The following is a 144,179-nucleotide window of genomic DNA, read 5'->3' as shown; positions in this document are numbered from 1 at the left end:
CCGAGTACCCTTTAAAAGTTTAAAAGGCAATGTGAACTGAAGCTGCAGCAGTATCCTCTTACAAGAACCTCACCTGGTGTTGCTGGACTTGGAATATCCATGAACAAAGAGGTAGCTAGGGGTCAGTTGTTTCAAAGGGAAAGTGCCATACCCCAGATCTGTTGTTCTCCCAGGCTAGATATCTCTGTATTTTTCTTGAGTCACTTTCAACATCAGCACGAAGAAAAAGACGGCAGGGGGAGGAGGAGCTTCCCTTTTTACTGTATCAAAAATGCATTAATTCATCTGTAGGAATTTCACTTATAAAGGGAAAACAATTTACTCAAAGGCTCTGACCAGAACTCAGTACACATCACACTTTGTGAATGTCAGGATCATTTTTAATTAGTCTGGATCGTTACATTTTTCATGTGTCGACTGTGGATTTGTGTTTTGCTACCAAATGCATGCTTGATAGAGGAGCTAATTTTTGGCTTAACCCGCAGGAGGGGTTCTCATGTATCATCATTGCAACCCTAAGATGTTATGGTCTTTGTTATGGACTATTTCAAAACTTATGGCGTTATGGACTGATTCATAACTGCTCAGTAGCCTGTGACAGACCCAAGCATCTCTGTCATCATCTTCAGAGCGTACACCACAAAAATGTCCGAAGTTCCTGATCAGACATTTTTGTGGTGTATGCTCTGAAGATGATGATGCTGGATGGGAAGCTAGAACGATTGTTAGGGGAAGCTTGGCTGTGGAGTCAGGCTGTCACTGTTGTTGTGAGGAGCACAGAGCTGATACGACTGCTGGATAGCTAAAGGAAGGTGCTGCCAACAAAATGCAAGGTCAAAGGGACATGTATATATGTATATATGTATATACAGAGACATCATGGTTGATGCAGCAATAACATAAAAGAGAATATTTCAAGCAAGCCAGGCACACTGTCCATCAGTGTTTAAAGTATGTCATATGTTTTCATGGTTTGTATTGGTACTTGCGATTCAACATCAAGCTAAATGGGGAACAGCTATCACAAGAAATGAATGCAAAGACAGCAAATCTTTCATAGTTAGAGTTACTGGTTTAGATTCTGTGACAGGCCTTAACTAAAGAAAAAATGTTTGCAGGCTAAATTACAGTGCATAGTCCCTGTGTGCATGGCAGGGGTTTACATAAACAGCCATCAGATGCATTACAATTACATTTATTTATTTACCTCTTGCTTTTCTTCAAAGCGATTCACAGTGTTAAGTTACCTACAATTATTTATCCATTTATACAACTAGGCAGTTTAGGGTAAGGACATTTTTCAAGAGTATTACAGCTGGAGGCAGGATTCAAACCTGCAACCATGGGGTCTAATATCAGTAGCTCTAACTACAACGCCAATGGCAGCCTCAGCTTTGCCAGACAATGGAGGAGCTACCTCTGTTGAACAATTGAGGAGAAAATGCAGCAAAATGGAAAAAGTACCAAACAAAGTGGAAATGAGCTACTTCTCCAGAACAAAGAGAGGTCAATTCCTGGAGGGGGTAAAGGGAGGTATCCCATCCAAACCCTTTCCCACCAGCTCTGGAAACATTGATCACAGATGAGGGGACTAGGGAAAAGCCATTATTGAATCTGGGTTGCGGGGAGCTGTCCAGATATGTCAGGCAGGGTGCACGTCCCCACCACTGAGGACAGGCACACCACACTCATTGAAATACAAAGTGGGTCATGGAATCTATGTGTTGAGTCACATCAGAAGGCCAGAATAATAGTGTTTTAAACGTCACAGGATATAAAAGTTCTTCATTATGTGATGTCAAAATCCCAGTCCTTCCCGCAGTTGACATTAGTTTGAAATGTGACACATCAGAATAAAGTGATGTACATACTGCACACATGAAAAAAATGTGTAATTCACATATTCCATAAGTAAAATTATTGCTGTTCTCTTCATTTGTTCAAAACAAATAATCCATTCAGTCAATTTGTACAGTAACACATGTTGTACACATTTTGCATATGCTTTGCTTAGATAGGCTGGTTTGTTAATGCCATATTAACTATTTTGTATTTATTATTTAACTATACATTTCATTATCTGATTAGATTTCATTGTCTGGTTAGATGCTTGCAGATACTTACAGTAGATACACTTGCTTTCTCTTCAATGCGGAAGACTTGACACTGAACAGTGTGTAATGAAAATTCATTCTTAATAACAGTCAAACCATTAAAAAATTCCAGTATTAAGAATTAAATTTGCTTTACAGCCAATAGCAATATTATGGTTTTTATTGAAATTATTATTATTATTATTGTGGTATAAATTATTTTTTAAGAATTCCAAATACGTTATTCCTCTTTCTTGAAATATCAAAATATTATATTATTTCAGCATGAGAAATTGAAAGTATTCATAGGGAAAAAAACAAAATTCAATCTTGTTTTGATGATTTCTTTGACAGCAGATTTAGCTTTGAGGTAAAAGTTTTTTTTCTTTTTTTGCCAGAAAACAAAGTGGGTGCAGTGCAGGAAATCAGCGAGGAGCAGCTCCTCAACCAACCGCCAGCGATGTTCAGCATACCAGTTGAGCTCATGCGCCACAGTTTTGACATTCACACCAGCAGAGGGAGACAGTAAGTACAGAGGCAGGCCAGGCAGCACGCTTTGTTTTTCAGCCAGGAGCCTCACCGCACCCTGTACCATGTGCCCCTCAAATATTACAAGCAGGAATAAGAAGAGATACATAAAAAGTGAATTGCTGTTTGTTTTCCTAACATTCACTGATGGATGGGAGCAGAGGGCCTGGACTGCGGAACACCAATACACAACATAGATAGATAGATAGATAGATAGATAGATAGATAGATAGATAGATAGATAGATAAGCTGTTCCCACAGGGAGAGCTGGGAGCGTAGTGATTAGACCTACTGCCTTTGGACCCAAAGGTCGCAGGTTTCATTCCGATCTCTGCTTGTAGTATATTTGAGCAGGGTACTTACCCTACATTTCTCCACTGAAAATTACCCAGCCATATAAACGGGTAAATAATTGTAAGTGCCTGAGCATTGTAAATCACTTTGGAGAAAAGTGTCAGCTAAATGAATGTTGATAAATTCTTTGTACCAAAGTTTCCAGCTTGTCACTGTGGGATGGTGGGATGTCTGAAGTACGATAACATCTCAGGTGATTGCATAACAGATTGTGGAATGTTTTTTCATAGAACCAAGTGCATGCTGAACATAAAATAATTCCTTCCGTAACAAAGAAATATGACATCACTGTCAGTTGGGCAAGGCATAGCAATCTTTTACCCGTCCCAGGTCTGATTGGTCTGTTGGCCACAATGCCTAATTCAGACCCTGTCTTGCATCACTGCAGGAATGGATTGTCTCCAAATTGCCTGAAGTACCAATGCTCTCATGTCATTCATTTTTCCATCCTTTTACACTTTCTATGTTAATTCTAGATTGCCCTGATAGTTTTTCTCTTTTTTACCAATCTCCTTCCCTCCTTTTTCCAAACCTTTGATTCCAGCCTGATCTCATTATCCCTCATGACTCTATCATTGATTTGTTGCCCATGGCATTTGGCGGAGCTTTTTCCACGTAAGCAGTTGGCATCGAGTGCCCTGTGGTCTTCCAGTCATGTCCGATGTGTTTGCCAGCATAATTTCCTGTGACTGTGCTTTGTGGCTCCTTGTAAGAAGGGATAAAGAGTGCATGTTTTTCATTGTGTATGTGTTAGAGGTGGTGTTTGATGCATGGTGCTTCTGAAAGCCAACAGTTGTTGAATGAATATGGTCCATAGAGAGGACAGTGCATCTTCATAATTATTCTGTTCCCTCAATGTTTCTTACTCTGAGGTTTCTCTCCTGTAACATTTAAGAGCAGAAACATAACAACATTCACAAGGGTGGGGGGAGAAAATCCTCAGAACACTATCAGTATCGTTACTGACACAGAGTAGAGCCAATTTTTCCTTCAGAGTAGTTTTGGTCCTTCAAGAAATCTTGACATGCAAGTTCTGAACTGTGTATAGCAAGATAGCAGACATTCTTTTCTAAAGGAAAAGGGAAGCCCACAGCCTTTTGAGGGGTGAAGGAGATGGAAATCATTTCACAATCTGTACCTCAGAACTTCCTGTAAGGAGTCATGTTCTGGGGATGAAGAAGACCATGGAATGCATTTGACTTCATTTTCAAGCCTCACATAGATCTGTATAATAGTGTGTATAAAGAAATTGTGTTGAAATATGGAAGGTATAAGATGTGCCTGGTGGTCTAAAACTGCTTAATATATCTTGGACATTATAAAAGTATGCAACACAATCATCAGACCAAATCACTCCCATAATAACTAAATCTGTATCACTGTATTCAACAGTTGGCAACAAGATAGCATAAGTTGAAGGCATCCTTTTGCTTTCTCTAAATATAAACCCATCTGGATGTAGGAGAAAGATTAAAAGACAACATATCAGACCATATTATTTTTCCAATGCTCAGGGGTCCAGGATTAATGCTCATTATGCCAAATTGTGGGATTTTGAACACTAACTTGGATACAAGCAGTTTACCAAAGGCAGTCCTATCACAGACACCAGCTTTGTCAAGCTCAGAAAATACAGTTTTTATTGAGACTGGGCTACAGTGATGTAATTCTGTAAACAACTGTGGTTTTTAGGGGCTCTCCTGTTAAGTGTCACCTGTTCTTGTCATGAACTTCAATTTGTGATTTTTCAGGTTCTGCAAAAATATTTAACATTGCTTTTTTGTTTCATGAATACCATTTTGTAACAAATGCATCTTGTAAGTGAGCGATTAGGTATTTGGCCTCTTTCTAACTCTGCTTGATCTCTGACATTGATCTCGACACTTATGTTTAAGTGTTGTTTGTCATAGGGGGCGGGGTGGTGCAGTGGGTTGGACCGGGTCCTGCTCTCTGGTGGGTCTGGGGTTCGAATCCTGCTTGGGGTGCCTTGCGACGGACTGGCGTCCCGTCCTGGGTGTGTCCCCTCCCCCTCCGGCCTTACGCCCTGTGTTGCCGGGTAGGCTCCGGTTCCCCGTGACCCCGTATGGGACAAGCGGTTCTGAAAATGTGTGTGTGTGTGTGTGTGTGTGTTGTTTGTCATATATATAATATATATATAGTTACTGGGTAGGCTCCGTGACCCCGTATGGGACAAGCGGTTCTGAAAACGTATATAAAAAATATAGTTTGTATTGTTATGGTAATACCTAAGGTGAAACCTGTGCAGCTGTCTTGTATTTTAATAACTTCGGTATTGAAGTCCTTTTTCATGTGTGTTTCCAATCATTTGTAAACACCTTGCATGTGTTGATGTTACTTAAAGACAATCATTTTTTATGCTTACGAAATAGCTATACTTATCAAAATGAATTCAATAAATTTTTTCTCTTTGGGCAAAAAATATTGCACTAATTAATATATTACACTATAATGACCAGACCCAGTGAAACGTTGTACGGGGAAAAGAGGCATATTTTATCCTGCAAATTCCTGAAAGTCATCGTGCTGTGTATTAAAAATGTCAGCATCAAAATAAATAGACAATCTTGTCCTCTTTGAAACTGTGTCTGTGTAAACTAAGTAATGAACCTTTGAATTATCTGAGGATAGCTCATTAAAAAATGTGAAGAGAGGACCACAAGCTACAATTAGTCAGTCCTGTGTCTTGCAGGATGCAGAACTGATACTCTAATAGCATCTAGGTCAAGCAGCTGACTGGAACATGGCTCATCGGGGTGTGTCTGGCAGGGCCCTTGTCTCAAACAGCCACTGTGGAGGAAAATGACGTTTCTGTCATATCCCCCTTCTCTCTGACACTTCATTCCACTTCTCTCTTCAGTTCAAGTCCAGAACATTGCGCCTTTAAACAGGTGTTGATGAATTAACCTAACAAGACAACACCTGAGGCGAACAGTGTCAGCCTAAAGACAGTAAATAGGCATTGCATCACTGGCTGCTTTGCACATACATTAATGAATTCAGTTTTAGATTAACAAATGGTACATTTTGTTCAAGGACATAAACTGCTTATGAAATAGAAAAATATCTCATATACATGCTGAACTGCAATATACTGTTGCATGAGGGCTTTACCACCAAATAATAAAGCTTCCCTTTTAATTAGACAAAGTGTATCTTGCAATGAACTTGGACACATCATCAGCGATGTAACCTGGTGTCAATAGATTGTTTCAGGTATATTTATTAATTTATCTGACACTTCTCTCCAAAGCAACTCACAGTGTTGAGCTACTTACAATTATTTATCCATTTATACAGCTGGGTAATTTTACTGAAGTAATTCTGAGAAAGTGTGTTGCTCAAGGGTACTACATCAGGAGGTGGGATTTAATCCTGTGATCTCGAGGATAAAAGGGACAGCTGGTAGTGTAGGGGTTAGCACTGCTGCCTTAGGATCCAAAGAGTGCTGGTTCAATCTCTAGCTGTAGTACCCTTGGGCAATGTACTTACCCTAAAGTTACCCAGCTGTACAAATGAGTAAACAATTATAAGCTTTAACTGTAATTATTGTAACCTTAACATTGTAAGTCACTTTGGAGAAATGAATAAATGTAAAAGGCAGTAGCGCTAACCACCATGATAACAGGTGCTATGCAATTCAATATCAGACATCCTTGCTCAGGCAACCTGACCCGGGCTGATTGGACTCTATTCTCCACCCACGTAGTGCTATGATGAACTTGCTGTTCAGCTCCCCAGATCCACAGTCATCTAGATGCCACCACACTGTAGGCCGTATACAACCTTCTTTAAAACCAAAGCGCCCCCCATCAATGGGAATACACTTTGTCCTCCAATCCCTGAAGCGGTACTGGTCCACTAGCTCCTCACACTTCTTCTTTTTCCTTTCATTGGTCTGCTTCATACATTATTCCCATGGGGCTATAAACTCCAATAAGATGACTGCCCTGAATATGTCTGCAGTGGAGAAAGCACAATGAGACAGCCCTGTAGGATGTATCTCAAGTGAGATAGCGCTGTAGCAGTAAGACTTAGAAACCATAGAGTCTACAAAAGTTATTTCTCTTATTCCAGCCAATAAATGGATGATATGTGTAGAGTAAAACATCATTTCTAGCCAAGATTACTGCATGCAGTTCCTTAGTGGTGTCTACATCTGAGTGTCTATATTATGACAAGCATTTTATGCACACAAAACCCACTGCATTTTATAGGAAAAAACCAAAGGTAAATTCAAGAGGAAAAAAAAAAAAAAAAAAAAACACTGCCTGTAAGTGTGAATTTTGATTTCACGCTGCATTTTTTGAAAAAAAAAAAATAAAAAATCAGCCATGTTTTTTTACATTTTGCCATATGTTTAAATACTCCTTCCTATTTTGTAGCTGGCACTACATTCTTTTGCACAGATTTTTGACCACAGAGAGACAAACCCTGCTTGCAATGCATAGCTAGTGTTCAGCTTCACCAATGGCTACTATTGTCACCATCCTGGTACATGCAGGACCAAAGTCTTCTTCCGTATTGTGCAGTCAGTATTCTTTGCAGTCTATCAGGTCTGAGTGAATCAACTAGTAAAGTAGAGCAGCTGCCCCTCGAGCACTTTCGAGAACTCTGAAAATAACAGTAGCACAGACTTTTTCATGCAACCCTAAGAGCTCACACTACTAAACAGAGTCTTGTCACAAGGTATAATTAGACTTGACACTGAGGACAGATTCTTAGGCTTCAAAGTTCTTGAAATGGTTACATTTATTAAAATACACAAATTGATATCTGATCATGTCTAGTCATGTCCCTTGACCAACTTTAATGCTGTTAAAAACTGTGCTGGTATATTCAGAATGCTGATGTAAATGTAGCACTGAAGGCTGTTTTTATGTCTAGTACACAAGACTCCAGGTCTAGTCTTTGGGGGCAGTCTGCATACATTCTGCCTGTGCCCTTAACTAAACTATTTCCATAATTTTCTTTATTCTCTTACATACATTGCAACCCCTAGCCTTTCAGAAGGAAACAAAAGCAGTGTAAATACTCAGCGCAGATGAATACCAGTCTTGTGAAACATGTCACTGGAGGTCTTGATTAATACTACATGAAATGCACTTGACTTTTTAGTATATATTTTGACAGCATCTGGTTCTGAAATTATTTGTTTCTCACCAACCCACATGTAGCCCTGGCAACCAAACATAAAAATTACATCCAAAATCAGGGAAGTAGAATACCAGTCAAAAATATTTTCTTATCACTACTGTGAGTGGCTAATCATTCTTTGTACTGTATGCTATAAAAACTGCTATTCATGAAATTCATAAACACGCCTCCTGCTGAATTTAAATAAACACAGTATTGAAATATTTTTAAAAAAAAAAAAACACTTTTGGAAGTTAGTTGGTATAGATGTGTTGAAAAAATTCTCTATAATGACATCAACACAAGCTTCGCTGCAGTTACACAACACCTACTGCAGCTAAAGCATATATAAAAAATAAGTATATTTGGAATAACATTGTCTGACAAGCCAACGGTAATGCTGGGTTTTTCAGATGCACTTGACTGGGGTCTCATTAAGCTAATTAATCTCAGGTATGTTCAGTTAACGGTACCATAGTTTTCTAAATTTAAACAAAATATATGTCAATCCATTAGTAATAACTGCTTTCCGTATGTACGGTTGTGATCTGGAGCCTATCTTCGTGACATACGGTGTAAAGCAGGGCACGCCATAGATGGGAGAAAAAACATTTTTCATTTTTATGTAAAACAGTTTTTTTCCCCTTTTTTATAATTTCCTGAAGAAAATATGAGCTAAGGTTGTTTTTGTAGACACCTGTAGTCAACAAGCTATACTGAACTGTGGGGACTATAGAATACAGCACAGCTAATGCTACCAGTAACTATTTGGGTTATCAATTTTATTTTTAAGCTGGCAGTATCATTAATGAAGAATACTAAGCTCATAAGTGTGACGATGATGTCCTAGAAAACAGGTGGCTAAGGCTAGCTACAGACAAAAGACCTACAAAAACACATAAATAGGCCAACGGGAAAAAACAATACATTTGGTCTGTTAGGGGTAACATTTTGTACCTTGTGACCATTATTCCAAATTCTATATGAATTCAGTGACTATGATAGCTAATATTGTGACCTGTATAACATAAAATAGCATGTGCTCCTTATAACCTTGAGCTCAGTATCATCAAGACACTCGAGGTACTGGTCCTGTTTGTCCCTCTTTGGAAATTAATTCCCAGGGTGTATCTGTGGTCAACAGATTTCAGTTCCTGGGGTCCACCATTACGAACACCTTGAAGTGGGACAAGGACATAACTGCCATTATAAAGAAAGCCCAGCTGGGACCATTCCTTGTACGCCAGCTCAGGAAGTTCAATATTTCACAATGCACACAACCATTCACAACCATCACTGAGAGTGTTTTGACCACTTCCGTCACCATCTAGTTCCCCCCTGCCTGCTTACTGTCCAACACCAGTCTGCAGCGAATTTTCTGTTCTGCTGAGTATACCATTGGCCGTCAGCTAAGTCATCAACAATAAAAGACCTGTTCACACCAGGAAGAGAGCTGACAATATTACTGCAGATCCCACACATCCCAGCAGTCACCTCTTCATCAGACTGCCATCTCAGAGACAGTACAAGTCCATTGCCACTCGGACTTCATATCATCTCTGCAGCTTCTTTCTGAAGCCATCCATCTCCTCAATAAAATCAACTAGATGTGTCCCTTCAGCCACTTCTGGTCATGCCCTAAATCTTGTCTATATTTGCACTACATCTCTTAACTGCACTCCTCTTTGCACACTGTCATCATTTCTACACGGTTGCCAGTTGTACTACTGCTATGTTTGCACTCTGGATGTGTTACTTGCACATGGTGACTGCTTTGTATATTGTTGTTCTCTTTGTCCTTTACTGTCTTGTATATTTTTATGTTGTGTGCCATGTTTTGTGTTGAACCACAACCAGTTCCATGCTACATCCTGGCAATTAAGAGTTCTGAGTGAAAAACTTGCTATGGGTGAGTATTCACAGCTCTTTTTTCTAAAACTTCCTTTTTAGTGACCCTTGGGACATTTCTGCTAGTCTCAGTTTACGTAAAAATGATTCCATACTGTTAGAACACAGCTAGTTCTACTTCTCATCATTGTGTGCTTGGGATGTGTGCATGGCCCTCCACATTCTGGGTGTGTTGGGGTTAGCACTCTTCAGTGACTGGATGGTGCTCACCAAGAAAGAAGCACATCATCTGAATGCATGCCCAACTCTGATAGTCTTGAATCTATGAGGAATGACCTTTTCAGACTTGTCAGCCATAAAGACCAAAAGTAGTTTGAGCGAGCTGAGAAGGAATGCAGAAGCATGACTAAAGTTTTATAATGAAAAGCTCAGGGTGGAATCACCAGGAGTCTTTGAGCTTTCTGTGTCATAAATGCAAAGACACAGCATTTATTTTCCCATGACTGATTTACTACTGCTATTATTATTATTATTGCCGTTCTAAATTTTAAAAGTAATTTTATCACAGTAATAGTAATAATCATCATCATAATCCTAATCCAAACAATGATATTTGCTGTAGTACAGGAAATTTAAAATATTTCGGTCACCTTAACCCTCAGAACCCTGTCCTCTCAGCTGAAACCAACCTTTGTTCATATTACCATAAGCAATTTGGTGTGAGTGAGCTTTGGCTTTTACAAAAGTAAGCCCCAATATTACCACCGACATGCTGACATATTTCACACTTCTTTCTGTACAGAGTTAGTAAATTGCTCCCTTTTGATTTTCTATCAATTAAATTAGGAGGGGCATATCCTACGTCCAATTAATCTGCTCGTTCTCAGTCAACAGAGGACAAAAGACAAAGATCAAGCTACCACTGTGAAGTGATTACAGTGTTTCCACCAAAGACTAGAAAAGGAGGAACATACTGTATATCACCCACAAGGCCATTCATGCTTAAAGGGTCTTAAAATAAAATGTCTGTTTGCCGAAAATGAGGACTTTGATGTAAGGGGCTTGCTATATGAATGCTTGTGTTCTCATTCTCATTCCTATCAGGCCCAGCTTCCAGAGGATCGAAACAGTGCTGTGACATGGTTGCATATAATGTCCTATGAAGCAAGGCCTCTGCCCTGGCGTTTCTGACCCTGGCAACAGTCCCCATGGAAATCTGCTTGGAGCATCCCAAGCACTGTGAAACCAAGAAAGAGGCGCTAGGTAAATTTTAAGCAGCTCTAAACTGAAACAGGCAGCTTCATCTTATTGATTTTTCTTAGCTGGCCACTGCTTTAAAAATTCTCTTCATAAGGTCCCCATAAACTGATCTCTTATAGCCTGCCTTCAGCACAGTAAAAGATCACCGGCTGCAACTATAACATCATACGTGGAGGGTAAGTGACAGAGGGATGACGGAGAAAGTGATGGAACTGAAACTGAGTTTGCAAAAAAGTAATTTCTGTCATGAAATGACAGAGAGGTGGAATGTCTTGGAACTAGACATGAAGTTTATCTGAAGGGAATCTGGGTAGGATGGGAATTGATGAGGCAAGGGGTTGCCCTGGGAACTGCGACATATAGGAATGTTAAGGTTGTCACGAGGTCCCTATCAGAATTGCAGAGCAAAATCATGGTCCAGTGTTCAAACTGAGGGTCAGAGCAGTAAAAAAGAACAAGCCTGTGAGAGTTTGAGTCACAAAGCTGAATTATGGTCCAAGGTCTACATCCAGGGTTGAAACTGTGATGAGGAACAAAATCAAGGGGGTGTGTGGTCTGAGTCAAGGTCAAAGTTGAGGTGTGGGCTCAACTAAGGTCAGGAAGGAAAAGAGATGCAAAGGAAGGCGTGTTGTCCCTAAGAAATTCCGTACTTTACTGATGTGACTTGGTCCCTGTAAATTATTTGCTGGTGTGTTCATGTCTGACAGTACATCCTTCCCTACGGGTGGCTGCAGCCACCCTGGGCCCCTTTAAAGGAGAATGATCCCTGGGATGTGGAACTGGGCGATCTAGATGGACTCCGTAAAAATCGGAAATCAAAGAAGGGTTCAGGATGTCACATATAGGTACCTAGGAGCATTCTTCCAGACCATAAGCTTCTCAGTACAACAAGTATTGCAAGCAGCCCTTGCGTTGCCTAGAGTCCAGGAGTGCCTGAATGGTCTACACAGGTGAATCGCCCACCTCTGTTGTAGGAGAAGGAGCCCTGGTAGATTGTTGCAACACTAAGATACTATATAGTTTGAGAAGGGACACATGGAGCATGACACAGATGCAATAATGAGGTGCCAGTTATAACTAATAGGACATGGGTATACTGTCAGAAGATCTTAAACAGGCTAATCCACCACAAATTCAACTTCTTGGAAGGCAATTTGAGTTTGATATTCCGTGTAGAGAGCCAAACCTATTGTCCTGGCAGATAGGACGATGGTGACGGTACACACATTGCTTCTGGAGAGATACCATCAATTGCAGATGGGTATGTGTGTCCTCTAGACATCTTCACTCCACCGGAGCCACTCATCTACGGCATGGATATCACTGGTGGATGGATTCCAGGGGAATGGAGCGGCTGATAACCTAAAACGTACCGGAAGTGAGTCAAGGTCGCAGAAGAGTGAGGGGCAGAAATCTGTAAATACTCGTTACATGGCAGGATATGAGACCTGTGAGCCCAACTGTGACTACAATAGCTGCGTAAGAACCATCCGATCTCCTGCTTCATCTAATTTAGCCATTCGCTCGTGGGTGATAACTTGATGTGAAACTCACCAAGACACTCAATCTGTCCCAAAAGGCCTCCAGATCCAAGAGGTGAACTGAAGACCCCTGTCAATGACAAAATCCTCTGGCAAGCCATACAACAAAAATACATGCTGAAACAGAAGTCCCACAGTCTGCAGGGAAATGGGCAGTTGATGCAAAGAAATCAGACGGTATACATTAGAAAATCAGCCAACGACGACCAGTACAGCATTGTGACTCTTTGATTTCAACAAGTTGGCGAGAAAATCGATAAAAACATAGGACCAAGGGAAGTGGTAGGGGCTCTAACAGTTGTATTTCCAATGTGGTGTTTTAGATTGTGAATATACTATGCAGATGACAACAAAGTCTTTGGTATCATTCCTCATAGTTTGCCACCACAACTTCTGAGTGATAAGCCATAGTGTCTTTCTATTATCTGTTCATCCCATACCTGGGGATTCGTGGGCCGAGCAGACGATTACATGTACACCGGGACATAGTCCTTACCCACAGGGCTGTTGGGGCCAGGGTTCTGTGCCTGAGCAACCTTTGAGCTCATCCTTGAATTGCCATTGAACAGGGCCCATGAAACAGGGGGAAGGTCTGGGTCCCTGTCGTGAATCTTGGAAAGAGCATCAGCGTAACCATTCTTAAAGCCCGGTCAATAAGATACGGTGAATTTGAACCAAGTGGAGAATACAGCTGATTTCACTTGACAGAGATTTAGTTGTTGGGCCATCTGTAGGTATTCAAGGGTCCGGTGATCAGTAAATATTATGAATGGGTAAGTGGCACCCTTCAGCCAATGTTGCCACTCTTGTAGTATTAACCTCATGGCCAGTACTTCCCGATTCACCACGTCATAATTTAATTCTGCAGGAAATAGGTTACATGAGAAATATGAACACAGGTATAGCCTAGAAGCAGCACCCTGTTACTCCCACCACGGAGGTATCCATTTCTACTACAAACAGTTTGGTCAGATCAGGGTGTTTCATAATTGGGGCCAAAGTAAAATAGGTCTTTTAGGTCCCAGATGGCTTCGAGTTCAGCTATAGACCACACCAGTTTTTCTCAGAAAGCCCCATAATAAAGCTGATGGGGTGCTGCAACTAAACTGAACCCATAAATAAACCGTTAAAGTATAAAAATGAAAAATGATGAAAACCAAAAAATTAGCAAAATCCAAGAAATAGCTGGAGTTCCAATGCACTACCGCCTGTACCTTTCTTGGGTCCATGGCTGCCCCCTGCTGGTTCATAGCACAAGCCCAGAAATGAGAACAGCTTCTGGCTGCCACTTTTCTCCCTTGACATACAACCCATTATAGAGTAACCGAGTAAGAACCTGTCATACATACTCCATGTGCTGTTCCACAGAGGAAGAGAAAAATCAAGATGTCGTCCACTAATCCTAAACAAGAGATTAGATTCTATGACTGATACACTGTGTGCTACAGCAAAAGTTATATGCATGAAGTTACTAGCAGGCCCATAATCCACAAAAACCTTAATACTATAGGCTGAACCCACTATGAAAGTATACCTGTAACTGAGTGGATAGCTATAGGGTCACTCACCTGTTTTCATACCTGGAACTTGCAGCTGGGGAGGGACACACTGTACATGAGGCATGGAAATTATCATTAACCCCACAATACAGACACAGTCCTTGAAACCTCCGGAGCCTTTTTGATGGTATTACCCATCCTCTTCTCAACTGCTTGAATTCTGGGAACTCCACCATTGGTCCAAAGAAGGAGGGTGTAAGCAGGTGGTATTAAGTGGGTTCTCATGTGAATTTGTCCATTAATATTGCATTGTGTCTAAACAGATCTAGGGTCTAGTCCTCCCCTTTATATTCCAGATCCGCCTGAACTAAGGCTTAACAGAAACAGGAAATGAGATCAGCATCATTCAGTCCACTGTCCACATGCAGAATTGCAAGGCGTATTCTGAGACTATTCAATTACCTTGTGAAATACTCGTTCAAACTGTTGCTTAAACTGTTGCTTAAAACTGTGAATAAGTTGTGTTGCTCATATTAGTTTAGTTAAATAAATAATTGATAAGGGCAGATAAATTCAGTGTTTCCATGCCAGTTGCTTGCTTCAGAGCAAGTGTCTGGACCAATAGGGACTTTGACTTTTTATGGTCCTGAAGCTTCAGTAAACTCTTGAGCCTTTTACATTTGCTTCCTTCACAACAATGTTACATGTTGTTCCTAAAACACCAATGTAAAGTACACACACGCGCACACACACGCGCACACAGTCTGAAACCACTTGTCCCATACGGGGTCGCGGGGAGCTGGAGCCTAACCCAGCAACACAGGGCGTAAGACTGGAGGGGGAGGGGACACATATACGATGGGACGCTAGTCTGTCGCAAGGCACCCCAAACGGGACTTGAACCCCAGACCCAGCGGAAAGCAGGACCCGGTCAAACCCCCTACCCCCCCCCCCACGCCAGTGTAAGTAGCACAAATACAACAAAGCCATAAAAGAAACAATAACCAAAATAATCCATATGATGTAGAGCCATATTTGCATTTACAAAACCGGCTGCCATGTTACCAAGTGATGTTAATATGCTAATGTCTTCCTTTGCTCTAACTAATACACAACACACTTCCAAGGTTTCAGATAAAAACCGCTATAGCCTACAAAATTATCCTACATCCAAACATCACAGTCGTTCTGGTAAGAAAATTTATCTAACCATTGAGGACAGGTCCAGCTTAGGTATTTTACTCCATTTAGGAGACTGACTATGAAAGAGGATAATTCTCTGCATCCTAGTCCCTCCCTTTCTACTTGACCAACTAAAGCATACTCCAGTGACTTTCTTTTTTTAAAACATATTGACTCTTAGAGGGTCTGCACTGAATTTGTTGCTCCATGGGAATCAATGTTTAATTCTCCTAAAATTACTACAGAACATAGATGATAAAACAATTACTGATGCTTGTCTCTGGCTAAATATGGCTCATAAAGTCTCAAGACACTGCAGAGAGAATGGAATCAGGCTGAGAAGGAGCAGAAAGTAGATTTGTTTTCAAGTGTGTTTTTTCCAATTCAGCTTAGATGCTAAAATAGCCTACATTAGCACTTAGCATGAAGTCTAGCTCATAATTCTTGTCCAGGAGCTTGTTGTATTAGATTTGTGACCTGATGCATGATATACAACTACTTGATGTTTTGAAATGCTGTACTGTTCTGTTCCTCACTGAGTTGTGTTGTTGGATTACCTCCACATAACACCTACGCAGCTCACCACACAACCACACCTCCTCTTCCCTTTGCACCGAGGTTGGATTGTGAGTAGCTGAACTGTCAGATACAACTACTAGCTGGAAATGCTTAGTGCACATAATAATTTTAATTGCCACAGGGCTGACCTTAACACTATTCTGTTCAGGGGAGGTCCAGCAGACTGGAGATACTCAATCCACATACCCAACAATGGAGGTTCAGGATAAGAATAAACCCATCACAGAGTCCTCCAAGGCAAGGAACCTGATTTGTTATGGAAAGAATCAATAACTGCAATGAAAGAATATTGATGAGACTTTTTTTACAGAAACACAGCTATGTTTTCAATTCAGGCATGAAGGGTCATATTACACCAAAATGTTCGAGTGTCTCAAGCTCTGCATGCTGCTACTACGCGTTCATATGGGATGCAATCTGTGTTCATGGACACAATCAGTCAGTCACAGCGTGCAATAACCTCCACCCCAATCCCCTGCCTCTGAGAAGCCAGTACATATTTATTTTTTTAATCCAGGGAGAATGATCCTCCCTTCCCCCTCTCTCAGGAGAAATAGGCATCTAGGTCTGCCAAAGAAATGCTTAGTCATCACATACAAGTCAGAGTAACCCAGAGATGAGACCGAAGCAGCCTCATGTGTCATTTTATATTCTTCTCAATAAAATGGAGAAAAAAAATGTATAACAGGAGTTCACAGGAAACCTTTACTTCGTTGTAGAAAATGAGTATTTTATACTGTAATATAGCTCCTCCTGGACAGGAATAGGGAGCACAGAAGGTTCCTGCCATTCAGAACATCTGTCTTTACTGAGCACTGTGGTATTTCACTATGTTTGAAAAACATACACATTCTAATTTGTTGTGGCTTCTGAGTGAACATCTTCAGAGTACATTACTTTACCTACAGGGGCAAAATGCTTTTGTCAGATTCGCTCCTGTAGCAGTTTTTATAGTCCTTTGTTTGTGGGTGTGAATGTTTTCTCTCATCTTTCCAGAACTGATGTCAGAGGGCAGCTGAATGCAACATGTCCAGATTGTCTTGAGTGAATTTTGAAATTCATACTTAGAGAGAGAGACACCAAAGCAAGAACGTGAAGAAGGAGTGGGAGGGATGCATGTGTGTACATGTTTGAGGGAATGGAGGCTTGGTGGTATGTGATCACTGCCTGAACAGAGTATTATGACAAATTAATAGTCACAGTATTAGTTCTTTTACCACAAACCCTGAAAATTAAATTTAATGGCTTGGCCTTCTTTCTGCTCTACACAGTCACATTCTTATTTACCATCACCATTTTGCAGATTTTATTATTTTGTTGACAGACACATAAATTTAACTGTGTTGCACCTCTGGACTTATCTAAGGGCAACTTTTGCTCTTGGAGGTCAGGGTCGCTTTGGAAAGCAATGATAAATCATATTCTGTAGACAAGGGCCTCATGTGTATCTTTTTCTCTGTGCATCAGTATTCACAACTGCCCTCATTTTGATAGATGTTCCACTTTTTCAGGGCTTATCTATTAATATGTACCAATATAATGACAGTTTGATGTCCTGATTAGAGAATAATGAAATGCAATACATTTTGCTGCCCCACATTGCTCTTCCTTTTTTTGTTATACTATTTGGGTTTTAGACAAAGGGCATCTCAGGGGTATTGCTACCTAATAGCACTCGTTTACACTATTCAGTGTTTGTCACTGAATGTCATCATTTTTTTCAGCTTATAGTATTTAATGGTTTACTGTCTCACTATTGTTTAAATATGTGACTTCCTATGTGTGCATTTAAAATTTTCAAACATATTTCACTGAAGTGTCTGAAAAGCACTTTACAGATTTTCCCGTCTGCTATGTCAGTCAAGCTTAAATGGGGAAATCACTTTCTTACTCTCTTTGATTTAATTCCCTCGTGATTACCAACGGGAACTAGGCATGGATGATACATTTATACTGCCCTTTACCTGTGAGAAAATACATGAATGTATGAGCACATGTGTGATGATGAGATTAAAGATGAACTAAGAGGAGTGGCCTTGGATTCAACAGCTTGTTCTATTCCACTGAATTGGCTCTCAATCTCTGCAAAATGTTCAAAAACACAGGAACCCTGCAAACCTTGAGCAGTAGGACCACCTCACTGAATTAAGGACTATTCTCCAGCAGAACACACAATGCACAGGTTTCAAACAAATTCCACTTGGGTTTAATTTAATGTTTATGTTTTCTAACAAAACATGCGGTAAAAATATTGTTAGGCACCCTGATGCGTAGACACTATACTAAAAATAATACTGAGCTTTAGAAAGATATTTCAGTAAAAACAAATGTGTTTGCAGGACGCACAATACAATGTATCTAGATGACAATAGACGAGATCCAATTAAGATATAACAGGCGCTTCCAGGGCACCATCCTTTCTCTTCAGGCTTCTCAGTTATCAGCTTATTTCTCCTTGCAGCTCTGGTGTTTGCCATGCTGTAAAGTGCCTTTATATCTGAAAGTGAAACTTTCGATAGGCACAGACAATAGGGTTTGGGAGGGTGTAGCTGAAATTCATCAAACACACATTCTACCTTCATTTATTTTGTAATGCGAACATGTTTCCCCAAAGTTGACAAAATAATATACACACACACATTTTCGGAACCGCTTGTCCCATACTGGGTCGTGGGGAACCGGAGCCTACCCAGTAACACAGGGCGTAAGGCCAGAGGGGGAGGGGACACACCCAGGATGGGCAAAATAATATATTTTTTGCTTAATACTTAAATTCCAGGGGGTGCGGTGGCGCAGTGGGTTGGACCACAGTCCTGCTGTCCGGTAGGTCTGGGGTTCAAGTCCCGCTTGGGGTGCCTTGCGACGGACTGGCGTCCCGTCCTGGGTGTGTTCCCTCCCCCTCTGGCCTTACGCCCCTGTGTTCCCGGGTAGGCTCCGGTTCCCCGTGACCCCGTATGGGACAAGCGGTTCTGAAAATGTGTGTGTGTGTGTACTTAAATTCCTCAAGGCATATGAACATGGTAAGTTGTATACAGACACAAAGATCATACATTATTTTATTTTATTTTATTTTATTTTATAACCTTAACCCTAACCCATAATTGACATTATACAGGCAGGCAGGTATTACTTTGCTTGAATGTGAAACACATGATGTACAGAAATACTGAAGTCTCTTCACTTCAGGATATTTCACAAGTTCAGTAGCTGCTTTATTATACATAAGCCCCCCTGCAGTGCCCAGGTGGCATGTACTCACTGACGTCCATGCAAGTGATGAATGACCCTAGGGCTGACTTCTGAAAGCTGTTTGGTTATTTCAGCATTTCTGGATGCTGAGCTGTTTAGAAGCTGTTCTGCAGAAGGTGAAGATTTGTGGTGGGAGGAGAGATGAGGCTGACAAGGAGGAGAAAAGACAGAAAGAAAGAGCATAAAGAGAAAAGGAAATAATTGTGATGGCAAAAATAAAACTGATCAGAAAGCAAAGATGCAGCAGAAGAAATACACACACACATTTTCAGAACCGCTCATCCCATACGGGGTCACAGAGCCTACCCGGCAACTCAGGGCGCAAGGGGACACACCCAGGACGGGACAGGACACCAGTCCGCCGCAAGGCACCCCACGCGGGACTCGAACCCCAGACCCATCGGAGAGCAGGACCCAGTCCCACCCACTGCGCCACCGCACCCCCTCGCAGAAGAAATACTGAGTATTTTTTGTTTTGGTGACGGTGGCAGTTGGGAGATAAGATTAGAAAAGACCTGTCCTTTGGTGGCTAAGCCATAGTTTATTTTGGACTTACTCCTTATTTAAACTTTGTGTTCATGTGAAATTCCACACTCTCCAACAGCCATGTCTATCTACATTAAGGATGATTTCGTGCTTTCAGAGTACACAGTCAAGGGTGTATCCTTTGTCTTTGTTAGTTTTGTTTGTTTGTTTTTTTAATTTAAATTTAATGTAGTTTTTAAAAAAGGACATTTTTGCAGTCTGGATATAGATCATTTATCAGTTAATACTGTCACCCACTTCTGTTGGTGCTTGACTGTTTTTTCCTGCCATTCATTTTAAAATTCATGTTTAATTTATGCATCTTTTCATTCACCTTTTATGCAGTGTTCCCTTCCTTCAGCCTTGTTAAACGTTTTCTGTGCATTTATTGTGAAGTTCCATCGCTATGTAGCTGTTAAAAATTAATCTGGAAATATCCATTATTCAGTAAGTGGAAGTTAATTATGAATGGGCTTTCCTGGTCCAGCCTAATGAAATTTAGTTATGGCAATAATTAATCAGACTTAAATCTCTTTGACTGTGTTGTCTCACATCATTCTGAGTGGTAGTGGGAAGCGGCTCGTTCCCTGCCATCCATCATTTCTACTGGCGCTAGGGGTGGCCGGTGCTGACAGGTTCGTCGCCACTGACAATTATAACAAAATGATTCTTACCTTCAAATGGCAGAGTGGCAAACACCATTGTGTAAGAAGGCCTATTAAATTCAAAGCTTGCTGAGGTCTCCTTCCATTTATTTACCATTGGGTTTATCTTCACATTTCAAACCAGCCCAGACCCACCTACCAAGACTTTATTATGGCCCTCTTAGGGAGTAGCATACAGCATGGCAAACATACACCATCTGGAGGTTTCTAGTTCAAGTTGCAGGAAGATACCATGCTGCAGTACTCTTCAGAAAGGTACTAAACCTTAGTTGCTTCAGTAAAATATTCAGTCTTATAAGCAGGGGAATTTGTAATCAGTTACATGGGTTAGAGTGCAGGATAATTTCATGAGCATGTGTGTGAGAACTGGGCTCTGTGTGTGTATGTGTGTGTGTTTATGTGCGTGCCTGTGGAATACCTGTGATCATTGTGTGAGTATTCATTTACACTTGGGTTTACAATTGTCAGCTTAAGTCTCTGTTTTTTTTTTCTAGCACAGTAAAACTATAAACTAATCCCGTAGCTACTTGCTGTGAAACACCTGAAAGGTAATCTTATTCTACACAGTTCCTGGTCCAGGCCATGGTGACATCTTGCCTGGACTACAGATGCTCTTCGATTTACAATAGTTTGACTTACAATATTTTGACTTTAGAGTGGACAGATAGCTATTCAGTAGAAACCAGACTTCAAATTTAGAATTTTTTATTTTTTCTTGGGCAAGCGATATGTGGTGCGATACTCTCTTGTGGTGTTGGGCAGCGGCAGCAATCTGCACCTCTCAGTCTGCCACGTTTTTATATTTTGTGCATCAATAATGTCAAAAAAAATGCCCATCTGTGTCTCCTGCTACTGGTGGGAAGAAAAAGAGGAGGGCAATTACTCTTGAGGAGAAATTCAAGACAACTGCCCAGCATGAAGGCGGAAAGTCCATAATGGTCATCGCACGTATGCTAGGCTATGATGTTCAATAAATAAGATGTATTACATGAATTTTTGACTTACGATATTTTTGACTTAGTTTCACGAAATGTAACCCCATCATAAGTCGGAAACCACCTGTACTGAAATTCCCTCCTGCATGTTCTTCCACCATCTCTAAGTTTCTCCAGTTGATCTAGAATATTGAGGCATGAGACATGTTTTTCCTGCCAAAACATTTCTCGTATCTCTTTCTGAAGCTTCCTGTGACTTACATTTATTTATTTAGCAGACACTTTTCTCAAAAGCAACTTCCAAGGAATGTAGTGTTGTCAGCCCACACACCTTATTCACCAAGGTGACTTACACTGCTAGATACACTACTTACAATGGGTCACTCATCTATACATCAGTGAAATGTCACACATACAAGATGTGGGGGGACCTGAACAGCATGTCTTTGGACTGTGGGAGGAAACCCATGTAGACACAGGGAGGACATGCAAACTCCACACAGACTGAGCAGGGATTGAACCCCTATCCTCTTGCACCACCCAGGAGCTGCGAGGTAGCAGTGCTCCTCGCTGCGCCACCGTACAAACTTCTTGTATTAACTTCCACAACTCTGAATATGGCCTACATGATGGTCAAAGGTTCTGATAACTGACTACAGTCCTGATTACTCATTCCCTAGCATTACTGCTGCCCTCCTCCACTCTGGGAGCTTGGTGCATGACAGTTAGCTCCTCTCTACCTCAAAACCTATCCCTTTCAGAATTCAACAATGTCTTCGAATATATCTTTAGAGTCCACTTGTCTCCTAATAATATGTAGTAATATGCAACAAGAAAGAACACCAGTGCTGGACAAACCAACTACACTTCAACAATTTCATGTCTGCTTCCAAACAGGTAACTTTGCCTGTTGCGAATTGCATTTTTGTTTGCTCTGACTTGTATGGTGCTTACACAAAGTGTCTACTGAATGAATAACTGTAAATGTAGCTCTTTATTCCAATATCCAGCGGCATGATTATAGTTAGGAAGTTGGACATACAGCATTTTCACGAAAAGAACATAGTGATATTAATAAAATTTCCACCGTATGTGTATAGTTTACAAAAATTATCATTAAGCTACATTAATGACTAAAAATGATCTTGTATGCCAAATAAATTTAGAGAAAACAATCAGTTAAGCAAATACAAATCATGTAACATACTGAGATACTGAGTCTGTCATGGTGTCCTGCATAACATGCACTAAATTCTATTGAAGATATGGCTTTTTGCTTGTTTCAGAATTCTCATTAGGCAGCTGAAGATAAAAAGAAGTTCTGAGCATTGGAAAAACACTACATTTGTGTGGCATACGTAAAGAAATCCACAAAACACAGACGTCCTGTCATGGTTACTACAAACAAACAAAAGTTACCATGACTTCCCTATGTAAGCCCTTCTACCCAAAGTTAGACATGTTCCACGCTCTGCCTGCAATCCTGCCAACTTCTCCCCAAGAACTCATCCAGCCTAAAATCACACACACACACACACACACACACACACACACACACACACACACTGAGACTGCTTGTCCCATGCGGGGTTGCGGGGAGCTGGAGCCTAACCTGGCAACACAGGGCGTATGGCTGGAGGGGGAGAGGACACACCCTGGACGGGACGCCAAGGTGCCCCAAGCGTGACTCGAAGCCCAGACCCACCAGAGAGCAGGACCCAGTCAAACCCACTGCGTCACCATGCCCCATCAGCCTAAAATCAACATAAACCAAAATGTTTCAAATCCAAGCCTGCATCTTGTTGTCCTGTGAACAAGTACAGTTGACACAATTATGGAAAATATATAACCTACTTTCATACAACAAGCTTTATATTTAGAACAGCATTTCTGTCCATTAAGCACCGATTCTACTTCCATTCATGTCCTTTGTGCAACAGTTTAAAATTTACAATATTACAACAAAGCAGCATACAATGTCAAACTACCCACAGCAATGTAGCCATATGTATACAGTATATAAACCACTGTGACCCTACATTGGACAAGCAGTTGAATGAATGAATGAATGAATGAATGAATGAATGAAAATGTAACATTAATAGATAAAATGTAAACAATAATTTTGTTACAGATATAATATAGGTATATAATATATGGTGTCATTACTTGTATGCATAATACCTAAAAATACCCTTTACTGTAGTATTTCATTCGTATTTTTCATCGGGGAAATGATTTTTCCCCATAAGAAACAGTGGCAGCTTGACAATCTCCCAACAGTAATACACCTAAAAACACACAGAATGAATTAAGGACATTATGTGAGAAATGGGTGCATTCATTTTGAATTTGCATTTTTGTTCATTTGTGTTGAATCAACGTTCACAATATTTCTTTCATGACATTGACGGACGTTTCAGCTATAAATGAATCAATTTAATCCAAATTACTCTTTATAAAGCCCAAAACTCTCTGATAACATTTGCTTTCACACACTCTCCCTGGCTTCCATAGTCCCTTTTATAAGGAGTTCTTCAATATGCCACACCTGGTGGTGGTTTCTCCCTAACAGGAAAAAGCTGAACCCGTCAATCATTTTTTAATTGCTTACTTTGTTCACCCATATTATGAAATGTAAAAACAATCTGTAGACAGCACTACTTGTAAAAATCAGTGCGAATATTGTAAGAACGTTCGGGTGAACATGCATTATAGATGTGTAACGGGAGAAAACGTTGCCATTATGATAACATTCACTCTGTTGTTTTATTGAACACATGGTAGTGTTGTATTTGGTATAATTTAATGCATTATTTATTGCTTCATTTCAAATAAACAACTGCATAAAAAGACCAAATGCTTATAGCGTGGTTACAAATATCAAATACTGGTGGATGAAATGGCTTGGTCACATACTAAGAATGGACCAACGTATCTCAAAGGCTGTCCTCGGATGGACACCACTAGGAAAGGGAAAACAGGGAAGGAACTACTTGGAGAAGGACTGTATCATCTGAGATTAAGGAGATGAATTTTACATGGGGAGAGGTACAACATGTTGCAAATGATAAGGAGAGATGCTGACAAATGGTTGAGGACTTATTTCCCAATATAGGGATGAAATGAGAGAGCGATTTATTGCTTAGCTAACATTTAGCTTATTCTTTTTAAACTATAATCTATTAAAAGTAATCTATAGAGTTTAGAAGACCTACTCAGTTTACAATTTGGCATCCTCTTTTACAATGACACATTTCTTGAAGAAAATACAGGTTATTCTGAGCAGAAAGGATAAAATTTTGACCCCGGAATATAAAAATGAAAAAGGTGTTTACTAATTTGCTGTGCAGAGTAATAGTCAGAATTGGAATGGAAACCTGGGTTTACTGAAGTTCTAATTACAAGTTTAAACTGCTGTAAAAAAAAACAAACGTTGTCCTATAAAGCTGTCCTAAATGTGTATTTTACGGGTGTAGCCTCTGCATCACACTGAGCCTTGCACTGAGAACTCAGCCCAGCCTGACATTTTTGTAAAAGAGTAATCTGCGGCCAAGGCTGGACTTTCTTGTCCTTAATCCAATATCATGTGGCACTCTGATATTCTTTTCATCACCATCCATCGCAGCTGTCAAGGCAGAGGAGCCAGGCTTGGAAGCAAGTACTCTCCAGCACCCCACACCCAGGGGTAAACAGCAAATGCTAGGCAGAACATTTATCAGTATATGGGCTGATCTACCTAGTTCAAGGCAGCATAGTCTAAAATGAGGTAAACTGAGTTGCGGAGCATCACTTTGCAGTGCATTGCTGATTTGCTCACCTGGGCCCTGGACTCAAATTTTAAAGAGAGCAAGAAAAGCAGACAACCTCAAAAATCATTGGGTTTCATGGTGACTGTAGCTTATCCATAGCCAGTGGTCACCCTTGTAGTTACATACCTAGAAGTCCATGCTAAGACACTTAGATTAGGTTGTGAACATGAAAAGAAGATGGCTTACAACTATGTTGTAAAAACAGATTAAGTGCTGGTCAGGTAGGGTACACTAGTGTGGGTGAGGAGTCTTGTTTTACAATATACTGTCTCCTTGGTGTTGTGCTCTCCTGATTCAAGCTTTCTGTCCTCTCCCTTGTACCCCATCATATACACACATAATCATTCTCATTCCACTTTCCGACTCCACCTATCTACAGCCCGCCAGCCAGTAGAGTTGACAGATAGTCAATATGGTGAGAACCAGGGAGAGGCAAACTGCATGGATTTCCAATAGGGAAATGGCAGGGAGAGAGCATTGCCCTGTGATGGCTTGGCATATCTGAAATTGCCTTTCACCATCTAGCTGCCCAGAAAGGCCATGCAACCCCTGCCACTAGGGCAAGTTGCAGCATGCAGCAAAAATGACACATTCTAGAAGGGAAATGATTTCTTGAAATGTTTTGCAGTTTTTGAAGGGTGCGGTGGTGCAGTGGGTTGGACCACGGTCCTGCTTTCTGGTGGGTCTGGGGTTCAAGTCCTGCTTGGGGTGCCTTGCGATGGACTGGCGTCCTGTCCTGGGTATTTCCCCTCCCCCTCCAGCCTTACGCCCTGTGTTACCAGGTAGGCTCTGGTTCCCTGCGACCCTGTATGGGACAAGCGGTTCTGAAAATGTGTGTGTGTGTGTGTGTGTGTGTGTTTTGCAGTTTTTCAGGTGAAATTCCCTCATTTAACAGGGTAAACAACACTGTGCACAAAATGACTCCACAGATTATGGACTTAATCCCTGTCTATTTCTGATTAGTATAACTCAATGCAATTCACTTTTTATCATGAGCTACAGTACATTTTGAGGACAAGTACACCAGTCATGTAATCCAAGCATAATGAATTTTACTGTCACACTATTCAGCTGTCATTTCATTTCATATGCACCTAAGATGCAAATTTGTGAACTTTTAGAGACCAGCTGAACATGGACCTCCAAAATGAATTTACCTGAGCAGCTACTCACTATGTACAGGTAAAGAGTACAAGAGGGACATCTTGAAACCCTTCTTAAAACATGAGGTGACTGGCTGGGTGAAATTAACAAAATGCTGGAATGTATCTTATCTTACAGTGAAGACAAAGAAGAAAACAATTGAAACATATTATGTCAGTTGTCAGGCCCCTCTCCATTCCACCCATAACCCATCCATAAACAAACTGACCAAATTTGTCAAGTACCTTATCATCCAAACACACAGAAATAGTCAGTTGTGCACTAAAACATGTACTCTCCCAATATTTACATACAAAAAAATGTTCTGTACCGTTTACCTTCATAAAGTGTATCTGAGATGAATTTTAGTACCATATTTGTTTGTTGATTAAAGCCCAAAGATAAGCTCATCTAGAAATTCTATATAGACATACAGTGCCTTACAAAAGTATTCAAGGCCCTTGAAAGCACTATTTTTTGATTTCAAAAAACACATACAGGCAGTCTCCAAGATACGAACATCTGACTTACATGCAACCCGTAGTTATTAACCACATTCATAATACGTATATATATATTACTGGGAAGCTAATCAGGAATTTTGGATATTCGGATAAAGTTTTATGTACCTACTTGTGTGATGAACATTGGTTCATATGGTGGAAAAAAGACTAACTGCACTTAAGTATCATGCGTCTGCAACTGTCTCTCTTTCTTCTGATGTAATGCATACATTTTATTTTCTATGAGATGTACGTCGCTTTGGAGAAAAGCGTCTGCTAAATGAATAAATGTATATGTAAATGTAAAGCCTATTACACTAAAAATTTGAATTACATACAATGGTTCTAATAACAAACAAGCGCTAGTTTGTGACGCGCATGAAAACATTACGCATCTACAGTGGTTCGTCAGCTCGTGGGCACATGAGCCAGAGGTAGGACAAAGACTTTGTTCTTTTCAGTCAGACTGTCACGCCCTCTACCTCGCCCCAAACGCCTGCACCTGCCCGAAATCAGAGCAGCGGGGTATAAAGAAGCCACACCTGCACACCCTGGTTGCCGAAGCTCATTTGAGAAAGTCATCTCTCCAGCACTCTTGAGTGAACCTACAACAACCTACCCATCCGTCCAAGTCCCTTGTTCTTCTCAATCCCTGGTTCCCGCTCCTGACGTCCTCGGCTCCCGACACTTGCATTGCCTCCTCAACTATGACATCGGATTCTCCCCAAGACATACGTTTGTGCATCGACCAACCTACGTCTGTCCCCGACCACGAATCTCATCTGCTCCCTTGTGCACTGACAATAAAGGTCCTGCGATTGGGTCCACACACACCTCAGTCTCCTGCCCACTCATGACATGGACCATGGTGCTGTTAACACTGTCTCGTGTGTGTTACTGTATTTGTAACAAATACAGTATAACACATGAAAAAGATTATGACTGAAACTAAAGTGGAAATAATAAAGCAATCGGAAAAAAGTGAAACACCAACGCACCTTGGAAAAGCGAACATTAAAGTTTCTTTAATGTTTTTATACCTACACACACATCTCTCTCTCTCCTCCTCCTGCTCCTCTCTCTCGCTATTATAAATACTGTAGTAACATTTATTATCTTTCTATGTCTCTCTCTTATAAATACTGTTGTTACATTTATTATTATTATTATTATTATTACATCGTTACATTGTGTTATTATTATTATTATTGTATTGTTATATTAAAGATGTTTTAGTGTATCCGGAAGTGTTTCTTTAATGTTTTTTATGCACAGAAAGGTACACGATATACTATGTATTAAGACAAACATTTGACTAACTGACGTTAGACACGAACCGTACTTAACTTTTCCAACTTACGTACAAATCCAGCTTAAAGACAGACTTAGGAATGGAACTCGTTCATTATCCGAGGACTGACTGTACACATATTCTTCCAATCATTATTTTTACAGAGATCTATTTCATGCTAATGGTCTTTTTCAAAAATCTAAATGAGTTGTTTTTTCAAATGCATAAATCAGTAAAAGGACATAAAAAATATCAAAGTGCTTGGATCTCCCAGTGAGCACTATTGAATCAACAGGAAGTGGAAAATGTATCACACCACTCAGCTGCTGTGGAAAAGCCATCCCTCAAGACTGAATGCACAAGCAAGATACAAACTGGTAAGGGAAGAGATAAAAATGTCAGTCGTCATTTTGAAACAACTACAGAGGTCACTTGCTGAAACTGGGGTACATGTGCATGAGTCCATAACATCAAGAGCGCTCCATAACACTGGGCTATTTGGGAGGGTGGCAAGAGTATCAGTAAAAAGGTGCATCTGGGGTTTGCGGCAATGCATGAGAGGAACTCAACTGGAATGTGGGAAAAGGTGTTGTGGTCAAATGAAACCAAGATAAAGATTTTTGGTCACAATTGTAAGTGCTATGCATAGAACAAACCTAACACTGCCCATACTTTGAAAAACACTATCGCTAAAGTGAAGTATAGTGGAGGCAGCATAATGGTGTGGGGATGCTTTTCATCTGCAGGGACTGGGAATCTTATTAAGTCTGATGGAAGAAAGGGAAGAACTAAACAGGGAAATACTGGAAAAGAACATGTTCCAGTTAGCTCAGAAACTGAGGCTTGTGAGAAGGTTTACAACAATCCCAAGCACAAGGCTAAGGCAACACTGGAGTGGCTCAAAAACAAAAGAGTGAATGTCCTACAAAGGCCTTCTCAAAGTCCTGATGCAGTCCTCACCTTCATTGAAAATCTGTGGCACTTTTTGAAATTTTCATTCCAGAAGTGCCAACCTGAGTGATCTGCACAAAATCTGCCTGGTAGACGTATCTGGGAGTCTCCATGGAACTCTGGAACTGCCAGTCTGTTTTGAGGAAGGCTGACTTCATCCGGTCCTATGCCTCCCACCTCACTGGACCTCCTGGCCCTGACAGAAATCTGTATTACCCCGGAGGACACAGCCACATCTGCAGCCCTCTGCATGAACTACTCATTCTCCCACACCCCATGTCCCTCTGGCAGAGGTGGAGGCACAGGCCTGCTCATCTCTCTCCAGTGGGAATATTCTGTTTTCCTTCTCCACCTGCCTTATCTGTCCTCCATTGAATCGCATGTTGTCTCTATCACTGCCGCGATCACAAACCACACAGACTCTTCGGCACCATCTCTTCCCTAACTCTGTACCTCTCCTCCTCCTCCTCTTCCCTCACTGCTCATGATTTTGCTTTGTGTTGACTTTGTCTCTAAAAAACAACCGCGAACAAGGTTTCAGCATCTGCCTGCCCTGATCATGCTGGACCTCCCTGGGAAGTCACATTGTTCGAATCAATCCCCCATAAAAACTGAAATCTTTGACCTCCTGCTGTCACACAAAGCCACGATTTGCCACCACCACTTACAGGACATCTCCATGCAACTCTACTCCACCATCCTCCAAGATCATCAACTCCTCACTCTCCTTTGGCTGCTTCCCATTTGCCTTCAAAACTGCCCTCATTTCACCTCTGTTAAAGAAACCCTCTCTGGATCCTGACTCAGTCCTTACAGCCCAGTCTCCTTCCTCCCTTTTCTGTCAAACTCTGGAACAGGCAACCTGTGATCAATTATCTGCATTCCTCAACCAGAATGATGTCCTCGGTGGATATCAGTCTAGATTCAAAGATGGACATTCCATTGATACACCTCTCCTGGCAGTGTCAGATGCTCTCCAGTCGGCTAGGGCAGCTTCCGTCTCCTCTGTCTTCATCCTCCTCAACCTGTATGCAGCATTCAACACTGTCAACAACCAAACTGTCCTCTCTTGGACAGCTTGGCATCAAAGGAACTGTACTGAAATGGTTTTAGTCTTACCTATGAGACAGATCTTACCAAGAGGTCTGATGGGGTTCCCAATCATCCCCTCAGGTGCTCTCAATTGGTGTCCCACAAGGATAGGCCCCCTAATCTTCTAAATACACACCTGTTCTCTTGGCGCTGTCATTATCTCTTACGGATTCACCTATGCTGATGATACCCAGCTCTTCCTCTCCTTTCCACATGGAGCTACAGACATTTCCTTCATATCGATGTCTGCCTATCAGACATCTCTGTCTGAATGCCTGATCACCACTTAACACACAACCTCCCAAAAACAGAAATCCTTCACCTCCCAGCTGGCGCGTCTTCCTATCATGAAGTCTCTATCAGACTGGAAAACTCATTTATTTTCCCTGCCTTCTTGCTGAAGAGCCTGGAAGTAATGATTGACTAAAGACAGTCTTTGTCAACACATCCAAGCCACAACCCAGACCTGCAGATATATCCTGTATAACATCTCCATGATCTGCCCCTATCTAACAACAGACTCTACGCAACTGCTTGTTCAGACCATGGTGATATCCTGCCTGGACTACTACAACTTACTCCTGTCTGGACTTCCAACTATTGCCATCAAACCTCTACAGCTGATATAGAACAATGCTGTACAGGTTGTGTTGGACTTGCCAAAGCATCTCCACATATCTCCCTTCCTTGTCTCTCTGCACTGGTGTACTACGGCAGCCAGGAAAAAATTCAAGACTCTGGTTATGGCATAAAAAATTATCAATGGATCTGCTCCTGGATATCTACAAGACCTGATCATTCATTGTACCCTAACCACCGCTACACTCCTCCACATCTTCTCACTTGGTGGTCCCACGCACATAAGTTCCAAGGTGGTAGCATGAACTCCCCCTCACTCAGAACTGCTGAATCTTTCTCTACATTTAAGAAAGGTCTTAAAACTCAACTCTTCCAGACTCACTTCTCCCATTATCTCTTAATTGTATGGTAAATGTTTATGTTCAATAATTTTGTGACTATAACTTAAAGAATGGACAAACCATGATGCAGCTATTTGCATTGTACATTGGTTGATATGTTGGAATGTGATAAACTTTGCTTTAGAATCATGTGTCTGCATCCAGGTCTTCTTCCGATGTAATGCAGAATGTTTTTTTTCTGAGATGTACATTGCTTTGAAGAAAAACATCAGCTAAATGAATAAATGAAAATGTAAGAATGTGATAAAATCACTTGTGCACCGTGTGCAAAGCTGGTTCAGATTTACCCCAAAAAACTGAAGACAGTTTTTTCTGGAAAAGTCTATGAAATACAAACCTCATTTCCAGAAAAGTTGGGAAATTTTCTAAAATGCAATAAAATCAAAAATCTGCTGTTTGTAAATTCTCTTGAACCTTTATTTAACTGACAAAAGTACAAAGAAATGACTTTTAATGTTTTAGCTGACCAACTTGATTGTATTTTGGAAATATAAACAAGTTTACAATTTGATGCCTGCAAACATACTCAAAAAAAGTTGGGACAGAGGCAAAATAAGAGTGAAAAGTTTAAGAATATTCAAGTAACACCGTTTTGGAAGAATCCACAATAAGCAGGTGAACTGGTAACAGGTGAGGGTATGATGATTGGGTATTAAAGGAGCATCCACCAAAGGCACAGTCTTTGGAAGCATGGATGGATTGTGGCTCGCCACTTTGTGCCAAACTTTGCGAGGGAATTGTCAATCAGTTCAAAAAGAAAATTTCTCAACGCAAGAGTGCAAAGAATTTAGGTCTTTCACCATCTACAGTACATAATATTTTGAAAAGATTCAGGGAATCCGGAGAAATCTCAGTGCATAAATGGCAAGACTGGAAACTGCTAATGAATGTGTGCGACCTTAGAGCCCTCAGACAGCATTGCATGAGAAACCGTCGTGCTACTGTGATAAATATAGCCACATGGGCTCGGGAGTACTTCGGAAAACCGTTGTCATTTAACACAGTCTGCCGCTGCATCCAGAAATACAACCTGAAACTCTATTACACAAGGAGGAAGCTATACATCAATTCTATGCAGAAACACTGCCGAGTTCTTTGAGCCTGAGTTCATCTTAGATGAACCAAAAGGCAGTGTAAACGTGTGCTGTGGTCAGACAAGTCTACTTTTCAGTGTGTTTTCAGGAAAAACGGACGTCGAGTTCTCCGTGCCAAAGACGAAAGGGACCATCCAGACTGTTATCAGCGAAAGGTGCAAAAGCCAGCTTCTGTGATGGTATGGGGGTGCATCAGTGCCCATGGCATGGGTGACTTGCATATGTGTGAAGGTACCATTGACACGGAGGTGTATATTGGGATTTTACAGAGACATATGCTGCCATCAAGGCAACGTCTTTTCCCAGGAGGTCCATGGTTATGGTTCAGCAAGACAAGGCCAAGCCTCATTCTGCACGTGCTACAACAACATGGCTTTGTAGACATTGAGTGCATGTGCTTGACTAGCCTGCCAGCAGTCCAGATCTATTTCCTATTGAAAATTTATCATGCATAATGAAGAGGGGAATCAGACAACAGTGACCACGGACTGTTGAGCAGCTGAAGTCTTGTATCGAGCAAGAATGGGCAATAATTCCACTTGCAAAACCGCAACAATTAGTATCCTCAGTTCCCAAACGACTGAGAAGTGTCCTTAAAAGGAAAGGTGATGTAACATGGTGGTAAACATGCATCTGTCCCGACTTTTTTTTGAGTGTGTTGCAAGCGTCAAATTCTAAATCTGTTTATATATGCAAAATACAATTAAGTTGGTCCGTGAAAACACTGAAATTCTTTTTACTTTTGTCAGTTAAATAAAGGGTCAAGGATTAACAAATTGTGAATTCTTGTTTATCTCAGCTTTTCCAGAATGGGGTTTGTATTAATGTGTGGGGTTTGAAAACATAGGCAGCAGTGTTTTTCCAATTTTTATTGTTTTTATCCAGTTTTATGAATAGCTTTATTTAAATCTGACAAATCATTTGCTTTGGCATTGAAAATAAACTCTTAGAGCGCTTAAGTTTACTATAAATATACTTATTTTGAAGAATATGTGTATGTATCTTTTGAAGATACCAGCTCTATACCCTCACTAGGGTGCTGGAGGGTTCGTGGGAGTTTGCCCAACCAGTCCATATGTGTTTTGTGGACCTGGAGAAGGCATTCGACCGTGTCCCTCGTGGCATCCTGTGGGGGGTACTTCGGGATTATGGGGTTCGGGGCTCGTTGCTACGGGCTGTTCGTTCCCTGTATGACCGGAGCAGGAGCTTGGTTCGCATTGCCGGCAGTAAGTCAGACCTGTTCCCGGTGCATGTTGGACTCCGCCAGGGCTGCCCTTTGTCACCAATTCTGTTCATTATCTTCATGGACAGAATTTCTATGCACAGCCAGGGAACGGAGGGTGTCTGTTTTGGTGGCCGCGAGATCTCGTCTCTGCTTTTTGCGGACAATGTGGTCCTGTTGGCTTCATCAAGTCAAGACTTGCAGCGTGCACTGGGGAGGTTTGCAGCCGAGTGCGAAGCGGCGGGGATGAGAATCAGCACCTCCAAATCCGAGGCCATGGTTCTCAGTCGGAAAAAGGTGGATTGCTCCCTCCGGGTTAGGGGGGAGTTGCTCCCTCAAGTGGAGGAGTTTAAGTATCTCGGGGTCTTGTTCACGAGTGAGGGAAAAATGGAGCGGCAGGTTGACAGACGGATCGGTGCGGCGTCCGCAGTAATGCGGTCATTGTACCGGTCTGTTGTGGTGAAGAGGGAGCTGAGTTGTAAGGCGAAGCTCTCAATTTACCGGTCGATCTACGTTCCTACCCTCACCTATGGTCATGAACTCTGGATCATGACCGAAAGAATGAGATCGTGGATACAAGCGGCAGAAATGAGTTTCCTCCGCAGAGTGGCTGGGCGCACCCTTAGGGATAGGGTGAGGAGCTCAGTCACCCGGGAGGAGCTCGGAGTAGAGCCGCTGCTCCTCCGCATCGAGAGGAGCCAGTTGAGGTGGCTCGGGCATCTGTTCCGGATGCCTCCTGGACGCCTCCCTGGGGAGGTGTTCCGGGCTTGTCCCACTGGGGGGGAGGCCTCGGGGCAGACCCAGGACACGTTGGAGAGACTATGTCTCCCAGCTGGCCTGGGAATGCCTTGGGGTTCCCCCAGAGGAACTGGAGGAGGTGTGCGGGGAGAGGGAAGTCTGGAGGACTCTGCTCGGACTGCTGCCCCCGCGACCCGGCCCCGGATAAAAGCGGAGGAAGATGGATGGATGGATGGATCTTTTGAAGACCAGAAACTGGTGCTAGCTAAGGGGCTTAAATACTTTTGCAACTTCAGTCCATGAACACGGTAAAGACAGATAAAGTATTCCTAAGTTCACAGAATTGCTTAGACAAATTGGTTTTACATACAAATACATCATACTGGGTTTTCCAGTTTTCTTTAGAAAGTGAGACTGAGTAAAGGCTTGTGGGTTTTTCATTTGTTTTCTTGCCTATGTATTTCTGCTTGAGTGTGAAACCCATAGATGTCTGGATATGATGATTTTTGAAGCATTAGAGAAATACGCCAAAATATTTCTTTAACAGAGAACACAATTGAAGTGAAAGCACATGAAAGTTCACACCATGACCAAATGGCATATAGCTCAAACACAGTCTCACTCACTGGCAAGTCAGACATGTCCTCTTCTTGGAAGCTACTGAACACCTGACACAGGGTTTAGTGTGTGCTTAGTGTAAAAGTGTCTTCATAAATAATGTGTTGTCAGTGCAAGTGAGGTAAATGTATGGCAATACTTCAGGCACAGGCTAGGGAACTTTCCAGTGGGGCTCATGAGGTGTTTTAAAGGTTTTTGATGGATTCTAGAGTTTTAAGGTATAACATTAATTTAATTTGTTTATTATTATTATTATTATTATTATTATTATTATTATTATTATTATACAGCTATCATTGTGCCTTAATTGGTATTGTTTTTTTAATTAAAAATCATGGTTTTAGTCAATAAATAGTTGTAAATGTTGAAGAGATGATTGAATAGAATATTTATAAGTTACAATGGGTACATTCATGTCCTGGTACATTCTTTCTGATCCACTGTTCAAAGAAAAAAAAAAAATCTGTGATGTTAGAGAACCATGTCCACCATGTTTGGTACAGTCTATCTGTGGTCCACCCTCAGAATTAAACTGCATGGCACTGACACAACCTCTTGAAGTGTGGTGGTAGATATTTAGCTGTGTTACCGGAAATTCTTCACACAGTTCTGGCAGTGGTTCAGTAGCGTGCACTGTGATAAATTCTCAGCTTGAAGCACATCTTTTTGAACGCCTTCCCTTAAATGAGTTTCTCTGTGGTGTTGGGGAGCAGGCCGACTGGTGCTTGAAAAGACCAAATGAAAGACGTCCAAGCTGGAAGGCATACGGTATGTCAGTTATTTTATTATATTTAATGTCTTGGGCTTATATATTAAACATACTTTTGGGAAGTCCATATTGTATCCATAATGAAAATGTTTTCTTGGGATTTTTTTTCTTTTTCTACTGCCTCTGACAGAATGCCATTAATATGATTAAAATTTTGTATTTAGATTTATAATTGATCATATAACTGCAAGTGAAGTTCTGAATGAAGGAAGCAATACAAAACTACTGTAAATCAATTTAGTAATCATTAATGGATTTATTTTCACACTTACGATTCATCCAAGCAGGACAAACTACCTACCGAGTTCTGTGATCATACATACTGATGAACTGTTTTCGAAAGAGACAGTGTTAAAAAGGATGTATACTAACATCAACTTAGTTTTTTCTGATAGATATTTTGCCTGTCACTAACGGTCCAATCTGCAGCAATGACGATTATGTACAGATTTTACATATAGTGACAGTTTCACTGTTGCATTTTTCCAAAACTTCAGTTAGTGAAATTACAACAGAATGGTGTTAAAAATGTTATTTGAAGTATAATTAAAGGTGCAATATATGCAATATATTAAGCACTGATTTTTGTAATCCTTGACTAGAATTTCCCTTAATGAAACTGGCATGAAATGTGGTGGAGCTACTAATAAGCATATGCCAAAATATATAAAAAAAAATTAAAAACTTATCTTCACTAATGCAGTATTTTCTGTAATCAGGTTGTTAATTTAACTGAAGATTTCTTTCATGTAACTGGCAAGAGAATAGTAATTAAAACTGTGTTTGTAACCTCCCTGTCGAGGTAAAATTATTTAACTTCCAAATAGAGGTCCAATTGTACTCAGTAGGGAATAGTATCAGTATGATTGTAAGATACCTTTAAATGCAGATAAATTCAATAATTCTGAAATCTAGAAAATATTTTTAGACCTACATCCACTCAAAATTTTATGCATTCATAAGTCTATTAAAAAAAAAAAAAAACTTTATCTATTGTCTGAAGTATGCCCCTGTGTGAACTATATTCATCGGAAACTTCTGCAGCTTCTATCACAGTAGGTGACACAGGTTGTTTCAGTCATCCCACATTCCACCCCCCATTTGAGTAATCCCTGTATGTATGAGTTGTAAAGTTGGTTTCCACACCCTCCATTCCACATTCCCCGCAGGGATTCCTAGCAGCACTCTGCTCTCTCCTTTTTGTTACAGCCCAGACATTTGGGCAAGCTTCCAACTCCCTTTTCCCAGTATCCCCCGACCACAACACATTTAATCTAATCTGTTATACGCTTCCCCTTGCTCCTTGGAGGCTCCTCAGTCATCCCTCAGTAAGCCCTACATATTGTTCAGTGGGATCCTGGAGTTAGGTAGATATAATGTGTCATGGATAGCAATCTAATGAGTGGAGGTATGTAGTGACATGTAGGAGCCACATCTATAAAGCAGGGTGGCCTCTGGCTTTAGTGATCGAGGCATATGTTCTGGTTTTCAACTGCTTTTCCTTTCTTTTCAATTTTTCAAAACAGAGTTATGTACCCGTAGAGAGTTGGTATTGAATTTAAATCCCAGTAAATCCCTTTCTTGGCTTATGAACATTCAGTGAATGATATATAGATGCTCCTCGACTAACGATGGGGTTACATTCCAATAAACCCATCGTAAGTGGAAAAATCGTAAGTGGAGAAAGAATACAGTACCGCACCTACCGAACATCATAGTTAAGCCTACCTTAAACATGCTCAGAACACTTACCATAGCCTACAGATGGGCAAATTTAAGCAGGAGACACACATGGGTATTTAGTAGACATGATGGGATGCAAAAAAACAAAATAAAAAAACACTTTCAGCACAGTATCGGTTGTTTAGACTTGTGGTTGTTTACACTCATTTGCGTGATCGCTACAGAGACTGCAAGCATGGTTGAGTGGATGGTGAGACTCGCTGCCATCGCCCAGCATCAGGATAGAGTATTGCATCGCATATTGCAAGTGTGGGAACAGATCGAAATTCAAAATTCAAAGTACAGATTCTACAGAATGAGTATCATTATCGTATCATCATAATTTAAAAAAATCAAGTTGAACCATTGTAAGCAGAGGAGCATCTTATATGATGATGGACCTTATGTAAAATAAGCCACCTATTGGTTACCTAAAACAAATCACAGCTATAATAAGTGTCTTACTTGTTTAATTCTGCAGTGCAGAACTTAATAAAAAATTTTTTCTGGAAGTCTGCTATGTGTGGGTTCATCTCTTAATAATTGCCAGACGAAGTCATTTTGTAAAGTACTAATGAGGTTGGCTACCGCACTGCATCCTGCTGAAGAATTGTTGCAAAAATGTGATTTATCCAGCTGGTCTTTCTGTTAAAGAAAGGTTGTGCTTTGATCAGAACAATGACTTAGCAGATATGCTTTTGATGTTGTGACCAATGCTTAATGTTTAAATACATTTTTTTTTCTATTTACTTAACAAGTGCTTTCATTAAATAAGGTACACTAATAGACATATCAGCATACAGTACGTACTGTATGTACTTATTTACAGAAATAATTTTGGTTAGATACCATGCGGAAAGATGGTAGATTTATCATTTGAACTGTTGAGCATTCCTGAGGTGTTGTGGGCCTAATTCAACAAAACACCGACAAAGGGAAGTGCCCACTTGACAGCCTCAATAAAATACCCATGTTGGCACCCTGTGGTTGATCTGGTGGTTGGGAGAGGACATTCAGTCACTTGGTCTTGAGTCATGAAGATGTATGATGCAATGCTGGATTTTTTTCTCTGCGGCTGGGTTCTTGTGTACAGCCGTTGTAATATATACCTGTGCATGCTGAATGAATGCCATACAGTAGCTTAAAAATAAAATAACATTTTAAAAATTGAATAATACACTTTTGCTTTTTCTACCCGGTTCAGTTGAACAATGAATTCAAATAAGTCTGAGTGAATTTAATCAAACTTGGATAACTTTTGCATAACTCTCAGTATGTATCTACTGTGACTACAACACTTCCAGAGCCAAATTAAAACAGTATCGTTGCTGTTAAAAGACTTCAGTAAAAACAGGAACCACACATGTTATCTCACCAAAGACAATAGATGTATTCAGAAACCTTGTCAAAGGAAGTGGCAAGAAGATAGCAGACTACTGTAAGTGTGTTGATATCTGGCAAATGAAAATTGCAACTTGTGCTGTGATGGAGTAATTAAAATTAGTTAGGCCATAGTTTGATCTAGCAAACCTGACAAAGTTTCAGAGAAACTGACATCCCGGCAAATAGAAAAAAAGACTCTTCTGCTGTCTTATATGGTCCAGTGTTCCTTTTGTCTTGTATTAGGCTAGATTTCCATGTGCCAGTAACTGTCACCTCTGAGAGAAAGGACCATCTCAGCCAATTCTTTACACGACCCTGGGGAGCATTACTTGATAGACTGTCTTGGTTGACTGGATTGGTACAAACTCAAAAATATGAGTTTCATGGTTAGAGTGGCACAAAGCTTGTGGGAAAATTCTTTGTTGGATCCTACATTTTTACAGTACATGTTTGCTGGCAAACTCATTAAAGCTTTAGTCTGAGGCTGAAGTTTCTGCAATGCTGCTTTTATGTAATTCTGGTAGGGGCAAATAATCTATAGTGGTTTTTAATGGAATTAAATCAGTTTATTAAAGGCTCACAGTGAAGACTTTTGGGGTAACGGAGTTGGAACCAAAAAGTGTACTTTTTTCTTTTCAAATTAAAGAGGGGATCGTTTATTTTGTGAAGCCGAACATAAAAGAACCTGTTCCTCACATGAAATCTATTAAAAATGCTTTTCACACGGTCAGGTTCTGTAGGATTTCTGCCTCTCTATGACTCTCAAGCTGCAGCATTGAGATTCCTGTGAAACTAGCACCTTACTCTTAGTCTGACGGGGTTACTGTGACTCAGCCTCTGTCTTCAGGAAATAGTCAACGTAGGAGGTGGCGTCTATGGAATGGGCATCTCCATTAAATTGCTTGTAATTTTAAACTTTCATCTACAGCTTGGATAGGTGTCCTCATCATTCATTACCTACTGCCCCAGGGACTTCTGCAATGAGAATCAGATTTTTTTTTACAGCTGTAGAAAAATATATTGAATATTATTTAGCTGTACGGGGGGGCAGTGGCGCAGTGACTTGGACCTCATCCTGCTTTCTAGTGGGTCTGGGGCTCAAGTCCTGCTTGGGGTACCCTGCGACAGACTGGCATCCCGTCCTGGGTGTGTCCCCTCCCCCTCCAGCCTTGCGCCCTGTGTTGCCGGGTTGGGCTCTGGTTCCCCACTACTCCATACAGGACAAGCGGTTCAGACGGTGTGTGTGTTGGATATACAGTCGCAGTGAAATGTCATTTTGCAAACTCTTGTACTAGTGTTACATGATGGAAAGCTTCAGTTTCTCTTTGGCTGCCTTTGTTTTCAATACCTTTCCAAACTGTTCTTCCGATTTCTGTCTAAATGAATCACTCAGTTCAAATCATGCTAAACCAAGCATGTTTCAGGTCTCTGTAATTTTTTTGTCATGTTAATCCAGATATCTGTGTAGAGGTATCCCTACTGTTCTAAATGTAATGAAAAGTTGAAAATGTATTTCAATTATTTAAGAAGAGTTCATTCCTATTCATTTTCACTTAATAGTTACTTGGTCATAAAAATTACACCGGATGTATCTGTGTTAATTAAATTCCAAAAGGTTCCTCATTTATGAACTGAGTATCAAATAAAATATACTAAGGTCCAAAAGTTTGGAATCACCTAATAATGTTTATGCTTTTGAATTGTGCTGATACTTTTTTATAAAAGTACCATTAAAGAAATTTTTTTAAAAAAGCCAGGACATCATTACTAATGTTGAAATGGCTATTACTGCTTGAAATTACAGATTTATAATTTATTATTCACATATAATTGCAAGGCCCTGTTTTCACCACCGATTACTCCCGTGTTCTGCAGGTAGATTCAAATGGTAATGGCCCTAATGGTACAGATACCTTTGCAATTGTGTCAGCACAGCTGAAACCTTTTGTTCAAGAAAAAAAGTAAATTGTCTTTCCTTGGGTTGCAAGAAGGCACTAAATATCCTGACATCTGGCTCATATCTGAAATATGCTAAATTTTTGTATGCATTCCTAGGCATGATACTGTTAGACATGATTGCTGAACCCTAGTAATGCCTGTTCAGTCCACATACAGTTCATCAAAGTTCCAACCATCTTAAGTGATGAATAACGACATTAAACACAGCGACAGAGAGAAACCATGGAGATGTGCATGAAGAACACATTAAATATTTTCAGTGAGCAAACAACAAAATTATTTTATTTCCATAGAACCAGTTTAATTTTTAAATTGCCTGTTTTGAACTATTATTGCACTTCCCTCTATAGTTCCTCTATTAACATTAAAGCTACTGAATACTCCTACATTTGTGCACACATACTGTAAGACTGCAGCTGTCTGTAGAGGCAAAAGCCTACACCGTGAAGATGTACTCCACAGGAAGTGTGTTGGCAGTTGGTCACTCTCTGTAAATAATAAATCACAGGCTAGGCCGGTGTCTCATAACACTAAACCTTGTATGGTGAGATAAGACAGTTCTCCACACAAATTGACACACACGCACGCACACACTGGATCAAGCATATCTGGGCTTCCTTTCAGCGTAGCACTCCGTGGGGCTTCTCAGTCCCCTCCAGTCAAACCAAGAATTAAGCTGGTGATGGTGGAAAACCCTGTCCATTTAGTATACAGTAAAAAGCAAGGGTAGACGAAAGCTTCTGTATGATAATTGAATTCATGGAATTTCTTTACAGTCTTCTTGTCATCTGACAGGCTTTATGACTAATGATACTGGGACAGGGCTTCAGCCTGATCGATATCTGACAATAAGAGCACAATATACAAAATACTTAGCCAAGAAACTAAAATTATTAAGATTTTTGAGCATTTTCAGTACATGTAGCCAGAGAGTGCTATTTATTTAAATACAACCAAGGCTACCATATAGTTGCATGGGAGAAGAGACTCCATCAGCATATATTATACTGGAATTTCCTTGTTAACAGGCAATTCTATGATGGTGTAGGTGTATCTGCAGAAGAACAAAGTATTCAAAGAGGTTCATCAGGATCATTTAAAACTGATAAAATTAGGCTGTGTGTATGGTGTGTATGTGTATGTCCTGGCATGTGTCCTTTAAATTTGTGGTGTAGCAGATGTAGGCTCCTCTTGACTGATTCCTGCGTCTAGCAGGAAGTAAAGGAAGCAGCACTTGGTGAGTTTGCAGCTTGCATGTTAATGGAGAGAAAAGCGGCTTGCAGCGTAGGAGTAGGGGGGTGAGGAAAGGTCTGGTGCGGCCTACGTTATTGATGTTACTCAAGAGGCTGTTCGTGGGGACAGTGTTGCAATTTCACGGTTTCAGAAAAACCGAGAGAGAGAAAAAGTGAAAAAGACAGGACCCGTTCATAATGTGCACCAAATGTCAATAAATGCACTTGCATATCATTGTTGGCGTTACCTTCCCAGCTCACATTGCTAGAAGCAAAGTGACTGTGTGGGCTTCAAACAGGGGACTGTTTTTAACAAGGACAATGGAAGGCGGAGAAACTAGCAGCCAGGTTTGACCAAAGGGGAGCATTCAGCCCACAGTAAACAAGCATCTGTTGGAATAGATTGCAAAACCCCCAGGAGAGTCTTTAATGCCCTGTCTGCACATCCACTCAAAGCAGCACATGGATTCAGCTAAACGTATATCTATTGAAGGAAGCAAACTGCCTAGGGGGAGGCACTTTGTCTTGTGGGCAAAACTGAACCTGTGGCTTACATAAAGGAAGGTTGACAGCCCATCAGAACAAGAGTCCAACTCACCTATAAAAGACTACACCCAACCAGCATGCTAACTAGAACTCCTGCACAGATCTATTGTTCCAAATACATTGCAGATCCGATATAACGTGGCTTGATACAACGTGGGATAGCATATATCCTGGTCAGAGCTTGGATCCCAAATATTTTTTCAATCTATTCCTTCCTACATGTTTCATATCTGTGTGGTTCCCAAACACATTTCCGAAAGTTAAAAGGTAAAGTTACATACTAATATAGAGATTAGCACAACACAGATCTACAGTGAAAAATAAAAAATGTTGACATTTTGTGAAAAACCTTTTGATTGATGCCTAGTAGAGCTATGTTGTTTTTGTCACTCATGTTGTAAAGCCCTTTATTTCCACGATCTTTTGGTGTAACTTTGCTCTCTTTCTCCAAAGCAGAACGGCTTTAAATTGCTCACATGTTGGGATACTAAATTGCAAAGACCATCAAGTGAACAATGTTCCAAAAACCCTTTTGTTTTCCCCTATCGTCTGATTTAGCTTTGCTATTTTGCAACAAAACAATGCCATTTTGATTCATTGAGCAATGCTTTGCAGATGTGACTAATTTGCAAAGTGGGCCAAATACAACTTGTTGGTCATTAAATAGCCCTGTAGCAATAACTTTAACATTAAATAATAATTTAATGTTACAGAACTTGTCACATGTGGATACTCTGGTTCATTACATTGTTGTTCATCAATTACATACAACAATTCTTGAATTGCCCTTTATTCAGTGTTACTAGCAATTACAAGATATGTGGGCTGTGACGTATCACTTATTTTTGCTTACACAGGCGGTGTGGATGTTTGCTTTTACTTTCATTAATTTTCTCTCCTCAGCAAACTGGAGTTACTTTTTTCAACCTTCATCAAAACAGGAAACTCGTTACGACCCGGACTCATACCGCGGCATGAAAGTTTGGACCCCGCCACTGCCATTATATCAGGTCTACAGTGTATCATCTCACTGCTTTAATATTTCCAGAAGGGCTCTAAATTAGATCTGTTCAGTTCAGAGTTCATCACAGGCTTCAGTCAAGGCAAGGGTATAATGTCAACATGATGTCAACAGCAAGGAAACAGTTTTCCTCAATCTGAGCAACATCATAAACCTGTTAAGAAAAAAAGTTAAATATCCTACAAGTATGAAGATCTTGAGTCGTGATATTTATACTGCATAATTACAGAAATTGAGGAAATTTTGACATGTAAAAACTATATATTCTTAATTCAGTGGACTCTTTGGCACAGATGGTAGTTCTGGTGCCTCCCTGGGCTGTGGGTTCAATTTTTTTGTAAGTTTGCAAGTCCTCCATGGGAATTCATTGGGTGCTCCAGTTTTCCTCCCGTGTTTCAGCTGAAGTGGTCACTCCTCATTAACCGTGGTGTATGTATGTGTGAGTGAATGAATGTGTGTGCTTTGTGATGAACAATTATCCTATGTGGGGTGCACCCTGCCTAGTGCCTTGTAGGCATAGGTTCCAGACTACTGTGGCCCAGCACTGGACAGTCACTTAAAATGGATGGATGTACCGAATGACAAAAACTACTAATCGAAGCACAGCCTTTTTGAGTAAATCCCACATGGCATATTGTGTTTTCTGGTGTGTGTGTGTTACTTCAAATGGATGGAGAGTTCAGAGATTCTGAACTCTGGTCCTCACGTACTCCAGTGTGAGCCACACACACCCATAAAATGTTTACAACTACTTATTCCAAGCGGGGTCACAGCAAGCCAGGGGCTAGCCTGACAGCACAGGATGCTGGGCTGCGGGGGTGGGATACCAGTCTGCTGCAGGCCACCCGAAGCAGGACTCAAACCCCAGATCCACTACACATTGGGCGCCAGGCAAACCTGCTGTGCCACTGCCTCCCCATGTGAGCTAGTTTTTATGTTTTATTGATCTCTCATTGGTGGGGGTTGTTGTGGCGCAGTGGGTTGGACCGGGTCCTGCTCTCCAGTAGGTCTGGGGTTCGATTCCAACTTGAGGTGCCTTGTGACGGACTGGTGCCCTGTCCTGGGTGTGTCCCCTCCCCCTCCAGCCTTATGCCCTGAGTTGCCGGGTTAGGCTCTGGTTCCCCATGACCCCGTATGGGATAAGTGGTTTAGAAAATGTGTGTGTGATCTCTCATTGAAATCTAATAAATGATTCAAAACACATAACCAGATGATTATATAACCAAGAACATAAGAAAATTGTTAACATTTATTCATTTAGCAGACGCTTTTCTCCAAAGCAACATACACCCCAGCAAAAATACAATTTGTGCTTACACACACACCGTCCGAATCGCTTGTCCTATACGGGGTCGCGGGTGCCGGAGCCTAACCCGACAACAAGGGTGCAAGGCTGGAGGGGGAGGGTCACACCAAGGACGGGACGCCAGTCCATCGCAGGGCACCCCAAGCGGGACTGAAACCCCAGATCCACTGGAAAGCAGGACCTGGTCCAATCCACCGCATCACCACGCCCCCCTACAACTTGTGCTTACTGCCACTAGAATTCATGAATCTTTTCTAAAACATGAAGAAAACTGAATAAATTAGCATTGGACTAATCAAGTGTGTAAATCAATTTTGAGAAGCTAGGGAAAAGTACCTAATAATTTTAACAACTGTTTAACAGACAACGAAAACTGTATTATTCATTTCAGTTTATAAAAATTTTAAAAATCTTTTCCTATCTTTTCACTGTAATATATATTCTTCAAATAACACTAATTTAATTCAATGCAACAAAAAAAAAGTGACTAGAGTCCTTCATTACTTGACTAGTTTCAAATCTTGTAAATAATGCAACATATTCAATCATTAGTTCAATAAGGCATAACAGAGTAGCTGCTAGAAAAGCTAGCATATACACAAGTGTGCACAACCAGTATTAAAAAGGGTAAATTGAGACAGATATGTTAACTGAAGGTCACAGAGTGTTAGATTATAGTTAAAAATATTCTAAAGTGTAGGGTAAAAAGACTGATCTAAAAGAGATGAATGAAAGTAACAACACTGCAAGATCTGAAATGGAGGGAAAAATTCATTCTACATCTTGGGATTTGGAAGTTGGTATGGTAGGTTCAGCTGCTGCCTGCTGTGTGGCTGGTCTGGGGTTTGAGCCCTGCTTGGGCTGCCTTGCGATGGACTGGTATCCTGTTCTGGGTGTGTCCCCTCCCCCCTCAGCTTCGTGCCCTGTGTTGCCGAGTAAGGCTCCGGCTTGCCGCGACCCCACTTGAGACAAGCAGTTGTTGGTGATGGATTGGATTTGGAAGTGAAACAAAGCACTCCTGTTCAGAGCACCATGTACAAAGGAGACAGAGTGTAGGTAGTGAAAGACAGAATTAACATATCAAGAAGGAGTGTGAGTACAGGTAAAAGACCAGAGATAGTGAGAGTGATAACCATGAGGGAGCTGTCAGCGTAAGACTGGTGGATTGGACCCTATAAAGCTAGTGGAGGGACTGGAGCATAGGAGTAATGCATAAGTAGTGAAGTACAGAATACATCAGATAGGCAGCAGCATTCTGGATCAGTTCCAGTTTTCAAGAATTGCAACTTAGAGAGAAAAAAGCGCCTGAATAAGAATTTAAGCAGCAAAGTTGGAGAGGAAAGGAGTTATTTTGTTGATGTTAAAGAGTGAGAAGTGGCAGGACGAAGATGTGATGAGTGCCGAAGACAGAGTTGTCTAGGGTCACACTGAGGTTCTTCACAACTAGTGAAGGAAAAGGGTAATGTTTTCCAAGAGCAATTAAATCTTGGATGGGAGAAGCAGAAGGCAGGTGTAAGGCATCAGATTTTCAGATCCACCAATCAGCACTGATTCTTGGGGTTGTGAAGAGTTTCAGAGAAGACAACTGGAAGTTACAGTATGATGAATACAGAAGGTTTTGCCAGAAATCTAGGATTAAGCAGTACCGACACAGTACCTGGTATTCCAAATTCAAAGAGAGAAAAGAATGATTGAGAACAGTTTACAGTACTAAAAACTGATGAGAATTAAAAAAGGATTAGGACAAATGATGAGAAAGTAACATGAGTGAGGCAAGAGCATGTGCCATTGAGAACAGAGCAGTTTCAGAAGTGTGACCTCTGAAGAAGACAAATGGTTCAATTCTGAAAGAAGTTAACGGGATCTGAAAAAGTCCATCAGTTGCTTAGAAAAGCAAAAAATGTGCAGCACATTCACAGTCAAATTTTCAGCTATTTATTAGTCAAACCACCCAAAGGCTGAGGAAAGCCAAAAGGAATAAAAGTTTGTTGCTTTTTCCAAAAAAAAAAAAAAAAAAAAAAAAAAAAAAGACACTGCTCAATTTAGGAACCCTTGCACTTTCCCAACCAGTTTACATAATGGAGACACCTAAAAAGAACACTTCACAGACTGTCTTTTGGAATTAGCCAAAGTCATGTAAAGCTATTACACACACACACACACTTTCTGAACTGCTTGTCCCATACAGGGTCACAGGAAACCAGAGCCTACCTGGCAACACAGAGCATAAGGCCAGAGGGGGAGGGGACACACCAGTCCATCGCAAGGCACCCCAAGCAGGACTCAAACCCCAGACCCACCGGAGAGCAGGACCCAGTCCAACCCACTGCGCCACTGCGCCACTGCGCCACCGCACCCCACTCACAAAGCTATTACATAAGATGGATATTAATAATAATTTTCTTATAGGAAGTATACGGTTAGAAGAGCATTACTATTTTGAAACTGGATTGATGCCGGAGGTGGCTTGCCTTTTTAGAGGAACCTGTGGTTTTTATTTTAGCCACCCTGAATCCTGGGGACAAAAGACACTTCCTCTGAAGCAAATGGCTACACAGAAATTGTACATGTGACAGGCCCTTCAGTCCAAGCAGATGAATACGGCAAGACAGAAAATAATTCAATCTAATGCAGTTCTAGGGAGAGAACTGTGGCTCTGATGGCATTAATATGTACTGAAATTTTTAATTTAATTATAAAGGAAAGGCAGGGGGTGCGGTGGTGCAGTGGGTTAGACCAGGTCCTCCTTCTCTCTGGTAGGTCTGGGGTTCGAGTCCCGCTTGGGGGTGCCTTGCGGCGGACTGGCGTCCCGTCCTGGGTGTGTCCCCTCCGGCCTTACGCCCTGAGTTGCCGGGTAGGCTCCAGTTCCCCGTGACCCCGTATGGGACAAGTGGTTCAGAAAATGTGTGTGTGTAAAGGAAGGGTAGGTTTTTTCTTTTTCCAACGATTATGTTATGACTACAGCCGTTTTGTTGTTTCCTCTGTTGATCATGTTTCCTTTTCCCCTCTATGTTCCATGAACATCCACTTGCTGCGGTACAATAATTCACATCACATGAAATGGAGCCATAGTTACAACTACTCAAATACACATAAGCACAAACATAGACACATGGACGTATGCAGACACCTTCAGTTTCAAGTTCATAAGTTGTCTGCATCACAACAAAATAGTTCTCTTTGGGTGTATTTGTTTTCTTTTTCTGCATAGAAATTATGGAAGTTCTGCCTGCAGATGAATGTCAGACCTTCTAAATGAGCATTTTGCTACTTGTAAAGAGCACATTGCGTGCAAAACTAGATACACCTCAATCAAGTGCTGTTCTTTTAGCCAACAGAATCTGGGAGGTTGTCTGAAATGATATGAAATGATATGAGAGGAACTCAGAATGCTACAGTCTAAAAGTTTTATTAATTTGCAGGACTAAGTTACGTGTTCCTTTCTAGGGATAGAAGAGTACAACAGACACAAAAACTCCCAGTGTTTTGTGCCTCACTCATTACACACAAAGACCATCTCTTTCTTGCCCTATACAGGCAGAAAGAGTTTGCAGATTGTTATAAAATCTTGTCCGTATTACCTAAATTCCCAGCTGGTCTCAGAAAATATTCTCAAGACATTTGTACTTCATTGAGACAATGCCTGTTTCCTAAGCAGTCAGACATTTCAGATTTATATTACTTTATTTAGCTGATGCTTCTTTCCAAAGCAACTTACAGTGTTAATCTATTTACAATTGTTTAAGCATTTATACAGCTGGGCAATTTTTACTGGAGCAAGCTTAGGGAAAGTACGTCGCTTAAGGGTACTACAGCTGGAGCTGGGACTCAAACCTGTGACCTTTGAGCCCAAAGACAGTACTGGTAAACCACTAGTTTCCCCCAATTCGTTACTTACTGTAATTATTACTTTAGTTGCTTGGCAGATTTTGGTATCCACAGTAACTTATGCTTTTAAAATGACACCCCTTTATGTAGATGGACATTTGACACAAACACACACATTTTCTGAACCGCTTGTCCCATATGGGGTCGCAGGGACCGGAGCCTACCCGGCAACACAGGGCATAAGGCCAGAGAGGGAGGGGACACACCCAGGACGGGACACCAGTCCGTCGCAAGGCACCCCAAGCAGGACTTGAACTCCAGACCCACTGGAGAGCAGGACCCGGTCGAACCCACTGCGCCACCGCGCCCTCCTTGACACAAACAATTCAGGCTATATTCTCTGGTGAGTTATATGACAAAGATCTGATTGGAATCTGAACAGGGCATCAGTTTTTCTCAGTTCCACTTATCAACCACTGCGTTACATGCACAACTGGTGCACACATACATCAGAAAGGATGTGTAACTAAGCCAAGAGAAGAAGAGGACAGTTGTTAGCATAGGGTTTTAGGGAGAGGAACCCATGACTCCTTATGAGATGCACATGGTCTTTCCCCCTTCACAATCTACTGAGAAAATCGGGCAAGTGTAGGTGTTGCAGGGAAGAGTTCACCCTGGCCCCTCTCTATAGGCATAAATCTCACTCCTGACACAGCAGAGAGGACAGCTAATGAGGTTGAGTTGACAAGCAGATGACTTGTCCCAGAGAATGAGAGGCAAAGAGAAGTGTAAACAAGCAGTCTGCACATGTGTACAACTGAGCACCCTGGCAATGTGTCCCGATTCTGTCATCACTGACCAAGGGGACAAAGTACTCCAATCTATCAGTCCCTAGTTAAGCCCTACACTTTCATTCATTGAATGAGATGTAGTATTATAGTGATTAATACCTGATCCTTTGTTGTTTTGTGTGCATTACTGACCTCAAAATCATAATCGTTATGTGTTTGATGGAAAAAAACTGACATCGATTCCGAATTTAAAAGAGCTGCCTATAATTAGTCATAGGAAGCAGATTTCCATCATATGAGTTCTCAAGGTGAGGTACTTAATGCAATACAGGGACTTATAAAGAGCTGCATTTTTCACTATTCTTTATTAATTAGCTGAGACCTTTGTCCAACATGACTTGCAATACAGTGTTATGTACAACTGATAGCTCACAGCTGCTGACCCATGAATACAGCAAGGTACTCTTGTTAGAGCAACTCATAGTAATCTAGGAAATTTAACTGGGGACCTACATGTTAAAAGGTAACCGCTATGCCACCTACTGCCCCATTCACTAATATTTGGTATAATTCTACAGATAGCATCCATACCGCTGTGAATTGAATGTTTTGCAATAAGTGCAATATAGAAGGAACACCCCACAGAAAATAAGCTTGAGTTTAAAATTAAACATTGAAATTTACCTCCTACACCTCAGTTTGCCTTAAGATAATGCTGTTTAAACTTTGGCTTCAACAAATATGTTTTTCAAAGTTTTTTTATTTTTTTTCTCTTTTCATTCAGCAAAAAATGTTAAGTAAGATGGGTTGCAAAAGCAGAATTAAGCGGTTTTTCTTTCTATGTCCATGACATAGAACTACAGGAGGTCCCAGACTTACGATGGGGTTACGTTCTGTGAAACCCATAAGTCGAAAATATCGTAAGTCGAAAATGCATTTAATACACCTAATACACACCTCTGTGTGACAGACTGGGAAATGCGGATCGCTTCCACTGCCCAGCATCGCGAGAGAGTATCGTACCTCAAACTGCTTGCACAAGACAAAAAATGAAAATTCAAAATTCAAAGTATGGTATGGGGGGCACAGTGGTGCAGTGCGTTTGGCCAGGTCCCGCCCTCTGGCAGGTGTGGGGTTTGAATCCTGCTTGGAGCGCCTTGTGACGGATTGGGGTCCTTTCCTGGGTGTGTCCCCTCCACTTGCAGCCTTGCGCCCTGTGTTGCCAGGTTAGGCTCTGGTTTGCCGCAATCCCACTTGGGACAAGCGGTTTCAGACAGTGTGGGTGTGTGTGAAGTATGGTTTCTACTGAATGTCTATCGCCAGCTCATCATTGTAAAGTCGAAAAAAATTGTAAGTCAAACCATCGTATATCGGGGACTACGTGTATGTAATTATTCATAGCATTCGAGTTTCATGAACAGTTTCACTCTTGAAATCTTTCCTTGTTATATGTCCTTGAGCCTTTCCCACCTGCACTGATCAGCAAAGCAATGGCAGAGGGCCCACAAAAGGTCCCCAAACTGTCAGTTTGATTCTCTGATTATTTTTCTTCTTTCATCTTTTGGCTTTGTCTTGGTTTCTCTTGAGTGTTAAGAATGCATAGGGAGACAACAGATGAGGCTGTATTGAAGATAGAAAGCCTGCCAAAAGATGTTTGGTGTGAACATTCAGCATTTGTTTACTTAGATTTAGATTCTGCATACTTGAGTGATGGTTTAAGACCTTAAATATCCAAGCTTCCATCCGTTCATTGCTTTCATTATTCTCTGGAAGCTCATCCTCCGTCTGTCTGCCCTATAATAGAACTTGGCGACCCCGGACCTCCTCCCTTAACCCCAAAAGAAACCTTATCAAAAGCTTTTCTATTGGGTGCTGGCGACCTTCTGCACAGTACTTTGCCTGCCCCTGCTGCCACAACACAACAGTTGTATCAAATATAAATAGACTTTTTTCAGTAAAATTCTCATCTGACAGGCAGCCCATGTCAGACTCAAAATAAAGTTAACCTTTTCCTGTGGGGAGGTCTTTCCATGCCTTGAGCTAAAATGTGGATAGCACAGTTTTCTCCCTAAGATTTATGTTTGCATATCATGTTTGAGTCCATTTAAAATTTAATCATGCCACCACATCACCATTTTTTGACCTCACTCTTGTACTGATTCACTATAAATTACCTTTACTGTTATTGATGTACTCATTGTTCTAATTCTAATCTTTTCTAATGTCTTTCTGCCTCAGACATCCAGTTCTAAACTTACAGTCCTACTTAATTACATTTCAGTCATTTTTTCCACATGACAACTCTCTAGTGAAACTTTGTTCCTCTGAGCTAATTTTTCTACTCATAGTGGAAATGGCAAATGTATGATTACAATACAGATGCAAAGTTATACATCTGTCTGATGAAAAATAATTCAAGGTGCAATCTGCTCAGAAAGACTTTGAAGGACACTATGCTGGGACTATGCTGTGAGACATGGGTCAAAACAGCACAGAAGGACATGATTTCCTATCTTAGTATTGTGGGGAACACAGGCTTGACTCTGATGGGGCAAAGAAAGATGCACAGAAGATGTCCACGATGACGGCTTATTGGAACACTAACACACTGAGAAAGGTATCAGTAAATATACAAGGAAATAATGTTGTCAGGCTAAGGAACCGCCTTTCCTCCAGGACCTGTACGTCATGCCAGCCTTATACACTCTGTAACAGGTGCACACCCCCTTATAGTCCTTGATAACCCCCTATTTGCAAAATTATTTTACATTTACCCAAAATTCCTGTTATTTACAACTATTTACAATAAAAATCTTTTCCCACGTGAAGGGCCACCCTTCAGTAGCGCGGGTTGTTAAAGCATATACTTCAGCATAAGAGATTAGAAATCCTTAACACCCTCAATTTAACAGTAAAAAAACTGAACAAGCTTCACAAAATGGTTGTGTTTCTTCATTTTTTTCTACTGTTGTGGATTCCTTAAATGTATTATGGAAAGAAGACATACATCTGTTTGTTGTCAAACCCAAATGTTTCCAACAACAGCCTTTTTGCAAACTTGACATATTAAGACAAAATGCAATCCGTTTGGTATTTGATGAAACATACTGAAAGTGGCATGCCAACAAGAAACAATTACACGTGACCAAACCATGGATAAATTTAATAGATCTTACCAGGTAATTTAGCGCTGCTTCCTGTCGTCCTTTCAGTCTCTGTCAACCAGAGGTCTGCAAGGGTTGGTTGCTAGACCTCTTATGCCTTCTCATCTACACTTCTTCCACTGGCTGTCTCATAGCCTCTCACACATTCTCCTGCCACTGCTCTGCTGAAGGATGAACAGCTCTTCTTCTCTTTCCTCCTGGCTGCTGCAGACATATCCTCCTGCATTGCAGCTTGCTTTTCAGACATCTCTGCTTGAATGACTGACCATCATCTACAGCTCATTCTTTCCAATAAAAAGATCTCCCATCTCCCTGTAGGTCCACCTACTTGTCAAGAACTCTATCAAACTGGACAATTAACTAATTTGTCCTCTTCCAACAGGTAACAGTCTAGGAGTAACAATTAAGTGATGTTTCTGCTTCTCCCAGCACATTAAAACCATAACCCGGTCCTTCAGATAACTCCTGTGTAACATTTGCAGGATCTGCCCGTATCTCACAAAATACTGTACACTGATCCTACTCTAGGCCATGGTGATATTCTGTCTGAACTACCCAAACTCCCTCCTGTTCGGTCTTCAGACGTTTGTAGTCAACCCTCCAGCTGATCCCGAATGCCCCGACAAAAATTGTGTTTGACCTGCACAGCATCCCAATGTATCCCATTTTTACTCTCCACTGGCATCTTGTAGCTTAGTAGCTCTAGTAGTTTTCTTCAAGACTAGTTATGACCTACAAGATGGTTAAAGATGGGGTGGGATGAGCTCCCTTTCTCACTCAGAATTGCTGAATCCCTTTCAAAAGTCAAGCACCTCAGAATATGTCCTTTTGACTCACCTCTCTCCTGATATTATCACTGCTCATTTTTGTATTTCCTATCAATTCTATATATATCTACTCATGCAAAACAGTGGAACTTTACTAGTCTGCTGCTCTGTACTTCTGGGGTGGGCTCTGGACCACAGAGACCTTCACTTGGATAAACAGGTGATTACCATTAGTGATCGTGCTTTGATAAGGGTGTCTGCTTCTATAACTCTTTGCCTGTTGCCCATTGCACTTTTGTTTACCGAGTGGCACATAACATTAGAGCATTGCTACACTGCTATCTGGTAAATGAACAAACACATTTGTTTATTTAGCTGATGTCACTCTCCACGGTGACTTATAAAGTTTATATACTAAGGTCCTTACAATAATGTACAGGCACCCCTCAACTTACGCAAATAGACTGTTCTTTAACCCCTTACTTACGTAAGTCAGTTATGTATGTCGGATTCCCCCCTCCTCCCCCACCATTCAACATAACAACATTAGTAATTTTTCCATCTCAGTTATTGCACCATAACATTTCTTCACTATTAATGGTGCTTTCATGCTAGCTGCTCTTTTCACGTGCAGCATCCTTCGCTATCGTTTTCACAGTCGATACAGTGGTTCCTGTCCTATAGACGATAATCTTTGTCCACCTTCATACTTCCTATAATTTTCAATTTCATCTCCAAATGGATTGCTGTACGCTTGCGAGATGGTTCTCGTTTTCATTCAAGTAGACGTTTACCACCAGATATTATGAATAATGAAAAGGGTAAAAAAATATGCGAAACAAGCACTAATGCAAAGCGATGTGTTCACAGCTCAACACATGAACTGGGAAAATGCAGCTTTCTCAGTTCCTGCTTTGTCTGGTTACGCCAACTTGCGGGTAACGTATTTCAGATATTTTGCTGGGAATTTTTTACAGAAATCCAGCTGTACATAAGTCAAATTTATTTAATTAGAGGCGTGTCTGTCTTATATATACACACAGGACATTCTTACTGTATCACACACACACACACACACACATTTTCAGAACCGCTTGTCCCATACGGGGTCGCGGGGGAACCGGAGCCTACCCGGCAACACATGGCTAAGTAGCAGGTTTGGCACTTGAACCAGGACCCTCTGGGCGGCCCACAGTGTACCACCTGACCTTTGCTAAATTAATGGTCATTTTTGCCTTATATTAATACACAATGTAGGCCTGAACAAAAAAACAGTAATATTTGTTTGTCCACTTGAACGCGAGTGGTAAATGTGCAAAAAAAAGGTATACCTTTTTTTTGCACATTTACCACTCGCGTTCAAGTAGAAATTTATGTGCTGTCTCCGCAAGCAATGCGTACTATACATTTTTGTATACAGTACACATTGCTTGCAGAGACAGCATTTATCAGGAAATAGCAGGACAATAATCCTTGTGGTGAATTAACTTTCAGTAGATCACCACCACCGGATTACTTTGAAGGACTTGGCTGTAGTGTATGCGATCACTCTCCACGGAAGATATTCAGTTGCTTAGCTCTAACACGGGAATAAGGCACAGAGTAAACAGCGACTATAAAACGCTTTTTACTTTGTCAAGCTGCTATACGTTATTAATTGACCCCGAATTACTAAGGTGTGCTGCGCACTGAATTAAAACGCATGAAAACGATCTTGAGTTGGTCACAGTCGAAAACGTTGAGCTGTAACGCGGAACAAGTCGTTACGCGTGCGTCTCCCTCGCGTTGCCCTGTTGCTCCGAGGCCAAATATTTACTCAGGATCCACCTTAAACAACGAGCCCCCTGCTCGGCCCCTCCCTTTTTCGCGGCTAGCCACCCCCCATCCTCATCCCCAGCCCCAGCCCCGGAGACCGTGAGACCTCCCCCCACCCTGTCCCTCTCCCTCTCTCTCCTTTTTCCAGCCAGAGCCGTCGGCGGGTCGAGCTGCACGCCGTCACTCACTGGTCCTTCGTCCGCAGTCTGGTGCTGTGGTCATCGGCGCACTTCTGCCAGGAATGTTTTAGAGTCGGATACGGAGAGGTGGGCAACCTCTAGTGCCGGAGGTGGAGGGCACAGAGACGCCAAACAACTCTTAACTCGCCGAAATCTTCTTCGCATTGTCAGAGCCGTGCTCGGAGAATATCCCTGTTCTCTAATAATTTCCTCTTTTCTTCACAAGGAGGAAGTGGGTTCGGCTCGGCTCGCCGAACCAGGCTTCGCGGGATTCCTCCAGCACGCGGAAAACTCGTCAAACTGCTTCACAATTGTTGCTCCAAATGCCGACATTCGCCTGAATTATAATAAGAAAAAATTCAATTAAGAAGTGTAGGTCTAAAAGCAGCAACACGAGAAAAAGCAGCTGAACTGATCTTTTTTTTCTCGTCCAGCTGCATTTAATGACGATATTTTCCGTCTCTGAGCAATGCCACACTTTAGTTAAGCGGACGGGTTGTTTTTAAAGAAAAACCACCAAAGAACATCGCAGACACGCTTAATCTTTTTTTTCCGCAAAAATGCTGCAAGAAAGCTGAAAGATTTTCCACGGATTTTCTCTCTCCGAAGAAAGTTCCTGTTGTACCGAGATTTTATTGCGGGCTGTTTTTTTTTTTTTTTCTCTTCGCTTTTCGCTGTTATTTCTACAAATTACTAAGAGTCTAAGACAGGAGAAGCTGCCTACACTACTCTCTGTGACTGATCTAGACGGGATTCCTGTATTAACACAGAGAGAGAGCTGCGTGGATTAATATAATTTAAAAAAGAAAGGAAAAGACAAGCGCGCGCGAGCGACACACACGATCCGTAGGAGAGGCGCAAGACACTGTCCGTGTTTGTCTCCTGCTGCTCCCGTGTGCCGCGCGCTCATACCTTGAAATCCGCATCCATCTTCAGCACAGTAAGGTTCGTACAAACCCTTCCCTTTTCCCTTATGCTCCATTTTCCACAGGTGTGTGTGTGTGTGTGTGTGTGCGCGCTGTATTTAACCTGCTGCTGCTTGGACCAGACGCGCTGCTACAAGAATGGGGGGAAATTTTTAATGAGTGGTTCATTTGAACCATGTTAAATCCGCAGATATATAAGTGCCTCGACAGTTTGCTCTTGCTTATTGAAAATGTTGAGCATCACTGAAGAAGAGTACCTCATCGTTTCCCCAAATCAAATGGGAGTGGTTGTAAGAAAAGATGAAAAGCACATGCAGGAGGTGTTCATGAACTTATACTATTAGTCTTTGCTTTATTAGAGGCATAGATATTGTGTCTAGACAGCAAATTCATTAATTGAAACTTGGTCTTGTGCCAAAGAAATCTGACACGATGGATGCAGTAAAGGAGCATATGCCACATTTCATGCACAGAAAATATGCTGCTGCATTCATACAAACAAGAACTAAAAAGAACAAAGTATTTAGAGGAGGAAGGTTGCAGGTGGCCCTAAATAGGATGTTTCCTGTTGGTCATCTGTCTCTGCTGCCAGGCAGTGAAGGTCATAAAGATACAGCTGAGTGCTAGCAAACTGTTAACCTGACCTCCAAGACAAATGACTGACTCATTCCTTTGTATCGAAGTGTGTATGTCCTGCTACTTAAAGACTTTGCACCACTCAGTGAAGATGAAGCCAGGCAGACCGGGTATTTTACCTCACATGGGCATCCCCCTCTTAGCTGTGACTTGTCAGTTGGAGACTAAATGCAAAATCATGCCTTGTTGTTAAAATGTGTATGTACAATGGCAAGATCACTTGTGTTTAGTTGAATTTACATAAATGCAGACTGCTGCAATGACACATTTGGTTCTTACTCAGCGTTTGGTCATTGACTGGGAATTCTGCTGAAACAAAGGATTTTATTAATTGAGATTGCTTTTTTGCATTTATTTAGCTGAAGCTTTTCTCCAAAGTGACTTACAATGTTAAGCTACTTATGATGATTTTCCAATTAGTACAGCTGGATAATTTTTCTAGCGCAATTTAGGTTAAGTATCCTGTTGAAGGATACTACAACAGGATATTTATATTTCAGTCTGGCTTCTTCAACTGCAGGGCACCAACCACTATGCTACCTGATGCCCCGGTTTAAGCAGTTGTGTAGTTGACACTTCTAAGCAAAAACTTTCAGTACTTCACCACAGCTTGCTGTTATTAGAGCAGTTAAAGGTACAAAAAAGCTTAGTGGTACTACAGTAGTAGCAGGCATCAAACCAATGATCTTAACTACATCCTTCAGTATTATGCTGCAGGCTTTACTTATAAAGTTTTTGAACCCTTAAAAATGACCCTGACAAAGAATTTTAGGTTTTTGATGTCTTTCCTTCCCAGTTATTTCTCTATAGCACCCATTTTCATTTATTAATTTTTAGTTGATACTTTTTTCCAAAGCAGCTTAACACTGTTACTTACCATTGTTCACCCATTTATACAGGTGTCTTTTTTTTCACTGGAGCAATTTAGGGTGGGTACCTTGCTGAAGGATACTGCAGCTGGAGGTGGGATTCAAACCTGTGACTTTGAAGGCAGGAGCATCTTTAACCACTTTGCTATCAGCTGACCTAGCATATCCTTATTGGTAACTGGGCAAGCAGAAGGCCAGGGCACTGTTTAGTTTAAATGTGAGGCTGGGAGGTATAGTGGAAACAGAAAAGAACATCTTTCAAAGCTCTGCAGTATTATAAATGGACTAAACAGTCTCCTGCATTTGGTGAAATTAGGAGGAACCAGCAACTTGGTCTGATATTGAACACCTGTGAAATACTAATTTTTCCCTTGCTTTCTCTCTTGGTTACACTACTGTTTTTTTTCTCTCTGCATCTCATTTATCATTTTAAATAAAGATAGTAATAGAGTTGTCCAGTGATGCTATATGTTTTGTGTTATGGTCATGTCTGAAGTTTCTTTTCATTCTGTAAACTTCCCCTGAGGTTTGGGCAATACAGCTAAATACCGCTGTGAAAGGTTTAACTCGCGACGGTTAAGTACAATATAAGCTATCGCAATGCTATAGTAACTCCAAGGAAATCTACTGAAACGAGTCATCCCAAAGGAGTTCTCGTGCTGCGTGTCCCCCCGCCTCTAAAAGTTACTTGAGGGGGTTGTACCTCTAGTAGAAGGTGCACCAGTTTTTCATGAATGGCATCACTGTCGTTTGGCCCCACGGGAGCAGTCCTTCTGCCTGCTAGAATGCTTGTGTTTTTACTTCAGGCGAGCTACCAAGATGGCAACTTGGCACACAAGCACATTTAACAGTACAGTTAATTTATCTTTTAGTGTTGTGAGGTGTGTGATGTTAAAATAGTTTATTAGGTCGCATTTTTAAAACCAGAAGGTATGATATGCTGTGCATCCCTCCCCCCAAATTACATTGACATTTCTTTCAGGCTGGCATCTCTTAATTTATATATTCTGTTGTGCTTATAAAGTCACACAGTGAATGTGAAAAATGTGCACATTAGGATTTTTGAGAGTTCAGTTATATGTGTGAAGTGCACTGGACATGGATTTTTTAATCTAAAAATTCTAGATCATGCCTGTTGGTTGACATAAGCATCGCCATGGAAGCGGGGTCTTTGGAGGCATTATGTACTGCTGCATTGCTTTTTGTAATATATTTTGGGATTCTGGTAGATTGGACATGAATTCATATCAAACTCTCCCAGAGATTTCTTTTCATCTTGGCTATATAGCAGTTCTGATATTGCTCTTAGTGTTGGATGGACTTTGCCTGAGAGGGACTTAAAATTATGCTTAGAAGAGGTTTGGAATGTTGATGCAATTTCTCCTCCATTATGATGGGAATTTAGCATAATCTGTTTCAGGCCAGAATGAGGTTTACTTTGACATCTGCTCTCCCTAACTGGGAAGAGGTCCTTAGCTGGGTGGTGTCACTATTGCCTGTAAACATACAGAACTTTCATGGGGAAAGATGACAACATGGAAGCAGGTTGCAGTTAGAGTTGCATGGTGGTGTTCTTCTGTGACCACGATGTCGAAGGCTATGGAGGCATCCTCCCCTTGGAACTGTGCTGGCACACTTCAGGGGATATGTCAGCACTTTGAGTCACCAGACCTTAGTTGTTTCGACATATTTCCTTCCATTTTTTCCACAAAATTTCCACCATCACCCACTCAACAGGCTGTTTTTGGCTCTGTGCAGCTTCATATCCATTTATATAAAAGCAATGATGATGCGAATTACAACCGTAACTACACAGATATGGCTGCCTAAGCAGAAGGGTATGTCCCAACAAGCAAAGACCTGGTGTTTGCCTCTGTATAAAATTGGCAATGCTGTTGTAAACAATAACATTGTTTGCATATGCTAATAAGAAGAGAGAATTTGCAGCTTGCCAATGAGCCTTCCACATTTTTGTGGAACATTGCTGAGCACTCAGTTGAGACTGAGGACATCTTGACGCACTGCACTACACGTAAATGACTGGATCACTTTGTATTAACAGGACATCGTGCAGGAATTGCTACATGGTTGTGGTAACGTGCTGTGCTGAAACGGAAAAAGAAACTCTTGAGAATGTAGAGTTTTTGCCTGGTTGAGTTGCTTATGACCAGGGATGGCTTTGTTTGTGTGTGTCACCAGAGTGCTACGTTATGGTTAAACACTCTTTGCATCCACAGGAGATATGAAAGTGCTTCATACTTTCAATTTTGGGAATTGTTGGGTGAATGAGGGCCTCCCACAGGACAGCATGACGACCATGCCTTGGCACTAAATGTAATCACAGCTCTACAGATTGCCTGTAAGGATGGGGGGGTTGTGACTCAGTGAGCTGTACACCACAGTGTGGGCAAGCTGAGGATAAGGACAGGGAAAAACCATTACACCATGGAAATGAGGGACTGTTTATTGGAGTCAAGACTGGGAAAAAACTTTGCCACACCCACTGGTTCAGAGTTGCACAGTAACAGTAGATGGTACCAGCTCCATCTAGTGTATCATCCGTCTTTTATTAAGTCTGGTAAAACCCTATATGTAAGTACTCATGTATACTGATTTATATCATGGTATGTGACAAATCGACTGTAATGAACAATAACATGTCTGCATCTAGAGCTCGCTTTCTGTTTGGGTAATGCACTTTTTGTTTTCTTGGGGATGTACGTAGCTCTGGACAAAAGCATCTCCTAAATGAATAAATGTAAATGGAAGTCAGAAGGCTACCATCATTGTGGGTTTAGTGATATATTGCTGCCTTTCACCCAGGGCTTCAGCTGTAATCCCAGCCCAGGTTGAGAGGAAAAGGCTGGGTTTCTCATTCTGCTGTTGAGGAGTAAATTCTGCAGAAGTGAAAGGTAGGATCAAGGAGGTGTGAGAGCTGCTTTCTCCACCACTTTGCTCCTGCAAAGGGGAGACAGTGGGTACAGAGTTTGGTGATAAGACAGGAAGTCCCAATATGGGTGTGAAGAGCAGCGCTCCTCAGCAAAAACTGACTTTCATGTGAAATGAGCAAATCAGGGAGCATGTTTGAGCCAGCTGTGGTTTTATCCCATTCCAGTTCTCCTTTTGGCTGGTTGTTTCAAACCTATGGAGTGTCAGGCAAAAAAGACTTGAGTATGTGGTCACATTAGGGTGGAAAGAAATTAACTGCATGCATCATACAATTTAGTTCTTAATGTTGCAGAAATTTGCAGCTCAAATCATTGGTTTTGTTAGTGGATGAAAAAGTATTCTGTTGGACATGATAGCATTACTGTCGCCTGCAGTACACATGAAAAAGGTGTTAATCTTTTACTCCTTCTGAAGGCAATTTTTGAACAGCTATAACCAAAGTGGCAAATTCAAAGGGAGCACACACAAAAAACTGGCTTGGTACTGTGACAGTTTTGTGAGCAGCAGGGCAGTGAGCTGTTGGCAGGACCCAAACGCCCTCGGTGTGCCTTCCAGAAATGTATTAATAAAGCCGGAAGTCCACTAGGATTTTCCCATCAAGTTTGGCATTCTCGCCCAATAAAGGGGCTGGAATTCTTGGTTTTGGAGAGGCAAAGTGTTTATCATGCCATGTAGAGTTTCCCTTTCTTTCCACTGTCCTCATTTCTTGACTTTTATCAAGCCAGTGCCTTGGAAACTCGTTTACCTTGAGTGAGAGACATGAGAGCTCAGATTTGATCAGTGCGATTTTCTTTGGACCACTGTATTTCTTTTGAACACAGTGAACAAACCACCACCATTTGCAACAAATTCTCTAGCCTTATTGTTATTCGAAAGCCTGATATCCACAACATAAAAGTGTGGATAAATCTGAAATCCCAGAGAATGTGATACGCTTTCACTTAACACTTTGATCTCAAGGGTTTATTTGCGTGGGACCCTCTCCTGGTAGTTAAGGGCACAGGGCAGGACCACACGTTTGTTATTAATTTGTAGAGCTTAACCAGATGGAGTATGGTGTCATGAAATTCCCCAGTGGGCTCATATCTGGGAATGCTGCATATTTGTACAATTTTGCATAGAATTGTTGAATACGGTGCAGTTTTCTTCAAATTGATAGCCAAGCATTCATGTCTGTTGTACACAGCGTGGTTGCTGCGTTGTTTGAGTTTCATAGTCTCCTCTCCTAGGCACAGGGAGCTCTAAGACTGATATGCATGCTCGAATTGGAGTGGCAGCTATGTTCCCTTCCCTTCTCGACGGTGTGTGCCAAAGATGTATTCCTATGTGGGGTGGTTTCCCTTGAAGTACGTGGGAAGTGCAAGCAGACTGGTCTGGTGTGTAACACTAATGAGGACACAGGTTAGCAGTGTGCAAAACAAGAGGTGGAGCATTGAAGGTTTAGTTTCTCGCTCTGAAAAAGCTCTGGTGAGATAGTGGCAGACTTGCAATGAAAAACGTAGCCATCTAGAGGCCTTTTTTCCCATTAGAAAATGTACCTCTGCCAAGCTGTAGGCCTTTACATGTAAACAAAATAGGAAGTGGCCAGAGTGTGCAGCAAAGTTATTTTCTTAATTCCCCCACATTCTACCTTTGAGTTTGTTTGAAGGCACTGAACATTTTCCTCACTGGAAACTCCATCACATCACCCTCTATGGTAGCCCTTCTATAGTGTATACAGTAGTATGTGTGGCCTTCCATGTTTGGTGAGAACTAATACTGCTAGTTTTACTTGAAATTTCCCAAGGGAATACCTTTCCTTCACTTTTTTTAAATCTCAGTAAAAAGTATTAAAGTGTGTCAGTGATTGAAATATGCACTGAGCTATGAGCCATAAGAGAACATTGTTCAGCCTTTGCTCACTCTAGGAAGACATTCATTTGCAAAGTTCAGGTATAGGCATGCTATTTTCTAAGGCTTGTGTTGAATATGAAGGGTAGAAATCACAGCAGTGATTTAACACTAACTTTTTTAGGTTTTGAAGTCATGTATTTCAGCTGTCTTTATATTTAAACTTAAGGAAAATTAGTCATACTAAAAGCAGCATATACATTTAATATACATAGTACTCATTTTTTTCAAGTGATCTGTATGGAATTCAGTTTCACTAACTGGTATGACAGGATATACAGTATATAATACTTTCATAATGGTACAACAGAAGAGTTCTTCTGAGGTTTTAGTTTGGAACCGATCAATAAATGATTTTGTTTCTCTGATATTAGTTGTTAAATATTATGTAGTTAAACTTACTGGATTGAAGGTGGATTTTGTCTTCTGATTTTAGGTTTCAGCTACAATGCCTTTGTGTTTGTACTTTTTTCTGACAAATGTTTGGCACCAATTTAGTCATTGGGCAAGTTGCCGAGCAGGGAACTTGGGTGGGATGCCTGCCACCTCTCTACCGAACCCGTGTTCTGCCCCTCACATTGTGTTTGCTCAAACAGACGAGTACCATTGCACGGGCTCTTCAAGCTCGCCGCTACTAGGAGCGGCATGTGCCAGTCTGCCATTGTGCTACATCAACATATACAGTGCAGTATGTATCAATACCTTATGTTTTTCGTACTCGTGTTAGAATGTGTTCAACCAGGCACGTGGGAACAATTTCATGTTGCTTTATAGAAAAGCATCTGGAAATTGTATGAATGTAACATTTAGTGGGGTTACTCTGTGGGTGGTTCATGTGATGGTATTCAGATTACCATGAGCATATTTAAGTGTTCACTATAGCCTTGTTAGGTAACAGTGAATGAATTAATATTAGTTTTTTTTTTTTTTTTAAAGATCTGTAGGTTATTTTACCTCCAACTTTTGGAATAAATTCTATGTAACCATGTTGAATGAAGGTTATACCATTACATAAAGTCGGGATTTATGGAAAATAAGCGTTTGGGTGGACTTTTTTTTTTTTTTTTTTCCCCCCCCCCCTCCTTTCTTGGTATTACACTTCTCATGTAGCAGCAAGGGTTTTCCTGTCTGACAGAGAGCCACGTTCTCAACGACTCATTACGAAATGGAACATGCCTTATTCAGGCTGTGGGAAAGGGTGTGGTGTTTAAACATTGTTTTGAAGCACAATGAGGCCATCATTTTCCAGTCTCAATGTCAATGCATGTATATGCAGAAGGTATTTACACAGTATTTGGGGAGTCTTTTTATTTAGTTTTTTCTAAATTCAGATCCGATTCCCTAATCACAGTGCCAGATAGCATGCTTTGTTATGGTTGGTGGAATTAACTCGGTGTCCTCTCTTGTTTTGTTCTCATTTCTCTGTGTTCATACTATCTTACTACATAAGGACCTGCCATTTTTTTCCTCTTTGCTGCTTCTTTAAGTCCTCGAGGTCATGCTTTACCAAACTGATCATTCCATGTGGAAGTGTGGCTTCCCGGGACATCAAGTGCTTCAAGAGGCGCCCCTGGGCCCACGCACAAATTGACGCTCGCTCACGCCGGCCTGCCGGCTGCACCCAACAAGAGCGTTCAGTTTTCCATGGCCCTGCACAAGTGGAAAAACATGTGAGAGGGTCAGGCACGAAAATGGAGTAAGAAGGGGCCTTTGTTAAAGCATTCCAAGTTCCTCCCCTCAATCTTATGCTCTAGGCCAGCTGTTGATGTGGTTTTAAAAGTGACATAAGCAAGAGAACAGATTAGTGATACACCCAGGCATGAACAAGAATGTCAGGCTATCTGTAGTCAGTCCCCCATCTTGCCCCGCCGAGTTACGAGAAATTGTATTACCCCCATTTAAACTGCATTAGCAAATAAAACAAGATAGAAAAACATGTTGTGCACATTTGCACGCATCTTGTGATATTGCAGAAAAACATGATGGTCACCTGAGGCTGAGGCTCATTTTCCAGGGAGTTCTTTTTCCATTCCCCTTCAGTGGCACCTTCTACCCTCTTGTATTTAGCTTGAGCTGCTTAAGGAATCAGTTTTTTTTTCTTGGAGTCCCTCAAGAAAAGGCACAACAAAATGTCATACACAGGTTTTATCTTCTTAGACTCTCTTGTAAGAGTTCATGTATGTTTTAACATGCTCGTACAGCAACTTGTCACCTGCTGTAGGTAACTTTATCCATGCAATAACCTTTTCTGTGTTTCCTGGGCAACTGTGCTTTGTTACCATCTAAATATGCTGACCCTTGAGGACAGATGGTGAGAATGTGACACAGCCAGCTGTGGTTGGACTGCTATGTGATCCCCCATATGGGCATTTGGGGGGGGCTCTGACTTCAGCCTTCTCAGCACTCTGCCTCCCACAGCAAGAAGCCAACTGTTGACCAGGGGGTCCTAAAACAGAAGGACTAGGCTACCAGAGTTATTTGGTACCGATGGAAAAATCATGGAACCCACATGCTGTCTTAGTCCTTTATCCATTTTGGTTTATATTGGCTTGTTTTTGGTTCTGGCCACAGTGTTTCATCTCTTCCATTGGCTTGATCTCCTACCTCTATATATGGCAAAGGTTTTCCACATTCCTTGGAAGGGACATACAGGTAACATACAAGGTGACTTGATAAATGTTCACTTAACACTGAAAATTGTAGTCAGAGCTCCATTTGATGTGTGCTTCACTGGGATAAAAGTATTTTTTATTAGACTTGGAAAACTGTAAGAAAAGAAAGTGAAATGCAAGGTTTCTGATGTCTCAGCCATGTGCCATCTAGACTGGCTGTAAATGGTCATAAATAGCAGGGGGTGAGGTGTCATATTGGAGTTCTAAAAGTTACTTAATTTTTCAATGTTCATGAAGTAGAAGTATGAAAGAGTCCCTATTTTTAAACAACTGCTGCTTGAAACAAAGAAACCCCTATAGTATAGCAGAACCTATAGTTCACAGCCCCTCTTCAGTAATGAGGATTTCTGGGATGTTGGCTGAAGGGCCATAGTGGTTGGTGCTATATCCCCAGTCCCACTGTGGTGGAGAGCTGCTGGACCATCACAGACTGAACTGATTAAGTGTCGGTCCTTGTTTTTGTGAAATGGGGGGAAGGTGGGATGGCTGGTTTGGGCATTTCCTGCACTCCAGTTTCCATCTTTTCCTGTTGTTTCCTATTTTGGCCTAATTCGTAGTCATTCCAAAATGACATAACTTTCTATGGTGCTTCAGTTGAATTAATTTCAGAGGTTTGACACTCTTTCAAGGAAGATTTCCTCCCCCCCTCCCCCAGCTGTGACCCTTTAAAAAGGTTAAAGAATCACAACTGTGCACTATGGTAAAGCTAGTGATATATGGGGGCTCTGTGCAACCAGCACCCTGATCCAGCCTCAACAGTAAAAGCAGTTGTGAGTGATTAACTCTTAGGCTCTAGAGACAGTGTAATCCCTTTCTCTTGAGCTATAACCCAAGTCCAAGTGTTCTCTCGAAAGCTGCAGAGTCATTAAAATTACAGGATTAGTTCAATGTAATCGAAGGTCTCCACTAAAAACAGTCACCCTCAGCACTGCAGAGGCCCAGTCATGGTGGCTGCTGAAAAGAATATACTCTGTGAGAGAAATGGTCAAAGCAGTATCTTCACATCTTCAACATTTAATGCATTTCAGTGTACTGTCATGTGACATTTTGCTTTTGGATTCTGTTTTGGTGTCCATATGGTCGCTGTGCAGTGTGGTGGAAGGTTTTAAAACATGGTGTCTGTCAGATGTTTTGGAATCTCTAAAGGTCACTCGCTGGGTGAATTCATACCACTATGAACCCCTCAATAACAGACTCAACCACACGATCACAGCCCACCGCACCAGACAGCAATTTTATACCTCAACCAGTAGTGGTTAAGGAGCTGTACTTGTGACCCAAATCTTTCTGGTTTTGGTCACATAAAGAGGAGCTGCTGTTATGTACTTGGTCAAGACATTTAACCTGATGTGCTTCAGCAAATATCCAGTGGGGTAAAGTGTATCATTTTGTTGTGCAAATTGCTTTTGAGTACAACGATCTGAAACAAATAAATATTAATAGGAAATCTAAACAGACAGTGTTCTGGCAGAATGTCAGTTTTTTCAGTGCAAAGAAGCCTGGCACCACCCATGCTCAATTATGCCATTAAACACTTGAATAACAGGTAAATTTGTGATGTTCCAGGTATATTATGCCTGTGGCAAGGGCTCTTCTCTTTTAATAGATTAAGACAAATGCTTATTCTGAGTAACACTGAAAAGAGTAGGCACAGATTGGTGTGGGGTTTCTACTCCCTTTGTGCTTCTGTTGGCTTTGGATCTGTCAAGTCTGAGGATACTGGTCACTATATGGATGCTACGTCAGTTTGACTAGCAACTTCAATACTGTAAAGCTGCAGTTCTTGTGCTTTTCATTAACAGTTTATGTACCCCTGGTATTACAAGTTCAAGTGAATGTCTGTCTAAATCATGTCATTTGTTGAGCAGCTTCAGATGAGGCCTAATTAAAATGATGACCAGCACAATCCAGAGTAGTAGTTTCAAATAAGAGAACAATGCATCCTTGTTAACATCTTCTAAAGTTAATCAGGGTTAATTTGGGTTAACTGATAGCATATTGGTTAGAGTTGCTGCCTTTGGATCCAAAGGTTGCAGGTTCAGATCTTGCCTCCTACTGTAGTATCCTTGAGCAGTGTACTTACCCTAAGTTGTTCCAGTTGAGAAGGGGGGGGAAATATAACACACTCTCTGTGTGTGTGTGTGTGTGTGTGTGTGTGTGTGTGTGTGTGTGTGTGTGTGTGTGTGTGTGTGTGTATATATATTACACACCCACCCCCACCCATCTGTATATATGGGTTAATTTATGTGTTGGCATCTTAACATGGTATGTTGCTTTGGAGAAAAGTATAATTTAATCTGGGGTTTACATGCCCCTTTTTATCAAATAATATTTTTCATACAATGTAGTGTATTAATAGTGTGTGGTGATCTGCACACATTAAGTGGTATTTTGTGAAATTCATGTGCTTTTCTTATTTTAAGATCATCTTTTGCAGTGAAATGAATGAATGTAGCTACAGGTATGATTGTAGGTTGTGTATGGAAAGTGAGGAATATTCTGCAGTAATCTAAGTGATATTACTTTCTGGCCATTTAGTGTCCAACTTGATGAAAATGTAAGGTAAAAAAGAATAACTAAATTTCACTCTAAGGGAGTTATTTGAACCCCTTTTATTCACGCTGGCATTTGTGATGTACAATTCTAATTTGAGTTACCAAGCAAACAAATTATACCCTGCTATTGAGGTTATTTGTTTTACAGTTTCACTGAATATTGGTAGTGGTGTTATGGATGAAATCGAAAATGGTACAAGCTAGCTTTTTCTGGCTGATGCCAGGTCAGAATGCTAAAAAGGCCCTTTTCAGACTCCCAGCCATGGGTTTCGTGAGCTCCACTGCAAGTACATTGCCACTTCCTGCACCGTGTGCTTCAGGCCTTCAGGTGGTGGTTTGGACGTGCAAACGATGCCTTTGGATTAATCAAAGCTAGACATCCCACTTTGCGGAGCTTAACCTCTAATTTATGGCGTTTGTGTAACTGAGATATCCTAATTTATTTAAAGTGCACAGATGGTTCCACACGTCAAATGCACTATGTTTCAAAGGTTTCAGCAAGCATGCATTGGTGACCCTCACTGGGACAAAGGTCTCTGCATTTGTGTTTCCCCCATGCCTAGGGTCCAGGAGGTTAGCTCTGGTCTCCCTGGATATAGTCTGATCAGCACTCCAAACATACACTGAAGCCACTGGTGGAAGTTTAATCTTGTGGTTGACACCACCATAATGTGCAATGCAAATAAAGCAGAGAAGTGTGCCATGTACATCTATAAAACAGGTGAGAACCTTTCTGAAAGTGAAATTCTGCCACCAACGCTGGTGTGGTGGAACGCAGCAGAATAGCAGTGGTCTTTAGGGTAAAGGTTGAACTTTAGTTGTTGTAACACTGGTCTCCATGGTGAAAATTGCTTTCCCTTACTTACCCAGCACCCACTGGTGGTCTTCTGCTTAATGCCTTTACTGCCTTGGTCAACCTGCAGCATTGCATTGATTAGCCCAGTGAGGCAATAACCCCCCCTACCACCACGACAGTCAATTTTCAGTGTAGTGGGACCTCTTCGAGGCACACGCAGGCGTGATGGGCCGACAGCGTTGAGTTTGATAACGCAGATGAGGCCTGATCAAGGCGAGCAAGCACCTCTCCATGTGGTGAGATTGAAGGAGGCGGCAGGCTAGGGCCACATGATCACTGGCAGCCAGCTGTTTGCACAAAGACAAGCTGAAAAAGAAACAAGAATTCTTCGGATGACAACGTGTGCCTTGGGGTTGCTGCTCTGCTGGTGTTTTGCTGTATTTTGAGTTCAGGACATTTTCGGGGTCTGCTGCATGAATCTGGAAACAGTGTGATACCGAGGCCTGTCTCTGGGAAGGACGAACATGTATGTGTTAGAGGTCAGAACCACGTACCCCCTGCTGCCATTTCTAAAGGATTGTTGTCTAACAAAGGTTTGCGAGAAGCATTTAATGAAAGCCTCTCTGTAGTTAATGGAAACAAGACAACCCTTTCTTACAGCTATAAAATCCTGCTCAACAAATCCTTTTTTAATCTTTAAAGCTTTTCACCACACAAATTGACCTCTTTATGGTTGGAAAACCTCTACTACCACCAAAGAGAAATGTACTCCCAATACACCTTTGCTGTACGTTGTCCAGGAAGAACATTTTGACAACATGAGAAATGTTATCTTCTCAGTTTGTCATTTCTTTTTAAAAATACTGAAATACAGTGCCTGCCTCATTTTGTAGCTCATGTGCTCACGGGGGGGACATTTGCCTCAAGTTCCCGATGGGCTGAGTTCCTAAACAAGTCTCCCACCTTTCCTTGAAATGGATGTCAATGGGTTTGTTTTAGACAGCGAGTTGATCAGAGCCTGGCAGAAACAAAACCCCCATGTGCTTGGTCCTTCAGGACTGTCAATTTATTTGTCCTGCATTAAAGGTGCCATTAATTTTTAACATGTTGGGCTGTCATCCTTTTGATAGTTGACTTTAAAGCAGTTATTAAACTGCAGAAGAGCTCTGTAGAAATGTACTTAACCTCACAGTAGTTTTGAGTTACATAGTGGAGGTTTAACTCATAACTCAGACATGAGTAACTTCTGTGTGGGTAAAAATAGTCAATGGGCTTTCCTGAGAAAATAAAAGTGAAAAAACTGAAATAAAATGTGTGTTTGTGTGCTTTTCCCTTCTAGCTCCTGTTTGTCTCCTCCTGGATGTTGGCACCAAAAATCTTGCTCTGTCTCTGCTGCTGTGTCTTCACTTACACCCACCCCCACCCCCACTCCCAGCTTCTCTCTGGAGCTAGTCTTTCGATTTCTTCCTTGCACGCGCCCTCTCATTTAGTGGCTGACAGCATGGAATAATTTCTAAATAGACTGTGAGCCCACGCTCCCCTTGGGAGTGGCCCTGTGTGACTGGGTGAACGCACACTGGCTACTTTCTCCACCTGGGTTGCTGTTCTTCAGGGGGAAGGAAAGATGAGGACAGAGAGAGACTAAACAGAAAGAAAGCGAAACACGCACAAACACACTCACCACTACCATGTAGCCTGGTGTCCAGCGTGCCATTTACACAATGGGAGTGAGGAACAGTGCGGCACAGTGGAATGAGAACAATGTGGTGTGCAATTGTGCCCGAGGTCAGTGTGTGCCTCTGGGGAAATGTCCTCAGGCCCTGAGGCCTGTGGAATGGCTCTTCATCTCCTGACTTACTGTGGGGACAGAATTCCAGCCAAGTTTGCATCTTTTCAAAGTGGAATGAGATCACGGGCAGGGCTTGTGCTAAAAAACCTGAAAATCAGTTGAGCTCTTGTCTGTCTACTCCCTTCCTACATACCTAGAGGTGGTGTGGAGGTGTAGCGTTCCTGGTCCGTGTTGATAACCAGTGTTTCACATGGTACAGAACTGTTTGCTAATGGCACAGCCTTCATTTTTGTGCCTCATGAAATGGCAGCAATCTACATTCCTTCTATTGCAGTGCCAAGATAGGTCTCTCACACACATATACAGCTGCACTACCATCCAAGGAGAAGCTGTGAGTATTCACTTGGGAATGTAATTATGTTGGGGATCCCCTTAGGATCCCCCATTGCTATGTTGCCCCACCTATAAGTAGTTGCCCAGTGTTACCACGCTCACTGAAGCTCAGCGAGGAGCTCAGAAGATGAAAATTAAGCATTTATGGAACGGACCAGCCCAGCCACTTCTAGCAACAGGTCACTTCTGGTCCTCGCTACTTTGTTGGAACTACAATATATTACTATGGTGCATTCTTTGCACCACTTTTAAGCATAGCTTTTGTGAAACCTGGTCTCGAGTCACACGGAGCTTGTAAACGTGAGACTGGAAGCAGCTGTAAGAGCCATGCTATTTGGACCGTGATTTTTTTTTTTTTCTTTCAACCAGGTGTGTCATGTGCGTACCACAAGGCTTCAAAGTGTGCTTTCCATGGCTGCATTGGTGAGCATGCTCTTCACAGAAGCGGAAAAATATTAGCATTGTATCCTGCTCTCATGACACTCTTGGTTTTCTTTGCACCCTGTCTTTTCTCTAGTCCCACACATTTTTGCTGTGGTAAACTGAAAAATCGAGTCTCTTTCTTTGGTTACTGAGGGAAAATGTTTTAATATAAACCGGTTTGCTTATCTTATGGTTTTACACTTGTATTTATTTAACAGCAAGAAGTGCCACGATGAGAGCTCACAGCTCTATGTACCGTACCTTTGTACAAGGGGGGTACTGTGAATTAATATAGTAAAAAGAACTATGTAAATGGGTATGTAATTGCAGGTGGCCAAGTATACAAATGTACCACTATAAGATGTTTAGGAGAAAGTGGCAGCTCAGTAAGTAATCATTCTAGAGCAGAATGAATGAATGAATGAATTCTGTATTAGATGGGGTGGAAGTGCCTTTTTTACAGGTACGACAGGGTCACTTTTGGTAGCCTTTTTTGTTGGAAGATGCGATCCCTGCCCTCTGCAAATGGAGCTGCTCAATTTGAGCAGCCTTCATTACTGACATGTTGCACCAAGTGTGGCTGTTGCATGGCTGTCGGCTGAACTCTGTTCGTCAAGCGCTGCATTCAGTGATGTGCAGAGACTAAGCATCTCGTTCGGAGCGAACAAGTTGAGAACTGTTGAGTCTTTATCAACTCACTAAAGAATGCATCAGCATTTTTCATGAGGAATATGGTCATACCGTGTGCTTTCGACATACGTTTGCTTTACGGAAGAAAATGTCAGCCAACTGCTTTCAAAGTTAATTTTTGAATTTCTAAACTGACTTTTTAAGCTTGTGAAATCAAAAAACAAGCTAAAAATATGCCACCCAATACCAATGATTTTAATTTGTTTGAATTTTTTTGTTAATCATCTTAATGTACGTGAGCTAAACTGCCATCTTTTTTGCTGTATATGTTCACAACTCAATGCAGCTTTACGGTAAACATACACTGCCAAGTCGCTCTCCTCCATGGGAGTCAAACTGTGGGCAGTGTTTTTCTTATTTGGTTCATTTCATTAATTCATTAGAATGGGGTAAAAATAACTTTGAGATTTACGATTGTTTTTGAGCTCATTTGGATGGTCTAGTGTAGCCTGAAAGCGTGCTTTACATATTTGTTTTTATTGGCCTTCTGTCTGGAGGAAGTGATGACTTTTTCCCTTTCTGATTGGGAAATGCAGTTTCTCCTGCTCAAGAAAAGGCAGTGCAGTGAATTCATCTTGTTCTTAATACTGGTTCATGTTAAAAGTGGGAGGTCACCTTCATCACAGCAAATCTGTGCTGCTCTTCTGTTGGCATCTGATCTTCTGCACTCCATAGAGAACCCTTGCAAGATTTCTCATTTATTCTTTCTTGAGTCCTTTGGGGCCCAGCTGGGATCTGTTCTGATGAGCGAGAATGCTGAGTTTGTGTCAGGGTTCCCTAGCTGAGGATTCTAACCATCATGGTTTCCATAAGGTAAAGCAGGTGAGTGACATTGCATTCACTTAATTTCTGCTTCTTCTTTAAATCACATTTGGGTTTTTTTTTTTCTTTTCCCTTGCCATTGTCTGAAAATTTGCACTTGTATGAAAATTTCTAACTGGCTCTGCTGTCTTTTTATCGAGTTTGCTTCCATCAGGATGGCTCCAGTGTCTCAAAGTTTACAAGTTAGGCTCTCTCACATGGCTTTGTCTAGCAACAGCATTTATAGCAACTCACCCAGTTTTGACACGCAGTAGGATATTTACTGAGTTGCTTCAGTACCTTTCTGATTGGTCCAACAGCTGTTATTCAGGCATGATTTGAACTAGAAAAAAAGTAACATTTTCTTACTGAGCGGAGTTTTCTGACCCGCTTAAAATATAAGTATACAAGATAAACATAATGATAATACAGTTGGGCGGCTGGTGGTGTCATGGTTGGAGCGGCTGCCTATGGCTCCGGACGTTACCGGTTCGATTCCCCCCTCCAGCTGTGGTGCCCTTGAGTTAGGTGCTTGCCCTGCGATTGCTCCAGTACCTGCGTCTGGCTGTGTGTCTGGGGACCTATTTGTGGCCCTGTGATGAGCTGGCATCCTGTCCAGGGTGTGCCCCTCACACTTGCACCCATTGTCTCTGGGATAAGCTCCGGCTCGCTGTGACCCTGCTCGGGACAAGTGCTAATTGAAATTGGTTGGTTGGATAGCGCGCGCGCACACACATACTTTCTGAACCGCTTGTCCCATATAGGGTCATGTGGAACCGGAGCCTAACCCGGCAACTCAGGGCGCAAGTCTGGAGGGGGAGGGGACACACCCAGGATGGGACGCCAGTCCGTCACAAGGCACCCCAACTGGGACTCAAACCCCAGACCCACCGGAGAGCAGGACCCGGTCCAACCCACTGTGCCACTGCGCCCCCCTGGTTGGATAGTAGTTGTATGTAAATTTTGTAATGTCTATATAAAATTAATAATGGGGGTGCGGTGGCGCAGTGGGTTGGACCGCAGTCCTGCTCTCCGGTGGGTCTGGGGTTCGAGTCCCGCTTGGGGTGCCTTGCGACGGACTGGCGTCCCGTCCTGGGTGTGTCCCCTCCCCCTCCAGCCTTACGCCCTGAGTTGCCGGGTTAGGCTCCGGTTCCCCGTGACCCCGTATGGGACAAGCGGTTCTGAAAATGTGTGTGTGTGTGTGTGTGTATATAAAATTACTGTATGTCGACACTATCTTGTAGGTAAATTCAGTTTAGCAACGCCCAAATTAACATAATACAATTATATTCACCTACCTTGTGTTCTTCTTTACTGTTCTTTTCCAGAGCAGCTTACATGGAACAGTTTGTTTAAAAAGCAAGCTATCAAAAGCTTGGATGAACTTGCCAGAATTTTGGAATATGAATGAGATCTGCTTTACTACTATTAACCATTATTTTCCTAGCACTTTCCTTCAAGGCACCTTAGAGTTTTAGGTTTTGTGCAGATTTGCTTAATGTTATTTATGCCTACATTCATTGGGTGAATTTGACTGGAGGAATGTAAGGTTTGTATCAACAGCAGGATTGGCGATTTCAACTCAGGCCTTTTGGTTTCCAGTGACAGGTCTAACCACAGAGCTACAAGTAGCCAGTATGTGTGTTGAGCGATGCAGCCTCTTTGGTTACATACTGTATCGTTCAAGTGTTATTCACCTATGTACTCTATCTAGTTCGCTACAAGTGTAATTTCCCTGGAGCTGCTCATGTGCCTGTTGCTCATCTTGTAAGCCTTTAACCATGTTTCTTGTGTGTCTTGGTAAGCCATTAGCACTCTTGTCACCTGTCTCACCAGCTGTGTGGAGAAGGGCCATGAATTCCACTGAAACTCTAAAGCTTTCCATGGTTCTGCCTGAGAATTGACCCTTGTAAATGTGTACAGGTGGTCCCCGACTTATCATGGGGTTATGTTCCACGAAACCCACAGTAAGTTAAAAATATCGTAAGTCGGAAATGCATTTGATACACCTAATACACACCTCTGCGTGACAGACTGGGAGATGTGGATTGCTGCTTCCCAGCATCGTGAGAGAGTATTGCTCCACATTTCGCTTGCCTGGGGGGAAAAAAAAAATCTAAATTCAAAATTCGAAGTACGGTTTCTGCTGAATGTGTCTCGCCAGCTCACCATCATAAAGTCAAAAAAATCATAAGTTGAACTATCGTAAGTCAAGGAGAATTTATATTCTGTCACTGTAGACCATCGGAACCATAAATATGGGTATTGCAGGTACTGAGTCAGCAGTTGGATCCCCCCAAGTGGGCCTGCTTTTTGTCAGTAGGTCTCACCGGACAGGAGCCTTGTGGAAACTGGTTCGGAAGGGCAAAAGAAGGGATGTTTCTGTGCATGGATAAAAAAGATTCACTTTTCACATGATATAAATCATTGGCAGAGTAATGCTTCATACCTATGCCAATTGACTGCAATTAACTGCAGCCCCAGTTCATACCAATTCTGCTTCCCTTTATAAATGCGTCCACTGCACCTGTAATGAGCAAATCTGAGCATCAGGTCTGGAAAACGGGGGTGTCAGTGACCAAATCGAGGGCGTTCACCCTCTGGAGGCAGGTCACTTGGCCGACGTTGTGTCCCTTATCCAGTATGTAGGGTTTCAGCACATTATTTAGTCCATCTCATGGTTCACGGCACCTCTGTCTCAAACACATGCGCACTGTTGTTCTGGCCTGTGTTTGTGGTTTTTTTTTTTTTTTTTTTCTTGCTCTACACATAATAACCTGCATTATCAACACAGCACTAATAGTTTAATAAATGGCTTTCCATTCTCATGTTAATACAGCGTTTTGGAACACTGCAGTGCTGTGACTGTGTCTTCTGTTTGCAGTGGTAATGTATTCAGTGTGTGTGTGTGTGTGTGTGTGTGTGTGTGTGTGTGTGTGTGTGTGTGTGTGTGAGAGAGAAAGAGAGAACCCCCCCCTCGATCTCTCTTCTTTTGTTTTTCTTGCCCTGGCTCCTCGGTACGAAGGCTGCGGCAGGGGATTTCCTCGGTTAGCATGTGGTCATGTGACTGCAGAAGGGTGTGGTGTCTGTTCCAGGCTTGCTGTCCTTTGGGGGCACCAGCAGTGGAAAGAAAGGGAATCATATGTGCTTGCCTCTGATCTCTGATGCAAAAGGGTAAAAAAAAAAAAAAAGTCACAAGCAGAGCGCTCGTCCTGAGGTCGTCTTCAGCTACAAGAAACGCCTGCAGAGCCAGCATTGTAATTATTAGTTTTGGCTTGTTTGCTTGTCCTTCGTGACCTTGGACTTCCTGATTGAAGATGCTTTGCTCAAAGCCTGCATGCAGACAAGAACACAGCAACATAAAGAATGTTTACACACCACCCCGAAAGGCTTTCTTCTGTGTTTTAAGTGTTACTTTGTGCACCATAAACAGCGATTCACCTTGATTTATACAGTATAGTCTTGCTCAGGTGGCAAGATATGGGCTCTTCCGACCTTCTTAATTTTAACACGATATGAGAATGTGTTTCTTAGCATACGGGCAGTGTGAGAGAAGAGCTGCACTAGACCACTGTTTAATTTTGCACCCGACTAAGCAGTTTGATTAAGTGGACGTGCCCTGCGGAGGGGCGGGGCTGGAACTGAGCCCGGGGTCGTGGGCGTGTCTGGCTGGCCGGGGCTGTTTGGTGCAGTGTGTGGGCTGTGATGGAACTCTGGAGCGAGCTCCGCATTGCCCACGTTAGTATGCAGGGCAGGTGTGTCTGCGGTGCTAAACAGGCTGCATCACAGCCATCGTCCCACACCCTACCCCCACCCTCCCACCATGCTGGAACTTTACATCTCTCCCCCTGGAGATGTCTGCTGCCCCCCCCTTCATCTTTTTGTCTCTTTCCTTTGCCCCAGTGCCTGCTCCTGATCCTGCCCACATTCGCTTCCTTCGCCATTTATGACTCCTTTGCTCTGTTGTGTTTAAAACAGCATGAGTCCATCCTTGTTCCCAACACCACTTTGCTATTATTCTGCTTTTTTCTCCTCTTTTTTTGTTTTTGTCATCTGTTTTGCCTTCCAGCCCTTCATGTCTCCCCACAAAGCCTTCCGCCCCAGTCAGATTCCATGACAGCTGATGAATGAAAAGCAGAAACGTCAGAGAGCTGAATGGGGCTCTGTGCTTATCGGTGGTGAATGTCACTATGGTGGGGGGAGCAGAGGGAGCACAGAGCCTAGTTAGAGGCTATCGATCAACACACCATCCAGGGGGCTTTAGCCACATGCTCACTGATGCACTGTTCACTGAAGCTTGTAATAAATCAAATCTGGCGTCCATGCTCTGTGTAGCATCGAGCTGTTGCTTTGCCTATTAAAAAAGGAAGCTTTTCACCAGTTGCTTCTGTGGATGTTGCTCCACCTGTCACTTTTGTGCAAAATGTTGTACATATATCAACTATGCAGCAAATACTCAGGCTAACATCAGTGTGTTATTTCACAGACTTGTCCTTTGAACAGCCCACTACTAATTGACAAGGGTTGTTTGTCCCGAGGGCAATGACAGGCCTGTCACTTCACCCCAGAGCCCTAGGGAAGTCTGTCTAAGCTAAGTGCAACAAACAGCTCTGTGTGCATGGAGATCCTGCTCCAGCACAGAGGAGCTCTTGCCATAAATGCCATGGGTTTTTTCAGGGTTTTCGCTTCATTATTCAGGGCAGGGGAGCAGCTCTGTGCACTGCATTGATCTCTGTGTAGGAGGAGTTTGGCCACTCGTTTCTTGCCACCCTCTGCCAGTGGGCCAGAGGGCTAGAGGAGGGGTGGCGGGTGGGGAACAGATGGAGTCCTCCCTTCCATCTGCTTCCTGGATCTGAGCTTGAATTCATCTCTCACTCAAGCCTTCTTCCTCTACACACTTTAGCATTGCAAGAGGCTCCGAACACAGTGGGTTAGAGCAACACGTCTTACTTGATGAAGTGCTTATCCAGCCCTTACCGTTGCTTGCATGACATTAACACATCAAAGCAAAGTGCCCAGTCATCCCCGTTTTCTTGTTTCTACTCCCAAGGGTGTCACTCTTATAGCATTTTGTCTCCCCTCTGGGAACAGGAGAAATACCTGCAGTGAAACCTTTGCCTTGCTGCATTTCTTCGATGGGTAATGAGGCTTCATTAGTCTCCTGTAGTGGAGGTGAGGGTCAGATGTGGCCCAGATTATATGGCTTAACTAAGAACAAAAATCTTTGAGCCCCCTGCCACTTCCACTCTACTGCTATAGCTGAAGTCCCTGCATCTGTTTTATTAACTGCATATGAAAATCAAATCAGGGAGGACATGTATACTTTTTGTATACACACACACACACACAATCCTCACTGTTGGTGGGGGTTAGGTTCCTAGAAAAAACCCCCAAATACGGAAAACGCAAATACGAAATCATTGATCTTATGGGAAAAGGGGGTTAGTTTCCTGTGGGTTCACCATACACTTTCTACCTATCACGATAAACTCATCATTTTGTGTACCCTTCCTGTAAAACAGTTTACTTACTGTATTTTGCATGTCATACATTCATTCCTTTGTGATGGTACAGTATGTACCGCTTTTTTGGTTTACCAGAATTCACTCACTCATCCATTCACTCCACTGTCACTACTCGTGCACTCATCCATTAGCAATGAGGCTCATCACAGTATTTTTTCACTTGGGCACACTTGGCAACCCACTTTTACATGCACTATGCTTAGATGCCATTATTAATTTAAAAAATAAGCAAAAACAGTGTAAAACTTGGAAAAAAGAGGATGAGATGCTCTACAAACACAAGTGTTAAGAGCTGCGAGAACAAGGAAGCTGCCTATCCTTGCTTGAGTGGATCTGCGATGCTTTGTGGTAGGCGTCTCAATTTTTTGCTTGCTGCGTATTGCCATGAATAGCCGCGAGATGCCTGTGAATGGTCAGCAATGGGTTACGCTTTTTTTTGAGTGAATGGGTGAACCCAAGAACATGGAACATGTTGAGAGAGAAGGTAAAATGTGTGTGTGTATATGTATATGCACATGTATGCCTATACATTCTTTTATTATATAAAAGCAAATATGCACGTACAGTGGTTCTTGAAATTTTGTAAACTCTTTAGAATTTTCCCTATTTCTGCATAAAAACCTAAATCTAGATAAAAAGAACCCAGCTGAACAAATGAGACAAAAACAACTTGTTTGTTTATTGAGGAAGCTAATCCAATGTTACATATCTGTGTGTGGCAAAAGTATGTAAACCTCAAGGATTATCAGTTCATTTCAAGGATAAATTGTTTCAGTCAATGGGAGGGCACTGAGGTGTGAGTCAGGAAGGCCCTGCCTTATTTAAAGAGCGGAAGTCTGGGGCTTCAGTGTTCACACTTCAGAGTCTGATCTTCACAACACAGATTTGTGGAAGTGTCATGGCTCAAGCAAAGGAGGTTTCTGAGGACCTAAGAAAAAGTTGTTGATGCTTAATAGGCTGGGAAGGTTACAAAACCATTTTTAAAGTATTTGGACTCACCATGAAGCAGAGTGTGTACAAATGGAGGAAATTCAACACCACTCTTATCCTCCCCAGGAGTGGTTGACCAACAAAGATCACACCAAGAGCAAGGCATGTAATAGTCCAGGAGTTCACAAAGAAACCCAGGGTAATGTCTACGGAACCAGAGGCCTCTCTTACATTGGCTAATGTCAGTGGTCATGAGTCCACCATCAGGAGAAAACTGAACAACAATGGTGCGCATGGAAGGGTTGCAGGGAGAAAGCCACTACTCTCCAAAATGAACATTGCTTCCTAGCTACAGTTTGCTAAAGATCGTGTGGATAAGCCAGACGGTTATTGGAAAAGTAGGGGGTGCGGTGGCACAGCGGGTTTGGCTGGGGCCTGCTCTCGGATGGGTCTGGATTTTGAGTCCTGGTTGGGGTGCCTTCAGACTGACTGGCATCCCGTCCTGGGTGTGTCCCCTCCCCCTCCAGCCTTTTGCCCTGTGTTGCTAGGTTAGGCTCCGGTTCACTGCGACAAGCGGTTTCAGACTCTGTGTGTGCGCTACTGGAAGAATGTTCTGTGGAGAGATGAGGCCAAAATAGAATTTTTTTTTATCTTGAATAAGAAACGTTATGTTTAGTGAAAGGCAAACACTGCATTCCAGCATAAGGACCTTATTGCATCTGTGAAATATGGTGGTGGCAGTATCATGGTTTGGGCCTGCTTTGCTGCCTCTGGACCAGGATGACTTGCCATCATTGGTGGAACTATGAATTCTGAATTGTACCAGCAAATTCTATAGGAAAATGTCAGGATTTCCATCTGTGAGCTGAAACTCAAGAGAAAGTGGGTCATGCAGCAAGACAACGGCCCTAAACACACAAGTCATTCTACCAAAGAATGGTGAAAGCAGAAGAAAAGGAATGTTTTTGAATGGGTGAGTCAAAGCCCTGACCTTAATCCTATAGAAATGTTCTGGAAGGACCTGAAGCAGGTAGTTTACGTAAGAAAGCCTACCAACATCCGAGTTGAAGCTGTTCTGTAAAGAGGAATGGATTAAAATTCCTCCAAGCCGATGTGCTGGACTGATCAACAGGTACTGGCAATGTTTAGTTGCAGTGATTACTGCATAAGGGGGTTATTAGTTATTGAAAGTAAAGGTTCACATACTTTTGCCGCACACAGATATGTAACATTAGATCACTTTTCTCAAAGAAATGAACACATATGTTTTTGTATCATTTAATTAGGTTCTCTTTATGTAGTTTTAGGAGTTTGAAAGTTTTAGGCCATATTTATGCAGGAATGGACAAAATTCTAAAGGGTTCACAAACTCTCAGGTACCACTGTATGCTTCTATTTTTTTTTTCCTGGGGAAAAAAGGCAAGTTAAGAAATAATGATTAATGAAGAAAATTAAAAAAAAAAATAAAAAAATAAAAAAAACAATGGATACGGAGCGCTGCAGAATGTGTAAACAAGTGTCTGCTGGTCAAACTTTGAGAGAGTGAGGAGTCTTCGTTATGTGCAAGTTCTGATTGTCTCATATTTCCAACATATGACAGCTCTCTTATGAAGGTGTGTTTTACAAATGTTTGTGCACATGTGTATTTGTGTATGTATATTTGCATCCATGGGTTTATGTATTTATACTTTTTTTTTTTTTTTAACGCTGTTACGCGTGTTCTCTAGTTTTAATGTTTATTTTGATACGTTTTTATTTTTCTTTCCCAAAAATAAGATTAATCTGTTTTGGTCATGGGGGCGTGGTGGCGTGGTGGCGCAGGGTTTGGCCCGGGTCCTGCTCTCCAGCAGGTCTGGGGGTTCGAGTCCCACTTGGGGTACCTTGTGACAGACTGGCATCCCATCCTGGGTGTGTCCCTTTCCCCTCCAGCTCTATGCCCTGTGTTGCCGGGTTAGGCTCCGGTTTGCCGCGACCCCCCTTTGGACAAGTGCTTTCAGTCTGTGTGTGTGTGTGTGTTTTGGTCATTGTTCCTGAAATCTCCTGTTTTGTTTGTTTCTCTGCCAGTGGGCTAAACATCCAAAATTCACATATTCCAAGGCACAAAGCTTGTACATCAGTGCTGTTTGTCAGCAGTGATGGGTTATGCAGTTAACATTGTTAAACTTGGAGCTGCACAACATCAAAGGTGACACAGCTGAAGTGTGTAAAATGACAATGCAAATTGTTCCTTGCAGGTTCAAGCAGTTAGACTGAGTGAGTGAACAGCCAGTCGGTTCTTCCACGCCATTTTTTTATCCGGCAAACGACCACAGCTTGGATGAAATTGTCATGAAGAGTTGTGTGTGTGCGTTGAGTGCAGCGCAGTGCTCCCACATGTGGAGCGATGGTGGAGAAAACCCTGGCGGATGAAGGACCGAGCCCTTTTGCAGCCCTTCCATCACACTTTGCCCAAATAGAGGGTCTATTCAAGGGAATAGGATCAGTTAGATCCTGTACTCATTAGATCTGAGGTTACTCATATGAACAGGATGACAGACAGTGTTGATGCAGACGCAGGATAGATGTGTGTTCATCATTTTGAAGCAGGGAAGCTTGTGATGTCACTGTGTAAAGCCAGAGAGAAAGAAAACAGGCAATAATGCACATTTTAGTATCACATTTTTAGTATTTAGTTTGAGTTAGTTGACACCAAAGATACCATATAAACTGCATCACACAAAAAGCAAACTGCAGAGGTCTCGACCAAGAGCTCCCCGTCACGTGTTCCTTATGGCTGCAGAAAAGTGTGAGAACGGAGCTCACCGCCAGCAGTAGGACCTACCTTTGAAAACAATGAGGTTAGGGTTAGGGTTGGTAGGGTGGGCTTCCTGGTGTCACCGGACATTTCCGACCTCTTTGTGGCAGGGAGCTCAAGTGGAAATGCTGATCCCACTTCCCCAAATCTTGCATAACTGCTTTTTCTATTGTTCCAGCCACTGAAAATGAGTGTTGATTGCCCCCCCCCCCCCCCCGTTTCCCTCAGGCCATTGGAAGCTGGATGCAGAGGCTTCCTGTGCAGCCAAACCCACATGTGATTTGAGAGTTTTGTTTGCGTCGCAGTTTGGCCCCTGGACACCTTGCAGTTGTTTCTTATCTTCAAGAAGCTTCCCCTCGTATGTTACCTTCATTCATCGTCTGTGTCTGCTTGTAGCGAAAGCCTTCTGTGCAAAGAAGCATATGTTTGGAGATTGTTCTTGAAATGTGTAAATGCCAAAGTGAGGATTAAAAACTTGAGAGCTGAGGGTGGGAGAGGATGCTGTGCAGCATTTGTCAGTAAAGTCTTTGGCAGCAGTCTTGTAATAATGATGCAGCATCACTTCGTGAGTCACAGAGTACAGTACTAATAACCTATTGCATCCCACATTAATATTGACTGTGTAGTATTTGTCCTTTTAAATCCACACAAACTATTGCTGTGTTTGTGTGTCTGTAGCACACAACGAGCTTATGATGGAATGTACATTATTCTTATTGTCTCAAATAATGTACATGTGATGGAATGTACATTATTCAGTTTGAAATGGTTTCTTTACCCACAAAGTATTTTTAAAGTCACAAGTCATTAGTGACACTGTTCACGATCCCCCCCAGGCAAACAGTGACATTTTACAAGTTGCCATGGGACAGCTGATAGTGTACTGGTTAACCCTGCTGCCTTTGGAGCCAAAGGTCCCAAGTCTGAATCTCTTCTCCAGCTGTAGTACCCTGGAGTAATGTACTTACTTAGAATAGTTCCAGTAAAATTCCCTGGCTGTAGAAATGGGTAAATAATTGTCGGTAGGTTAGCAGTGTAAGTTTCTTTGGATAAGAGCGTCAGCTGGACATATCCTGAAAATGTGCTTAGCCTAAGATGCTAAGAGCTGTGAGAGATGGATTGTCTTCCTGAAAGGTTTGTCTGCAAAGTACCATTTTACAACTATTTGATGTTTAAAGGGCGGCACGGTGGCACAGCGAGTAGCACTGCTGTCTCAGCACTTGGGTGGCGCGAGAGGACATGGGTTTGATCCCTGCTCAGTCTGTGTGGAGTTTGCATGTTCTCCCCATGTCTGTGTGGGTTTCCTCTCACAGTCCAAAGATATGCTGTTCAGGTTCACCCATAGTGTGTGAGTGACAGAGAGTGTGTTCCACTGATGTATGGATGAGTGACCCATTGTAAGTAGTGTATCTAGCAGTGCAAGTCACCTTGGTGAATAAGGTGTGTGAGCTGATAACACTATAGAGTTCACTGGAAGTTGCTTTGGAGAAAAGCATCTGCTAAATGAAGTAATGTAATGTGTAATAATACATTAATGCAGTGCAGCCTGCTAGCAGTTGCATTGTTCACTAGGAAGTGCTACTGGCCTCAGTCTTCCCAAAGTGCCATTGCAGCAGATCTGTGCTCTAATTGGGAGCAATGGGAGCAAAGCCTCTTTGCTCTTCAGTTGCCGAATCATATTTGAGTTAGTGTGGAAACTAGAATTAAAGAAATCATATTTCCAAAACTGAAACATAGTTCAAAACCATCTGTCAGTTGGATGTTTTACACCCAAGGACCACTGCTACAAGGCAGAATTTGGCCAGAATTTAATTGTTGTGCACTGCATTTAAGTGGACAGCCAAACAACTTGGAGACTTTGATTGGCTCTTAGCAGTGAACATCAGCGATGATGCTGTATGTCATGGCATTTGTGCTGATGGAAGGGTCTACTGTGTAACGACTGAAAAACCACAAGCCTGCCATCACTGCCTTCGTGTTCAATTACACACACACACACACACACACACACACACACACACACACACAGACAGTACCAGTGTCTGAGTACAGTTTGGGCAGTACCTGGGCAGAAAGGAAAGCAAAACAATCAAGATTCCCTCAATATTTTGGAATTGCTGCAGAAGAGCCTGGAAAATGTTGGTTGGTTTCTTGACTCAAAACTTTTTAGCCTAATACCTCATGAAAAAGAAAGCAAAAAACTCATTTATAGTATGTGTACTCACACTTTGTGAATTGTAAATATGTTTGTACTGTTTACCTTGTATGTTCTTTATACCATACATGCTTTATTTCTTTTACCTTGTGATCCACATATTACACTACATTGTGCTGTTTAGAAATCTGTTGACACCAGACGTTAATTCTCTTGACTTTCAGTTGTGTGTTTTTTTTTTTTTGTTCCTTTTCTCCATGGCCAGTAGTCATACTTATAGCTTTAATAACTGCATGGATACTGTATTACTCTGCTATATAGTCAACGGTCTTATTTGTCTAATCCTTTTCTTCAGCACTCACGGTGTAAGAAAAGCTCTATAAAAATAAATTTAAATTGAATTGAAATTTAAATTTTTATAGGATTTTTAAGCAAATGCATGTGTGTGATATACAGTGTACCAAAAGTACAGTAGTCTGTACATAAGTGTTTATTTACACAGATCTGATTCCTTCTTTCAGTGGTCAGGGTGTGTGTTTTATACTGAGGTTGTAGCAAATTATTTTCCATTTTAATGTTACCTCTTGATTAAAATTCAAATATTATTACTAGATGCCCTGGTTTAGTTTTTGCATTTATTATTGAAATACTTTAGTGAATGTTACCATGCGTTTAAGACAAAAGTTCTCGCTGTAAGGAAACATGCTGTTTCTGACCTTTGTCAGTTACTGCATATGTTGTTATTGTATGACATTAACCAGATGGATTAACTTTATCCGCATGACATCTTGTTGGTGAATTTTCTACACATTGCAACCCGCTCCAGTATGCTGGCATGGTCTTCTTATCTGTGTCTTGTCACTGTCATTCTGTCTGTGCTGTGGAAGTTTTGTCACCAGAACAAATTCCTTGTATGTGTTAACATATTTGGCAATGAAGCTCATTCTGATTCATGTTGGAGTACACCAATGTCAATGTGACTTCACATCATGTCATACAAGTATTCAGACTCTATGTGTTTACGTTTACACCTCTTTCTTTTTTGTTATACTGTTGCTAAAAGTTGTCTTTTTTTCCTTGCAGATATTTGAAACTGAGGAGATGCTGAAGATACGTCCCATCTTTTGGTAGGGCTTGCTGCTGCCACTGTACAATGCACTTTATGACTTTACTTTAAACTTTTACTCTGGAAATCCTACCACAGCTTATCTTTGCTATTGTACCTTACAGCAAGAGTATTTTTAATGAATGAATGAGTGAATGAATTAATTCCTTCATTCATTAATCAATCGGTCAATTAAGCAGCCACCCTCAGTTGCAGTTCCAGTTCTTGTAGGAAATAACACTGAGAAGTGTCAGCCTTTTAGAAGAAGAAAGGTTCATATGAAGCTTTTCTCAGGCACTCTACAAAAGAAGTGGAACTCTTGACTGTTATCACTATTTGCGCTTTTCAATTGTAAATAATACTACTACGCTATAACTGAGCACAAGGGACTCTCCAGAAGAGCGACCTATCCAAGATGGCCAACAACACTGCAGACCACCTGCCAGGGAACTCGGTCTCAGAGGGCAACCATGACACCGACTTTGGCTGCACTGTGATGGAGCTCCGGCAGCTGATGGAGCTTAGGGGAAGTGAAGCCGTCAACAAGATTGGGAGCAGCTATGGAGATGTGCAAGGCCTATGCCGCAGGCTGAAGACTTCCCCCATTGAGGGTAGGGGACCTGCTGGAGCTCCATTTTGTTAATGCCTGCTAATTCAGTGTTCTGCCAGTTCTCTTGAAGAAATGTCATTTCTAGTGTTTGGATGGATGAGTGAAATTTTAAGTTTTAACTTAATTGGGTGGGGATCAGTTAGTTTAAGACTGAGCACCAGGGGGTTTTTGAAATCAATGAATGTTGTCTTCTTATTTAAGATATGAGAATAGATGAAGCTCATTTTATTAAGTTTATATCCTCATTTATGCATCACTATCTAAATGTGAAAATTGATTGGAAAGATCTCGGATAGATCTTAGGATGTCAAATGAACACATTTACAAATGTTTGAAGAACAAAAAACTGTGCTGTCTTCAGCTGGCACAGAATTTTCGTAGACCTGACCATATTTGTATTTATTTTATGTTCTCAGAGCTTGAGTTTTAAAAAAAAAAAAAAAATTAATTTCTATGAAAACCATTCGCTCCTCTGACCTTTGTAAGAGGCCACATAATATATGGCCCTTTCAAGTTGATTCCAGCAGTGGAATTTGTTCCACACCGTTCCCGAATTACTTCATACATTGTTACTCTGTTCCATTTAGTAATCAAGGGACAGCTGTACAGACGTCCCCCACAAGACAAATTACTCATTTTAATGAAGGAACCGTAATTATGTTTTCCCTTTTGCCCTTAAATGGAGGAGTGGGTGGGAAAAAAACAAGCAATATTGAAGTGAGATTAAATAAGCCTCTGCGGCGATGTACAAATGATGAACTGAGAACATTACTGATTTTAAGAAAACAACATTTCTCCTCCTGTTTTATGTTGATGGCATTCCGAGGTGGCGCTGTGTATGCCCGCCTCTTCACAAATGGTTGTTGTGAATTCAAGAAGGTGCTCGCAACTGCTTGTTATGCATTAACACCTAAGCAGCGTTCCCCAGTCGCAGTCTTGTACACGACACTCCACTTCAGTACATTACTTTCTGGGTGGCTTGGACAGTCCCTGTTGTTCGCAAGCCTGTCCACTGCGCTGAGAAGTGGTACTAGCTACTCAATGTGTCCTCCTCCTGTGCATACCGTGGAATTCACTCCGAGGTCTTTGTTCATTTCACTGAACACCTTGTTGTATTCATTCTGCATTAAAGGCAGCAGGGCTTGAACCAGTTGGGATGAGAGGTGACTCTCCTTTCAAAGGCATTTGTCCAGCCATCCTCATCAGACAGATGAGCATATGGTATTTTATTCATGTAACACCCAACTGGCCAAGTCGCAGTCAGCTAGTCAGTATGTAATGTGATGTAACACCGACTTGAAGCTGCATCTTCGCCATAGGACTTAGCATCTCTTTGGGATAAATCATACCTAGTGACGGCATACATTTAGCTGGCCCTCAGCATATAGCTCCTGTTTGTTTTGTAAATAACGGTTACAAAATTTACATTAAATTCCTCTGCACCCAGGCAAATTGGCTTCTGGAATCTGCACTTTTACATTATTGTGTTGCTGCGACTACAAACAGAACAGTAGCAGTCGGCTCTGGAGTCGGTACACAAAACATTCGCCTCTGACTCCTCAATTTATGGTACCTCCGACTCGGTAACCTAATAATTGCTTCTGACTTCACACTCCTGTAGGTGCATTTTTTTCAGAACCAGTAAAACTACAGATTTTTCCATCACATACTTTTTCACCATCATCATGTTCTACAACACACTGACATAGATATTTCCCTTCTGTTGTGATTGTAAAGTGTTCAAAAATTGCTAACTTTAAGTGTTTTTGCCATATAACAGGATGCAGTAAGTAAAACAACATTTATAAATTTATATGAAACGGGACTATTTGCTGACTTTTGCTCCCTAGCCTAGGCCCGAAAGTTGTACGTTATTTTGGGAGTCGACTTATCTGGTGAATATAGGCCTAAACCTGTATTACACCTCTAATTTTTGGGGGTTGACTAATATGCCAGATCAACTTACATGCTGGCATATACAGTACATTTAGTTGGAGTGGGTATGTTTTTACTGACTCAGACTCCAGTAACCCAATAATTGCTTCTGACTCTAAGGCACTGCCCAGAAGTGGCACATTATTTTGGGGGTTGACTTATCCGGCAAATGTACGTCTAAAACTATATTACACCTCTAATTTTTGGGGGTTGACTTGTTCGCCGGATCGACTTATATGCCGACATATACGGTAAGTCGGTACACTTTTACTGACTCTGACTCCATTAACCCAATAATTGCTTCCGACGCTACGACTTTGACCCCGCAGTACTGGTAGCAGTTGCAGAGTCTGTGAATGGTTTGTTTTATTTCTTTATAGTCTCATGGAACATTCCACACAAAAACAGTACCGACATACTGTATATCCCACCATAAAGCCTGTACCATCATAACAGAGACGAGGGGCTGTTGGTCCCATAAGATGCACAACAAAGAAAATGTTTTTCACTCACTGTTTATAAGTGCTTAGGCACAGTTAGAGCAGTCTGAAGCTTATTCCAGAAGTACAGGATGCCGGGCTAGGCAGCGTACAAATGGACCAAACCCCAGCCCTTTGCAGTGTAGCCACGCACAAACACTTGCACATTCACACACTATGAAGAGTTTGGAGTTACCCAAACATGTGTTTTTGAGCTCTGGGAGGAAAATAGACAAATATGGGTAGGACATGCAAACTCCTCACAGGCTGAGTGAGAAGCAATCCTTCATCCAGTCAAGCAGCCCAAGTGTTACGAGGCCCTGATGTTACCCATTGTGCCACTGCAGTGCTCGCAATGTTCTTCAGCATTGGAAAACTTTACGGAGCAAATGGGCTTCAGAGCAACATTTATGTAGCGTTTAGAACAAGGGGAAGGCCTTCCTGTTAGGACAGCCAAAGCATTTTTTCATTTCTCACAGGCAAGTCCACTACTCCATTTCCAGTAATCTTTGGCAGAAGATGAGCTGCAGAAGTAGTTCACAGCTTAGTGGGCCTCTCTCAGAGCTTCTGTCAAGTGACTTGTAGAGGATCTTCCTCTCCATGGATGGCACATACCTGGCGAAAATGATCAGATTAACAGTGGCCAGTGCTCTAGAGCATCTTACACTCACTCTATGTCAGAGACTGTTGAATAGGAATTATATACAGAGATAAAATGTTTCAGTCCCTTATTTTTTTTATAATCCATTTACTGCCAAATCATGTCTGAGTCTGTGTTGCTATGGTCATCATCCCAGATGAGGCAGCCAAACCACAAACTACATGGCCTTTATTTCTTCAAAAATGTGCTAAGACAATCTTCTGTGGAGCCCATGGTACTATTTCTCTTTACCCTGCACATGACAGAGGAGTCCCAGAAGGTTCCTGGCCCGGGGATTCTGTCTGTCAAGTGGTCAATCGCAAGCACTGCATGAGTCGTGTGCGGCATGTGTCGGCGAAAGGCGCAAACACCGGGTTGCTTTCAGGACTTGAAACGGCGGTGGTGAGTGTGTCATTGCTGGCAGAATGTTACAGCTCTCTACAAGAACCACAGAGGAACAGGTTACAGGGAAGGAAATGCTGAAAAGAGGACGTAAGATCTTCTGATGAGGTTGGAAGCTGGGCAGCGGGTCCAGAGACACTGCCCTGCCCGTCTCCACAGAGCTACACCAGTACTATCAAAGCTGAGGGACAGAGTGACTCTACTTCCTCAGTTTCCTTTCTTTGCATTGTTAGTATGCAGTGTGAAAACAGAAATGGTCATCTTCCCTATGAAAGATAATTATAAAATGAAATTGTGCAGCACAGGACAGATAATGGAAATTCATCCACTGGTATGAGGGTTTGGTTTGACATAGCACATATGGAAATTAATTAAACTTTAATGTCCTCATTCTTGTCAGCAGCATAGTATGTATAATTGTGCCTCTTGAGGCTAAAGTGATGAGTTAAAGTATGCCATTGTTTTTTCCCCTCTAGGCTAGCTCTATCAGCAACTAGTGACTCTCCCAAAGAAACAAACATCTCCTGTGAAAAAATCACTTCTGCTACCCTGTTGTCTTTCTTTACATTTTAATTTTTATTAATGTGTTGCTTAGCTGTGACTTACTGTACATGATATATTTAAACAGCTGGATATTTTACAGGAGAAATTCTGGGTAAATTCCTCATAGTGGGGAGTGGGGCTTATACAAGCGACCTTCACCTTACAATTCTTCGTGTTTCACCACTGCCGAACTTTCTGTTGAGTTCTTAATGGGACATCGTCATAATTTTATTCAAATTACACCTCAAAATATTTGAATTTTCACAGTAAGTACAATGTTGTTACAGTAAGGTAGCTTTTGATTTTATATTGGTAAAGCAAGTGCATTGACAGCTCAAAATAACTGAGTGTGAAGCCACACCTGTGCAAATCTGTGCAATTGGATAGCTGAAGTATGACACTTTACTGTTTGAGTATCCCTCTTCTTTCAAACAATGAACACACCCTCTTTCACTTGGGCCATGATATACTATAGGTATAATATTTAGGTATAATACTAGTTACCTAATGTTTTTCCATAGATTGCCATTTGGTATTTGATTTTTTTTTTTTTTTTTTTGAAAGCTCTAAACCAATATTTCATTCTTTTTATTTTTTTAATTACCATAGCAAAATTTAGTGGGGGAAAAAAAATGATTCGGTTTTCAACGTTTCCAAGATCAGGCTTCTTTGTTGCATAACGGTCGTCTTTTCAGTGGTGTAAACAACTCATTTTAGTGCAGCAGGTATGGTGGCATGTGACGCTGGTATTTGGACAAAACGAGATGAAGAGATATTGTGCGTCATCTTCAGATGTCTGCTCTTCAAGCAGATCTGACTACACTAAATGGTATCTATAGCAGTATGGTTAGGCTATGAGGAGACTGATTATAAGGAGTCCCACCCAGCAACCGTAATTCCTTTTTTTAATCAACATTTGTCATCAACACAATACAGTATTGTCTTGTACTGTGTCAAAAGTGTTCTGAGTGTGACCAAAGCAATGAGCTGTGTTTCAGGGTTAGGGTTAGGTGTAGTTTTTGACCCCTGCTACTTACTGTATTGTTCTTTTAGAATGGTGAACAAGGAAATGGATATTTGTGTGCCCCTATTTATAGTTTGCATATTTGTGTAATGCAAAACTGAGTGGCGGGGGGAAGACAATGTAAAAACAAATGGCATTGACAGCTTTAAGAGAAACTGATCAGTGACTTGAACATAGCACATATTGGCAAAACACAAAGTAAAGTGTGATTATTGTACTGGTTCTTTCGGACAAGAGGACACAGACTCAAAGATGGTAGTTTTAACTTTTATTAAAACGGTGCGAGAGTGATACCATACTGTTAAACACTCATAACCAGCGCTGGTCAGACATCTCAGTGTTTACCACGGTATGTTGTGTTAGCTGTAAGCAAGACAAGTTGCTAGGTACGAGAGGCATGGCCTATCATGTCGGTATTAGGGTGTGTGCACATGGGTGAGTGCCACAACCAGTTCTCGTGTTTTAGCTTCCTATTGATGAAAGAGCTGATTCAAGACAAAAAGTGAACTGCACAAATGGCTGCTTTTCTCCTTTTGAACACCCTTAGCGGATATGTTTTACTTACCTTTATTTACCTTGCTTAGTTTAGTTTGTCTTGGATTATATCCATGATGTTACACTTCAAATAAAGAAAATCACAAAAGCATAGATTGTATAGTTGGTGTGTGTGAATATGAAGTTAGTGGATCACTGAAGCTAAAAAGCTGTTAAGTGTAAATTTTTCAGTGCTGCTGAGGAGGGGGACTAGGGGGCTTGGGTTCTCATATGTACTGTATATAGACACCCCTTGCATTACACAAATAAACCATTCCTCAACCCCTTGCGTAAGTTGAAATTTATGTGTTAGATTCCCCCTCCATTACAGAGCCAAGCCTTCTCATTTCCTTCGCATTTGTTGCAAACACAGCTATAAATAAAAAAAAAAATACACAATGGAATTCTCTAATAAATGTCAGACATTAAATACTATATTATGACATAGGCCTAGTCAATTAAATAAATTTTTACATTTCTATGAAGCATAAATTTAATTAAAAAATAGACTACTGCATACTGTATCGGTTTGGTATTATACTGTGTGTGCTTACCTTATATCTAGTAGTATGCTGGCATGAAAGAGGGTGCTGCTGTTGCATAATTAATCATCTTCTGTCTCAATTATTGCACCTTGACATTTCTTCATTATTATTGTTGTTTTCATGATAGCTGTTCTTTTCATGTGCTCCCTTATACATGCAGCATCCTTCACTATCGTATTCACAGTCGATACAGCTAAACCTAGTTCCCGTGCTATAGACGATAATCTGTGTCCGCCTTCGTACGTTGTACGTTTGAGATGGTTCTTATTTTTCCTCAAGTGCACGTTTACCACCAGGAATTGTGAATAATGAAAAGGGTAGAAAATATGTGGGGGGAAAAAAGCACTGAACTAAGGAGAGGAGATGTGTTCACGGCCCAAAACACGTGGGAACTGAGAGGATGCGGCTTCCTGCCTTGTCTGGTTGTCCCAACTTACACTTAACGTATTTCAGATGTTTTGCGTAAAATAAAAACGCTATCCATAAATAATGTGTATGTTGGGGAATTTTTTACGTAAATCGAATTTACGTAAGTAGAAGTTTGTCTGTACAATGTTACCTTAAGTTTGGTATGAGTTAGTGAGTCAGAGTCAAGCCTTGTATAAGGTATAATTTTTTTTAAATTAAAATCATGCTGTGTGTATAGTTTGATTATACATGTGCTCCTTAATCCTTCTAAAATTTTATTCAAATTAAGTGTGTTTTTTGTTTCATTACCAGTGACTTGCACAGATGGTTTGATAGATTTACTGGATTAATTGGCTTAACACGTCTATATCTGACACAGATTGATGTATAATGGAATGATTAATAGAAATCTGGTTAAGGAAACAGCAGTGCCATTTCACTTTGGGCTGTCCCTACATCTGATTTGCATATGCACATGAATATGGGCTTAATATTTTTAGCATATAAGTGACTTTCATTTGACACAGATGGTTCTTCACATAGTCATATTGCAATGTACGATTATTTTCCACTTAATATGCTAAACAACGTAACATTAGCACAGTTGTTTTGACCAAGTGCAGGCACCCAATGAATAACCCACTGAATGGCTTCTCACAATTCTTGGAAACCATAATAAGACACGATGTAAACGCCTCATTGCTAGAAAATGGAAAGCAGCATGCATATGCCTTATTACGAAAATTAATCCAGTGTCAATATGAAGTTTTTTTTTCGCACAGAAATTGGACAATACCCTCACTAGTTTAAAAAAAAAAAAAAAAAAAAAAAAATAACCAGCCCTCAATGGTGCAAAAAAAAAAAAGGAGGCACCAAAATCTGCAAATCCCTCCTGCCAGTTCTTATGTCACATCGAAAGTCTAAATTGCTTTTTGAGGCATGATATACACACAGTTGCTGAAACCGCTTGTCCCAAGCGGGGTTGTGGTGAGCCAGAGCCTAACCTGGCAACACAGGGCGCAAGGCTGGGGGGGGAGGGGACACACCCAGGACAGGACGCCAGTCCATCACAAGGCACCCCACGCAGGACTCGAACCCCAGACCCACCGTAGAGCAGGACCCGGCCAAGTTTCAGCTCTTGACACACTTAATTACCCCTTAACCATAGTTCAGTAGATGTATAAGATCTGTACTTGTTTTGCAAATGTTTAGGGACAAAAGAGAATATCTTTTACGCCATCATTGTCACATTTGGTATGTTTATGGAATTTGGGCCAGAACATAGCACAATGGTTGTAGCTGTCGTTTTGCAATCAAAAGACACAGGTTTTTTTTAAGTCCCTGCTCTTGCTCTCGTACCTTTAAGCAAGGTACTTGCCCTGAATTGACATAGTAGAAATTACTCAGCTGTATGAATGGATAAATCATGTAAGTAGATTAATATATAAATGTAACATTGCAAGTTGCCTTGAAGAAAGGTGTCATAAATGATGGTTAATAATACTGAGTTTGTGCTTCCAAACACAAGTATTATTACCCACATTTTTTAGAGAGCTGGTAATACCAAACTAATGGAGCACAAGATGTTTTGTATTTATTTTCGATTTTACCAAATCATGTTATATACAAAGGCAGTCTTCGTTTGGTTGTTTATTGTTTGACTTGGTGATTCTTCTGCTTGACTTTTGCCACTGCAGGTGTGATTTGATGTTGGACAAAAGTAAATCAGTAAGCGATAAAGGATGTAGATGAACAGAAATTCTCTTTTCAAGCGCTGTGAATGTGTTGAAGTAGCTCACGACAGTTCTTTGTCTTCGATTTGGGGAAGGAGACGAGCTGTGAAAGACATGCAGACAGATTGCAGGTCACACAGTGAGCATTCACAGGTTTTCGTTGAGCTGGACTGTTCAAAAGTACTGCTCAACAGTATTAATACCCGATACCTGGAAACGGGTGGGTAGCTGAGTATATTTAGATCTGAGATATATTGCGTAATGCTTCTAATGATATATAGAAATAAGGCCTAAGTGAATAAATTAATAACAGAGAAAATCACTGTACTGACCCTTGGGGAGGTGAGAGAGACAGCTTGACCAACTTCGTATAATCTTCTTTATTTAATGCACGCCTTTGTCTAAAGTGACTATAAACCTGTTACAATAAACTGTAAACAATGATCTGTTAGAGACCATAATATGGAAGAACAATTTTCAGTAGGGAAACAAGTAAACTTAGAAGTGTCAATAATGTGAAACACCTGTTTTGGGCAGCGGAGTCACAGGACTGGCCGTGCTGTGTTTCATCAATTTCAACTGAGAGTAGCTGATGGGAATGTGTGTATGTTGTGTGTGTGCGTGCGTGCGGGTGGATGGGTGGGTGTAGGGGGTTGGCCTTGCAGCAAGTCATCTCAACGCGAGGCCTCTCAGCAACAGGCCCCTGTGTGTCTGCCACCCATGCGCTCACCAAGCGTAGCTCCTCTCTGCTGCTTTGGAGCACTGGAAAAAAGGGAAGCAGAAATGAAGCCTGAAGCATTATGGGAACGCCTTTTCCTGTCTCTTCCTGGGTTTTGTTAAGGTGGCTCTGCTCAGTCAACCACAAAAAAGAATGATCAACTTACTTCTGTGATTGGAGGGATTAAAGAAAGAATGGAAAAAACAACCAACCCTGGTAAATCTGCATTATTTTACACTTCAACCACAAAATGAAAGAGTATCAAGTCACTAACAAATGGGAACTGCTTTAACAGTTTTTTTTTTTTTATTTTTATAAAGTCATCGTCCGTCTTTGAATGTGATCAGTAAGGTACAGCCGAGCACTTGGCTGTCGATCTGCTGGGTCTCCCTCGTTCGCATGTTGGTGATGGCCCCTTTGATAGCCTCCGTATCCCAGTCACCTTGGTGTCCGGACACAGAGCCCCCAATTGCAGTTTGCAGCAGGTTCAGCTGCGTGTCACTGAGATTTATTTAGCCAACACCCGCATGCACATGGTCCATGTGTACATCCCGAAGCGAGTCGTGGGTTGTGTGTCGGGATTTGCTGTGACTTTCATATGTGTGGATGTTTGCTTGGCTGATGCGCAGGTGTGACTGGGCACCATGGGGTGGAGATGGGAGTGCCCTGATGCCTGTAACCTAGCATTTTATTTCCATCCAGTTTCACAAGTAAGACGAGCTGATTGAGGTTTGCCTGCTTTCTTTGTCCAAATAGAGGAGAAAGGGGATCTCTCGGAGAGCCATGGTTCTATGCAAGTGCAGAGAGGCCCCGGCACACAGGCAGACTCCTCAGTAGCTGCTGAGCACATTCTCTCCGAGGCTTCCTCCAAGACAGCTCTGTTTGTGAGCCACCGCTCTGTGACGTGTGTGGGTGGTCTCCTCCCAGCCTCTTCTAGTGTGATGCGTCAGTCGGCCTGGTTGCGGTCCCACTCTCCAGCAGGTTCCATCGTGAGCCAGGTGTGGGGTTGTAGTGTGGGCTGACAGCGAAGGGGGTGCAAATTGGGGAGGCAAGGGAGAGAAGGTGGTCATAAGTCAGTGATCTGACAACAGCTGTGGCCTAAATGATTGAGTCATGACAAAAAGTGAGCAAGAAAAAGGACATGAATGTGGCCCAGGTAAATACCATGATTATGGATGTCTTTTTCCTGCCTTCACTGGGCTGTTTTTCATTTCTCTTTTTATTTGGGATTCTCTGGATCCACTGGCGGTATGTCATAAAGGAGTCCGACCCATGCAACTCACTTAAATTCAGATGCTGGGCGTGGCCTGCAAAGTGGGAGAGGTGCAGAAAGCTGTTCAGAAAAGTAGGGTTCACTGTCTCTTCCCCCCTAGGTTTGAGAAGCACTTTTCTGATGGTTGGGCAGAAGCCTTTGAGCAGTCTCAGGCTGATTTAGAATGAAAGCTTCTGGAATCTAAGCTGCTGCATTACTCATTGGCTTCTAATGCAGTGTCTTTGCTGCTTGTTTAAACTGGGGGAAAAGGGGTGGAGAATAGGCTCTGCTTGTGTCCTTGTCCTTTGCCATTTGTAGCCGGGGTGATGAACTCCGGGTTCTCAATGCCGGAGGAAAGGGAGGAAGCTTGGAAACAATATCCCTTGAAAGGAAAGGTATTACTGTGACATTGATGTTTGCAGTTATCTTCTCACGTCCACACACACACACACACACACACACACACACACACACACACACCATCACATGACTGCGTACACTGCTGAGGCTCTTTACCCACAACCAGAACCTTGTCTTACAGCTTCGTTTTGACCCCAACACTTGACACACTTGGCATTACACCTTCACTGATGGAGTACACAATGTGTTCTTTGCTTCATGACTATTTACTAGCACATAGATTTTTCTAAAGGAGGACTTAAGGTAGCTCCCAGCATCAGAACCAGTGTTCTTTGCTGCACTTGTTCAGGACACAGGTCGAGGGCAGAAGCATGAGGCCAAATTGCCTATCTGCATGAATTACTCATGTTCTTCTGGCTGAGATTGCTGTTTGCATTCCTCACAGCACATTTCTGGATTGGCTGCCTGTATGTTCATGTTCACATTTTCACTGTCCTACTAATTAAAACAGAATTTCCTAAGCATTGTTTTACTCCTCCCTGATTCTGGATGCTTCTTAAATGATGAGTCCCAGGTTAATGTGTCTAGTCATTGTAGCAGCTGGTGCCAGTCATAGTCCAGTCTTGTTTTTCTGGATTAATCTGTCCATGCTGCCCTGAGTGTTGTCTTGCTAAATCCAAGCTTGAAAAAGTTTCAAGCACCAGAACAGGGTGGGGTGTGGGGTAGAGTGACTTCCATCTCAAAAAGTTTCCCTTCTGTACTTCAGATTCAGACTGCTGGTCCCTGTCTGCTTGGACACCTAGCTCCGGGATCTCTGAAAAAGCTTCACCTCAAGAGCAAGGCTTATGGGGGAGAGCACCAAAGAGAGGAGTAGCCACATGTATAGAATTCTTATTGTAGGCTCTTTGTACAAACCAGTCTGCATATCTAGGCAAACTTTGTACTGAGCTGGGAACGCCTTCACTGAAATGTAGCTTTGGGCCTTTGTTGCTCAAGTGTTTTTAATGGCGTACAGTAAATCTATGAGCTGTGAGCTACGCCTTTTGATGGCAGCAGCACAATGCTCTTCTCAGTACCCATGGAGTCGTCTCCATAGCTGGTGTGAAGGGCAGGAGCTCTCTGATTTGGCAGGCTCCCATGAGTCTTGGCATGAGATGCAGTAGCCCTCAACACTTATGTGTGGCATGGCGGAGAAAAGCAGGCATGAGGCACACATCTCTCAGCCCCACTGGCTTTGGTGATGAGGCAGGGTCCATCCCAGGAACAGCCCAGCATTTAGCCTGCGCAAACTCCTCTGAGAGCACCGGGCACCTTGGGTCCGGCTGAGCGTGAACCCAGAGGAGGAGGGCCTGCTGGGAGCTGAGGTTGCGAAGCAGCTGGAGCTCATCCAGTGTTGGCAGGAGTGTGTGAGCCCCTTGGCCAGGCTTTCACCCCCATCCACTGACTCGTCTTTACTCACAGAGCTGTGCAGTAAGCCTTGACTCCAACAAGGTACATGAAGCCTTTTGTTTTTATTTTTACTTTCTTTATTTTTTTTTCTTTCTCACAACTGGAAACGAAAGCCTGAGAAGTTTAGAGACGTCAGTTCTCTGGGTGAACGACTGCAAGGATCAGTCCATCTGTTTGATCCAATGCAGACCTTTGGTGGTGTTTCGAAGCAGCAGTTGTACCAGCTTGGGCTCTTTCAATCAGCACAAATGTGATGCGTTGGAGTTTCAGCAAGCTTGGTCATTGCTGACCCCAGACATCATGTTCTCATCAAATTATTTATTTTTTTTTTTTCCTCCGAGACTTAATTTCATACAATGGAACATGAAGTATTCTTCAGCTTTTCCCACCCACACATAAACATTGAAGTAAATAGTTTTTATATTAAAAAAAAATTAAATACTTATTGCTGTGAATCAAGAAAGGCTGCTACGTATGAATAGCTATTTCCTCAGGGCACTGAAAGCTTAGAAGTTTACTAAGGTCTGAGTGTCAGGATATTTTAAGTTTTGTGTCATGTAAAACTTTGAGAATAAATTTTAAGCCTTCTGCAGAGCCCTCTTTGAGCCTTCTTTAGGCATCGAAGGCAGTGACTCTAATGGAACTGACATGCTTTGATGCACAACATATCCTTATTGTTTTGTATTGTCATAATGAAAAATGATTTTTAACTATTGTGTGGAATGCTGAGACAGCTTGCAACCCCATTTCTTTTTAGACCCTAAGTCAGTCGTAATGTTCTGTTCCAGGTCTCTCCGGCAACCCAGCTGACCTTGATAAGCGCCACACAGCATTTGGGAAGAACTTCATTCCCCCAAAGAAGGCCAAGACCTTCTTGCAGCTTGTTTGGGAGGCACTGCAGGATGTCACACTCATTATCCTAGAGATTGCTGCAATCATTTCTCTAGGTCTTTCCTTCTATCACCCACCGGGTGGTGGCAACGAGTGTGAGTGTTGGGGGGTTGAGGTGGGGTGGGGTGGGCTCAGGGGTCATGAAAAAAAATTAGTCTCCCACCATACATTCAAAATGTTCTGCCCTCTGCTTTCAAGGTAGAAGTCAGTAATACAACAGAATAATATATAGACATTTTTTGGCTGCTTTTACATGTATAACTTTACTGTTATTTTTTTAAAAAAACCATTTATGCTGTTTATACGATAAACTAACTGACCTCTTGCTCTGTGTGAAGGGAATGTGTCCTCATTAGCTGAGGTCTGTTTTCGAGGTTGCATTTAAACAGAGCCATAAGTTTAAATCTCAGCCAACTATATGTGTGACCACAAGTGATAAGTCCCCCCTGCCGGCAGCAGCAACACGCTCACACAGTTTGATCTTCCCAGCGTGTGGCCATGCATCTGGGGGCGTGGAGGATGAAGGTGAGGCCCAGGCAGGCTGGATCGAGGGGGCAGCCATCCTCTTCTCGGTCATCATTGTGGTATTGGTGACAGCATTCAATGACTGGAGCAAGGAGAAGCAATTCCGTGGGCTGCAGAGCCGCATTGAGCAGGAGCAAAAGTTTACGGTCATCCGTAAGGGCCAGGTCATCCAGATTCCCGTGGCAGAGATTGTGGTCGGGGACATCGCCCAAATCAAATATGGTGAGGCAACAGTCATTTTTCTATGTGGCACAATGGTTTGTCACTGGCCAGTGCACCTTCCTGTCTGATTGTCTCAATGCTTTTCTTTTCCCCATGTTAAACCTTTGCTTCAAATACTATTGTCAAGTCTGAATCTCAGCAAGAGATACAAACCAGATCTGTCACAATTCTTAAGTGCTGTCATAGCCTCATATTGTATTTGTATATCTTTTGACAACACTTCAATGATAAAACATGGGTAATTTCAGACAGGATACTTTTCACAATGTTCTGTGAAGCAGTCACATTTTCATATTTTCTACCCCCCATTGGTGAGATAAAAGGACTTTAGCTCATAACTGTCTTCATTTGTCAAATAAATGAGTAAAACAAGTGCTTAATTATTAGGCTGCAAAGAAAAATCTTTTTTTTTGGTTCCCTGAACACACTAGAGTGGAAACAAGCAGCACAAACGAATAAATCATGTAAAATAACATTATATTTCAAAGTTATGCATCCGCACGACAGTCAGCAGTGAAGAGTGTCCCTGTGACTAATTCGCAATGAGCTCAGTGAGTCATTCAGGTGTTGTTTATCTCGATGGGATGTAGGCGCTGTGTAGGAGTGGGTGAGACATGGTCTCTCTGGGCCGAGTCACACTGACATGTCCGGGTCTCCTCAGGTGACCTGCTGCCAGCGGATGGCGTACTCATCCAGGGGAACGACCTCAAGATTGACGAGAGCTCGCTTACCGGGGAATCTGACCAGGTCAGGAAGTCCCTGGACAAGGACCCCATGCTGCTGTCTGGTGAGAATGCCTGTTTATTTCTTACCAGTCAAATCTCACTGTTTTGCTGTAGTGTTGGTTTCATGAGTGTTTCTTTATTCCATTTGTTTGGTTTCTTCCTTTCTTACTGTTTTATTGTACATTGGCTGAACAAGAACGAGTCTCCTACTCTTTCTCCATAGGTACTCATGTGATGGAAGGGTCCGGAAGGATGGTGGTAACTGCTGTCGGCCTCAACTCTCAGACTGGAATCATCTTTACTCTACTTGGTGCTGGCAGTGAGGACGAAGAGAAGAAAGTGAAGAAAGGTAAGCTTCCTGCCCTGGAAAAACACATCTCTTGTTGACAGTGTGCCTCCCTGTCTGCCTGTCTTCCCTGTGCTGGTAACTGACACTCTTGTTTCCTACATATTTTGGAGATAAAATACTTTTGACTCAAGTGCCTTTTAATTACTGTATCAAAAAGGTTTATCCATCACTGGTGCCTGACCTGCAGTACTGGTGTGTCTTGTGCAGTGGCCTGTATCAGTCATAGAACAATAACATAAAACCAGAGAATAAGTCCCCTGCTGGCCTGCAGTAACAACACACTCACACAGTTTGATCTTCCCAGTGTGTGGCCGTGTGCATCTGGGGGCGTGGAGGATGAGGCTGGTATACAAGATGTACAAGGTTTGCCAGAGGCAGTTGCATTGTTTCTCAAACCCAGACCCCGATTTTTTTGCCCTTCTTTTGGTCCTTCCTCTTGTTCCCTATTTCCCTCTGTGTCCTTTACGACGTGTTTATTACGGTCATTTAGCATAAGGGCCCCGCACCCTGTTACCACTATACACGGAGCAGTCAGTAGCTAGTCAGGGTGAAGGCAGAACAGTGTTGAGGTTAAGCACAGGATACACATGGAAACTATACTTCAGACTTGTGTATGGGAAACATTTAACTTAATGGCGCCAAACAAGTTTTGCCCGTTTTACTTATTGGTGACCAAGCTAAGTGATGCGGTATTGATAATATTTTGACTGTATATTTCAGCAGGCAGCTCTTAGTGCTGTATTAGACAGGAGCCTGTGAAGGATACTGAGGTTAAATTTTTAAGACAGTCACTGAGTAGTGGATGTGTGGCTTCGATCCCTGCACAGTCTGTGTTGAGTTTACATGTTCTCTCCGTGTTCACATGGGTGCTCTGGTTTCCTTCCACAGTCCAAAGACATGTGTTTCAGGTGAACTGGTGACTCTAAATTGTCCACAGTGCGCGCGCGTGTGTGTGTGTGTGTGTGTGTGTGTGTGTGTGTGTGTGTGTGTGTGTGTGTGTGTGAGAGAGAAGAGAAAGAGTGTGTTGCTCCATTGTACAGATGAGCTATTCACAGTGTATATGTTGTACATCTAGAATTATAAGTCACCTTGGGTGAGCATAGTATTTTGTTATAAGTCACTTTGGAGAAAAGTGTCTGCAAAATGAAAACGTTTTTATTTGAGAACAGTATAAGACTTTGAAAAATACAGTTGCAAAACATACTCAACAAAATGAGTGTAGCTGTCCCCTCAGGGCACTGGCAACTTACTGCAAATGCAGAATAATGCCGTTACCTTATTGGGTATTTTAATCAGATGTATACATTCATGTTAATAAAAAAAAAAAATATATTTTACATGCCCAGAGCACATTCTGCTTCACACTTGCTACATAATCTGACATCAGTATCTTGTTCGCAAAACCGGTCTATATTCTGCATTCCAGCTGTATTGGAAGTACATCTAACTGGAGTGACCTGAGTAAATTCCTGGCAATAACACCAACATCTCAGACTGCACCATTCTGGACTCCCATTTTCACCTATTCTTCACACCCTATCATAGTCCCTAGTGAAATACAAAGGACAGGGGAGAAAGGGGGACCACCATGGTGTTTCTCCATTGTTTAGTAATGCAGAAAATGAGTGAAATCACCAAGAACATCTGGGCTGGCTGTGATTATGTACCCAAACATAAGGAGCAGTTATTTTTGTTTGACCACTTAGCCATCACTTCTCCAAGGAGACTTACGGTTGTCACCCATGTGTAGAGCTGATTTATCTTACGAGAGCCATTCAGATTAAGCTCTCTGCTCAAAGGCTCTACACCAGCGCCTCTCATCACACTTGTTGCTGACTCCAGGTTAAAAAGAGACATTTTCAGGGTGAACACTCGCTCCACGCACACAATTCACTAAGGCAGCTCAGGGGCTGGCTGTCATTCATCTTGTTCCTGGATCAGTCAACAGCTCTGAACCCAAACCGTGGAACCACAAAATCCCTCTAATTGTAGAAAAAAAGTTTGCAGCTGTGATGTGTGCAATGAGAAGCATCGCACCATCGCAGAAGCCAGCACAGTGCCCAAGAGCTCAACCGTACAGAATGCAGAAATGGGGCAAATCTAAGATAGTTTTCCTAAGTAGTGCAACTGGCTAAGGTGGAAAACAGCAGTAGATGGGCCAACAAACCTGTTTTTTTTCACTAAAGCCTTTTGATCTTACTGGTTTCCCCTTGACCACTGACAGCATAGTGTACTGTGTGTCATTCTATGAAGTTCTGAGCATAACTTGCAGCTCTGTGTGTCCAGAGTGAATCCTAATCCCAGGTTGTGGCCTCGTTACCAATTTCATCACATTTAAAAGTAGAGCCCCGTGACAGCCCATTTTAATACACTCCCAGAGAATGCCACATGCAGAAACAGAAGTGGAATGTCCAAATCAGATGTAATCAAGCGGGAAATCAATAATGCAAAAGCACTTCTGCTTTTAGATGACCTCTTTATGAGTGACCTGGAAATCCTGTTCCATGTGGGGCCTGCCACAGATGTATAATTATACTGGAAATTGTCAGTGCGCTCAGTTTAATACTTAACACAACTGTGTCACAAGTTTGGGAGTGATCTCCTATGTCAAAGTGCCAACCGTGCAGCTGGGAAATGCCACAAGAAAAAGTGCTCTGAAGCAGAAAGCAGTGTGGGTGTATTATCATTATTAATGCATGGACATTGCATGCATATTTTCAGACAAAAATGCCTGTGTAGCTTTTCAGCTCCATTATGTTGAACTTAGCACTGATCAGCCACAACATTAAAACCACTGACAGGTACAGTGAATAACATTGCTTATCTCATTACAATGGCACCTGTCAAGGGGTGGGATACATTAGGTAGCAAGTGAAGAGTCAGTTCTTGAATTTGATGGAAAAATGGGCAAATGTAAGGATCTGAGCGACTCTGCCGAGGGTCAAATTGTTATGGTTAGACGACTGGGTCTCCAAAATGGCAGGTCTTGTGGGGTGTTCCTGGTATATTGGTTAGTACCTACCAAAAGTCGTCCAAGGAAGGACAACCGGTGAACTGGTGACATCAGGGGAGCCCAAGGCTCATCAATGTGCGTGGTGAGCGAAGGCTAGCTTGTCTGGTCCGATCCCACAGAAGAGCTACTGTAGCACTGCTGAAAACCTTAGTGCTGGCCATGATAGAAAGGTGTCAGAGCACACAGTGCATTGCGGCTTGCTGTATATGGGGCTGCGTAGCCACAGACCGGTCAGAGTGCCCGTGCTGACCCCTGTCCACCGCAGAACTGGACCATAGAGCAATGGAACAAGGTGGCCTGGTCTGATGAAACACATTTTCTTTTAGATTATGTGGATGTCCGAGTGCATGTGTGTCATTTACCTGGGGGAAAGATGGCAGCAGGATGCACTATGGGAAGAAGGCAAGCAGGTGGAGGCAGTGTGATGCTCTGGACAATGTTCTCCTGGGAAACCTTGGGTCCTGGCACCCATATAGATGTAACTTTGACACATACTATCTACCTAAAGATTATTGCAGACCACTTACACTTCGTCATGGCAATGCTACTCCCTGATGACAGTGGTCCTGCCACATTGCAAAAATTGTTCAGGAATGGTTTGGGGAACATGACAAAGAGTTCAAGGTGTTGATCAAATTCCCCAGTTCACAGTCCGATCGAACATCTGTGGGATGTGCTGGAAAAACAAGTCCGATCCATGGAGTCCCCACCTCGCAACTTACAGGACTTAAAGGACCTGCTGATAACGTCTTGGTGCCAGATACCCCAGGACACCTTCAGAGGTTTTGTGGAGTCCGTACCTAGATGGGTCAGAGCTGTTTTTGCGGCACGAGGGGGACCTACACGATATTAGGCAGGTGGTTTTATTGTTTTGGCTGATCGGTGTATTATTACTTTTAAATTGGATATTTACATTGTGTCCTTGAAGATTCCTGGAAGAAATAAGCCATAGAGAAGGTATAAGTACATTTACATTATATTTGCATGAAGCAAGAACGCGTGGTGAATTAGCAAAAAGTACAAAACCAGCCCCTTCCCTTTGAACCAGTTCGCTGTGCCTTTACTAGAAATCCAGGTTAGGAATTTTGGAACTAGAGTACCGGTACATCAGCTTGTTTCTAGTGGAAAAATGTACTTCCGTTTTTGTATTTTATTTATATATTTTGAAGGAAAAATTTTCTCTTGAACTGACAGCACGTAAATCATATTCACTTTTTGTTGTTTTTTTCACGTTATTTTTTTGTTTTTATTTTTATTTATTTCTGTTTTTCTTCAAGCCATGTGATCAGCACTCCACCCTCTTTCTCTGTTTAAACAGGTAAAAAACAAGGAGCCCCAGAAAATCGCAACAAAGGTAACCTTCCTCTACCCCTGTCCTTCCCATTCAGCAGCAGTCTCGGAGTCCCATTTCAGTATCTCAGCCTTGTTATATCTCTCTCTCTGTCTGTCTCGCTCTCTCACGCTGTCGCTCTTTTCTGCCGCCTAGCCTGGAGGAGGTTCTTGCCTAGCTTTAACTGTGAAAGGGTGCAACTCTCACCTTGACGCAAAGGAAGAAAACAAAGCCAGGCAGGGCTTTCGTGAAGGCTCATTTAATTCTGATCCTGAGACAACGCCCTGTCTCTGCATTGTCTGAGACGAGAAAAGTTTATTGCTTTTTTTTTTTTTTTGGAAAATAACTTTGTTACTCTTTTGAAGGAGCAGTTTTACATTGTCGCAGCGATAGCTGGATTGCAAAAGTACCCAGACATGCGAACGGCCCTGCAGTCAGTGCTCTCACTCAGTTTCACTTGACTGATCGTTGTGCCCTTGATGTTCCACGCCGGTTTGCTCTGTGCGAGCTGGTCGGTGCTGGAGGACAGAGCATTTGTTGCAGCCTCGCAACATCCCTGTCCTCCCTACAAGATCCGTACGACTAATTAGTGTAGTAATTTGCTGCAGTGGCTCCCCCAAAGGCATTTTCATGTCTACAGCATATTGCTTCTGTTGAGGTGTCTCTTTAATGCAGTTCATGCATTCCTCGCACTCCAGCACAGTTACTTGTGCGTGGTTGTAAGGTGTTTTGGACATGCTGTCATGCTCACGTAGGATGATCTGGCAGCTCTGTGACCCCCAAGGGCCTTGTACTGGTCGACAGAGTGTGGGAGTTGCACTCTTACAGGGTGATTGGCTGCGAGTTGTGTGCTCCTCTCACTGTTGCCTCCTTCCAGGGTGTTCCCAGGACCTCATGCTGTCTTCTTACCCTCTCTCTCATGTCTCTTTGACTCTGCATTGCTCTCTATTGTCATCCTGGAGACTTTTTTCAGCTCCTTCTTTTATTTCTTTTGTTTTCTTTTTGAGATTTTTTTTATTTGGGGATTTGAATGTTTTCTTTCGTGGTTGTTTCTTCCTCCTTTGCTTTTTTGTGACGCATTCGCCTCCCCTCGCCGTGCGTCTGTCCGTGACGTCAGTCGGTCAGTCCTTCAGTCCCGTGTGTGGCTGTTCTGTCAGTCTCGTCGCTCCTGTGTTGTGGCAGTGAGGTCAGGTCAGGTGAAAGGGGTCTTGGCCCTCAGTCCTTTGTCAATGGACCACATTCGGTGAAGCCAGGTTCGCACCAGGGCGCATATTTCAGTGCAGGAAGAGCGGAAACACTTTAAAGGGATGTTTCAACCTGCGTTTTTCAGCCCTCTTGCCTTCAGTTATAAACAAAATACCATTTACCGCCACACTTTGCATATGAGAACGCTGTCTTGCTACGTTCAAGAGAGACACAGACACAGATGGGGATTGTGTCCTTGAAGCTGTATGTCACACTGAGTGAAACCAAAAGTGGAGTTCTGTAGGTCCGAGATCAGTGCTGTAGTCTTACGTTGGCCCAGTCTTGCCCAGTTATACCACAGTGGGTTTTTATTGTTTTTCATACTTAAATTAGCACTGTCATAGTGATTTACACTTAAAAACAAGTAGTTACATTCATAATTATCTGAAAATATGGAGAGAGACTAAATAGTACATTTCTGTATGGATTTCTATAATCAAGAGCAAAAGGTGCACAAGACCGACACAACGTTTAAAAGTAGGTAGATGACAGCAATTCATTAAATTTGCTGCTAATTTCAAACTGGATATTTGGAGAAGCAAAAGAAGTGGAGTTGAGCTGTGGGCTGAGATGAAATCCCAGGGAGGACTCTCACAAGGCGTTCCTTAGCAAGAAATAAGAAATTCCTACAAGAATGACATTTTCTGATCAATTCTAATCTCTCACATGTAGAAAAAAAAATTGATGGGCTTGATAAAAATATCTTTAATCTCCAAGAAAAGCTAAAATTTTAAAAAGTAACATTGACATTAATTCTACAGCTCTTTCTCCTCAGGCTGTTCTAGAGGATGATGTCTTCAGTAGTCCAAGTGCATACAGCTTTCAGTTTCAGCTCAAATACATACATTATGTTCTGTATGTCCTTACAGTAAGAGTGAAACATGTTTTTTGTGTTATTGATACAAATATTTTCTTTGTGTTTTACGGAAATCTTCATCTGTTTGCTTGTGTACGCTGTAAGCCAAAATGCTCTAGTGTCAGGAAAAGTGTGCCTAAAAAGAAGAAAGTTGGGTGAATTGTTACACATAAACTTTGTGTGAATATGTGAGCCTGTGGAACTGGGAAGTTGGTGAAAGCGGAGCTTCCCCAAACTGTATCCATCTGTAGAAGGACCTTCTAACACCCTTACATACAGCTGCAGTGTATATGCCTGGGTCATTGTATTCAGTTGCTTCCTCGTCTTTCACTTCTGTAGTCGGTTGAGCGCACTTTTCCTCTCTTTAACACCGTGTTTCACTCTTTGCCTTTCCAATCCCTGCCCCCCCCCCCCCCCACACTCTCCCTTCATCCTTTCCTTTGATATACCCACTCCGTTCCCTGCTGCTGCTCACAGCAAAAACCCAGGATGGCATTGCTCTGGAAATCCAGCCACTGAAGAGTGAGGAGGGTGGTGAGTTGGAGGACAAGGAGGAGAAGGAGGAGAAGGAGATCCGCAAGGTCAATGTGACCAAGAAGGAGAAGTCGGTCCTACAGGGCAAACTTACCAGGCTAGCTGTGCAAATTGGGAAGGCGGGTAAGCATGTCTGAATACCAAGATTTGAATGCTGCATTCCTAGATTTATAAAGCATTACTTTGAAAACTGTCGGTTTTTGATTATTACAGGGCAGTTATGACGTCCAGAACACTGTACAGACACCCCTCTACTTGCATGAACTTGACTTATGTAAATCCGGATTTCCGTAAAAAAATTCCCGACATACACATTATTTATGGATAGCACTTTTATTTTACGCAAACATCTGAAATATGTTAAGCGCAAGTCGGTGTAACCAGACAAGGCAGGAAGCTGCATCTTCCCAATTTCCACATGTTTTGAGTTGTGAACGTATCTCCTCTCGTTAGTGTAGTTTTTTTTCCGCATATTTACTCTTTTCATGATTCACAATGCCTGGTAGTAAACGTGCTCTTGAAGCAGTCACTTACTGCTTAATCTCTGCCCATATTTAAAAACTGTCTTAAAACCCCTTCCAGACTCACTTCAAAGATAATCTGCTAAATTCATGTGATGTGTAAATGTCCATGCACTATAACTTTGAACTTATGCCTGTTAAACAATGGATAAACCTTCACGCAAGTACTCCTGTAATGCAACACAAAAGTTAATGTAAAGAAATACTAGGAAGGAATCCTTGATGTTCAGATAAAGTTTTGTACAGCTACTCGTGTGATGTACATCGATTTATATGGTGGAAAGTAACAAACTAACGGCACTTAAGAATCACACGTCTGCATCTAAGTGTCTCTTTTCCTAATGTAATGTACACATTGTGTTTTCGATGAGATGTACATAGCTTGGGAGAAAAGCGTGTGCTAAATGAATAAATGTAAATGTAAGGAAGACAAGAACGGTCTTGCAAGCGTACAGCAATCAATTTGGAGATGAAATTGAAAATAATAAGGAAGAATGAAGGTGAATAAAGATTATCGTCTATAGCATGGGAACCAGGTTTAGTGGTATCAACTGTAGAAACGATAAAGGATGCTGCACGTATGCAGGAGCATGTGAAAGGAACAGCTAGCATGAAAACAATAATAACGAAGAAATGTCAAAGTGCAATAACTGAGATGGAAAAATTATGTTGAATGGTGGGGAGGAGGGGGAATCTGACATACGTAACTTTTGACTTAGGTAAGGAATTGGAAGACAGTCTATATGCGTAAGTCAAGGGGTGTCTGTATGCTTTTTTGGGGGGGAGGGATAAAAATAAATACAGGCAGACAGATGAAATATTCCAACAGATGGTTTTTGCATGGCTGATTAAAAATGTATGGTACAGGACCAAACACACCCCCTGGACCATGTCCAGGCATCCACTTCAGACCAGAAAAATGCAGAACAGTAAGCAAAAATTTCTTGAGAAAAGTGAACCCCAAAACAACAAACTTCTGCTGCACTTTTTTAGCACCAATGAACATTTCAAGTTTTACAAACTTCTTTTTGTCCAGGTAGTTATGGAATCGATGACCAATAAACCCATCAATGTTTTCTTCCCGTGTTGTTCAGGCCTAATCATGTCTGCTGTGACTGTCATCATCCTCATCCTGTACTTTGTCGTCGACACCTTTGGTATCCAGAGGAGAGCCTGGCTAAAAGAGTGCACCCCTATTTACATGCAGTACTTTGTCAAGTTCTTCATTATTGGTGTAACTGTACTGGTGGTGGCTGTTCCTGAGGGGCTGCCCCTTGCCGTCACAATCTCACTGGCTTACTCGGTCAAGGTAAGAACCACAACACAGACTGCCGCTGTACATGTATTTGCATCATAATGCTTTTGCTTAAGGAGCTGGAAGCCCTTGCATGCTCAGTCAGATTCCATTTCCCGACACAGAAAATGATGAAGGACAACAACCTGGTGCGCCACCTGGATGCCTGCGAGACCATGGGCAATGCCACAGCCATTTGTTCTGACAAGACAGGCACGCTGACCATGAACCGAATGACAGTGGTTCAGGCCTACATTGGCGACACACACTACCGCACATTGCCTGAAGCAGATATCCTGCGGCCAGAGACGCTGGAGCTTTTGGTTAACAGTATTGCAATCAACTCAGCCTATACCACCAAGATCCTGGTGAGTGCTTTGGAAATGTGTTGGACTGATTCATAATGTTGTGTAGCTTTTGGTGGCCAAGGGCTGGTGAACAAAGAGCTCTCCAGGAACCTTCAGCGACTTCTAGGCATGGTAACCTCTCCACAAGCCTCTCAAATGATTCTGTTGCATCTGGGAAGTGGGGAGGGGGTAAATAAGGAGATAAATAAGTAACTAAGTCCTACGCAGTGTGAATTGGGACAAAGCAAGCAGTAGAGAAACAAAGATATGAATCATCTTTGTAGGATAGAGGTGAGCTAGTGTGATGAGCTGTGACCTAAGTGTGGTAACTGGAAGGTAGTGGATTAAAAATCCCTGGAAAGAACTGGCCTTCAGCAAGGTCCTGTATTGATTGCTCAAGCCAAATCCCACGCACCACCCACTCTGCAGAAATGGGTTCCAGAACTTCCCTTTGGGCAGAAGTCAGATGATGGGCTGGAGGAATCCTGGCACTTTTTAAAGACTCAACGCATGGAGCATTGCCAGATTTTTGTTATTGTTTTTCTTATCTTGGCCAGTTACATGAACATGTGCATGCAGTTTTTTTTTTTTTTAAAAATCAGTGACTATCTCTGTGCAGCCTTTTCTAACAGTTCTCTGCATCATGACTGTTCTACAATGGATGTTTTTTCTTATGATAACTGAAGTTTTAAAAATGTTACCTGATAAAAAGAAATGTAACTCAATTCTTTGTAACCTGTATAGGTTACAAATATCTTTCATATTTTTTCTTTTATTTTTAAGTCTTTATGAATAATTTTGTATGCTGTATAGCAATGAAATCTATTTTTTCTATAATATTACATGAAAAGGTTAAATTAAAAATATTTTACCCATGAATTCTGCAAAAACTGTGAATTCAACATATTTTTGTGTTTCTTTTTTTGTTTTGCTACGCTGATTTTCTTGATGCCCATTCAGTTTTCAAGTTCTTTTTGTGTTCGCGTGCATTTCCTCCCTGTGGTCTGGTTTCCTCCTACAGTCCAAATACGTGTTTCAGGTGTACTGGTGACTGCAAATTGCTCTTATTAGTGTATGGGTAACTGTGACTGAATTTGTGTGTGTGTGTGTGTGTGTGTGTGTGTGTGTGTGTGTGTGTGTGTGTCCTGTGATGGACTGCTGTCCCATCCAAGGCGTACCTTGCCTCATACCTTATGTTCCTGGATTTGCCTCTAGACCACCTTGAGCCAGCACTAGGATAAGCACCTGGGCAATCAATTGAGCAAATGAATGCATATACTGTACTTAATTGATCTTTTGATAAAAACAACATTTCTGATTTCTCTGCAGTAGCTAAATTGATTAATGTAGTCATCCTTTCAGAAAAAAGAATACTGGCAGTCCCTGGATTACGAATGAGTTACGTTCCTAACTCTGTCTTTTAATCAGATATGTACGTAAGTCGGAACAGTAGTGCACAGTTCATGTCTAACGTCAGTCAGATGTTTCTTAGTATATAGTGTATCTATCAGTGTATGGAAGCATTAAATAAACACTTAGATACACTAAAACATCTTTAACAATAATAATCATAATAATAATAAATGTTACTACAGTATTTATAATAGAGAGAGAGGAGGAGGAGAGAGTGTGTGTGTGTGTGTGTGTGTGTGTGTGTGTGTGTCGGTTTAAAAAACATTAAAGAAACTTTAGTGTTCGCTTTTCCAATGTTTTTTGGCATTTCACCTTTTTCCGGTCGCTTTATTATATCCACTTTAGTTTCAGTTGTAATCATTTTCCTTTTCTTTGATGTATCACCATCACTTGCATCACATTTATGCTGGTGCCATGGTTAGGAGGGTAAAAAAAAAATATAAAAATGTACAGTATATATTTTTATTAATTTTTTATTTACATTGTCCTGAGCCCCTGGCAAAGTAAGACTGAAACACTGATAGTTGTGCTTCTCTCATTTCCAAGTGAGAGTCAGAATGAATATGAAATGGCTCCTGGCTGTGTGTTTAATGGACTAAAACTCAGTTCTTTCACATTGTTCACCACCTGAGGCGTTCATTGAAGAAAGTTTGCATCAAGGTAACAGAACTGTTTTTCCAGTGTGCCATCCATCTGAGCTACACTGTCCCATGTTGTTTTTTCCCCAGCCTCCAGAGAAGGAAGGCGGGCTGCCTCGCCATGTGGGAAACAAGACGGAGTGTGCTCTGCTGGGCCTGGTGCTGGACCTGAAACGGGATTACCAGGCAGTGCGAGATGAGGTGCCTGAGGAAAAGCTCTACAAGGTGTACACCTTCAACTCCTCACGCAAGAGTATGAGCACAGTGTTGAAGAACCCCGACAATTCTGGTTACCGCATGTACAGCAAAGGAGCCTCTGAGATCATCTTACGCAAGTACGGCCTTGTCCCTTCCTATGGCTTATTGGACATTGGTGCCACAGAACCTCTGAGTAACAGGGCCTGTTATACCAGAATTACCTTTTAGGAACAGTGCAGTCAGCTTTTTGGAGCTGAATTTATTTTGTAAATGATAATTACTAGGTGTACACTGATATTAGTGTCCTGCTGTAGGAGTAGTGCTATTTATACCAGGAAGAGCTAAGGATTAATGTAGAGGTATGTGGATATGAGCAATGTCTGCTTAAGAACTTGGTCTAACACACAGAAAACTTTTTGTCCCTCTAATGGGTGAGTGGTAAAAAGCTTTTGAGATTGGTTAATTGCCCTTGAAGGGGGCGCGGGGGCGTGGTGGCGCACCAGGTTTGGCCTGTGCCTGCTCTCTGGTGGGTCTGGGGTTCAAGTCCCGCTTTGGGTGCCTTGCGACGGGCTGGCGTCCCGTCCTGGGTCTGTCCCCTCCCCCTCCACCCTTACGCCCTGTGTTGCCGGGTTAGGCTCCGGTTTGCTGCGACCCCGCTTGGGATAAGCGGTTTCAGTCAATGTGTGTTTGCGTGTGTAATTGCCCTGGCTCCAACTTGCAGGTGCTCCCGCATCCTGGATGCCTCTGGCCAGCCTAGGGTTTTCAAACCCAAGGACCGTGATGAGATGGTGCGCAAGGTGATTGAGCCCATGGCCTGTGATGGCCTGCGCACTATATGTGTGGCCTACAGGGACTTCACCGGTGACACTGAACCCAGTTGGGATAATGAGAATGAGATCCTGACTGACCTGACCTGCATCGCTGTAGTTGGCATCGAAGACCCTGTGCGACCAGAGGTGAGATGGCCAGAGCCATGTCCACGTATTTTACAGGAGGAAGTGTCCAGGCAATTTTGTGGTGCCTGGGAATCTAGATGTAGAGAACTTTATCTACGTTGTTTAAGAGAGCTGTATAGCAACACCATAGTGAGCAAGCAGTTTGTAGAAAGTGAATGCCTTGGTGTGCATTAGTTAAATATACGTTGTAGCAGCTACAATACCAGTCAGAAGTACTATTACAAACTAGCAACCTGGGCAATACTGTATCTCTTGGATCTCATCTTACTGTAGAAAATCTGTAAAAGCATTTCATCTGATTTCCTAACATTAACCTTTATCACGTAATTCCTCAGGAAAAACTAGCTTAGATATGTGTACTCAAACTTGTATGTTTGTTGTGATACATTAACAATTCATCAGTTAGTTCGGGCACACGTGGATGTTTATCATTTTGTGAAGAAAGCAGCACTGTTTTATGGTAGCTGAAGTGGGGTTACCAGATGAGCAGATCATCTACAGGGTGAAGAAACCAAAATATGCATATGTTACAGAACAGTAGATAATCCACAAAGTTTTAAACTCAAAGTCATAACTGAATGTACTAGTGTAGCTATGGAGAGGCCATGATGATGAGCACAGCTCGTTGTAGGCTTGGGTGGCTTCTTCTCAGACTTCCTCAAAGTTCTTTTCTCATCCTGGATGAGTCTCTGGCTTCTCCTGAAATATGAGTGATACAAATAACTAAATGCCATCGCCTTGCCAGCTGTCATACAGCTCAGTTTTATGAGTTCCCCCCAGCTAAGGAAATTGGTCAGAAAGCAAGGCAAGAAACGTATTCATGGGGGAAATTATTTGATAGCTGGAGGGTGAATCTGAACAGCTTCCCAGTCAGGTAGCATGGCACTTACAAATAGAGCTGTCAGTGTCATGCATTATACTGTTTATATGTGTGTTTTTATGGATGGATGGATGGATGGATGGATGTGTGTATATCCATTTTTTTTAATTCATTGACATGCATATTTGTATGTAATTACCTCTCAGATAAGTTCACATGTAAATTCCTGAAGATCCATAATGAACAACTATTGCAAACTGATCAGGAAACTTTTTCGTGAGTAATGGCAATTTGGGGTTGAAGACCTCAACTAAACATATGAGGTTTTCTCCAGGTGCTTAGAGCAACAAGCCTAAATCAGAAAGGAAGCAGAGGTCCTGTAAGTACTTTGCAAATAAATTAAGAACTAAAAACATTAATTCATCAACTCATGCAAGTGAAGGTGAATTATTTGCTCAGAGGGATCAGTGATGGTGAGTATATAAAAGAAAGAAAAACTGCAAGCCACACTTATTCTAGAGAGCATTTCCACCTCGATCCGGATGCAGTAGGAGCATTTGTGAAATACTTTTAGCCAGCGGACGGTGGGGGTTGGCTCCTCATAGATTTAGATTCAGGAAATACCTCAGGTCAGGCCCTGTCCCAAAATGAATTAAATACACAGGAGCATCTTAAGGCCCTGTGTTAGTTTGCCTTATCTGACCCCGATACAAGCAGGAGAAATGTCCTTCGCAGCCATTCTGCAGTGCCTTTGGAGGCCTTTAATTAACTGTCTTTAAATAAAAGAGCTGATTGGATTTAATGAAAGTTGGGAAGTGATTCATTGCATAACACAGTGTGGGTAATTATGAAGACCTTCCCTTCTGAACAACCACCCCCCAACCCCGAAACTCCCTGTCTGCTGTAAAATCATGCCAAGCAGCCATTTATTGAGTAAAAAAGAGAAGTGGTGTGTCTTACTGTGAGAGGCAACATACCTAAAGGGATTGATTTAAGGGTGAGTTGCTTCCAGCCCAAGCAAAACAGGAGAAAAATGGAATAATCACCAGATATTTTATTTGTTGATCCTTCTCTGCATATGCATGTGCTTTCTCTGAGAAGTAGTACTCGCTCTCAGTAATGTGGAGGTGGAAGGTCAGATTTGAGCTCCAGGATACTGTGCTGTGAACGTGACTGGTGTGCATATAAGGAGTGGAACTTGACTAATGTTAACTGAGACTGAAGTGGCATCCTGCTGATCATACTGTGCTAAAGTGGTGCTGTCACTTCAAAGATACTACTGATTTTCCAAGTCATCCTCTGTTAATTGAAGAAAAAAAATGCACTGGTAATCAGAGTTAATCCGAAAATCATTTCTTTTCGAGCTTTAACACTAAACGTTGTTGCATTCACTTCTTATGTTGCTGAGTCCTACTAACAATTCTCCTCCTAAGGTACCTGAGGCCATCTCAAAGTGTCAGAGAGCTGGGATCACAGTGCGCATGGTGACCGGGGATAACATCAACACAGCCCGTGCCATTGCCACCAAGTGTGGCATCCTGCTGCCTGGGGAGGACTTCCTGTGTCTGGAGGGTAAAGAGTTCAATCGGCAGATTCGAAATGACAAAGGAGAGGTGAGGGACAACGGCATCTTTTTGTACATGATTAGTATTAAACACCAGAAAAATAAGCAAGGAATAATGCTTGTTTTACATACAATATGTCTTTGACAGGAACCTTAGCACTGATATTCTTTTTTGAGTCCAGCATCATGTGGATTTTTGGTTTATGGTGTTATGTGCCTATTATGAGCCTCTGACAGCATGTCAACTCCCTTTTTATCCATGTCCAGGTGGAGCAGGAACGTCTGGACAAGGTGTGGCCCAAGCTGAGGGTCCTGGCTCGCTCATCCCCAACAGACAAGCATACACTGGTGAAAGGTACAGTGAAACCTTCAGTATGGAGTCTCCAGTGAATCACTGGGCTGGGTCTCTCTTCTCAGTTCTCACCAAGGCCTCAAGGCTTCGACTCTGTCACATGGAACAACTTTCTAGATTAATTTTAAAAAAAAAAAAAAAAAAAAAAAGCTTCCACATGCCTGAACAACTTAGTTTATAATACCTATACCTGCCTGCTCATTTAGCAAAGTCATGTTTATCTGCCAGCAACTGCCATATAGTCAGGTCAAGTATAAATTTAACTATTTTTTGTCTGATTTTGCACAGTTTTCTTATGAGCATTGAAGGATGAAACAAAGACCACTATCTTAGGCAGGACATTCGGCATCACCGGCAAAAACTTCACAGCTTCCCTTTTCCCTGCAAAACATCATTCTTTTCTGAAACATGTTGTCTCTTTCATGTGTCAGTGTGTTTGTGTGTTATGGCCAGGGGTTTTTTTGAGCTCTTCAAAAGGTGCCGCTTTTTTATCTTGGCCATGTTTCCGGCAGAGGGGGAGGAACATGCACAGGTGTTGATGCGAACGTGGAGCTGGCAAGCTGTTCAAGGAGCCACAGCACTGCACTCTCACATTCTCTTTGTAGTGTACCCTTGTGAGAGTTACTAAGGTCCCTTGTTTGGCTCTCGATCCTCTCTGACATGTCTGTGACTCAGCATGTAAAGATACAGACACCCCTCTACTTAACTAAATTTGACTTACGTAAATCGGGATATCCATAAAAAAATTCCTAGCATACACATTATTTACAGATAGCGCTTTTATTTTATGCAAAATATCTGAAATACATTAAGCGCAAGTCGGCATAGCCAGACAAGGCAGGAAGATGCATCTTCCCAGTTCCCATGTGTTTTGAGCTGTGAATGCATCTCCTTTTGTTACTGTAGTGCTTTTTTCGCATATTTTTTTACCCTTTTCATGATTCACAATGCCTGGTAATAAACGTGCATTTGAAGAAAAACGAGAACCGTCTTGCAAGCGTATAGCAATTGATTTGGAGATCCATCCATAATATTAAGGAAGTATGAAGGTGGACAAAGATTATTTTCTGTAGCATGGGAGCTAGGTTTAGCCGTAGCAGCTATGAATACAGTAGTGAAGAATGCTACACGTATAAAGGAACAGCTAGCATGAAAACAACAATAATAATGAAGAAATGTCAAGGTACAATAACTGAGATGGAAAAATTATTAATGTGATTATGTTGCATGATTGGAGAGAAGGAGGAATCCAACATATGTAAATTGCAACTTGCGTAAGGGGTTGAGGAACGGTATATTTGCATAAGTCCAGGAGTGTCTGTACATGTTACAATAGGCTGCAGCTCAGCAGCCACTGGCTTGCCTGAACAAGGCTTCTAAAGGTTTTGTGCTTTTCAGGAATCATCGACAGCACAGTTGGGGAAACGAGACAGGTGGTGGCTGTTACAGGAGACGGGACCAATGATGGCCCTGCCCTGAAAAAGGCCGATGTCGGATTCGCAATGGTAGGTCCTCCTTTATCTCCCTCAGCCCATGTGAAAGAGTAGAACCACATTTATGGGAAGAACTGAGTATATGCATTTCATAAATGAAATCGTGGCATGTAATTTTAAAATTGCCACAGCTTTCCTCACTGCCTTTTAATTGGCTTCAAAGTCTCTCAGAACTAAACTCTTAGCCCTTAGGGTAGAAACAAGGCATGAAATGAAGTTACAGGAAGCCTTTCAAGATTTCCAGTGTGTTCCACTTCAGGCCTATCATTAGTTTGATCTCATTGAATAATTAAGTACCGAATGTTACATGGGAATTTTAAACCCCCCCCCCAAAAAAAAAAAAACAATTTTATGTTGCTGCTAATGTTAATTAATTCGGTTTACCCTCTTAAGTGTTTTTCCTTCACGTTGACTAACGAACCAAGCAAGTGTCATTTGTAAGAAAGTAGTTTATAGTCATTTTTGTCAAAAATGTCTTCATCATAATCTGTTCTTCAGTATAATATGTTCTTGGAGAAACACACTCAAGTTTATTAGCGTAATTGGCTAAGGAGTTTGTTTTAGTGTGTATGTTGCAATAACCGGACATGATTTTCCTTGTTATCTTAATACTATTCAGAGGATCAGGCATAACTTCAGAGCAGGCGAAGTCTTTTAATTGTGTAAGTTGCTTTGTATTCTTAAGTCATGGAAAGTATATGCAACAGAAAATCAAGATTTGTAAGACCACCTTGCTTTTTCTGTGTATAGTTTTGTACATCTGTCAGTTTACAATTTTGATATCACATTGCTAAATTGTGAAGGTGTATTCCTTGCAGAGACCAAATACATGCCCTTGCCATTGGCCCTCATTTCTGAGTGGGTTTAGTCGGGCTGGGGGGGAGTTTGTTCATGGCTAGCAGGTGGTTCCATGGTTTGATTTAATCCCAGCCTTATCTCCTCTTCTTTCCGTGGCACCAGGCACCCGCTGCTCTCCACGGAGGGCCAAGTAGTGTGAAACACATGCTCATCAAGCCCCTGCCTGGTGAGCAGGGGAACCCCACGGCTGGCACTGCTCCGTGACTATCAGTCAGGGCCTCTGTGGATGTGTTATCCTGGAGGAAGTTAATAGCATTGGAGCTACACAGCAGTGCTGTGTGTCATAAAGAGATGCTGGGGGAGTAAAGAAAATAATATGGGCCCTCAAGAAAAGCAACTGTATCAACAACATTTGGCAGTGCAGTCACAGTGATAATGGTTTCATAGCAAATGGCTAATGAAGAAAAACACCTTAGTTTTTCTACCACCAATAAGATGTAACAAGGCAAACTGTTACATATAAAGGATGAGAATAGTCCATAAAAGGGAAAAAAAACTGACTGGAGTGAAAAAACTGAAGTAAAGAACAAAGTGCTTTTGCCCATCTGAGGTGTAGAAAATAGAGGGGCAAGTAAGATAAGGGTGTGGGAATTTTGTGACTGATTTTAGTATGTTTCATGCAATACAACATAGCTTCTTTGAATGAATTAAAATCAAAGGGAAGGATAGTACATTTTTTGCACCTTTTACTACATGTACCACTACAGGCAGTCCCCAGGTTACGAACGTCCGACTTATGTACGACCTGTAGTTACAAATCACCCCCTGTAACAAACGGGTGCTACTTTGCAATGCACATCAAAACAATGCGTGTCTACAGTGGTTTATCGGCTCGTGGGCATGTGAGCCCAACGTAGGACAAAGGCTTCCTTCTTTTCAGTTGGACCATCTTCCTGTTAAGTGTCTCGTGTGTTACTGTATGTAGCTTTAATTTTTTTCGTTTTTACCCTCCTAACGATGGCACTAAAGCATAAATGTGATGCAAGTCATGCATCAAAGAAAAGGGAAATGATCACGATTAAAATTAAAACAAATAATGAAGTGAAAGTGAAACACCAAAGAAATTTGGAAAAGCTTAAGGCTAGTCGGTCAACGATCTGGACAATTTTAAAGGACAAATAGAAAATAATGAAGCATGTAAAAGGTTCTGTCCCAATGTGCGTCTCTCTCTATTATAAATACTGTAGATTCTATTAATAATATTGTATTATTATGTTAAAGATGTCATAGTGTATCGAAGTGTTTCTTTAATGTTTTTTTAATGCATAGACAGTTGCATGATATACTGTATACTAAGACAAACTGACGTTAGACACCCACCATACCTAACTGTTCCGACTTACGTACAAATTTGACTTGAAGACAGACTGAGGAATGGAACTCGTCTGTAATCTGGGGACTGCCTGTAAATGGTTAATGTCGTGTTAAATGTATCACATCTGTAAGAGGACATCAGTGTTCTCACAGGTCTGTAACTGACTGACTGGAGTGGTTTTTGTCAGTGTATTTATGGAATATATTGGACATGAAAGTGCTTTCATATTTGAAATTAGAGCACTGGATTTTGTTGTACAGTAAGTTGATGGAAGGGAAAAAGTAACATTTCTTTATTATTTCAATAAAGTAACTGTTTACCATGACTTTTTTCTTTCCGGAGTGACCTACTTACCATGTTTACTTAGATTGCTGGTTTGCTGTTTTTTTGACACTTTTGGTGTTTTCATTTTAAGTGCATCCTGTATTTAAGAGCAACTTGTATTCCAAAGCAAATTATATATTTCATATAGGAATTTAATAATATGCCTCCCTGACATTTTTAACACTTTTTTAAATTTTTAACTATGTGTGGACTAAAATGTTACGCTTATTGGTTGTCTCGTTGCATTCAGAATTTACTGGGCTCAAATCCCTCTTTCCTCAGTAGTACTACAGCACTGTCCCTCCCGGGGTTTCTCCCAGAAGCCTGTTAGTCACATTCCTTAATTTTTATGCAACCCTTACACCCAGTGTAAGGAGGTGTAAACGCTAAACTGCATTTGTAAAATGTTTTATATCAGTTGAGTGGGGCAGTGCTGATTTCCTCAATGTTAATTCCACCCTGAAACACACAGAGGCTTTTGCATCTGTCTCTCTAGGGCATTGCTGGCACTGATGTGGCAAAGGAGGCTTCTGACATCATACTGACAGATGACAACTTCACCAGTATTGTCAAAGCAGTCATGTGGGGGCGTAATGTTTACGATAGCATCTCGAAGTTCCTGCAGTTTCAGCTGACGGTCAACGTGGTGGCAGTCATCGTTGCTTTCACTGGTGCCTGCATCACCCAGGTACTATCCAAAGAAATGTCTTACACATACAATAAAACAATATTCCAGTGGACACTCTTTCAGAACTTGAACCTCCAGGCTTTTGATCATCTGCTTTATTAAAGGAGAGTGTATCACTTTCAGCTTAGTGTATGAAAGTGAATTTAAACAGTGAGCAAGGCTGCACTTCATTTTTTTTATAACAATTCTTTGCAGTTAGTATGTGGATCATCAAGGTGTACCTTTCCTACATAAGCATCTTTATTTTACAAAATTATTGTCACTAGTGCTTTGAATACACTGATCATAAGGTGTTTTTTGCTTGGTGGCTGCAGCAACAGCCAGAATAAACCCAGAACTGGCTCCTTAATTCCTACAAAACACATTTAATTGATTTCATTGTGGTATGGAACAAGTGTGAACTTCAGTCAACCATTTTAAGTGCATTAGCTGTGATTTTCTATTATCCAAAGCTAATACAACTAATAGCCCAAAACACATTTTCAGTGTTTTATCATTCAGCTGCATTTCTTTGGATCTACACGGGCTTTTATACATGGCAGTGGGGCATTTCTGCCTGTGGGTGGTTCCCTATTCTCTTTCTATACCCCCTTTCCCTTCCTGTAATTGCTTTTGCCTTTCCCCAGGACTCCCCACTGAAGGCTGTGCAGATGCTTTGGGTGAACTTGATCATGGACACCCTGGCTTCCCTTGCTCTGGCCACAGAGCCACCCACGGAATCACTGTTGCTTAGGAAGCCTTATGGACGTGACAAGCCACTCATCTCTCGCACCATGATGAAGAACATTCTGGGCCACGCTGTCTTCCAGCTTACTATCATCTTCACCTTGCTCTTTGCTGGTGAGAGGGGCAGTGAGTCACTCTGTTGATCGGAAAGGGGCTGATAGCCATGACGACGATGCCTTGGGTCTACAAATGCATGTCTATTTTCTGTGTGTCGCCTGTTTTATTGCACATACACACTGCTATAAAGGTGGCTTGTACTGATATATGAAAGGTTGTCTTAACATTATCCCTAAATGCATTTCCAACAGAACAGGGCTTTTAAAGAGGTCCTCTGCAAACATACTTAAATTTAATGCTTTAACATTTAATGATTTTACAATGCATTTTGTCCATTTCACATCCAATGAATATATGACTTGTAAGCCTTGGGACAGGTGCATTAACTGTCCTATCTATTCCATAATTATCATGTTAGGAGAGTAAACATCATCTAGAATGGGATGCATAGTTTACCTCCATACTCCTAGTCTCCATGTTTCTTTGCAACATGTACATGATCGTGGCCTGAAAGATGATGGATACAAAAGCTGTCTTTGCATCTTTAGAGACTTGCTTCCATCTTAAAGTTCTGTAACATTTCTCTCCCTTTCCGTTCATTTCACCATAACATATCCACAGGAGAGAAGTTCTTTGACATTGAAAGCGGACGAAATGCCCCCCTTCATTCCCCACCCTCTGAACACTACACCATCGTCTTCAACGTCTTTGTCATGATGCAGCTCTTCAACGAGGTCAATGCCCGCAAGATCCACGGCGAGAGGAACGTCTTTGAAGGCATTTACCGCAACCCAATTTTCTGCAGCGTTGTCCTAGGAACATTTTTTCTTCAGGTATCTGCCACCATGCAGGCCTTTCACTCTTACTCTCTCTCTCTGCTGCATGTTCTTATCTACAGGCATACAGGGCTATGAGGAGGCAAAAGGCAACAAACACAAGAAACAGTAGTTGTTTGCTCTTATCTGTTAATGAACTCTGCGATTTGTGACTGTCTGCTACAGATCATCATTGTGCAGTTTGGTGGGAAGCCATTCTCATGCACTGCCCTGACCATCGACCAATGGCTCTGGTGTATCTTCATTGGTGTGGGAGAGCTGCTTTGGGGTCAGGTGAGCTTGAAAGAACCAAATAGGTGCTATATGAAGATCTACATTTACGTTTATTCATTTTGCTGACACTTTTCTCTAAGCAACTTAGTGTTAAGCTACTGACAATTATTTACCCATTTATACAGTTGAGTAATTTTACTGGATCAGTTTAGGACAAGTACCTTGCTCAAGGGTACTACAGCTGGGAGTGGGATTCAGCTTGGCAACCTTTAGGTTCAAAGGCAGCAGCTCTAACCACTAGACTACCAGCTGTCCCTATGAAACACGTTTTACTTTCGTCACTCTCCTTCTCATTCTTTTTTACACTGACAGGATAACTCCATAGTATTCTTACATGAAATGTGATTAATCCTCACCTACAACATGTTCCTGTTCATTCAGTCTTTTGCTGTTTCAGGCATTAATGTAATAATGATTTTAATATGTAGTCACTCAGCTGAACCTTCTACAGTGTGATACGTCAGGAGCAATGGGAGAGGATACCTTTTCTCTCAGTGCATAACAGGCTTTTTGTAAAATGTGCTTTCACTGTCCTCTTTCAAATGTTTTCTATCATGATATGTATATGTTAGCAGAGACAGAAGGATTGTAGTCTTCACTGCTGCTAAACCTGTGGGGGCTTGTAGGTGGTACTTAGTCATTGCATAACCCTTCTGAACAGTTGGTAGCAAAAAGAACATTGTAAAACTCCAGCTACAGTGCACGCATTGTAATGAGCTCTTGTGTAGATGAGAAGGCTATATGCCCTGTATATGGCTGCACCTTTGGGAATGAAAACCACCTTTGGAGGTGTGCAGGGTCTAGATGTTGTCCACTCCTTGCCCTCTTCCTGCAAGCAGCTAGCAGTTAGAAGTTCCACACACTACTTACTGTAGCTGTGACCACAAAAAGAGGTGGCGATAATGCTCCACCCATTGCTGTATTCTGGTAAAGTTGTGAAGCAGTTTCTCCCACCATGTAGTTCCAGTCTCTGCATCCCTCCCGTCCACTGTGTAGTGGGAAGGGAACCTTTCCACTGCTCAGCATTGGCTGTAATGCGGGGAGGCTCCACCCATTCTATCACTTTGGGTACTGCTTGCCTACACTTGCCGTGCCAAGTGAGCATCCTGTGAATGAGAGGCCAAGTTTCTTACTGCTCTCTTGTGGCTGTGTCTGTCACCTGCCTTTCACGAAAATAGCCTTGAGTGGCAGTCGGTGCCATTGAGCCATCGAGCAGAAAGTTTTACGCTTGGACAGGACTGCTGCTTAAGCAGCTTCTCAGTCTTTTGGGCTGCTTTTCTAAAAGTCAGCCTGGCTTACAAAGACAGTGCTGACAGTTGATTGATGGGCATTTGTGTCAGTGGATCTGGTGGATTTCAGAGAATGACAGCGTACACAGCCAGGTCAGGTGGACCACTGCTCAGTGCGAGCGACTCCATGGAAAGCATCTTTTCTTTTTCATATTTCAGTGTAGATTCCAATGGACATTTTTTCCATAACCATCTCATTTGAAAGAATGAAGATGTTCCAAAAACAAGCCTAACCATTTCTCAGTTTTCTCTATTTCTGCATAAATATGATCCAAAATGTGATCACATTTTCATGCAAGTCCTAAAACTAGATGGAGAACTCCATTAAACAAAATGAGACAAAAACATTACAGACTTCAACAGCTGTTCATTTATTTGAGTATCATTTTCCTCAATAAATTAACAAGTATAATTTTTGTCTATATTGTTAATGTTATATAGTCTATATAGTTTTTGTCTCATTTGATTAATTGGGCTCCCTTTATTTAGTCTTGGGACTCTTATGAAGAAATAGAGAACTCTAATGGGTTCACAGACCTTCAAGGACAACTGTAAGCTTATTAGGCTTTTATAGAGAAAAATGGAGAAATTTATAAGCACTATAAAAAACATCTATTATTATTGTTTCAAGATTAGCAGTTTTGATGAATTACTTGAAAAGCCATGAACAAGGTGACATACTATTGTAAACAGATATAACACTTTATGGAGACTGAGCACTTCATATCTAGAATTTTCATTCATTTCATTCATTTTCATTCCCATGTGCTTATTCACTCTAATGTGCCTTTGTGTGCACAGCTGATCTCTGCCATACCCACACACCGACTGAAGTTCCTGAAGGAGGCTGGCCATGGCATCACCAAGGAAGAGATCCACGAGGAGGAGTTCACTGAGGGTACAGATGAGATCGACCATGCCGAGATGGAGCTGCGCCGCGGCCAGATCCTCTGGTTCCGTGGCCTCAACCGCATCCAGACTCAGGTACGACTCACAAACCCTCTTTCCCTTGTTTAGGGGACACCCCCCTCTACTTTTACATAACATTTGGTCTTTCGCATCAGCACAGAGTGAAACTCAAGCCCTTTTCTCCTGGCAGCAAACCTCAGATCTAACCGTTTTTTGTTTCTGAGCTGTTGTTTAGGAGGTCACCATGAAGAGTCTGGTGTTGCGATGCAGCTAAGCTATATGCCATGACAAACTCGTGGGCTCTTTATCAAAACCATATGCTTCCTTCAAGGACTGAAGCTGAATTTTGGATGAATTGGAATATAAATCCTTGGCTCAGAGGTCTAGCTTGAGCCTCATGCAAACTTTCTATGTGAGAAAATCCAGTGGAGCTGAGGGGCAGCACGGAAAGGTGTATCGCTGAGGTTCTGCACTTCCACTTGCTCTCGTCCCCAGCAGTCTGCTGTTCAATTGCAGCCTGGCACTGCTTATTTGGAAAGTGGGCAAACAATGCAATAAATGGAATAATCTCTGTTTATAGCACATGATATCCCAGTCAATGTATCATTTGACCTTCACAGACAGATTGGCTACCTTCATTACAGCTGTTTTTATTTTCATTTTGTCCTTTTATGTCCTGTAATCAGAATCTGTTTTATACAGTGTAATTTTTTTCCCCTCTCTACAGAGAAAAGAACTTGAAAGGTTAAGAAAGTTATGTGCTTTGAGATAATGGTGTGCATCCTGTTTAGAGGCAGAAAACCTTCTCAGATGGCTTCTTACTCCCACGGGGAGATTCTGGGAGCTGTGTGCCAACAGTCTCTTATCAGTTTAGAGCTTAGTTCAGGTGTGGAGTGATGTGTGCTCTCCCCTAAAGTGTCGCTGTAAGAATACAGGTGTGAAAGCGGACAAAGTAAGAGCAACGCCTGTGGTGTACTTCAGAACTCATCTTTGTATTTTTTTGGTTCCTCCCTCAACAACCCTGGGAGGCGGATGCCATGTTGAAAGACAATGCAGCGGTACACAGTGTGGGAGGGCCTGTCCTACTTGTTTTGTCTATAGAATTTCACCATTTCAGTCGGCGTCTTGGAATTTCATAACGAGGCAGGCTTTCAAAAGAGTTGACTGCCACATTTTTTCCTCCCCTTTCCTCAAGTGGAGGTGTGGGAGGATCCCCATAGAATTTATTTTCCCATCACAGAGCGAAAGAGCGAGATATTCCTCACAATGGCCAATTCAATTCACTGCTTGTAATTTATTTATATATTTCCTCATGTCTTTGCTATGTACTGTATGTGTGGGTGAGATGAGCATTTAATGAGCATAAGACACCCTCAACTCATGTTTTTAAAGGAGGGAAAGGCCTCCCCCAGCATGGAGCAAACACAGACGTCAAATCTAAGAGAAAGCGTTCCTTTTTCTTCGTTTGAACGCTCTCCTGTGTCACAAACAGAAAGTGATACTTGACTCACTCGTATGTAAAATTCTCTTTGTTGAAGGCAACTGTGCAGTTTGTCCTCACAGGTTTCCTTTTCTGCAGTCATAAGTCATCCAAAGTTCAGACTTTTCTTTAGTGTCACTCATGCTGTTTGTCTGTTTAGAGGGTGTTGCTGAGCGCTGTGCACTCCACATCATACTGTATGTTCAGGGTGTTTTATCACTTCAGTATCAAAATGGCCTGCTGGACTCATTCTGATTTGTGTCAACTTTTCGTTGAACTACAGTCAGCTACAGGCGAAACTAAAACACACACAGATCATTCACTTTTTCTGAAATTTTAACTAAGCATATTTCTGTTTAATACAAATGTCAGTACAATATAGCAATTGGAGTGATTAAATTTTTGAAAGTAACTGTCTAGTAAAGACTGAACCATGTTCATGTCAGATACAGTACCACTCAAAAGTTTGAGTACATCTTCTTGAAACCAGAACTGCCAGGACCAAAAACACAGAAATGGGATCTTTGAGTAGTGGAATTTTTTTGTGTGGGCCAATGAATCAGAATTTGAAATATTTGGGTCCAAGACCCAGAGAGATTGTGCAGCATACTGGGGTAGTACCTTGGTCTGGGTTTGCTTTGCTGTTTACAGACTTACTTCTACCAAGTCCAACTCATTCTCAACCAATGTTGCTATCATAGCCTCCCCAAAACCATTTCATCAGGACTACGGCTAGCTGGCCAGCCCATCCCCAAGCACGGTAATGACATGAAACATGCCTGGTTGTTGTGGAGGAACTTTATGACACACAAGAATGAAGAACACCTTTAACTAATGACCTGGATGTAAAACTCTGTCAGTTACAGTATGGAAAAAAACTGATTTCCAGCAGTTGGACTCAAAATATTTGGTGGTGCTGTGTAGATTTCTGTATTACACCTGTTAAAAGATACTTGGGTTTTTAAAACATGGCTTTACAGTATAAGTGCAAGTGCATTGCGGTTGTTTGATTAATTCATAACTAAACTGTTGAATCTGAGTATTATGAAAGGAATGACCGAATATTATCAGTACAAAAAAATTGTACACCATGTAATGTTTTATTCTCAATTCATATTAAACTAGAACAGATAGCTTTTACATGCAATTCAGATTAAAAAAAAAAAGTATGTTCACAGTGCAGTTCTTATCTGTGTCTTGAAGTCAAATGAATTCTCCACAACTTGACGTACTCCCCCCCGCCTCTTCACCGATACTGTCCTCCTCCGACACTTTGGATTCTGTAGCTTAGCTCTGTGGCCTATAAGGCAAAGTCAGAATTATGGCTTTTGGTCCTGTTTGTGTTGAATTGACATTATACCTTTTCTTACTTCTGTAAGAATGCTACTTGTCTGTTTTCCTGAATCCTGATGTTATTGCAGTTTCGTGTGTTGGTTATTGGAGGAAACCACTCTCCGGATTGTTGTGCGCTAATGGGTTTTTCTCAGGTTTTTTTCCCTCATCTCCTCTGGGTTCCGTGTCCTCCCACTGACCAATCCCCCTCTCCCTGATGGCCTGTTCTGTGGTGCCATCCTGTTCCTACACAGCTCTGATAAAGGAAGACCTGAAAGCAACCAACGTTTTCTCCCTCTCTGATGGTGAGAGGATGAGCTGACCGCAAAGCTGGTGAACTAATTAGCTCTTTATTGCCTCCCTTCCTTCATCTTGCGCTCGAACATTCGCGGTTTTCCATCACACATGGCTGCTCAAGGTCAAAAGAGAAATAATTGGATGAGTTGGCGCCGGAACAGCTAATAGCCAATTGCATCCGCTGCCTCACCTCTCATGTCAAGAGGTTTTCTGGGCACCACTACTGCCATCAACCTAACCCATTTTCAGAAGCTCTCTTGCTGTGCTCTCTTGCATCTCAAGTTGCTCCCCTTTGACCCCCCAGGCCAAGCTCTAATGTTTCTCTCTCCTGGGTATCCCTGTCCCTGTGGTCAGTCTAACATTACATCTTGAACCCCCTACCCCCATCTCCCCGCTCCGCCTCTGACTATTGCTGTTCTTTGCAGATGGACGTGGTTTATACATTCCAGACGGGCCAGACTGCAATGGCCGGAGCCCTGCGCCGGCAGCCCTCCGTGGTCAGCCAGCACAACGACGCAAAAACCGTTTCTAGCCCCACCCATGTGGGGATTTCCTCTTCCTCGCTGTCTGCCAACTCTGCCACAGCTGCTGTGCCAGCCTCCGCCTCCGCTTCCTCTTCCACTGCAGGCAGTGAGTGTGCGGCCTTTCTACCATACAACGCTGCATGTCCTAACCAGTGCATACTCTGGCGAATATCCTCTGGCAAGCGCTCCTTCATCACCCATGCACAGCAACTGCCTGCTCTTACATCTCCACTCACTGCATTCTACCCTTCTTTATTTCTTTACCAGTGTAAAATCTTTCCCAGAATCCCCTCTGTCATCCCACCTCATCTCTGCACATCTGCTCTTCTTGCATGAACCTTTGTAAATGTCCTTAGACTGGTAAAAGTGCCCACCAACAGAGACAGGAGAATGCTGAGAATTTTCAGCAGCTTGCTGGACAAAAGTGAGCTGTTTGCCCCACCGTTATTCCAAATTCCTCATCCTTAGACAACAGCATCAGTAATTATCAAAGGCTGTTTCCAGTGCCTTTTCTGTTGACTTTGCTGAACATACACATTAGGGAAATACTGTATGATATTTATTGAAACACTGTAACCCATGTACTGTATTTACCATAATTGTTGGCAGGTGCATACAATGAAGTGGGTCAAGGACATCTTTCAAGGGTTAATTGCATTCTTTGGTACCTCTGCGTCTCCTGTTTTCGTTCTCTGAGGCGTCTGTCCTGTGATTGTGTGTATATGCACATTTAGTATGCGTTTTTGTGTGGTTCTGTAGGCATTGAGTGGGTACACTGCATTAGTGTACAGTGGGCTTGTGTGTAGGTGTGTGTGGGCCTGAATGAGTGTTTTTATGAGTTTACCACACAGGTGTGGGTGTTTTTCCATGTCTCTAACAGTTCTGATCAAAAGAATATATTTAGACAGAAGTCAGATATAGTCAGATTATGGCATAACAATGCAAGTTGGATATACTTTAGACATAAAAGTTTAATAATAATAACAATAATTAGTCAATAGAGCTTTGAGAGAGAGGTTCTCTTTGCAAAGCCTGAAGCTGCATCATGAGTTGGCACATGCTGCAGAATCCTGCTCATGCTTGCTTGACATTCTGCTCTTCATCACCCAAGTTTTGTCAGAGGGATCCATAGACAGATGCTCTGCTAAGGTCACAGTTTGAGATGGTTCATTTTTCAAGTGCTATAGCAGGCCTGTGTTGGTTCCCAACAAGTCATAATGACAGATTATTAGCAGTGCCATTGATATGAAGGCAGTTGTGAAACGTTATAGTTTTTTCCATTTTCCCACCACTGGGTACCTGAAATAGAACTGAAATTGAGATTTTCTGTGAAAGTTTGAAAGGTGGTGGGTCTTTCACTTTAGTCCTCCACACCTACCTGAAGGAGATGGAAGGAGATTGGCTAAAGGAGATGGATGCTGGAGTCTGTGTTCCTGACATAATGTCCTTTAACTAGTGCTCTCTCAGCTCTCCATCCACCTTCCCATTGCCCCTTTTCCTCCTTCATGTGATCACTGGCCACCTTCCACTCTCTCTCTGCTATTCTCTTGCCTCTGTCTGCTTTCCCTCCATCTTGTTCTACCCTCTTACTATCTTCCTCCATCTCCCTCAGCCATCCCAGTGCTTTCACTCCACTCTCCCCCCACTTTGTCTATGCTGACCCTCCGCCCTTCCTGTTCTGGCAGACACAGCCTGAACGCGTTGTACTCTTCCAGGTCCCCCTTCCCTCCTCATATCATGGCAATCCTCTCAACCTCACATGTATGTGGGCACTTTCTGTAGTTCAATCTCCACAGGGCTGGAAAAATAATCACAGTAAAAGATCACAGGGCAGGTGGACGTCCGGCCTCCAGTGGGGAGACAGCCTTTTGGCCTCAGCCTTTGTAAGGAGAATATGTTCAAGAAAAATGTGGGAAAGAGCAGAAGAAAATGGCAGTGCTGCAAATGGGACAGCTGGTAGTGTGGTGGTTAGAGCTGCTGCCTTTGGACCTAAAGGTCACAAGTTTGATTCCTACCTCCAGCTGTAGTATCCTTGAGCAAGGTATTTACCCTAAATAGCTCCTATAAAATTCTCTGGCTGAATAAATGGGTAAATAATTGTGAGTAGTTTAACATTGTCTGTTCCTTTGGAGAAAAGCATCAACTAAATGAATAAATGTAGAAAACAAATAATTGTATCTTTACTGGAGTTTTGCAAATAGAGGCAGTAATACTCAGAGTTGAAGTGATTAAATCAAATTTCAGACTTACTACAGTCTGCATCTGTCCAGTGATGCTTTGAATGAGGAGACTCCCAATTCAGATACAGTATGCCTGTCTTTGTGCAGTATTGCCTTAGAGTAACAAAATCCCTGACCCACCAGTTTTTAAAGCAGTGTTTTCCAGTAACACTGGCTCTTGGAAGTTTTTTTTTTTTTTTTTATTTGGAGTTTGCTAAATATTTCTGATTTAAAGAGCAGATTTGTTATCTACTTCTGTTCTTTGTGGGAAAAATGCAGATGAGATAAAGTCAAAGAACTATGGCAACAGAGATGGTGTTGGATGTTTTCTGTCTATTTCAGGTTGTTGTGGTAGCAGCTAAATTTTCTGCTACGTGCCTTATGCACACAGTGGGCACAATTTATTACATACGTCCCCATTTTTCACTTTCTCAGCTGTTGTCGCGCTGAAGGGAGTCCCTTGTCGGCTTCTTTTTTTTTTTTTTTGCTGGAAAGACGAATGTGTGCCAGGGCTGTTACTTGGTCGTGTGTACTTGCCATGCCAGTATCTCTTGGCGTTTGGTGTGAGAGCTATTCAGGCTTATTTCACACTGATGGCTCTGCTGATCAGATTAAGACAGAGAAGGTTAAGCGTCAGTTTACCCACAGTTTCTGCCAAATGTGCAACATTTTTATTAGGGCAAAGAAATTCAATATTCACTACACCACCTCTTGTATTCCTTCCATGGATGGCCGAAATGAGTTGTTAGCCTCTTAAAGCTCTTTTGAGAGTATTCCTTATGTGAGGGACCAGGAGTCATGTTTTGGAATCATGCAACTCTTCCTTGGTGATGCTGGCCACCCACCTTCCTTTCTGGGTTCCTACTTTAATGGTCTCTACTCCTCCAAACCCTCATCTCATGACGAGCAAGTGAGGGCAGGCAGTAGTCACCCTCATTTTGCTGCATCTTCACAAGCTCTCTCCTGCATGTGTGTGTGTGTGTGTGTGTGTGTGTTAGAGAGAGAGAGAGAGAGAGATTCGTCCATTAGTGCCACAGCATGGTGAGTGACAGACGTCACAGTGTATCTCCAACCACCACAGCATGTTGAATGCAGGGACCAACAGTAGGTGCAAACGCTGCCCCTCAGGAGAAACTGAAACCATTCATGTGACCATTGAAATGTTTTGCTTGTTTGTTCAGTTGCTCCAACCTCGGCAGCATTTTTTCATCCCCTGGTTGTGGCAAGATGGAGCAAACCCTGTCAGCACATTCTGTAAATCGGCTTTCTGATGAGGATTTTTAACAGTGACCAGGTGTCCACTTTACTTCTCAGCGAAAAGTCAGCGTGAGAACACATTCTGTGAACGATCGGGTGGTGCTCCATGAACTTTTCCTACATTGGCTTTCGTTTGTGTTTTTGACTTTGTCATGCCTGAACGTGTTTGTGATTTGGGGGTGTGTCTGGTACTTCTCCAACTTCTCCAAAAAAAAAAAAAAGACTCATTCTTTCTGACATTGCAACTAAATATTTTTGTGCGACACCATCTCACCCAAGTGTTGCCAAAACTTGGGCATAACATAACTTAAATCTCGGAAAGGAATATGCTAAGAGCACATATCTCTATGGCAATGGCAAAACAGAGAAACTTCTGTGTAGCGTGCAGGAATGTTCTTGATACTTTGCTATACTTTTTTTTTTTTTTTTTTTTACATTAATACATTCTGATATTAATGTAGCATTATATTCATTTTGAGAAATGAGTAATTTTACATTAAATCAACATTTAATTTGAACTTAATTAGCCTTCCTTTAGCTATTATTTTATGGAAATAAAATACATTTGTGACTGAGTTTTGCTAAACAAAACCCCTATAAGTCCCATGCACACCCCTTGAAGATGTCATTATCCCTTGTTATTTTGCCCTTTTTTGCCTGCACAAACAAATCATTATTGTGCTTCGATAATGGGAGCTTTTGGACATTAAAGGCAACATCTTACAGAAGAAGGTGGCAATGTTTATTAGTTAAGGACACAGGTGAGAAAACTGCCCTTCTCCTCCTTGGCTGTGTCTCAGCAAAGACCAGATATCTATTCCTGTTTGCATTTGCTGCCCTGCATTTGACATATCAAGACTGCTTATCCTTTTCGAATACTGTATGTTTCTCTTAAACCACCCTCTGCAGAGGCTTTATAAATAATTTAACCCTCTTTGTCCATTGGGATAGTCTGTCAAGCAGATGTTTTACAGGACATTCTGCACAGTTAGTACTGACAGTGCCTATAGTGCACAGTACGTGATATTTCATGGCCGCACTGCTGTGCATCCTCCAGGGCCTGATACATGCAGCCTGGCAGGAGGTGCACATACTCTGATACATCACCCTTATGTGTACAGTCACTTAAGGAGGAATGATTTGTAGGTGAAATAAATGCACAAACCAGCAGCTAAAGTCCTTCCCTCTCCACCTATGTACTGCATTTTCCGTGTGTTTGTTGGAGGTGTTCGGGCTGCCCATCTTGCTTCCATTGACCGGACACATTTGACAGTACCAACTACTTCCTTCCTCTGTCAAGTTAGGTTCGAAAGATGGCCAACCGGTCGTGTGTTTCATGCAGTCTGATGGCCTAGTGTTAAGGACATCTGACCATCGCTTTTACAGCCAGGCCAAGAAAAGGTGTTGCCTTTAAATGCAGTGGGCATGTTCTGTATGCATGGGGTGTTCATCGTGTTTTGTGATGATGCTGATCCACAGCAGTGTTGTGCATTTGATTTCCATATGCTTATGGGGTGGTTTTCATTTGTCCTGTTGATGTTTGTTTGATTGATTTGTCCCCCACACGAATTTGACAGCAATGTGTTTCTCAGTTGTTACGCAACATTTTGTATGGTTTCATTAACTGTTCCTGATTTGTCAGCGTTTTCCACCATGTGCTGCGTTACAGAGAACATGGCTTTAACCAAATCGACAGAGACTGTGACACCTCTCATCTCCCATGGTTGATTGTTTTGCTCCTGCAGATAGAGCCACACCAGCCTTTCCCCCTGCGTCTCTCTGCCATCCTCCCATGAGCACAAAGCAAAGCACGCAGATGGGAATTGCACCAGTCTCATGAAACTAATTTTGTCTTTTTCTCTTTTTTCTTATTCTCTATCCTCTCCCCTTATTCGGATGGTGCTGCGGCTCCAGATTAAAGTGGTTAATGCTTTCCGTAGCTCCCTTTACGAGGGTCTAGAGAAACCAGAGTCGAGAAGCTCCATCCATAACTTCATGTCCCATCCTGAGTTTGTCCCCCTGTCTGAGGAAGAGGTCAGGATTCCCCCACTTGAGGAGAGCAGCGCAGAAGCCGAGACACACCCTGCCTCCTCTAACGAAGAACAAATCCCTGACCTCTAGCTGCTTCTGCCACCTTCCGGGACCATTCATCCTCCAACATCACTACTAGGGATCTTCTGTGCAACTCCCCCGACTCCGCTTCCTCAGCCAGGACGCTTGGTCTGATGACCCTTCTAGTGGACTAGCGGACGTTCCGACACAATCTGCAGCGTGTGGCACCTCCTGGTGTGTATGTACTGTAAGTACTGGTGACTACATGACACACATGATGCACATTAAAAAGGTGGGTGTAGCATCACTGGTTAATCCTCCCCTCCACAATACAGATTGCTGCCTTTCCCTGTCAATCTTCACATTTCTCATTTTATCTATTTATTTTTGTTTCCAGACTTGTGGTTTCTCCTGAATTTCTTGTTTTCTACACACATTTTACTGCCTATGGTCAACATACTTTTGAAAATATTTTTGTACTTGCATATATACTGTATACATACATAAACATAGAGAACAGGTTGTGTGTATGTATGTGTATGTACAGTATATATTGTGCAAACGTATAATTAATATACTTGTGCTAGTATATTAACGAAAAACCTTCAATAAGTATGTTTATCATTTAAAAACCTGAACATCTGAGACATGAAATTATACCCTGCAAGCTGCATTTCTGCCTGTAACATTTACCTCCTTAGATTTCACTTTTCTTTCTTTTCCCATTGAGTTTTGTTCAGAGGCATCTGTGTTTTTTAAGGACAGACATGGGGATGTTTATTATTTGAGTGAACTGTTAATGACACTGAAGTGCAAAAAAAGTATATATCCAACATACTGTATGTGTTTATGTGTGTGTAAAGAAATGCCTATGCTTATAACTGTAACATGTGCAAGAGTGATCACATTGTGTAAGATGAGGCTGAGTGGTGTGAAAGCCACAGAAGCAGGATGAGGAGTGTCTGCCACCACCCCATACACTTGGCATGGAGATTCTGGTGTTTCACACGGTAGTAAGCGGAGTGCAGCAACAGTTCCTCGAGATGAACAGAAGTCATCACACCCGGAGATGATGCTCCATGGTACGATCCACTCTGCGTACATTTCGCTATCATTCCCATGCTTGATCTCAAAAAGGCAAAATTTGAAACAAAGGGGTAAGGAAAGGTGGGCTGATGTGTACTATGTTTGGGGAAAGGAGAAAATCAGTAAACCAGGACTTTCTTCTGGCTTTCTCAGAAAGTGTGGAGAAAATGTCTACTTTCAGAAACTGTTTGAAGGAAAACAAAGGATCCCACATAGCATATTTTTGTTTTCAGTCACTGATGAAGTGCTACAGATTCCTCTGTCTGTTATTCACCTTGCTCCTGTGTACATTAGAGAGGCACAGGAACTGCACCACATCACTGCTGTCACCAGTAAATTCCATCAGGACTTGGTATTGAAACCCGATATTTCTCCCGTGAGCATCATGATATCGTATAGCACGTCTGTGCATGTTTCAGTGTAAAAATAAATCAGTGACAAAGGCAAATATGCAACACAAGTCATTTGTTCGGTCAAGTTATTGCTCTTTTGGTCAAATGTAAACGCGGTGTAGAAAATGCTCTGGACTGCTGGTTATGTGAGACTGTAACTAGAGGACATTTTCTTCTCATTTCCAATACCTGCAGTACTGCCACGTTCAAACCTTACTTTCATATCTAGGCTGAGGATAGTTGTCAAAGTAAAGTTTTCTACTCTACTACTTAATCACAGCCATATTTTATAGGTTGTTTATTTTCTATCCCATTGTGTGTTGTTCTTTCCTGCAAGTGGTGTTCCCCGCCAACCGAAACGAGTACAGTAAAGTTTCACTGCCCACAAATGGACCACTCTGCTGTTCACTGAACATGATGAAACTCAGTGCTGGACTTCCCTGGTCTGCTGATGATAGGATTTTCTCTCTGTGTTCTTTTATTCCTTGGTTACTGAACTGTAATATGTAATTATTGCAAAGCCTATTGCATGGATTTCATATAGGAAACTAACTCAATGTTTTCTTTTTTTAACAATTCTTCTGTATTTTTATATTTACAACTTTTTAATATTCTATATATCCATATAAATATATATATATATATAAATATATTGCATAAACAGAAGATCTAGGCATCATTAGACAAATTAGAGAAATACGTAAAGAAGTAATTTTGCATTATATGTGTATGTATATTACAATATGTCATGTTTTTAAATTGTTCTTGGCCATTGAAACTGGCTGAAAAAATCGAAATGGAACTATGTTTACCACTTAAGCCATGCCGTTGGACACACTTTCTAAGTGATTCCTCACCTTCAGTAAGCATTGATTGCCTCCCTTAGTATGACCACACTTAACCTGCAGTCCTAAACTGTGTCTCTCTCTTTCTCTCTCTCGTGTTGCCATTGTAACAGCTTTACACTGTTCAAAAACTGCTTTTTCTTACTCTCCAGTGTTTTGGGATTCTGTTAACTTTCTTTTTTATAATTTGTTAGTGGGTAGTGCTAAATGGAGAAAATAAAAAGGAACAGTGCTTTTAAATAACGCGGAATAATTCTGAAGTATACATATTTTTTTCTAAATGTTTTGTATTTTTTCTTTTCTTGCTGATTGAAATCATAACTAATTTATTGCGTTAGAGGAATGGTGCTTTAGATTACTTTTTTTTTTGCTGACATCTTTAAAACAATGTTGATTTTACAATTTGAAAAAAAGAATGGTGAAATGGTATATGCAGAAAATTGCATTTTTTTTTTATTGGAGGGAATATATGGGGAGTTTTTTTTTTTTTCTTTCTTTTTCCATCAATGACACTATGTGCCGCCGTGGGAGGGTGCACAAGGGTTCACTCAGAGATGCCTTTACAGTCACGTGCATTAGACACTTTTGTCTAGGGATAAGTCTGCAGCAGAAACCATCTGTTAACACTGCCAAAGCCTCAGAGATGCTGTACTTTGGAGAAACTCTTACACATTCAGTATAGTGTACGTAATAAAACCCTGTGTGATGTTCAGGTACGGGCAATCAAGTGTCAAGGGTCACAAGCGAAGCTTTAAAAATGTTCTGCCAAAGTGTTGTGTACTGTTGTTGCACTTCTCCTTGTTTGGGTAAATTGCTTTTCATGTTAACTTTCTGTGCCCCTTTTAATTAATGCATCTCTATGTTGCATAAACTGTATTGCATGCAAGCAGGAACTGCCATGTTGAAATGTTGCTAAAAGGATCCCTTTCCTTATCTAAAGGCCTTTATTGTGCTGCCGTGATCCATTTTGATTCGATTGCCCTCGGGTACCTTTTGATGAGTACACAGATATACTGTATGTTTAAGAAACACTTTACATGGTTTCCTTCTCCTCTCGAGTATATAATTGAAACACATCAACAAAGGTGGGCGGCAGTAAGAAAAGGATAAAATCCCAAAAGTGAAAGAAAGCCATTGTCTTTTAGTTTCCCCTAATTAACTGGTGTTTAATTTTTTCGCACAGGTAACAGTTGTCTATAATATGAACAATATGCTTAAAAGTGTTGTGCAATAACTATTGAATTATAATTACCGATTGACATTTAATTTCAGTGTATTGTGACTCTACTGATTTTTTTTTTTTTAAAAAAACTTTTATTGGATTTTGTGGCACACTGGGGAACCATATAATATAGCTGTAAATAAGAGTTTTGGAAACTGGAATTATACCAGAGTTTAAAATTGCATACCCCTTGTTTTACATATATTTACTTAAAGCAGATTGGAGTAATTTAGTTCCTGTGGGGAAAACATTTTAAATAACTGTACCTTGAGGAAAATGGAAGGATAAGTGAAAATTCTGAACACTTCAGCAATTCATAGGGTATAATGAGCACTGGTGTTTTTGTATAAACCTTATATCATCTATGTGGCATGCATGACTTATAAACAATTTGGTGGGTCAAAGCAATATGTACACCTGGTTTGATTGGTATTTTTGTGATCTGTGTTGCCTAAGCCACGCTGTAAAATGCATTTGGAGGGAAAAAAAAAACTAACTGTTCAATATACAGTACATGTTAAGTGTTTTGCATGTTTTAACTATGAAGTGAGACATTCCAAATGTTCTTTCCAAGGTGTCCTGACACACACACATTGAAACAGTCAAACACATATGGCTGCAGTTTCAATTAACGAAACATAGACTTTTTTTGCACAGGTAAACCTGTGTAGATGGAGGCCACTGAGGTCTGCTTTGAGGCTTTCTGAATAACGGATAATCCCGCATTTCAAACATTTTTTTCATTTTGTTGTGATGATAATAAGTGGGTTTTAAATGTATGCTTTAAAGAGTTGGCGATGATGCACTAATGTGGTGTCTGTCGCTAGGCAGACAAAACAGTGCATATTGTTTGTTATTCAGAGGGCAGCTCACAAAGCGGATGAGCTCCAGAGTCTTCAGAGAGGCACTCGCACATCGGAGCTGCCAGCAGGCCTCGCACAGCTCGACACATCGTGCATCCTGAACACAAAGGCAGAGGGCTATCCCCTGTTGAGGAGAAAACCCACACTGAGGAGATGCTGTCTCGGAGCAATGCGGGAGGGGGAACAGAGGGGAACTCTGGGAGATTGTTTGAATGCGTTGTTGAATGTAATGGATTTCTCTACTGGACTCTTCTGCTCTTGTTTTCTGCTGTTCTAATGGAACCTCTCTCACCATAAATCTCAAGCTCAACTCAAGACTGTTACTCCTCTTTTAGCATGTCCGAGACTTCAGAGTATAATTGGACCAATGACTATTGATATGACACAGGCTTGAATACTTTACATCTCACCATATTTTCATGCTCACCCTCCACATACTGTACAGTTCTCTTTGCATGGACAGCAGCTATTTGAGTCCAGTAACCTTTATCCCTGAAGCCAGATATGAGCCAGGTGATTGTACAGTTAATAAACTGTACAAGCATAACTTCAGTTCTGACAGTTCCATGAGTATCAGTTCACTCCAAGATTTACAGAGCCAATGTGGTTGAAATCAACATGGCATGTTCATAAAGGAGTTTATTACAGATGGACATGTAATTTAGTTTGAAATTGTATATGACCCAAGTTGCTGTCATGGATTTTTTAACAAGAAACCAGGGGGCTGAAATTCCCTTTGCCCTGGTTGGCTCTGTCACTGGCCATGTAACTGAAGATCATGCACATTGAAGTCCTTTCTGTTTCATTGCTTCGTGGCAGTTCATCTGGTATTGGATCCACTCATCCCTCCTTCTCGCTTACTATTTTCCATGAAAGGGCTTTGTATACAACCGAGTTATGCACATTTAGGCTAGGCCTGTAAGCCATGAAACTACTACTCATCATGAGTAAAATCCTAACTTGCTATAAATGGTACCAGGGGACTGTTATCTTGATGTGGATCGTTGGTCTACTTGCACTAAAAAGAAAAAAAGGGCTCAGTCTAAACTTGTATGGCTCATTTATACAACTGCCACCTAAACCTTGCTTATAGTTGACATAGAAAAACAAGGGAATTTTTTTGCTCATGCATAGATTTGCATAATGAAAAAATTTTAAAGTATCCTTTATAATATTTTTTAAAAACTACAGCTCAGTTGGTCATCTTTGCTGACTCACATGAATTGTCTTTAACAGCAGCTTGCAGTAACTAGTAGCTGCAGAGGTCTGTTCCCTGACACTGCCATACTGTGTGTGTGGTGGGGTGCAGGTGCATGTAGCTGTATTACAGGACAGGTTGTGCTTTTCCCAATAATGTGTTGGAGAGAAGAAAAGTGTGATCCTACCTGGTTGTTGAGGATCAAGTTAGGATTTTATCTGAAGCATGGTCCCTTTAAGTTGTTGCTGGCCCACAGTCAATCTGCATGGCCAAGCTGCATGTTTACAGCCATTGCTGTGGCCCCCGCAATGAGATAATCCTGTTGTTTTTACCTTGCACTTAAGTGATTTTCTCATTCAAAGCCAGTCATGGAGTCCTAAAACCAAGGAGTTTTTTTTTTTTTTTTTTTTTTTTTTTCCTCTCCCCCCCAAACATTATTTGTATGCTATAGATGGAGGCTATTATTTGAAGGAAAACCCCTTGCTCTTACCGGTGCATAATGGATTCTTTCCATTGATCTCCTTTGTTATGTTATATAAATATAGGACACATGGATAATTGCTGGTTAGACAAATTTTTCCTGTGTGACTGAAGGTCTGAAAGAAATGGTTCGATTTGCCGGATCTGAATGTGAACCTAGTAGCTTCCACACCCTGGCTTTTGCCTCCGGTTTAATTTTGCATGCAAGAAGTGTCACGGCTGACTCAGAGCACAGCACCACGAAAGAGGACAAGCCCTGTATGCTGGCAGACACTGTCTGGAAGATGAGCTCAGGGACCATGTCAGCCTGCATTTGGATAACTGCCTTGACATGATAAGAAACCCAGTCCTAAGCACAGCATCAGCAATGAAGGTCTGTTTGGGAAATAAAGGATTTCCTTTCCCAATTACAAGTATGACTTGAGTGATGAATGCAAAGAGCCGCACCATGACTGTTCCGTCATTCTTAGTCCCCAAGTTTCCTCGCGTTTGTAGTGCAGAAGTGTCTGTCAGACACTGCTTGAGATTATTACAGTTTTTTGGAGGGTCATGGAGAGGTAGAAAGTCTATGGACAGATGGCAGGAGGTAACTGAGTTACCAGTTGCATGGCAGTACACAGAGAAAAAAGGTGATAATGTACCCAGCCAGGCTGATACAGCAGGAGACCAGCTTTCAATTGTAAAATAATTGGTAAGATATGATATTTTCACTGAAACTGCCTTTCTCATAAGTGATAATTTCACATTCTCTGAATCTGACAGAATTCTTGGAATGAAAAACATACCAGGTTTGTACTCAGTTGGCAAAACATTAACTACTGTACACACTTTCATTGAACACTGAGCACGTAATGATGTTTTTTTAAGGAATTATACTTATTCTCCAAGGAGAAAAAAGGAAACAAATGCATTTTAAAATGAAAGCAGATCTTTGAGTTGTGAAATACAGTATGTTAATGTGAGGATTGCAGTTTCCTAGATCAGACGCTTCAGATTATTGATATGCAGCTCTTCAGAAATTTCCTTTATTTTATGATTGTGCATATACTTGTAATATAATGCTGCACAATGAATTCCTGCTCCAATAATTGTGTGGCCATTGTCCATGCGAACACAGTACTTGTGTCTAATTTTATACTAATTCCCACACAGTTAAACCAATTCAGGAAGTTAGTTAACTGTCACAAAATGTGGTTTTCATGAGATTTTCCTCCATTTAGTACAAATTGCTTACATTTTCTGTATAACTGCAGCTGACATTACATCAAGCAATAAGGACAGAAAGGTATTGCAGGAGTTGATATAAAATATAACTCTTGCACTCCTGCATCATAAGTTTCCCTTTGTTTATTAGATGCTCTGTAGATTGTACATGCCATGCTTCACTTTTTTTCTGAATATTTTTATTTTTCAATTTAAGATGGGGACAACTGGTAGTATAGTGCTTATTGCTGCTGCCTTCAGACCCAAAAATACCTGAGCAAGATACTTACCCTAAACTACTCCAGTAATATTGCCCAGCTGTATAAATGGGTAAATAACTGTAGGTAGACTAGCATTGTAAGTTCCTTTGGAGAAAAGCATCAGCTAAATGAATAAATGTAAAATAAGATCCCCCGCAGAGTTAAAATGCATAATGGCTGATGAATTGTTATGATATGCACATTTGCACATCAGTATTACCTATGGTCCAAATGGCACTTTCATGGATGGACACTGATTTTCAGAAGAATCATAGTTATTTTTTCTGCTCATTATGTGTAGCTTCTGTTTTTTTGCTTGTGTTGAGCTCAGGTAAATCAAGAGGACCCATTTGAACAACAGTACAACAGTGTGTACCGTATGCGCCACGGGGAATATGCAGCAGCATCTACCCTCAGTGTGAGTTTCAACGAAGCCAACGCATTCACTACAAACCTTGTCCTCCTGTAAATACAGCTCATCGCCACACCAAATTGTCAGTCCTGTTTGCTTTGAACTATGCAACAGATTTGTTTGAGTTATGAGAACATTATTTTCCCAGTTCCTGACCCTCAATACTGCTCTCTGTCTTTGTGTGATTGTCTCTCCTTGTCTCATTGAATGCCAATGTTCTCATTTTTCAGTTCCTTACACTAACAAAACGCAAGTGTATCATGTTTGTGTGTATTAACATATGCACACATTTTTCTTTAATATTTTATAATATATTACCATGTGGAATGCTTGTTCTTTCTGTCCTGTCGTTTAAATTTAAATTGAAGAGAAATGATAATCCACAAGCAATTAAGGTGAAAATTATACATAAATCTACATAAATAAAGCCATTGGAATTTGAACTATAAGGTTTGGCGAGTTTTAATCTTTGTGCTGCTTCCTGTGTGATTATTCGTTTACGAAATATGAAATTAAAGTGTCCAAAACAACCATAAATGCTGCTGGCTTAGCAAGTCACCTATTACATGATTACTATGTTTATGGAATTTTAATGCTTCATAACAATTCATTTGAAATGACCAAGAGATTTGTGTTACATCCGTTAATCTAGGTTTAATGGAATGCAAAATCAAAATGGTGCCAAATAGCAGAGCTATATGCCTACTGATAAGTTACAGCTGAATGTAAAAAAAAAAAAAAATAGGGGTCAATCTCTTAAAATCACTTAGGTAATGGAAATGTAAATGACACAGTTATGTAGGTCAATTTGTACATATTTTCATCTCTGAAAGAGAAAAACTGAAAATAGACAAACATTCAGTACAAGTCAGAATGCATGAGAAAACCAGATTTAAATTGATCACTGCTGAAAATTCTGTTCATTACAGTAGAAAAATGCCCCATTTGAAGGCTATAGACCTTTATTAATGATAAAGAAATTCAACAAGGTTCAATGCACTGTGTAAATTAATCTCTTTGAATAAAATGGCACAGGGAAGACAAATATGGGATCCTCTTTTTTAGAAGGGCTCTCATTTTGTTCCTGCTTGTTCCAGTGATCCAGTTCTGAGTCCGACAGTATTCTGACACATGTATCCCAATTAATATTTTTAAAAACCATGACGTTTGACTGAATAGGCAGATTTTCATTTTAAGAGTGTTTTAATTGACATAGATACCATAACTTTCAGAGAATATGTAAAGCATATTTAAAGCTAAATAACATTTTATACATAACATGTGAACAACAAAAAAGGAAAAAGCAGCAAATGATTTGTTTTTAAACCACAGTGCATTTATGTAGGATGCCTGTCAGGACCAAAAAGAAAACGTTTTAATACATGTTACACCCCCAAGGTGTAGAGGGGTGTTAGCAAAGGTTTTTGTTAGGAATTCTGAAGACAGCAAGTAGGGTGCACAAACAGGAGTATGTGTTTAATGTTTTGTTGGAAGAGTAGTTAAAGTGTACAACAACAATAAAGAGTTGACAAGCAAACCTTACAAAAGGGGGCAGAATGTAATGGATAATTTAAAAAAAAAAAAAAAAAAAAAAATTATTCATTTAGCAGACACTTTTTTGCAAAGTGACATACATCTCATAGAAAATAAAATGTGTGCATTGCATTATCAGAAAGAGACTTAGATGCAGACATGTGATTCTAAAGTACAGTTCGTTTCTTTCCACCATATGCACCAATTTTCATCACGAGTAGCTGCATAAAACTTGATCAGAATATTGGTGATTCCTGACCACCTTCCTAGTAATTTTTTTTTTTTTTTAAAGATGCATATAAATATTTGGCGTAAGGCCGGAGGGGGAGGGGACACACCCAGGACGGGACGCCAGTCCATCACAAGGCACCCCAAGGCATAGTGGTGCAGTGGGTTGGACCGGGTCCTGCTCTCCAGTGGGTCTGCGGTTCGAGTCCCGGTTGGGGTGCCTTGTGACGGACTGGCGTCCCCTCCTGGGTGTGTCCCCTCCCCCTCCAGCCTTACGCCCTGAGTTGCTGGGTTAGACTCCGGCTCCCTGCGACCTTGCATGGGACAAGCAGTTCAGACAACATGTGTGTGTGTGTGTGTGTGTGTGTGTGCAAATATTTGCGTTAAATTATGGGAATAGCTGCGTAAAGGATTAATCCGGACATGATCTTAAAGTTAAGGTGCATGAACATTTACAACCTTAAATGAACTTAAAAGATCATGGGTGAAGTGAGTGTGGAAGAGGTGAGTTTTAAGACCCTTTTTAAATGTGGACAGAGATTCAGCAGTTCTGAGTTAGAGGGGGAGGTCATTCCACCACAATGGAGTCAGAACCGAGAACCTCTGTGTTTTACCTTCCGTGTGTGGGACCACCAAGCAGGAAGATGTGGAAGAGCATAGTGGTCTGGTTGTGGTGTAGCAGGTGATCAAGTCTTATAGATCTGGGAGTAGAAGGAAAGGAAAAGCCTAACTAAACTAACACTTGTAGGCAAGCCACTTTCTAACTCAAACCCGGAAACAAAAAGGGGTCAAAACCCAAAACAAAGTCTTCTGCCAGCTTCCTAACTACACTACTTTTACACTGTGTAAGAAAAGAAAAGAAGTGT

At 41.7% G+C, this 144,179-nt stretch overlaps 1 protein-coding gene across 3 annotated transcripts; it reads left to right on the top strand.

Annotated features, from left to right (window-relative positions):
- Window positions 1-55,283: 55,283 nt before the first annotated feature.
- Window positions 55,284-135,860, top strand: atp2b4 (ATPase plasma membrane Ca2+ transporting 4). 3 transcript variants are annotated; one of them, XM_018758588.2, is made up of 23 exons: window positions 55,284-55,426; window positions 55,566-56,284; window positions 85,216-85,848; window positions 98,658-98,855; window positions 99,250-99,507; window positions 100,169-100,294; window positions 100,456-100,581; window positions 104,913-104,948; window positions 107,503-107,682; window positions 109,175-109,389; window positions 109,500-109,742; window positions 111,863-112,107; window positions 112,692-112,926; window positions 115,180-115,359; window positions 115,578-115,665; window positions 117,061-117,167; window positions 120,149-120,340; window positions 120,967-121,180; window positions 121,745-121,956; window positions 122,125-122,232; window positions 124,323-124,505; window positions 127,965-128,169; window positions 133,454-135,860. In XM_018758588.2, exons 3-23 carry the CDS (start codon window positions 85,653-85,655, stop codon window positions 133,456-133,458), a joined length of 3,552 nt encoding a protein of 1,183 aa, XP_018614104.1. In that variant the 5' UTR covers window positions 55,284-55,426; window positions 55,566-56,284; window positions 85,216-85,652; the 3' UTR covers window positions 133,459-135,860. The 3 variants fall into 3 exon arrangements, with proteins under 3 accessions (XP_018614104.1, XP_018614103.1, XP_018614105.1); XM_018758587.2 differs by having other exon boundaries at window positions 55,284-56,284; XM_018758589.2 differs by lacking the exon at window positions 127,965-128,169 and having other exon boundaries at window positions 55,284-56,284.
- Window positions 135,861-144,179: the final 8,319 nt, after the last annotated feature.

The sequence above is a fragment of the Scleropages formosus genome, chromosome 2 (genome assembly GCF_900964775.1).
Source record: "Scleropages formosus chromosome 2, fSclFor1.1, whole genome shotgun sequence".
NCBI lineage: Eukaryota > Metazoa > Chordata > Actinopteri > Osteoglossiformes > Osteoglossidae > Scleropages > Scleropages formosus.
Note: the sequence above shows the minus strand (reverse complement) of the source record. Positions and strands in the feature narration are given on the sequence as shown.

What these genes read in the sequence shown, in the direction of transcription:
- atp2b4 (XM_018758588.2), top strand. Translation starts at nt 85,653, where the DNA reads ATGGCCAACAACACTGCAGACCACCTGCCAGGGAACTCGGTCTCAGAG. An exon ending in ACCGGGTGGTGGCAACGAGT is followed by an intron (nt 98,856 to 99,249) that starts GTGAGTGTTGGG and finishes TGATCTTCCCAG; the next exon opens with CGTGTGGCCATGCATCTGGG. An exon ending in TAGGAACATTTTTTCTTCAG is followed by an intron (nt 121,957 to 122,124) that starts GTATCTGCCACC and finishes TGTCTGCTACAG; the next exon opens with ATCATCATTGTGCAGTTTGG.